Source organism: Mobula birostris, chromosome 1 (assembly GCF_030028105.1).
Source record: "Mobula birostris isolate sMobBir1 chromosome 1, sMobBir1.hap1, whole genome shotgun sequence".
Taxonomy (NCBI): Eukaryota; Metazoa; Chordata; class Chondrichthyes; order Myliobatiformes; family Myliobatidae; genus Mobula; species Mobula birostris.
The window spans coordinates 7,952,913-8,092,974 of NC_092370.1; the positions used below are offsets into that span (position 1 = coordinate 7,952,913).

Consider the following 140,062-nt stretch of genomic DNA (forward strand, 5'->3'; position numbering starts at 1 on the left):
CCGTCTGCAGACCGCTGAACCTGCTGCAGACTTTGATGGTTTTAACAATCCCGAGCAGATTCCGAACCCGCATTCCACTGCCATCACGATCCTGGACACCTCTGAAGTGCCTATTGTACAACCTCCAACTCTGACTCCAGCCTGGGCCTTGACCGACAGCACCTCCAGGCCAAGACTTTACGTGCTGCCGCTGGAACCCCAGTCTCCTCTTCTCCCATCACCCCCTGCAATCCCATGTCTCTCAGGTCCCACTGTCAGCCCTTGAGTTTCAGAGGCTCCATCTTCCTCCCAACCCACCTCCCCTGAACACCCCAACCCTCCCGTCTCCTCTCCTCAGATTCTTCCCTCCCCCCCACCGCTCTGATCCCAGCTCTCATCTGTGCTGTCTTCACAATTCCTTGTGACATTCCCCTCGCTGAGACAGAATATTCTGTCCTCAGTAAAAGCCTCATCTTTGCCCCCTGTGCCCATACCTCAGTGATTGCCTCGCCTACCATGACACCGAGCTCTTCTTCTGCCACCTCTGTGCCTACTTTATTGGCAAGGACTTCCCAACCTGCACCAATGACCCCTAATCAACCTTCCTCCTCTTCTCGCTCACCCCACTCTGAATCTTCTTGTTGCTAACTGCCGACAAGACATCAACTATCTCGACTGTACCACTCCTCTCTTCAATTCCAGCCTCACTCCTTCTGAACGCTCTCCGCTCCCTCCGCACTAACCCTAGCCTCACCATCAAACCCGCAGATGAAGTGGGTGCTGTAGTAGTCTGGCAGACTGAGCTCTAGCTTATCGAGGCCAGGCAACAACTCTCAGACACCACCTACCACCTGCCCCTCGAACAGGCAAACAAATCCCCTCTAAGGAGCACTGGGCCATTGTCTCTTGCACCTCGCCAACCTTTTTGCTCCAGGGATATCCCATCCACCAACAACCTCAAATTCCTTTACCTCGCACCTCCCGTTTTTACCTCCTACAGGATATCCCAGTAGTCACCATTTTATCTCGCTTCCCATCCCATTTCATAATCTCAGTCCAAGGCCTCTTCTACTGTGCTGATGAGGTCACACTCAGGTTGGAGGAGCAACACCTTATATTCCATCTGGGTAGTCTCAAACCTGATGGATTGAACATTGACTTCTCAAACTTCTGGTAATTGTCCACCCCCCCCCCCCCCCCCCCCACCGACCTGCCCATCACCTCCCTCTGGAGCTCCTCCTCCTCCTCTTTCTTCCAGGATCTTCTACTCTCTCCTCCAGCCCTTTATCTCTTTCACCAATCAACTTCCCAGCTCTTTACTTCACCCCCTCCCCTGGTTTCACCTGTCACTTACCACCTTGCACTTCTTTCACCCCTCCTGCCACCTTCTTACTCTGACCTTGGCTCAAAATGTCAACTGTTTATTAATTTCCATAGATGCTGCCTGACCTGCTGAGTTCTTCCAGCATTTTGTAGGGTTCATAAAGAAAGCTCTTGGCACAATGGCCTTCATAAATCAATGTTTTGAGTATAGGAGCTGGGATGTCAAGTTGAAAAGATGTTGGTGAGACTAATTTGGAGTATTGTGTGTAGTTTTGGTCACCAACCTGCACAAAAGATGTAAGGTTAAAATAATGCAGAAACAATTTACAAGGATGTTGCCAGAGTTATAGGGAAAAATTGAATATGTTAGCAGAAGGTTGAGGGAAGATTTTATTGAGGTATACAGATAGGGTAAATGCAAACAAGCTTTTTCCACTGAGGTTGGGTGGGACTGCAACCAGAGATCATGGGTTAAGGGTGAAATGTTTAAGGGGAACTTCTTCACTCAGAGGGTGGTGAGAGTGTGTAATGAGTTGCCAGTGCAAGTGGTGAATATGGGTTGATTTAGAAATTTAAACTACATGGATGGGAGGGATTTGGAGGGCTATGGTCCAGGTGCAGGTCAAGGGAACGAGGTAGATTAATGGTTTGGCACAGAGTAAATGTTTCTGTGCTGTAGTGGTCTATGACTAACCATACATTACAATAGTGGTACATAGAAGAGCATCTCTGAACGCACAACATGCCAAACCTTGACATGGATGGGTACAGCAGCAGAAGACCGCACCAGGTTCCACTCCTGGACCTAATAAAGCGGCCATGGAGTGTAGTTAAGAAAATGTCTCAGGCAGATCAACAATACAAATACTTCATTTGCTTTATTCAAAATGCAGAATGCCCTACTTCATTTAGAATGTGTATATCGGTATATTTATTTGGACGTTCTAGTTTTTACAATGATAAACCAACCAAGCCATTGATAAAGCATTGCTCCACAGTTCTCTCAAAAGGCTGCTACACGGATAAGGTTCATCCGTACTTGCACACGGAGGAAGATGGCCCACATAACTAGATTCATTGAGAAACTTCATCATCAATAGCAAAATTATTCAGAGATAAAATTTTACAAGCTCTGGAACACAGGTCGATTATGTTGCAACATAACTATTCTTTTTTATTGAGCGCACAATGAAGCCGCCACCAAGATACAATTAGAAAATGAGAATAGTTCAGATAGGATCATATTTTGCTCAAACAATTTACATACAATTTCATTAAATACATAAACAAGGTAGCTCATTTTATTACGCTAATGCAGTCTGCAATGGAGACACCAATGGAGTTGTGCTAATAAGAACGTATTGCTGGTGGAACTGAGGCACATTCTTCTGCATCCAATGTTGTATCGATTACAGGTCTGTAATCCAGAGATACCTAGAATTTCAAAGTGGCACAAGACTGCTTAGAACAGATGTAGGTAAAGTGTCCAATACTCTTCCCAATGCCCACAGGTCTGAGTCAGTCAAACAATAAACCAAACCAGACACTCCAATATCGACTTGACAAGTATGACATAAGCTCTATAACACTTATGTAGCTACAAAACTAAAAGAGAATAGGAATTCAAAAGTGCTGCTAGGCCAGATTTTTTATCGACCTGAGTTGGAAGAAGAGATCAGAATCTGAAGAGAAAAAGGAGAAATTAGGCAGATTGGGAGAATGGGCAAAGAGGCAGTTGGAGTACAGTGTAGAGATGTGTATGGTCAAACATTTTGGTAGAAGGAACAATGGTGTAGACTACTTTCTAAAGGAAGAGAATATTTAAAACTCAAAGGTGCAAGGAGACTTGGGAGTCCTCATGTCAGTTAGTCAGACTTCAGGACTTGGTAACATGTTAGAGTCCATTATTAAGGCATCACACACAAAATGCTGGGAAACTCAACAGACCAGGCAGCATCACTGGAAAAGAGTAAACAGTAGACATTTCAAGCCAAGACTCTTTTTCAGGAGGTTTCAGGGTCATTAGAGGCATGTGATTAAACAGGCCAAAGTCCTTAAGGGGAAAACTTGCCTGTTAGAGATCACTGAGGAACTAACAGGCAGGTTAGACAAAGGAGAGTCAGTGGATGTTGTTTTACTTGTTTTTTCAGAAGGCCTATAACAAGTTGCCACATATGAGGCTGTTTAACAAGTTAAGCACCCATGGTGTTATAGGGAAGATACTAACATGGATAGAAAATTTGCTGGCTAGGAGGCAAAGAGTGGGATTAAAAGGGGCCTACCTCGTTAGCTGCCAGTGACGAGTGGTGTTCCACAGGGGTTGATGTTGGGGCCAATTCTTTTCACGTTATGCGTAAGTGATTTGGACGACAGAGTCAGTCCGCCAGACTACTGCAGCAACCACCCCCCACCCCCGCAACATTTTCTGCAGGTTTGATGGTGAGGTTAGGATTAGTGCAGAGAGGGAGTTCGGCTTTGTATTAGACTTTGCAGACGATACAATAATAGTTGGAGGTGCAGGTAGCATTGAGGAAGCAGGGATCTGCAGGAGGACTTAAAACAGGTTGGGAGAATGGACAAAGAAGTGGCAGATGGAATATAGTGTGGGGAAGTGTATTGTCATACACCTTGGTAGAAGGAATAAAGACAAATTATTTTCTAAATGGGGAGAATATTCAAAAATCTGAAGTGCAAAGGGACTTGGGAGTCCTTGTGCAGGATTCCCCAAAAGGTAGTTTGCAGGTTAAGTCAGTGGTAAGGACGGAAAGTGCAATACTAGATTGAAAGGACTTGAATATAAAAGCAAGGATGTAATGCTGAGGCTTTATAAGGCATTGGTCAAACCACACTTGGAGTATTGTGAGCAGTGTTGGGCCCGTTTTCCAAGAAAAGATGTGCTGGGATTGGAGAGGGTTGAGAGGAGGTTCATGAGAACGATTCCAGGAATGACAGGGCTAATGTAGAGGGGTGTTTGATGACTCTAGGCTAGTGCTTGCTGGAGTTTAGAAAAAAATGGGGCAGTGAAATCATTGAAACTTATCAAATATTGAAAGGCCTATACAGAGTGGATATGGAGCAAATTTTTCCTATAGTAGGGGAGTCTAGGACAAGAGGGCAGAACCTCAGAATTGAAGGATGTCTATTTAGAAGACCATAAGACAAAGGAGAAGTTGGCCATTCGGCCCATCGAGTCTACTCCGCCATTTTATCATGAGCTGATCCATTCTCCCATTTAGTCCCATTCCTCCACCTTCTCACCCTAACCTTTGATGCCCTGGCTACTCAGATACCTATCAATCTCTGCCTTAAATACACCCAATGACTTGGCCTCCACTGCTGCCCGTGGCAACAAATTCCATAGATTCACCACCCTCTGACTAAAAAAATTTCTTCGCATTTCTGTTCTGAATGGGCGCCCTTCAATCCTTAAGTCATGCCCTCTTGTACTAGACTCCCCCATCATGGGAAACAACTTTGCCACATCCACTCTGTCCATGCATAGAACATTGAGGAGGAGGAATTTCTTTAGCTGGAGAGTGGTGAATCTGTGGAATTCACTGTCACAGATGGCTGTGGAGGCCAAGTCATTGGGAAAATCTAAAGCAGAGGTTGATGGGTTCTTGATTAGCCACAGCATCACAGGTTACAGGGAGAAGGGAAGAGAACAGGGGCAAGAGGGGCAATAAATCAGCCATGATCAAATGGTGGAGCAGTCTAATTCTGTTCCTTCTGCTCCTATGTCTTATGGTCTTATTGTCTAAAGTAAAACTAAAGGAAAATAGGAATTCAGAAAATGGTGCTAAGTCAATAACAAAGGGATATTTATTTATCTGACTTTGAATTTGATGAGATCTAAATTTGAAAACAGGAATACAAGGAACATTCTATTTAGAGGATATTTATCCACAGACCAATTTAAAAACCCATGGTCCATATATAATGGGGTAACTATGTGAAAGCTGACTCATTGGAATGCCTGTAGTTTAGTGTTCTGTCTTTTCACCTCTGATCCTAAGCACATGCTCCTAATTAATGTATTAAAGTCGTCCCATGTGGAGTCCAATTTAAAACACCATTTCAGATAGTCGATTTAATCAGAACCTCTACCTGCACAAGCCCGTGCTGAGCAAGTTATTCTGTTGGGTCAGCAGGCAGGTTATAGTGAGAGAAATTCATAACCCTCTCTGAACGCAGAGTGGTGAGTGCTTGGAACGGGCTGCCGGCGACGGTGGCGGAGACGCATACGATAGGGTCTTTTAAGAGGCTCCTGGACAGGTACATGGAGCTCAGAAAAATAAGAGGGCTATGGGTAACCCCAGGTAATTTCTAAAGTAAGTAAATGTTTGGCACAGCATTGTGGGTCGAAGGGCCTGTATTGTGCTGTAGGTTTTCTATGCTTTATTGTCAGAGTCCTCCAGACCAAGTTTAGGAATAACTATGAATTATTCATAGAACACCACAGTATAGTGTAGGTCCTTTGGCCTATGACATTGTGTTATCTTTGAACCTACTCTAAGAACCCAGCCATCGCACATAACCCTCCATTTCACTATTATCAATGTGACTACGAGTCCCTTAAATAATAAATGTAGCTGCCTCTGCCACCATCTCTGGCAGCATATTCCACACACTCGCCACTCTGACATCCCCCTTATACTTTCTTTCAATCACCTTAAAATGATGCCCCTTGGTACTAGCCATTGTCATCCTGGGAAAAAGCTTCTGGCTGTCCACTCAATCTGAGTCTCCTATCATATTGCATATTGATACTCTGCAAGGATTTTTTTAAGTTCTGGCTATGTGTGGCAGCCCTCAACCATAGAAAGGGTGTCAAGGGCCTCCTTCACATATAGAATCAACATCCTCTCATCTGATAAAATAGTGGCTACAGAAACAGCAAGAGGACCCATGCTGAGACTGTATAAAGCACTGGTGACAGACTTCACTGCGTATTATGAGCAGTTTTGGGCCCCTTATCTAAGAAGGGATATGCTGATATTGGACAGAGTTCGAAGGATGCTCACGAAAGTGATTCCATGATTGTAAGGCTTGTCATATGAGGAGCAACTGATGGACCTGGGCCTGTGCTCATTGGAATTCAGAAGAATGAGCTCATTGAAATCTATTGAATATCGAAAGGCTTAGGTAGGGTGGATGTGGAGAGGATGTTTCCTAAGGTGGGGAGTCCAGACCAGAGGGCACAAATTCAGAATAGAGGGACGTCCAGTTAGAACAGAAATGTGCAGGAATTTCTTCAGCTAGAGGGTGCTGAATCCATGGAATTCATTGCCACGGGCAGCTGTGGGTGTATCTAAGGCAGAGGTTGATAGGTCAGGGTGCAAACAGTTAGAGGAGAAGGCAGGAGAATGGGGTGGAGAGAGAAATAGATCAGTCATGATCAAATGATGGAGCAAGCATGATGGGCCAAATGGCCTAATTCTGCTCCCATGTCTTACGGTCTAAAACTCTTAAATAGCTTTTTAAAATTTTATAAATTTGCCTGTTACTTTGTATTTTCCATAAGAACATTAGAAATAGGAGCAGGAGTCGGCCATCTGGCCCATTGAACCTGCTCCGCCATTCAATAAGATCATGGCTGATCTGGTCGTGGACTCATCTCCACCTACCTGCCTTTTCCCCATAACCCTTAATTCCCCCACTATGCAAAAATCTATCCAAGCTTGTCTTAAACATATCTACTCAGGTTACCTCCACTGCTTCATTGGGCAGAAAATTCCACAGATTCACCACTCTCTGGGAAAAGCAGTTCCACTTCATCTCCGTCCTAAATGTACTCCCCAAATCTTGAGGCTATGTACCCTAGTTCTAGTCTCATCTGCCAGTGGAAACAACTTCCCTGCCTCTATCTTATCTAACCCTTTCATAATTTTATATGCTTATATAAGATCTCTTCTCATTCTTCTGAATTCCTGGGACGAGTACAGTCCCAGGTGACTCAATCTCTCTTCATAGTTTAACCCCCTCATCTCCAGAATCAACCTGGTTAATCTCCTCTGCATTGCCTCCAAAGCCAGTATATCCTTCCTCAAGTAAGGAGACCAGAACTGCACGCAGTACTCCAGGTGCAGCCTCACCAGTACCCTGTACAGTTGCAGCATAACCTCCTGCTCTTAAATTCAATCCCTCTGGCAATGAAGGCCAACATTTCATTTGCCTTCTTGATAACCTGCTGCACCTGCAAACCAATCTTTCGTGAGTCATGCACAAGCACTCCCAATTCCTCCCTTATCCCATTGTTTAATACACTGGCTTTAGATCAAACTATTGCACCCTCCATTTTAACGAGAAACTCAATCATACTGTGATCACTCTTTCCAAGAGTATTCCTAACTACAAAATCACTAATTTTATCTGTCTCATTGCAGAGGACCAGATCTAAGATGGCACGTTCCCTTGTAGGTTCAGTAACATGGTGTTGAAGAAAGCCATCATGGATGCATTCTATGAAGTGCTCCTCAAGACTGCCTTGACCAACTTGATTCACTCAATCTATGTGCAAGTTAAAGTCCCCCATGATAACTGCTGTTCCATTCTTACATGCCTCAGATATTTCTTTTTTTTGCCTGTGCCACTGTAATGTTATTATTCGGTGGCTGATAGACAACTCCCACCACTGGGTTTTTCCCTTTACTATTCCTAACCTCTACCCAGATGGATTCAACATTCTGCTCCTTAGATCGTCTCTGTCGCCCTGATCTCATTCTTAATTCAGAGTGCTACCCCACCTCCCTTACCTTCCTGCTATCGTTCTGTATAACCTGATATCCTTGGCTATTTAACGCCCAATGCTCTCCACCCTGCAACCACATTTCTGTAACGGGCACTAAATTATACCTCTTTGTACTGATTTGTGCCACAAGTTCACTGACCTTGTTTCAAATACTACGGGGATTCAAATAAAGTGCCCTTACACTCATTGTGCTTTTACTATCTTGTAATCTTTTTCTCTTTTGCACTTGACTTTTCTTCACTCCACTCTTACTTTCCTCTTTTTTATCTTTTGCTTTTACTTTATCTTTATCCACACTTTTCTCTTTTACTTTATCCATACTTCTCCAATCGGTTGAACTCACCCCCTGCTATTTGGTTTAAAGCCCTACCCACAGCTCTAGTTATGTGATTCGCTAAGATCCAGGTCCCATCATAGTTCAGGTGGAGCCTATCCCACTGGAACAGCTCCCTCCTTCCCCAATACTGGTGCCAATTTCCTATGAATTCAAACCCACTTCTCCCACACCAATCCTTGAGACAAATATTTAACTCTCTCACCTTTTGACCCTATGCCAGTTTGCTCGTGGCTCAGGTAGTAATCCAGAAATTACCACCCTTTTTTGGTTCTGCTTTTTAATTTAGTCCCTAACTGCTCAAATTCGCTCAGCAGAACCTTTTTCCTCATTCTACATGTCGTTGGTACCCACATGGACCACGGCAACTGCATCTTTCCCCTCCCACTGCAAATTCCTCTGCAAGTTTTTATGTTATTTTTATTTATTCATTTACAGGATGTGGGCATTGCCAGCTAAGTCATCATTTATTGCCCATCCCTAGTTTCCCTTGAGAAGGTGATGATGAGCTGCCTTTTTGATCCGCTGCAGTCCCTGAGGTGTAGGTACATCCAGTGCTGTCAGGGAGGGAATTCCATGATTTTGACCCAGCGACAATGAAAGGACGGCGATATGTTTCCAAGTCAGGATGGTGAGTGACTTGGAGGGGGATTCCCAAGTGGTGGTGTTCCCAAGTATCTGCGCTCTCGTCCTTCTGAATGGTAGTGGTTGTGGGTCTGGAAGGTGTTGCCTGAGGAACTTAGATATCTTGTTGCAGTGCATTTCGTAGATAGTACACACTGCTGCAACTGCTTGTTGACGGTGGAGGGATTGGATGTTTGCGGAAGGGTTACCAATCAAGTGGGCTGCCTTGGACTGGATGGTGTCAAGCTTATTAGTGTTGATAGAGCTGCACTCATCCAGGCAAGTGGCAAGTACTAGATTACACTCCTGACCTGAGCCTTGTTGATGATGGACAGGCTTTGGGGAGACAGGGGGTGAGTTATGTGCCGCTCTGATAGCCACAGTGTTTATATGGTTAGCTCAATTCAGTTCAGTTTCCTGTCAATGGTAACCCCCAGGATGTTGATGCCACTGAATGTCAAGGGATGATGGTTAGGGGCTCTCTTGTTGGAGATAGTCATTGCCTGGCACTTTTGTGGCCCATGCGTTACTTGCCACTTGTCAGCTCAAGCCTGGATATTGTCCAGGCTCTGCTGCCTTTGGGTATGAACTGCTTCACTATCTGAGGAGTCACGACTATACAGTCATCTACGAACATCCCCACTTCTGACCTGCTGATGGTCAGAAGGAAGGTCATTGATGAAGCAGCTGAAGATGGTGGTTCTAAGACACTTCCCTGAGGAACTCCTGCAGTGACTTTCTGAGGATGAGATGATTGACCTCCAACCACCACAACTATCTTCCTTTGTGCCAGGTATGATTCCAACCAGCGGCGGTTTTTCCCTGTAATTCCCACTGATTCCATTTTAGCTCGGGCACCTTGATGCCATACTCGGTCAAATTCTGCCTTGATGTCGATAAGATGCCCCAATCCTGGGCACCATGCAGACAACACAGCCTCTGTGACGCTCTATCCTCATGACAGAGAAATCTGTCTATTGCTTTGACTATGCTATCCCCAATTACCACTACATTTCTCTTCTCTCCCCCCTCTAGAATGGCTCCCTGAACTACAGTGCCACAGTTTGGTTGCTTATCCTTCCTAGAGCCCCCACTCTCATCCACACAAGAGCAAGAATCTCAAACCTGTTGGACAAGCTCAAGATCTGAGGCTCCTGCAGCACTGTCGCTTAGATCCCACCACCCGCCTTTCCGGTAGTCATACCCTCCTGTCCCTGACCACAGACAAAATTTGAGGACACCAATCTAATGGGTGATTTCTATTTCTCCATTGAATGACAATAGATGTTAAATAGAACATGAGTTTTCCATCAAGATGTTATAATTCAATAAGTTCTATTCGGCTGTCTTTGTGCAAAGTGCCCACAGTTTACTGACAACTAACTTTACCAGTTGGAAGTCACAATTAGAGTATCTGTAATTTCCTACTTTGCGTGACCAGCAATTCAAAATATCTAATGCCTGTAGCATTTGTAAAATTAACCATTTAATTGTTCAAAAGAATGCTTTATTCAGATGGAATGGTACTTATCTCAGTCTGTACCCTAGGAATCTGTCTGTGTAAACCTTCTGTGTTCACTAATCAAAGATCCTCACCTTCCCAGTCTTTGGATCCATAGATGAGAGAGTGTGTTTCCGCCAATGTTCACTGAATGGTTTCTTTTCTTGACCTTGCAATGGCTTTGAAAAGTCATATTCATCAATCCTCACCTGAAAGAGACAAAAGAAATGAGGAAGTCCCAAACTATTTTATTGCACGATTCAGATGGCCACACAGAGAATCATTCCCAGCCTTTCAATTTCATAGAATACAGAAGACTTCAGGACAGTACAGCCCAATCAGCTCACGAAATTGTGCCGACCTTTTAACCTACTCCAAGATCAATCTACCTTCCCAGATGGCCCGTCACGTTTCTATCATCCATATAGCTTTCTAAGAGTTTCTTAAATGTCCCAAATGTATCTGCCTCTTCAACCGCTTCTGGCAATGCGTTCCACACACTCAACACGCTCTGTAAAAAAAAAACTTACCTCCCCTATACCTTCCTCTAATCACCTTAAAATTCTAAGACCATAAGACATATACATAGAATTAGACCATTCGACATCACGTCTGCTTCTCCATTCCATCATGGCTGATACATCATCCCTCTCAACCCCATTCTCCTGCCTGCCTTCTCTCCACAACCTTTGATGCACTGATTAATCAAGAACCTATCAATCTCTGCCTTAAATATACCCAATGACTTGGCCTGCACAGCCATTACTACCCTTTGGCTAAAGAAATTTTCCCTCCTCCCTGTTCTGAATAGACGTCCCTCTACTCTGAGGCTGCTCTCTCTGGTTCTAGACTAGGAAACATCCTTTCCACATCCACTATCTTGGCCTTTCAAGATTCAATAGTTTTCACTGAGATCCCCCCTCATTCTTCTAAACTCCAGTGAGTAAAGGGCCAGAACTATCCTCATACATTAACCACCCCCCACTGCCTACCTACCTGTCCTTTCAATAAAATGTGTATCCTCGGATGTTAAGCTGCCAACTATGATTTTTTTCAGCCATGACTCAGCAATGCCCACAACATCATACTTGCCAATCTCTATCTGCACTATAAGATCATCTACCTTATTCAGTATTCTACTTTACTCTGTGCATTGAAATATAACCTTTAGTCCTGTATTCATCACTCTTTTCGATTTTGACCTTCTGTTACACTTTAACTCTTCCCACTGACTGCAATTTTGCCCTATCATCTGCCTGTCCTTCCTCACAGGCTCATTACATACTGCCTCTGCTTGCACATCAGCTGCCCCATCCTCAGCCCTATCACTCTGGCTTCCACCCCCTCTGAAAAATTAGTTTAAATTCTTGACAGCTCCAGCAAACCTGCCCACAGGGATGTTGATCCCCCTCGGGTCCAGGTAGAACTCATATCTTTTTATACACGTCATTACCTCCCCAGAAAGAGAGCCCAATGATCCAGAAATCTGAAACTCTGCCCCTGCACCAATTCTTCAGCCACGCATACGTCAACCCCCCCCCCCACCAGTACCCAAAATGGTGTACTTATTATTGAGGGCAACAGCCACAGGGGTATTCTGTATTGGCTGCCTTTTTACCTTTCCCCCTCCTGGAACTTAGGGCTCCTATCATCTCCTCATTCTCCCATATGAGCCGAAGGTCATCCTGCTGCAGCTCCAGTTCCCTAACACAGTCTCTAAGGAGCTGCAGCCTGGTGCACTTTGTGGAGATGTAGTTATCAGGGAGATTGGAGATCTCCCATACTTCGCACATCTCACACAAGGAACTTATCACTAATTGTGGACCTATTCTCAGTGACTAGTTATATATCAACAGAAAATGAGCTTGCCCAAAACTGTTCTCGCCTAAGCCTGACCACTCTAACACTGTCCACTCACACGATGGGTGTTCAGCGTCTTTTTAATTTGCCCCTGGCGAGTGTCTAATAGATCACTTTGCAGCTCACTAAAAAGTCCCCAAAGCACCCGCGCTGTTTTTTTAACTCTGTGCTGATCGCAGCCCACCGAAAAGGGCCCCATTGTATTAGCCATTTCCACGCTAGGAAAGGCTCTCAGTCTATGCCTCATATCATTTCGTATACCTCTAGCAAATCATCTTCAACTATGATTTTTTTAAAAGATATTAATTTGTTTGCCTCACGATGGCATCTTGGACTGGAGGAAATTTCTTTACTCTAAGCGCCCCACAGGCATCTCACTAAAGTGAATAACTGAGCTTCCCTGGTTCTGACAAGATATTCTATTCCGAGGCCAGGAAATGAAGCTGAAAAGATGAATTAAAATTCAATGATTAAATTAGGGGAAATTATTTGAAAGGTCAATAAATGTTCTCAACATTCATAACATTATTCACAGAGGGTAGGTTTTAACGGTAAGGAAAACAATTGCACATGTTGAAAATATGCAGGTCCACGGCCAAGTGGCGGTAGGAGGTCTGTCCTGCGGTTGGAGACATGTCTGTGTATATGAGTGAATACGTGAGTGAGTGAGTGAATGGGTGGGAGGGAGGGAGGATAGAGTCTTGTTTATCTGTTGTCGTAGTGATACTTGCATGCTGCCCCCTTGAGTGCGTTGGCTGTTAACACAAATGATGCATTTACTGTATGCTTTGAGGTACAAGTGATAAACGAATGAATCTGAATCTGCTTAGCAGATTGGGCATCTCCTGTGTAGACTGGAGTAAGAGGTCATGGGTTAAGATGAAAGGTGAAATGTTTAAGGAGAACAGGAGGGTGAACTTCATCACTCGGAGGGTGGGGAGAGTGTGGAACGAGCCGCCAGTGGAAGTGGTGCCATTTCAATTTCAACATTCAATGTTAGGAGGCGGAGCTGAGTAGTTATGGCACCCAATGACGACTCCTTTGTTTGCATCTTCGAAAACAGCTCCATTTCCATCTTTAATATCTCTATTTTTCCCTTTCATGGTTCTTTTGAAGACACTGATCTGGAGATACACGCTGACTACGGTTCTTTGCGGGAATGGGACCCGCTCTCGGGGTTCCGCAATCGGCCGTTGTTAGGCTTGCCAAAGGCTTGGCCTAAGATTTCAGCACGGATTTCGAAGCCTGGCATCTTGTGGAACTGGAGACGGGCGGATCAAGGGTTGGTGTCGCCATAGGAGACCCGTGTGTTGTTGGGAGAGTCGGAACATCTGCTGTGTGCCTGGGGACCCGGGATCCTTGAGATCTTCAGGCATAGGGCTCGAAAAACGCAACGTAACGGACTTTTGACATTGTAAACTAGTGAGTTGTTTGTTATGTCTCTCCGCTCGCTGGAAAATAGAGTCACCTCTTTCTCCCTTATTAGGAGAGAAAGAGCCTGCAGCATGTCGAATTATCGGGTGAACAATGTGGTCTTTGGGGTAACTGCAAGTCTGTGTCTTTGCTATTGCTTTGCTCATGCTTGAGCGCTGGTAGCGGGTGCGCTTTATTTTTGCCGGTGGGAGGGGGGGATTGTTGCTCGTGGCCGCTTACGCACGGGAGGGGAGCTGGGGGGGGACTTTGGGGTTCTAACATTTAACTGTCGTTCATCCTTGGGGCACTCCTCTGTTTTCGTGGATTGTTGCGGGTAGAAAAAAGCATTTCAGGATGTACGTATATTGTATACGTTTCTCTGACATTAAATTGTACCTTTGAACATTTGAACATTCAAGAGAAGGTTGTATAAGTACACGGATGGAAGGATATGGTCAAGTGAAAGTTGATGGGACCAGGCAGAATAATAGTTAAAATGGACTAGATGGACCGAAGGGCCTGTTACTGTGATTCCAGACTATTCCAGAGGAACTGGGAGAATGAAATGGGGTGGGATCTTCTTTGATTCTGGTTATGAGCAGTTTAGTGGTGAGGATCTTGTGATTAATAAGCACAGTACTTATTTCAAATGTGCCGAGTGGTCAGTAAACTGTGCTTAATGAGAGCTTATGCTGTTTGTTTCAGGTGATGTAGTACTCTATGAGTTTAATTAACGTTTTTGGCCAATGACCCCTCATCAGAACTGCTATCTGATCTGTTGATTATCCATGGCCTTTTCTGTATTCCATGGTTATCTTTTAGGCACTTTTGATGCAGTAAAGATTCAGCGCCCAGCTCCGATATGTGACATAACAGAGTTATGTTGTTTGATCCCATCACATTGTCAGATGACTCTGACCTTGAAGTCCTCCCGAGCATGTGCTCCCCTGCTTTCCTTGCGAGCCTCTGCACTGTAGATCGTCTGCAAGGCACACAGCATCAAGTTTTGCAGCTCCAAGGTCTCAATCAGATCAGAATTCCAAACGATACCTGAAACAAACAGCATAAGCTCTCATTAAGCACAGTTTACTGACCACTCAGCACATTTGAAATAAGTACTGTGCTTATTAATCACAAGATCCTCACCACTAAACTGCTCATAACCAGAATCAAAGAAGATCCCACCCCATTTCATTCTCCCAGTTCCTCTGGAATAGTCCTAACGGTTCTGATGATCACAGATAACATCAATGCCTTGAAGAAAGATCTTTCTTCATGAACTACTAACTTCCCCCTATCGTAATTGACAACCCCTTAACCACATCTGACCTTTCTTGCACCTCTACTTGAAATCCTTCTCCTCTTAAAACTTAGAGCAAGTATATGCTTGCAAGAACATAGAACTGTTCAGATCCTCTACTTCCACTCTACTGGCCTCCCCATACAATACTGGTCTCTTCAGTTGACGTTTCGAGCTGAAACCTTCAGGACTGAGAAGGAAAGGGAACGATGCCCAAATAAAAAGATGGGGTGGGAGGGGGAGGGAAAGAGGGTAGCTGGAAGGTGATAGATGAAGCCAAGTGTGTGGGAAAGGTCAAGGGCTGGAGAAGGAAGAACCTGACATGAGAGTGGATCATAGCAGAAAGGGAAAGCGGAGGGGACCCGGGGGAAGTAACAGGCAGGTGAGAAGTAAAAGATCAGAGTGGGGAATTGGGGGGAAGGGGAATTTGTTTATCAAAAGGAGACACCGATATTCATGCAATCAGGTTGGAGGATACCCAGATGGATTGTAAGGAGGGTGGCCTCATCTTGGCACAAGAGGAGCCAGGGATCAGCACTTAGGAAAATGAATGGGAATCGGAATTGAAATATTTGGCCACCAGGAAGTCCTGCTTGTGGCAGATGGGAGTAAAATTAGGCCTTTCAGCCCTTTGAATCTGCTCTGCCATTCTATCAAGGCTGATTTATTATTTTTCTCAACCCCATTTCTCTGCCTTCTCCCCACAACCTCTGACGCCCTGACTAATCAAGAACCTATCAACCTCCACTTTAAATACACCCAATGACGTGGCTACCACAGCAGTCTGTGGCAATGAATTCCACATATTCACCACTCTCTGGCTAAAGAAATTCCTCCTCATCTCTGTTCTAAAGGGATCTCCTTGTATTCCGAATCTGTGCCCTCTGGTCCAAGACTCTCCCAGTTTCAGAAACATGCTCTTCACATTCGATAGGTTTCACCGAGATCCCCTGTCATTCTTCTAAACTCCAGCGAGTACGGGCCCAGAGCCTTCAAACACTTGTGTTAACCCTTTCATTCCCAAGCTCATTCTCTTGAGCATCCTCTAGTCCCTCTCAAATGCCATTAGCCCACAAACTGCTGACCAATGCCTTAAAGCCTTAAAATAAATTAATCAAGAAAGTCATGAACCTTTTGTTACAAAGGACAATGACCCCAGCAATTAACTGTATTTCTCTCTCCACAAATGTTACCCAATCCACTGTCTATTTCCAGCATCCTTTGTTTCTATTTTAGGAAATATATTCACCTCTGTCAAATGTCTTGATGTCACTCAAGCAATTGTATAGATCACTCAGCTTGTCACAGCCTTCTTTAAGCACTGACCCCGTGCGGAACACTGCTGCGTGACTTTGCATGCACTGCAGAAGGCAAGAATTAAGTGAACATTAATCTTCCGTACATCCCCAATCAGCATCAAGACATTTTATAGCCCATTCAAACCGATTAATTTCTTAATTAAATTTACACTGAACCACTGACATCATTTTAACACATCCATCATTACTGATTAAAATAATGATCAACTCGCTAACACACTGCTAAAGGAGGCAAGCTGGCAAAGGCTTAATTTGAAAGATGAGATATAAGTTTATTAGCAAAAATGTCTTTTGGTAGCTACACTTTGTTCAGAAGAGAGCACCAGTGTGAGGGAAGCTACATAAAGAAACCTATAGCATTGCGGTTGGTGTAACGCATAACAGCATCAGTGATCAGTGGTTCAATTCCTACCACTGTCTGTAAGGAGTTTGTATGTTCTCCCGTGACTGTGTGGGTTTCCTCCGGGTGCTCCGATTTCCTTCCCCATTTGAAAGACTCAGGGTTAGGGTTACATCATAGGAGCAGAATTAGGCTACTGAAAACCATATTATGTTAAAATATAACTGATTTTAGATCATTGAGGCCAAAGAATACTAACTTGCTACCCTGATGCAGATCTGGCAATTGCAGTTTGGTCCCTTGCAACAAGATCATTTCCATTTTGAACATAGTATGAGCAAGGACTGACGTTTGCCATTCGCGATACAGATTACAAATGTGAACTGTCAATTCTCATGCTTTGATGTCAAAACACTATTGAGACTTATAGGGTTAAATTACAAGGTTAGGTTGTCTAAATTACCCCTCCATTTACTTCATTTTAGAAGATTAAAAGGTATCTAATACACAGTTTTCAAATGGCTTAATAGGGCTAATACAGAGACTCGACAGAAAATGCATTTCTTGCAACAGTTTGTAAAATTCCACCTTCCGTAGTACATACTGGTGCAATTCTACACTGCCATCATAGAGCGCATCTTTGCATCAGCTATTTGTGTCTGGTAATCTGCAGCACCCTCTCACAATACATAAAAGCTATAGTGAACTATCATGTCAGCAGAAAAGGTCATTGGCTGCAGTCTACCATCACTGCAGCTTCTTTCCAGAAAGCCCAATTAAAACAAAAACTTCACACCATCTTAAAAGTTTCTCCCCATCCCCCAAGAAGTCAGCATCCCATCGTCATCTATTACCCCGCCACTACACTGCACACACTTCAAAACACTTTTTATATTGCTGTTTACATTGTCGCCTTCTTGTCAGATTGAACCAGTCTGACCATTCTCCTCTGACCTCTCTCATTAACAAGGCAGTTTCGCTTACAGAACTGCCGCTCCTTGGATGTTTTTTGTTATTTGCACCATTCTCTGTAAACTCTAGAGACTGTTGTGTGTGAAAATCCCAGGAGATCAGCAGTTTCACCGATACTCAAAACCGCCACGTCTGGCACAATCATTCCACAGTCAGAAACGAGAGAAAATCTGAGGAACTCAGCAGGCCAGGCAGCATCGATGGAAAAGAGTAAACCGTCGATGTTTGGGGTTGAGACCCTCCTTCAGGTCTGTCACTTAGATCACATTTCTTCCCCATTCTGATGTTTGGTCTGAACAACAACTGAACCCCTTGACAATGCCTGCACATTTCTGTGCACCGAGTTGCTGCAACATGCTTTGCATTAACGAGGTGAACAGGCGTACCTAATAAAGTGGCCACTGAACTATATCCGCGGCCTACCCTGCACCATAGAAAGTACACCGATGGGGCAAGGAAGCCACTCAGTGTTATGAACAACCTTGAGAAGATTAAGGATTAGCTTTATTTCTCACATGTACATCGAAACATACCGTGAAATGTGCCATTTCTGTCAATGACCAACACAATCTGAGGGTGCGCCGTGGGCAGCCTGCAGGTGCCGCCATGCCTTTGGCACCAACATAGGATCCCCACAGCTTACTAACCCTAACCTGTACGTCTTTGGAACGTGGGAGGGTACTGAAGCACCCGGAGGAAACCCACACCATCACGGGGAGAACAAACAAACTCCTTACAGACAGCAGCAGGAATTGAATCCAAACTGCTGGTGGTGTAAATTGTTAGGCTAAGCGCCACCTTACTATACCACCCTGTAAGGAACATTACTATACCACCCTGTAAGGAACATATTGGTACTGTTGTACAATTCAGCCCAGAAACATTCATTGCACATGGAGTCATACAGCACTACAGCACAAAAACAGGCCCTCTGGCCCATCTAGTCCATGCTGAACATTTCTGACCATGTTTCACATCCTCCCATAGACATTCCATCACCCCAAGTCATAGGCAGGAGGAAACATCAACCTCAAAGCGCTACCTGATCTTTAATGGTTTTAATAGGAATATTCATTAATATTTGCACTAAATAGACACCAGTTGAGCAGAATCATAGAAAGCCTTTTAAACACCAGCACCCCTATTTTCAACAGTGACTTCAATTACCCCATAATATACAAAAGCTGTGAAATATATTGACTGAGTAATTCCTGAAAGCTGCCCCTGTTCCTCACCTTCTGCATGTTCAGACGGAGCTCAGACGTGCGAGTGCTTCCATCGGCAAACCGCATTCTGTCCAGGTTCGCCACTGACTCCTCCCCAGCATTTGGATCAATTGGTGCAAGAGTTTCTCCTGGGTTTGCAGCAAGAAAGAATAGCACTTCAGATACAAAGACATGATTTTAAAAAGAATACAATTCTATTCTGTTGATAGTAATTCTTCCACAAAGAAAAACAGTATTGTTGTAGCTGTAGTCTCCCCAAGATCTTTCACATTCAAGCATGTATAAAGAGCACAAGAAAACAAAAAAAAAGCCAAAACATGATCATGTAACAATAGTTAGTGAGCATTCTCACATCAAGTTTCAGAAGGTTGTGTGATCATACCCTGCCAACGTGGAACTTAGTCTGTAAGCTCAGTGTAGTAAGCTTACCAAAGGACTGTACTGTTCTGTGATGAACTGTTTTCCAGCTCATAACACTATCCTCAAGTAACATCAACACCAGAAAGTCTGCAGATGCTGGAAACCCAAAGCAACTCACACAAAATGCTGGAGGAACTCAGCAGGTCAGGCAGAACACGAGGAATTCTGCAGACGCTGGAAATTCAAGCAACACACATCAAAGTTGCTGGTGAACACAGCAGGCCAGGCAGCATCTCTAGGAAGAGGTACAGATGACATTTCGGGCTGAGACCCTTCGACAGGACTAACTAAAGGAAGAGTTAGTAAGAGATTTGGAAGTGGGAGGGGGAGGGGGAGATCCAAAATGATAGGAGAAGACAGGAGGGGGAGGGATGGAGCCAAGAGCTGGACAGGTGATTGGCAAAAGGGATATGAGAGGATCATGGGACAGGAGGCCCAGGGAGAAGGAAAAGGGGGAGGGGGGAAAAAACCCAGAGGATGGGCAAGGGGTATAGTCAGAGGGACAGAGGGAGAAAAAGGAGAAAGAGAAAAAGAATGTGTATATAAACAAATAAGGGATGAGGTACGAGGGGGAGGTGGGGCATTAGTAGAAGTTTGAGAAGTCAATGATCATGCCATCAGGTTGGAGGCTACCCAGACGGAATATAAGGTGTTGTTCCTTCAACCTGAGTGTGGTTTCATCTTTACAGTAGAGGAGGCCATGGATAGACATGTCAGAATGGGAATGGGACATGGAATGGGTCAGGCAGAAACTATGGAAATGAATAAACAGTTGACGTTTCAGGCCAAGATCTTCTTCAGGACTGGAAAGGGAGGGGGAAGACACCAGAGGGAGGAAGATTAGTGGGGAGGGACGAATGGACCGGGGATCATGGAGACAGTGATCCCTGCAGAAAGCAGGGTGGGGAGAGGTAAAGTTATACTTAACATTTGGATCAGTCAAATAACATTACTTGGCCTGTCTTTATTTTTATTTGCAGTTTGCCTTCTTTTGCCATTGGTTGTTTGTCAGTCTTTATTTGTATTTTTCATTGATTGTCATATTTCTTTGTTCTGCTGTGAATGCCTGTAAGAAAATGACTCTCAGGGTTGTATATGGTGACATATATGTACTTTGATAATAAATTTACTTTGGATTTTGTACTTTAATGTGGTCCCTGGTGAATGAATGTTGGCTGCTGTGTAATAGTGAACATACTTAGGATGTGATACATTAAGAAAAATTCATGGATATGAAAGACAAAAAGTAACAAAGTTTACTTGCTATTTAACAGAAGTTATAAAGCTGTCCTAACACTGGATATTGCAATATACGCTCTGATTGGTACCTTAATAAAGAAATCCTGTTAACTGTTGGTGGGGAAGAATAGGAAACATAGAAACATAGAAAACAGGTGCAGGAGTAGGCCATTCGGCCCTTCGAGCCTGCACCGCCATTCATTATGATCATGGCTGATCATCCAACTCAGAACCCCGCCCCAGCCTTCCCTCCATACCCCCTGACCCCCGTAGCCACAAGGGCCATATCTAACTCCCTCTTAAATATAGTCAATGAACTGACCTCAACTGTTTCCTGTGGCAGAGAATTCCACAGATTCACCACTCTCTGTGTGAAGAAGTTTTTCCTAATCTCGGTCCTAAAAGGCTTCCCCTCTATCCTCAAACTGTGGCCCCTCGTTCTGGACTTCCCCAACATCGGGAACAATCTTCCTGCATCTAGCCTGTCCAATCCCTTTAGGATCTTATACGTTTCAATCAGATCCCCCCTCAATCTTCTAAATTCCAACGAGTACAAGCCCAGTTCATCCAGTCTTTCTTCATATGAAAGTCCTGCCATCCCAGGAATCAATCTGGTGAACCTTCTTTGTACTCCCTCTATGGCAAGGATGTCTTTCCTCAGATTAGGGGACCAAAACTGCACACAATACTCCAGGTGTGGTCTCACCAAGGCCTTGTACAACTGCAGTAGTACCTCCCTGCTCCTGTACTCGAATCCTCTCGCTATAAATGCCAGCATACCATTCGCCTTTATCACCGCCTGCTGTACCTGCATGCCCACTTTCAATGACTGGTGTATAATGACACCCAGGTCTCGTTGCACCTCCCCTTTTCCTAATCGGCCACCATTCAGATAATAATCTGTTTTCCTATTTTTGCCACCAAAGTGGATAACTTCACATTTATCCACATTAAATTTCATCTGCCATGAACTTGCCCACTCATCCAACCTATCCAAGTCACCCTGCATCCTCTTAGCATCCTCCATGCTAAGGAGAGAGGAATTGGCTGGGTGGGAGGCAGACAATGGAATTTGCTTATTTGTTTCATGGTAGTTTAGTGGTCAGCACAACGCTTTACAGCACAGGTGACCCTGGTTCAATTCCCTCCGCTGCCTGTGAGGAGTTTTGCATGGTCTTTCTGTGACCATGTGGGTTTCCTCCAGGAGCTCTGGTTTTCTCGCACAGTCCAAAGACGTACTGGTTAGTAAGTTAGTTGGTTATTGTAAACTGTCCCGTGATTAGGCTAGGATTAAAATTTGGCATTGCTGGGCAGTGTGGTGGCTCGAAGGGCCTATTCCACACTGTTACCTCAACAATGTTGGATTCCAACACTGAAAACTTGGGACCCATGTTCTTAAACGTGTGAGAAATAGCTACCATAAACTCAAGGTTCAAAATTCCAATTTTAATTCTCTATGAACCACAGTATATCGTGCTGTAGGATCCTGTGGCCACCTTAAGATTTTTAACTGATTTTGTGGTCCTCTACAATAAGCAGATGTTGCAAAGTGGCATTTTCTATGAAATGCTTAGGGCTCTAAACAAAGCACTGAACTGTAAATCATAGTACAGGCCCTCCAGCCCACAAAATTGTGCTAAACTTTTAACCTATTCTAACATCAATCTAACCTGTTCTTCTTACGTAATGCTCCATTTTTCTATCATATATCTAACAAAATAGTCTCTTACTGTAAATGCCCCTAATATATCTGCATCTACCACCACCCTTACGGGGAGTTCCACACACCCATTCTCTGTGTAAAAAAAACTTCTCCCCTATACTTTCTCCCAATCACATTAAAATGATGTCCCCTGGCATTAGCCATTTCTACTCTGGGAAAATGTCTCTACCTGTCCACTCAATCTATTTTGCTAGAGATGTACGAGGTGCCAAGAGGCAGAAAATCTGCAGATGCTGGAAATCCAAGCAACACACACACACACACAATGCTGGGGGAACTCAGCAGGCCAGGCAGCATCTATAGAAAAGAGTAGAATCGACGTTTCGGGCTGAGACCCTTCGGCAGGACTGGGGAAAAATGCTGAGGAGTAGATTTAAAAAGTGGGGGGGAGAGAGAAATTCAAGGTGATAGGTGAAACCGGGAGGGAGTTGGATGAAGTAAAGAGCTGGGAAGTTGATTGGTGAGATACAGGGCTGGAGAAGGGGGGCGTCTGATAGGTGGGGATAGAAGGCCATGAAAGAAAGAAAGGGGGTTGGGGGGGAAGAAGAACCAGAGGGAGCTGATGGGCAGGCAAGGAGATAAGGTGAGAGAAGGAAAAGGGAATGGGGAATGGTGAAGGAGAGGGTGGGGGCATTACTGAAAGTGTGAGAAATCGATGTTCATGCCAACAGGTTGGGGGCTACCCAAACGAAATACAAGGTGTTGTTCCTCCAACCTGAGTGTGGTCTCATCACAACAGTCGAGGAGGCCACAGATTGAATATCAGAATGGGAATGGGAAGTGGAATTAAAATGGGTGACCTCCAGAATTTTGTGTGTTGTTTCATACACCTCAATCAAGTTACCTCTCATCCTCCAACATTATTTGGCAAGGAATAAATACTTGCCCTCCAAACACTGACATTTTGTACGAACAAAAAACCTATAATCAAGAAGCTATTTTAACCTCGATTGGTTAGAACACTATGTGATGCAAAGTCACGTGCTCTGGGAATGTTTGCTTAATTTCAAAATGAGTCAGAAAGCTCACCAGGCTTGGACGTTTCTGCAATGGTGAGGGCACAGGCACGACCAAACACAACTAAGTCGAGTAAGGAGTTTGCTCCAAGCCGATTAGCTCCGTGTACAGAAGCACTAGCAGCTTCACCACAAGCATAGAGACCAGGGACGACAACATCTTTACCATTTACATAGTTGATCACCTGCAAGAAGCAAATTATACACTCAAATGTGGTGAATGTGGTTTATAACGTGAGCCATACATATTTCCCTTCAGATAAGCTGTTTTAAAAAAGTGTATACTTCATGAACACTCTAGAGCAGGGATTCCCAACCTTTTTTATGCCATGGACCCCTACCATTACCGAGCAATTTCTGTGGCAAGCTTCATTATATGACAGGTTACTGCAGGGTTAACTTGCAGATTGAGTCAGTGGTGAGGGAGGCAAATGTAACGTTGACATACAATTTGAGAGGATTTGAATATAAAAGCAAGGATACATTTCTGAAGCTTTATAAGGCATTGGTCAGAACGCAATTGGAGTATTGCGAACAGTTTTGGGCCACTTATCTAAGAATCGATGTGCTGGCATTGGAGAGGGCCCGGTGGAGGCTCATGAGAATGATTCTGGGAAGGAAAGGGTTTGTGTATGAGACTCTGTTTAGAAAAATAGGGGCGGGGTTCTCATTGAACCTTTTGAATATTGGTAGGCATAGATAGAATGGATGTGGAGATGTTCTTTATAGTGGAGGAGTCTAGGACCAGAGGGCACAGCCTCAGAATAGATGGGTGTCCATTTAGAACAGAGCTGAGGAGTAATTTCTTTAGCCAAAGGGTCATAAATCTGTGGATTTCATTGCCACAGACAAGTCATCAGGTATATTTAAAGTGGAGGTTAATAGGTTAGTTGGGGGATCAAAGGTTACAGATGAAAGTAGAATGGGGTTGAGAGGGATGATAAATCAGCCATGATGGAATGGTGAAGCAGATTCGATGGGCTGAATGGCCTAATTCAGCTCCTGTGTCTTATGGTTTTGTTATTTTCACATAACACTAGTGTCAATGCTGTAAATGTACCAAGTTCCTAAAGAAAACAGAATATAATTTTGTTTCTACTGGCTTAAGGAGATTGAGATTCATATTATTCATAGTAGACCACATACTAAAATGACCTTGTCAAGGAACAATAGTGGTACCTTCTTTGTTTCATAACTTTATAGTACAACACACAAAATGCTGGAAGAATTCAGCAGGTCAGGAAGCACCTGTGCAAAGGAATATAAAGTTAATGATTCGGGCCGAGGCCCTTTGTCAGGTCTGGTATTCTAACTGGCTGCATCGCTGTCTGGTATGGAGGGGAGGCACTGCATAGGACTGAAGTAAGCTGCAGAAAGCTATGCTTTGCAAATCTTCTTTAAACTTACCCCCTCTCCACCACCGCCCCCCCACCTTCCCTTTGGTATTTGACATTCCCAACATGGAAGAAAACATCCATGCCTCTCAGTTTTGTCTATTTCTGACGGTTTACCCTTCAGCCACAAGTGTGTGGGTAAGCACAGCCAATTCTAGAAACATAGAATACCTACAGCACAATACAGTCCCTTCAGCCCACAAAGTTGTGCCGAACATGTCCCTACCTAAGAAATTACTAGGCTTACCTATAGCCCTCCATTTTACTATGCTCCATGTCCCTATCCAAAAGTCTCTTAAAAGACCCCATCGTATCCACCTCTACCACCATTGCCGGCAGCCTATTCCACGTACTCACCACTCTTTGAGTAAAAAAACCTACCCGACATCTCCTCTGTACCTACTCCCCAGCACCTTAAACCTGTGTCCCCTTGTGCTAGCCATTTCAGCCCTGGGGAAAAGTCTCTGACTATCTACACGATCAATGCCTCTCATTATCTTGTATACCTCTATCAGGTCACCTCTCATCCTCCGTCACTCCAAGGAGAAAAGGCCAAGTTCACTCAACCTATTCTCATAAGGCATGCTCCGCAATCCAGGCAACATCCTTGTAAATCTCCTCTGCACCCTTTCTATGGTTTCCACGTCCTTCCAGTAGTGAGGCAACCAGAAGTGAGCACAGTAGTCCAAGTAGACCAGGGTCCTATATAGCTGCAACATTACCTCTCGGCTCTTAAACTCAATCCCATGATTGATGAAGGCCAATGCACCATATGACTTCTTAACCACAGAGTCAACCTGCATAGCAGCTATGAGTGCCTTATAGACTTAGACCCCAAGATCCCTCCGATCCTCCACACTGCCAAGAGTCTTACCATTAATACTATATTCGGCCATCATAGTTGACCTACCAAAATGAACCATCTCAAGCTTAGCTGGGTTGAACTCCATCTGCCACTTCTCAGCCCAGTTTTGCATCCTATCAATGTCCCGCTGTAACCTCTGACAGCCCTCCACACTACCCACAACACCCCCAACCTTTGTGTCATGAGCAAATTTACTAACCCATCCCTCCACTTCCTCATCCAGGTCATTTATAAAAATCATAAAGAGTAAGGGTCCCAGAACAGATCCCTGAGGCACGCCACTGGTCACCGGCCTCCATGCAGAATATGACCCGTCTACAACCACTCTTTGCCTTCTGTGGGCAAGCCAGTTCTAGATCCACAAAGCAATGTCCCCTTGGATCCCACGCCTCCTTATTTTCTGTTGTTGGCCAAATCACCAGGTGGTGAGAAAACAAAGTAAATGCTATAGGCCGAGATCCTTCAGCAGGTCCTGATAAAGGGTCTCGATCCTAGAAACGTCCACTATTTATTCCTCTCCATTGATGCTGCCTGACCTGCTGAGCTCCCCCAGGCACTTTGTGTTAATCTGGATTTCCAGCATCTGCAGAATCACTTGAGTGTATTACCTGTCCTCTGTAGTTGGTGGGAACACCCCCCATATTGTAATGCACTGTAGGCAAAACTGGAATTGGCTCTTTGGTGACATCCACACCAGCAAAAATCATGGCAGTTTCTGAAATGCCAGGCAGTCGCATTGCCAGCTGCTCCGGGGGCAGGTGGTGCAGCTGCAGGTAAACATGGTCTTTTTCAGGGCCACACCCTCTGTTGAGAGAATTGAAAGAAAATGTCAATAACCATAGAAAACATCAGATAAATTATTACTTTCAATTCTTATATAGTCAAAAATATATGAGTCAAAAAATGAAAATTAAACTATTCCTATCAAAATATTACATCAATCGACATTGCATCTGCCAGGTTCATATAAACAAGTCATGTTCTTTAGCATAAGAGGTGGGATGTCATATATTTGAAGTTGTACAAAATCTGGGTTAGTCCTCATCTGTATCACTGTACAGTATTCAGGAAGGATATGTCAGCAAGAGAGAGATTCACCAGGATGGTCAGGAACAATATGTCAGAAAGAAGGAGATTCACCAGTTTGTTTCCTGCAATGGAGGGTTTTACCAATAAAGAGAGAGTGAGTGGATAAGCTGGTTTACCCTCTCTTAAATGTGTGAGGCTACAGATGATCTTATAGAGATTTACAAATTTATGAGGGGCATAGATGGGACAGTCTCAATCTTTTTCAAGGGCAGGGGAACTGGACTGGTCTAAGAACACTGAGGCTGTCTACAAGAAGGGTCAGACCCGTCTCTATTTCCTGAGGAGACTGAGGTCCTTTAACATCTGCTGGACGATGCTGAGGATGTTCTACGAGTCTGTGGTGGCCAGTGCTATCATGTTTGCTGTTGTGTGCTGGGGCAGCAGGCTGAGGGTAGCAGACACTAACAGAATCAACAAACTCATTCATAAGGCCAGTGATGTTGTGGGGATGGAACTGAACTCTCTGACGGTGGTGTCTGAAAAGATGATGCTGTTTAAGTTGTATGCCATCTTGGACAATGTCTCCCATCCACTACATAATGTACTGGGTGGGCACAGGAGTACATTCAGCCAGAGACTCATTCCACCGAGATGCAACACAGAGCGTCATAGGAAGTCATTCCTGCCTGTGGCCATCAAACTTTACAACTCTTCCCTTGGAGGGTCAGATACCCTGAGCCAACAGGCTGCTCCTGGACTTATTTCATAATTTACTGGCATAATTTACATATTACTATTTAACTATTTATGGTTTTATTACTATTTATTATTTATGGTGCAACTGTAACGAAAACCAATTTCCCTCGGGATCTATGACTACTACCTAGGACCAGAGAACACCGGTTTAGGGTAAGTGGAGAAATTTAAAGGGGATCTGAAAGGTTAGTTTTTTTTCCACAATGTGGAGGGTGGTGAACATCTGAGAAGAGTTGCCAGAGGAGGCTGTACAGGCAGATACTATTCAGTTGCTCAGCAACTCCCCAATTTAATCCTAGCCTAAACATGGGACCAAATTAACCTACTAACCGGTAGGTTTTTGGACAGTGAGAGGAGGCTGCAGCACATGCAGTCATGGGGAGAACATACAAACTCCTTACAGAAAGCAGCAGGAATTGAACCCGGGTACTGTATACTATATTCCTGGTACTGTAAAGCAGGGGTCCCCAACCTGTTTTGCACTGTGGACCAGTTCAATATTGACAATATTATTGCAGACCGGCCGATTGGGAGGGGGGATTTGTTAATCACGACCGGAATATAGGTGATAAGTCAACTATAAGTCGCTCATAAGTGGCTAATACACTCAATTTCGTTTCTAAAAGGGTTTACCTAACAAATTTATTAAACGCACAGTGCATATTTTCCTCGCATGAATATAGTGATAAGTCAATTATGTCACTTATAAGTCAGTAACATCATAACATTTTAAGTAACGTTTGAATATTAAACACACAGCGCATATTTTCCCTCAAAAAACTCAACGGATTTGTCTTTAGGTGCAGGGTGCTTGGACTCGCAGTTTTGAGGGCTTTATTGCCTCATTAGACAGCTTGTCTCCACAGATCACACACAGGGGGCTTGGAGCATGTGAGTCACCGGTCGCAATAAAGCCATATTTTATGTACAACTCATCGTATTTTCTGTTGAAGGAAGATTTCTTTTTTTTTGCAGTCTCGGCCTCAGCTGGCTCTGCATTATCATCATCGTTAGGCCTTTTATGTCCCCTACCATCTCTTCCAAAGAAACTCTCAAGCAACGTTTGTTTTTTACTCAGAGTAGTTGTAGGTTAATGACCGACTGATGATCTCGCATGCATTCAAGTTCAACAGTGGGCGTGACAGGGAATGAGGAAAGGTGCAGCTGACTCATATCGTTTCCTCGCGGCCCGGTAGCACATGCTTTGCGGCCCGATGGTTGGGGACCACTGCTGTAAAGCGCTGTGCTAACCAGTACATTACCGTGTCACCCTATTAAAATGCTTAATAGGGTTGGGGAGACCAAAACTAAACAATAGGATTAAGGTGAGAGGAGAAAGGTTTAATAGAAACCCTAGCAACAGGTTAGTCATAAACTTCCAGTAAGATGGTGGTGCGCTCGACTGTAGCAGCTTCTATGGGAACCAAAGTTGTTACTGAGCCTTTTAAATGTATTTTTTGATCATTGCAAGACCTTGCTGGACATTAAGAACTTTAAGTATTCAAAGTCTACCCCATCAGTGAGTTGCTGATTGTGGAGAAACTGAAGGAGCTGGACCTAGTGCGGATCATGGTGCTGCCTGCGTCAAAGATATCAATGTGTGAGGGAGGTGCGTAGTTCAACAGTGAGTGATCATTCTAGTCACTTTTCTTGAGATCACAAGACTCTGTCGTACGTTGTTAATGTGGAATCCTGCAAGTCCGATTAACTAAGTTATTGGTGGACAGACGGCAGGGGAGTTGCATCGCCTCAGTCATAGCGAGGACTAGGCCTCAAGCTGTAGTGCCAGAACCGTTGTGCTCCACCGGGGGCAGTGTGGTGTGGCGCAATGTCCAAGCTGGAGTCGGTACTGCCCCCCCGGTGTTCATTCTTCAGAAGACAATCTATAGTGTGTTCCACTGCAGTTTCTCTACAACATCCACTGACCTGACTCAAGATCTTGGAGTGAGTGTGTCAGTGCGTGAGTGAGAGCGTGTGCGTGTCTGTGCTATCTTATATGTGCTATATGTTCTCTGTACTGTGTGTGATTGTTGGAACTGAGTTAGCACCTTGGCTCCAGAGTTTGGTTGTATTCTTGAGTATTTATGTATGGATGAATGACAATTAAACTTGAACTTCGAAAGAGGACATGGGTATATGGAATGTACCCAGTTGGACAAGTACTTGTATAGAATATGGACCTAATATGGGCACATCTGACTAACGTAGATGGGTATCACATTCGATGTGTACGAAGTGGGCAGTAAGTCCTGTTTTTTGTGCTCATGTTTCTATATCAAAAATTCATCTCATTGTTCAGTACAACAGTAAGGAATAAATCTGTCACCATTTTAAAAACTTGCCAGCCATGATCTGAGTGATCAGCTCAACAAACGTCCTATTCAAAGTTCACAGTAAATTTATTATCAGAGTACATACATGTCACTATATATGGAACACCGATTCATTTTCTTGCAGGCTTTCACAGTAAAACCAAGAAACACAATAGAATCAATGAAAAAATGCACACAAAGATTGACAAACAACTAATGTACAAAAGACAACAAATTGTGCATATACAAAAAATAAAACAAAATAATAATCAATAAATAAATATTGAGAATATGAATTGTAGAGTCCGCGAAAGTGAGTCTGTAGGTTGGGGAATCAGTTCAGCGTTTTCGTGAGTGAAGTTATCGATGATGGTTCAGGAGCCTGATGGTCGATGGCTGTTCCTGAACTTGGTGGCCTGGGACCCAAAGCTCCAGGACCCGTAACCCATCCCAGTCCATAAATAGCCGACTCAATAGCAACTTTTCTGTCTGAGCTTAGGAATACTGCTCTTTTTCTAAACATTAAATTAATCAAAATCTATAACCATTTCTATAGCTTGTGGCACAGAATTCCAGCTAACCTCTGCCCTCTTGTGGGTGATCAAAAACCAGCAGTTTTAAAACCATTCACTCCACCCCTGCCCTTGTGAAAACAAGGGAAGTAGGATTAAATTAAATGCACTACATACGGGAGATTCCTTTCTCTCCAGCCCTTTTCCTACCCAGCTGGCTCCACCTTCTAGATGTCCTCTGCTCCACCTTCTAGATGTCCTCTTCTCCCCCCCGCCCCACCTTTTTCTTCTGGCACTTTCCCCATTTCTTCTCAGTTCTGAAAAAGGGTCTCGGCCCAAAACATCAACCAATTGTTCATTTCCATAGAAGCCGCCTGACCTGCTGAGTTCCTCCAGCGTTTAGCGTGTGTTACATAGATGTCCCAGAATTCAAACAAATCCGTGAGCCAAGTCAGCTATTTCCCTTAAAGGAATTCTAGAGTTATTGCCTGGCTATTTTTGCAAACTCTAAGAGTCAGAAGCTGATGGAAGAGCAGAGACAAGGTAGGTGGTTGAAAGATAAAATACAATTTTCAATTGCACATAAAGAATTCATAAGGTTAAAGATGAAAATCTTACCGTCCTTCACGAATTTCAATCGTCATGGATCGTGAAACAACATCCCTTGAAGCCAGATCCTTTGCAACGGGAGCATAACGTTCCATAAATCTCTCTCCCTCACCGTTAATGAGAATTCCACCTTCGCCACGACATCCTTCAGTAATCAGACAGCCAGCACCATAGATTCCTGGATTAGGGTGGGAGGAAGTTGGATAAGTGGCCATGCAGGAGGTAAAGAAAGATGGTTTGCAGGTATATCTAAATCTGACATTGCATAGTACAAGTTGAAAATTTAAACATCTGCTTCTAAACCTTCAAGTATCCCTTTAAAACCCTTTAGATATCCCTCTAAATCTTTCCTATCCACGTACCTGTTTGAATGACTTTTAAACATAATTGTACCTGCCTGTACCACCTCCTCTGCCAGCTCATTTCATATATCCACCATTCCCATAAGACCATAAGATTTAGGAGCAGAAGTAGGCCATTCAGCCCATTGAGTCTGCTCCACCATTCAATCATGGGCTGATCCAATTCTTCCAGTCATCCCCACTCCCTTGCCTTCACCCCATTCCCTTTGATGCTCTGGCTAATCAAGAACCAATCTATCTCTGCCTTAAATACACCCAATGACTTGGCCTCCACAGCCACTTGTGGCAACAAATTCCACAGATTTCACTTTGTGAGAAATCTGTCCTTTGGCTCTCTTAAACATTTCTCCTCTCAACTTGAAGCTATAGTTTATTTTTAGTTCTCCATCCCTGGGGAAATGACTGTGAGCATATATGTTATCCTTGCTATTTTATAAAGGTGACCCTCAGCTTCTGTCACTCCAGAGAAAACAGCCCCAACCTATCAAATCTCTCCGCATACACTCCTGCACCCTCTCGAGCTTAATCACGTCTTTCCAAAAGCCCGGTATGAAATTATTTCCTCTCTAATGTCAAGACAACGAGATTGTGGTGTTATTCCAGTCTGTGCAATACAGATATTTACAATGCATGCAGTGCAGCTTAATTAAATAAAAATTCCTATACTTACATGTAACAAGCGACTTTGATAGTCCCTAACACTCAAAGGCCATTGGCAAGCCGGGGTGTAGCATTACTCAGCTGCACAGCAGCCCTTGGGAAGAAGCTGTTTTTCAGTCTTACTGTCTTGACTAAGATGTTTCTGCATTTCCTGCCAGACAGCAGGAGATTGAACAGACAGCGTCTGGGATGGGATGGGTCTTTAATGATGTTACAAGCATGCTGTAGGTACTGAGAGTCGGAACTTGTCTTCAGGTCCAGTAGTTGATTCCCAGTGATGCGCTGAGCCATCCCAATCACCCTTGGAGTGCTTTGTGATCTGTCTTGCTTAGCTAGTGTACCACACTGTCATTCTAAATGTCAGTATGCTCTCTATCACACATCGATAAAAATTGACCAGCAGTTCTTGGGGCAGATTAGGTCTCCTTAAGTGTCTCAGGTAGTATAGTCGCTGGTGTTTTCAGACCAAGAGAGCTCCTCGGTGATGTTCATCCCCAAAAACTTGAAACGGGAGACTCTTTCCACTACCTCACCATTTATGAACAGTGGGATTTGCTTGGGACCTCTTGCCTTCCTGAAGTCATAAATCCTTAAAAACCTAATTCTTTGACCAAGATTTTATTTGCTTATCTAACTACATCCTTTACTTATTTGTTTCTGGAAATTTCTTGAGATATTTTAGTGGATCAAAGGTGATTTGTAAATACAAGCTGTTGTTGCTAATAAAAGATCCATCTTTAAGACATTCAGTAAGTATTAATGAAAGCAAGATCTCTTTTTTTCCTGTAAACAGCCTCTTAAGTTGAGATAAAAATGGAAACAAGAGAAAATCTGCAGATGCTGGAAATCCAAGCAACACACACAAAATGCTGGAGGAAGTCAGCAGGCCAGGTAGCATCTAGGAAAAGAGTACAGTCGGGGTTTCAGCCCAAAATGCCAGCTGCTCTCTTTTCCTAGATGCTGCCTGGCCTGCTGAGTTCCTCCAGTAGTTTGTGTGTATGTTGCCCTTGAAACAGAAGGTTGCTTTTTTGGTATAATAATGCATCTGTCCTATTGATAGTGTTCTGCATTAGATTTGGAAAACAATTTTAATTATGTCCTTTCTGACTGATTAGGTCCTTATATTAACTATTGAAATATGTTGAATTATTGTCTAGTTATGTCCAATCGAATATCGAAAGGTCTAGGTGGAGTAAATGTAGAGAGAATGTATTCCATAATGGAGGAGTCTAAGCCGAGGAGACGCAGCCTCAGAATAGGACATCCATTTACAATAGAAATGAGGAGGAATTTCTAGCTAGGAGGAAATAAAAGCAGAGGTCGATAGGATCTTGATTAGTCATGGCATTAAAAGTCACAGGGAGAAGGCAGGAGAATGGTGTTGAGAGGGATAATAAATCAGCCATGATAGAATGGATGAGCAAATTCGATGGGCCAGATGGCCTAATTCTGATCTTGTTTTATGGTCTTGTGGACAGCTATGAGGAAAAACCTCATCATCAAAAGGAATAAACAGTTGTAATGATATATTCTACTATAACAGGGTTCTGTTCCTGAGAACCATCTGTCAGCCAAACTGTTCATAAGGCAGAAGTGATAAAACCTGATTGAGGGGGAGGATCATATAATCAGGTGATCAGGCATATATGGGAAGAGCAGCTGGTAAGTAGCCTCACTGCCTTGGTAAGCGAGCCAGTACAGCACTCCTAGCTCTGCTTGGCTTGGCTCAGCCTGAACATTATGGCACAGGAAAGAGAGACAGCATTACCACCCATTGTGAGATGCTTGATGCCCTACAGCTAGCAAATCCATAAGATCATATGACCATCAGATATAGGAGAATTAGGGCATTTGGCCCATCAAGTCTGCTCTGCCATTCCAACACGGCTGATCCATTTTCCCTCGCAGCCCCAATCTCTTGCCTTCTCTCTGTATCCTTCATGACTTGACTAATTAAGAATCTATCAACCTCTGCCTTAAGTATACTCAATGGCCTGGCCTCCACAGCCACATATGGCAATGAATTCCACATTCACCACTCTCTGCCCAAAGAAATTCCTCAGCTCCATTCTAAATGGACGTTCCTCTATTCTGAGCTGGTCCTCTGGTCTTAGAACCCCCACAGAGAAAGCATCCTCTTGAAATCCACTCCATTGAGGCCTTACAACATTTGATAGGTTTCTTTGAGATTCCCCTCCATTCTTCTGAATTCCGGTGAGTATGAGCCCAGAGCTATCAAATGCTCCTCATATGATAAACCCTTCAATCCCAGAATCATTTCTTAGATAAGAGGCCCAAAACTGCTCACGATACTCCAAGAGAGGCCTCAGCAGTGTTTTAAAAAGCCTCAAAGTTACATCCTTGCTTTTATATTCTGGTCTTCTCAAAATGAATGCTAACATCGCATTTGCTTTCCTCACCACCGACTCCAACTCAATCTGCAAATTATCCGTTACAGAATCTTGCACAAGGACTCCCAAGTCCTTTTGCACCTCAGATTTTTGAATTTTCTCTCTATTTAGAAATTTGTGCTTTTATTTTTTTTCTACCAAAGTGCATGACCATACACTTCCTGACACTATACTCCATCTGCCACTTCTTTGCCTATTCTCCTAAATTGTCCAAATCCTTCTGTAACCTCTCTGCTTCCCGTCATCCAAGTTTAACGTAAAAAGCTGTCCCAACACAGACATGTGTGGAACACCACTAGTCACCAGCAGCCGATAAGAAAAGGCTCCCTTTATTCACAGGCTTTGTCATCTGCCAGTCAGCCAATGCCATACATTTATCTTTCCTGTAATACCACGGGCTCTTTTAAGCAGTGTCACGTGTGGCATCTTGTCAAAGGCCTTCTGAAAATCCAAGTGTAACATTCACTTCTCCCTTGTCTATTGTGTTTGTAATTTCGTCAAAGAATTCCAACAGATTTGGCAGGCAGGATTTTCCCTTCAGGAAACCATGCTGACTACAGCCTATTTTATCATGTGCCTCCAAGTACCCGAAAACACATCCTTAACAAGCGACTCCAACATCTCCCCAACCACACAGGTCAGACGAACTGGCCTATAATTTCCTTTCTTTTGCCTCTCTTCCTTTTTGAAGAGTGGAGTGAATTTGCAATTTTCCATTCTAGAATCAATTGATTATTGAAAGGTCTTTACTGATGCCTCCACAATCTCTTCAGCCATCTCTTTCAAAACCCTGGTGCGTACACCACCTGGTTCAGGTGACTTATCTACCTTCAGACCTTTCAGTTTCCCAAGAACCTTCTCTCTAGTAATAGCAACTTGAAATAGTTCTGCACCCTGACACTGCTAGTGTCTTCCAAAGTGGACTGATGCAAAATACTTTGGGTATCCTCTTTAATATTATTGGCTGGCTTACCTTTGTATTTCATCTTTTCCTTCTTTATGACTTTTTTTTAGTTGCCTTCTGTTGGTTTTTAACACCTTCCCAATCCTCTAACTTCCCACTAATTTTTGCTCTATTGTATGCTCTCTCTTTGGATTTTATGTTGGCATTGATTTCTCTTGTTAGCTAAGACTGTCACATCTTGCCTTTAGAATACCTCTTCCTCTTTGGGATGTATACATCCTACACCTTCTGAATTGCTTCCAGAAATTCTTGCCATTGCTGCTCTGCTGTCATCCTTGCCAGTGTTCTTTTCCAATCAATTCTGGCCAGCTCCTTTCTCATGCCTCAGTAATTCTCTTTAGTCCACTGTAAAACTGGTACTTCTCAAATTTCAGGGTGAATTCTATCATATTATCACCAGCTCCTACAGGTTCCTTTACCTTAAACTTTCTAATCAATTCTGGTTCATTGCACAGCACCCAATCTAGAATAGCTGATCCCCAGTAGGCTAAAACTATGAGCTGCTCTAAAAAGCCTTGTAGGCATTCTAGAGATTTCTCCTCTTGGGATCCAGCACCAACCTGATTTTCCCAATGGATCTGTATATTGAAATCCTCCCTGACTCTGTGAAATTGCCTTTTTGGCATGCATTTCTATCTTCCCTTGTAATTTGTAGACAACATCTTTATCACTGTTTGGAGGTCTGTATCTAACTCCCATCAGGTTTTTTTTAAAACCCTTGCAGTTTCTTAGCTCTACCCAGGATTCTATGTCACCTCTTTCTATTGATTTAATTTCATTTTCTACCAACAGAGCAGAGCCACCCCCTCAGCCTACCTTCTTGTCCTTTTGGTACAAAGTGTCCCCAATGTCATACAAATTAATCTGTAAATGTGCTACAAGTTCACAGCCTTATCCATATACTGTGTACATTAAATATAACACTTTCAGTCCAGTATTCATCAACCCTTTTTGACTTTGACCCCTCTTACACTGCAACCTCTATTACATTGGGTCATATTCTGCATGGAGGTCGGTCACCAGTGGAGTGCCTCAGGGATCTGTTCTGGGACCCTTACTCTTTGTGATTTTTATAAATGACCTGGATAAGGAAGTGGAGGGATGGGTTAGTAAGTTTGCTGATGACACAAAGGTTGGAGGTGTTGTGTGTAGTGTGGAGGGCTGTCAGAGGTTACAGCGGGACATTGACAGGATGTAAAGCTGGGCTGAGAAGTGGCAGATGGAGTTCAACCCAGATAAGTGTGAAGTGGTTCATTTTGCTAGGTCAAATATGATGGCAGAATATAGTAATAATGGTAAGACTCTTGGCAGTGTGGACGATCAGAGAGATCTTGTGGTCCGAATCCATAGTACGCTCAAAGCGGCTGCGCAGGTTGACTCTGTGGTTAAGAAGGCGTACAGTGTATTGTCCTTCATCAATCCTGGAATTGAATTTAGGAGCCAAAAGGTAATGTTGCAGCTATATAGGACCCTGGTCAGACCACACTTGGAGTACTGTGCTCAGTTCTGGTCGCCTCACTAAAGGAAGGATGTGGAAACCATAGAAAGGGTGCTGAGGAGATTTACAAGGATGTTGCCTGGATTGGGAAGCATGCCTTATGAGAATAGGTTGAGTGAACTCGGCCTTTCCTCTTTGGAGCGACGGAGGATGAGAGGTGACCTGATAGAGGTGTATAAGATGATGAGAGGCATTGATCGTGTGGATAGTCAGAGGCTTTTTCCCAGGGCTGAAATGGCTGCCACAAAAGGACACAGGTTTAAGGTGCTGGGGAGTAGGTACAGAGGAGATGTCAGGGGTAAGTTTTTTACTCAAAGAGTGGTGAGTGCATGGAATGGGCTGCCGGCAACGGTGGTGGAGGCGGATACGATAGGGTCTTTTAAGAGACCTTTGGATAGGTACATGGAGCTTAGTAAAATAGAGGGCTATAGGTAAGCCTAGTAATTTCTAAGGTAGGAACATGTTTGGCACAACTTTGTGGGCCGAAGGGTCTGTATTATGCTGTAGGTTTTCTATGTTCTAATTCATCCCATTGACTGGAACTTTACCCTATCATCAGCCTCTCCTTGCTAGCAGTGTCACTACACACTGCCTCTGTTTGTAAGCCGCCATCTCATCCTCAGCCCCATCACTCCTGTTCCCATTACCATCAACACACTAAGTCTTCCAAACATTTGTTCATGGGAACGGGACATTGAGAAGTCAGTAGTTTATAAGCTGGGACACATGTGGGAGCAATCCACATACCTGTGGGATGAAACTGGACAAACTCTAAGTCCTGGTTTGACAATCCAGCCCGTGTGACCATGGCACATCCATCACCAGTGCTCGTATGTGCTGAAGTGCAGCTGAAGTAAGTCCTTCCATACCCACTGCAAGGTAAAAATATTTTCTTCACTGCTTAACATCTACATAAAAGGAACTCAGCCATGTTATCTACAAATACCTTTTCTAACATTATTCAAATGAAACGCAGATCTTTGACTTATTAGTTTATAAGTCTTTATAAACTAAATACATGAACATCTTCTATGGAATATCAGGGCATTGCTTGCTTCTCCCATTGCCAACTTTGCTGGCTTGAAATGTTTTTTTGACCATTAAAGTGCACAACAGATCTAGAGTTTAGCCAATAACAACAGCGAGTGGATTGCTCAGTGCTATCAAATCAATATACAGCCTAAAATGTCAGGAAGAACACTGCTAGAACCAAGAATAGAGGAATTCTTAACAGCAGCTAGGCAGTTACGAACCATGTTAAAGAGGTACTTCCAAGATTTTCTCAAACATGACCACCTTCCCTCACCCCACTTCACAGTGAATTATCTACATTCATTCAGCATTCATTTTGAAAGATGATTAAAAACCATGTATCCATAATACCATAAAACATTGGGGCACAGTTAGGCCATCATAATTGATTTATTATCCTTTCAACACTATTCTCCTGCCTTCTCCCTGTCACCTATGATGCCCTGACTGATCAAGAACCTTTAATTCGCTTTAAGTATATCCAAAGACTTGGCAAAGAATTCCACAGAGTCACTACCTTCTGGCTAAAGAAATTCCTACTCATCTCTACTCTAAAGGGACATCTTTGTATTCTGTGTCCTCTGGTCCTGAAACTCCCCTACTTTTGGAAACATCCTCTGCATGTCTACTCTCTCTAGGCCTTTCAATATTCGACAGGTTCCAGTGAGATCTCCCCCTCATTCTTCTAACCTTCAGCGAATACAGGCTCAGAGCCATCAAACCCTCCTCATAAGTTAACCCTTTTATTTCCAGGATCATTATCAAGAACCTCAAGACCCTCTCCAATGCCAGCACACCCTTTCTTAGATAAGTGACCCACAACTGCTCATGCTGAGTGCAAATTTTCAGTGGAATATCAGGAAAGAAATTTATCTAGGGCTGTGCATTGCTAGTGAATTGCTCTCTTTATCCAAAACAGCCAAAACTGCTGCTCAAGTCTAAACATATGGCAGAAAATATCTTTGCATAAATCCATAAAACTAAGTGAAAAGGCGCACTTCAGGAGATCTGGGACAACATAATTGTGACCACTTTCAAGAGAAGTGTGTAATTTTTGTTGCATCTGGTGATACTGATGCAGAAGATTTATAGAGCAATAAGCTGTAAAACTTGGAGAATGCAGCCATTTTATTAAGTGTTACACAAAGAATGAAAGTAAAGGAAGTTGTGGTCCTTTCATATTTCATACTAGACCTAAAAGTATATTCAATTGAAAAGATATGACCTGCAAAACAGTCAGATTCAAGGTACGTGATACCTGCTGCAGAAAACCAAGAAGCTTCCGGAAAATACAGAATCAGTAAACTACAATTACTAGAAAATTTACTGAACATTTACACATTTATACTGTATAGACTATAAAACATAGGAGCAGAATTAGGCCATTTGGCACATTGCATCTGTTCTGTCATTCCATCATGGCTGATGTATTATCCCTGTCAAACCCATTCTCCTCCCTTCTCCCCGTAACTATTGACACCCTGATTAATCAAGAAACTAACAAACTCTCCTTAAATATACCCAATGAGTTGGCTTCCACAGCCATTTGTTGCAATAAATTCCAGATTCATAGCCCTCTGGCTAAAAGAAATTCCTCCTCATCTCTGTTCTTAAATGGATGTCCCTCCATTCTGAAGCTGTCTCCTCTGGAGCTAGACTGCCCCAATACAGGAAACACCGTCGCCACATCCACTTTACCTAGGCCTTTCAATATTCGATAGATTTCAATGGGATTCCCCCTCATTCTTCTCAACTCCAGTGAGTACAGGCCCAGAGCTATCAACTGCCCCTCATATGTTAACCCTTTCATTCCTGGGATCATTCCCATCAACCTCCTCTGGACCCTCTCCAATGCCAGCACATTTTTTTCCTAGATACAAGGACCCAAAACTGCTCACAATATTCCATGTGTGGTCTGACCAACCCCTTAAAAAGCCTCAGCATCACATTCACAAAATGCTAGTTGAACACAGCAGGCCAGGCAGCAACTTCAGCCCTGATGAAGGGTCTCAGTCTGAAACGTCGACTGTACTTCTTCCTATAGATGCTGCCTGGCCTGCTGTGTTCAACCAGCATATTGTGTGTGTTGTTTGTATTTCCAGCATCTGCAGATTTCCTCGTCTCAGCATCACATTGTTGCTTTTATATTCTAGTCCTCTCGAAATGAATGCTAACATTGCATTAACCTTACCACCAACTCATCCTGCAGGTGGTCATATGAAACTTATAAGTATGGGAAAGTTAAGCTACAAGAAACAAGGTAAGAAAAATAACCATTTTAGACCCTAATTCAACATTACCAACCATGTAACAACTTAGGAAAGGCACTACACCCGGAGTCGCAATACAGATTCATCCACCCGGAGTTCCAAGAGTAATTCCGTAAGACTATAAGGTACAGGAGTAGAATTATGCCATTCGGCCCCTCTCAAAGTCGTGTGTCCTCAGAAGTGTATTACCATGCCATGCTGACACACAAACGCAAGATCCTAACCAGCAGGCAAGGTTGTGTTACTGCATGAACCATCCTTGCTCCAATACTGCACCTCACCTCCAGCAAGCCCTCTGAAAGAGTGGGATTAAATCTAAATGGCAATTTCCATTAAGGAATCAATATCACCCCAACTTCGATCATCAAATTATAATATGCAGATAACACTTGTGTGTCTAAACAGCTGGAGACCAGCCATGAGATCAATTAATTGTAGATTTCTTTATTGAAGCTCAGAAAGGAGTCTTTCTATCAATCACGAGGAATTCTGCAGATGCTGGAAATTCAAGCAACACACATCAAAGTTGCTGGTGAACGCAGCAGGCCAGGCAGCATCTCTAGGAAGAGGTACAGTCGACGTTTCCGGCCTAGACCTTTCATCAATACTAACTGAAAGAAGAGCTAGTAAGAGATTTGAAAGTGGGAGGGGGAGGGAGAGATCCATTTCCCACATTAGTCAACGAAACAGATATCATTGTCCATTTCTGTGAAACCACCTCTCAGAAAGGGCACAACGTTACCGATAGGATCTTAAATACTTATTTCATTTAATTAATTAACATTTCCCCTGAGTATACCTACATGGGATTCCAACAATCAGAAGTATTTACCAAATATATTACTGTGCACCATATAGATATAGGCTTACAGGTATAGGCTTACGAAAGGTTCAAGAAACTAGGTACTGATAGAGTTCTAGAAAATTACAAGGATGCCAGGAATGAGCAAATGAAATTAGGAGAGCCAGAAGGGACCATGAGAAGGTCTTGGTGAGCAGGATTAAGGAAAACCCCAAGGCATTCTTCAAGTATGTGAAGAACAAGAGGATGAGCCGCCTGAGAATAGGACCAAACAGGTGCCACAGTGGAAACTTGTGCATGGAACCGGAGGAGGTAGCGGAGGTAATAATGAATACTTTACTTCAGTATTCACCAAGGGAAAGGACGTTGGCAATTGTGGAGATGACTTACAGTGGACTGAAACACTTGAGCATGTAGACATTAAGAAAGAGGATGTGCTGGAGCTTTAGAAAACTTCAAGTTAGATAAGTCGCTGGGACCAGACTTCTGTGGAGATTGCTGAGTCTTTGATGATGATCTTTGCATCATCAATAGGGATGGCGGATGGCGGAAGTACCGGAGAAATGGAGAGTTGTAAATGTTCGCACGAGGAAATCTGCAGATGCTGGAATTTCAAGCAACACACACAAAAATTGCTGGTGAACGCAGCAGGCCAGGCAGCATCCATAGGAAGAGGTACAGTTGACGTTTCGGGCCAAGACCCTTCGTCAGGACCAACTGAAAGAAGAGATAGTAAGAGATTTGAAAGTAGGAGGAGGAGGGGGAGATCTGAAATGATAGGAGAAGACAGGAGAGGGAGGAATGGAGCCAAGAGCTGGACAGGTGATTGGCAAAAGGGATATGAGAGGATCATGGGACAGGAGGCCTAGAGAGAAAGAAAGAGGGAGGGGGGAAGCCCAGAGGATGGGCAAGGAGTATAGTGAGAGGGACAGAGGGAGAAAAAGGAGAGAGAGAGAAACTATATAATAAATAAATAATGGATGGGGTACGAAGGGGAGGTCTCTCCTCCCCTCCCCCCACAATCCCTTCCCACTGATCTCCCTCCTGGCACTTATCCTTGTAAGCGGAACAAGTGCTACACATGCCCTTACACTTCCTCCCTTACCACCATTCAGGGCCCCAGACAGTCCTTCCAGGTGAGGTGACACTTCACCTGTGAGTCGGCTGGGGTGATATACTGCATCCAGTGCTCCCGATGTGGCCTTTTATATATTGGCGAGACCCGACGCAGGCTGGGAGACCGTTTTGCTGAACACCTATGCTCTGTCCACCAGAGAAAGCAGGATCTCCCAGTGGCCACACATTTTAGCTCTCCTCTACAATCACTCTGAGCACCGGTGCCCCACAAGGCTGTGTACTCAGCCCCCTGCTGTACTCACTGTACATCCATGATTGTGTAGCCAAGTTTCCATCAAACTCAATATATAAGTTTGCTGATGACACAACAATTGTAGGCCGTATCTCGGGTAATGATGAGTTTGAGTACAGAGAGGAAATTAAGAACTTGGTGGCATGGTGCGAAGACAATAACCTATCTCTCAACATCAGCAAGACGAAGGAATTGGTTGTTGACTTCAGAAGGAGTAGCCGACTGCACGACCCAATTTACATCAGTGGTGCGCAAGTGGAACAGGTCAAAAGCTTTAAGTTCCTCGATATCACAAATGACCTGACTTGGTCCAACCAAGCAGAGTTCACTGCCAAGAAGGCCCACCAGCGCCTTTACTTCCTGAGAAAGCTAAAGAAATTTGGCCTGTCCCCTAAAACCCTCACTAATTTTTATAGATGCACCGTAGAAAGCATTCTTCTAGGGTGCATCACAACCTGGTATGGAAGTTGTCCTGTCCCAGACTGAAAGAAGCTGCAGAAGATCGTGAACACGGCGCAGCACATCACACAAACCAATCTTCCGTCCGTGGACTCACTTTACACCGCACAGTGTAATCAAGGACACGACCCACCCAGCCAACACACTTTTCGTCCCTCTTCCCTCCGGGAGAAGGCTCAGGAGCTTGAAGACTCATATGGCCAGATTTGGGAACAGCTTCTTTCCAACTGTGATAAGACTGCTGAACGGATCCTGACCCGGATCTGGGCCGTACCCTCCAAATATCTGGACCTGCCTCTCGGATTTTTTGCACCACCTTAATTTCCATTTTTCTATTTTCTATTTATGATTTATAATTTAAATTTTTAGTATTTACTAATTTTAACTATTTTTAATATTTAATATTTGTAATCCAGGGAGTGGGAAGCGCAGAATCAAATATCGCTGTGATGATTGTATGTTCTAGTACCAATTGTTTGGCGACAATAAAGTATAAAGTATAATTCCACATCCCATTACCATTTTGATATGTCTATCCACGGCCTCCTCTACTGTCAAGGTGAAGCCACACTCAGGTTGGAGGAACAATACCTTATATTCCGTCTGGGTAGCCTTCAACCTGATGGCATGAACACTGACTTCTCTAACTTCCGTTAATGCCCCAGCTCCCCTTTGTACCCCATCCGTTATTTATTTATTATATATTTTCTCTCTCTCCTTTTTCTCCCTCTGTCCCCCTCACTATACTCCTTGCCCATCCTCTGGGCTTCCTCCCTCCCCCTCTTCTTTCTCCCTAGGCCTCCTGTCCCATGATCCTCTCATATCCCTTTTGCCAATTAGCTTTCCAAAGCTCTATCCCTCCCCCTCCTGTCTTCTCCTATCATTTCAGATCTCCCCCTCCTCCTCCGACTTTCAAATCTCTTACTATCCCTTCTTTCAGTTAGTCCTGATAAAGGGTCTCGGCCCGAAACATTGACTGTACCTCTTCCAATAGATGCTGCCTGGCCTGCTGCGTTCACCAGCAATTTTTGTGTGGGTTGTAAATGTTGTTCCCTTGTTCAAGAAAAGAAGTAGACATAACGCAGGAAATTATAGACCAGTGAATCCTACTTCAGTGGTGGGCAACTTGTTGCAGAAGATCCTGAGAATCAGGACTTATGAGCATTTGGACAGACATAATCTGTTTAGGGATTGTCAGCCTGGCTTTGTCGAGTGCAGGTTGTGCCTTATGAGCCTGACTTTCTTTCAGGCTATAACAAAACACATTGATGGAAGTAGAGCAGTGGATGTAGTATATATGGATTTCAATAAGGCATTTGGTAAGGTTCCCCATGCAAGGCTCCTTCAGAAAGTAAGGAGGCATGGGATTCAAGGAGACCTTGTGTTGTGGATCCAGAATTGGCCTGCCCACAGAAGACAAAGGGTAGTTGTGGATGGTTTGTATTCTGCATGTTGGACAGTGACCAGTGGTGCTCTGCAGGGATCTGTACTGGGACCCCTCCATTTTGTGATTTTTATAAATGATCTAGATGAGGCAGTAGAAGGTTGGTAAGTTTGCTAATGGCAGTGGTTGGGGGTGTTGTGGATAGTCTAGAGGGTTGTCAGAGGTTACAGTGAGAGATCGATAGGATGCAGAACTAGGCTGAGAAACGGCAGATGGAGTTCAACCCAGATAAGTATTAAGTGGTTCATCTTGGTAGGTCAAATTTAAAGACAGAATATAGTATTAATGGTAAGACTCTTGGTAGTGTGGAGGATCAGACAGAACTTGGGGACCGTGTCCATAGGACACTCAAAGCTGATGTGTGGGTTGACAGTGTTGTTAAGAAACTATAAGGTGTGTTGGCATTCATCACCCATGGGATTAAGTTCAAGAGCCATGAAGTAATGTTACAGCTATACAAATCCTTGGTAAGACCCCACTTGGAGTAATGAGTTCAGTTCTGGCCACCTCATTACAGGAAGGATGTAGATACAATAGAAAAAGTGCAGAGGAGATTTACAAGGATGTTGTCTGGACTGGAGAGTGTGCCTTATGAGAATAGGTTGAGTGAACTTAGCCTTTTCTCCTTGGAGTGACGGAGGATGAGAGGTGACCCGATAGAGATGATGAGAGGCATCGATCATGTGGATAGCCAGAGGCATTTTCCCAGGGCTGAAATGGCTAACATGAGGGGGCACAGTTTTAAGGTGTTTGAAAGTAGGTACCGAGGGGACGTCAGGAGCAAGTTTTTCCACACAGAGTGGTGGGTGCATGGAATACAGAGCCAGCAACGGTTGTGGAGGCAGATACAATAGGGTCTTTTAAGAGACTCTACATGGATAGGTACATGGGCTATGCGGTTGGGTAATTCTAGGCAGTGTCTACAGTTGATTACATGGTTAAAACAACATTTTGGGCCCAAGGACCCGTAATGTGCTGTAGATTTCTATGTTCATACCTCATCCCTGGCACTCCTTCTCTGCCACCTGTCCCACATCCTTCCTGCAGCACTCCAGCCACACCATTCCCAACATCCTTTGCTCACGCCAGATTTACAAACTCGCTTTCTACTCCAAGTTGACAAATACAGAATTGTGCAAGAATCTTAGGCACCCTAGCTATATATATTTGCCTAAGACTTTTGCACAGTATTGTAAATTGCATGAAGAATTAACACATATAGAGAAATAAAACTGAGCTCTTACCCGGTAGCAAGCACAGTGTTATTGGCTCTAAATCGGTGAATAGATCCATCTTCCATACACAGTGCAATAACTCCTCGACACTCTCCATTCTCCATCAGAAGATCCAAGGCAAAGTATTCAACAAAGTAACTGGTGTCATAACGTAATGACTGTGGAGGCACATGACAACAACTTCCATTATCTTACAGATAAAACACTGTTAAAGAATGCTTGTGCAGCAGGGGAAATGGTGAGGACCAACTCTTTTGTAAAACTCAGAACCTTACCCAATAATGCAAGTTTAACGTGAACTAAAGGTCTCCAACAGAACAAAATGATTTCATGTGGCAGCATCATTTAATTCCCCATCAGAATCAGGTTTATTGACACTGACATATGTCATGAAATTTCTTGTTTTGTGGGCAGCAAAACATAAATATAATACAGTAGCACACAAAAGATTGGAGGAACTCAGTAGGACAGTTAGCATCTATGGATAGAAAAAAAGAATCTTTTCAGGCCAAGATCGTTTAGGACGGGTAAGGGCCTCAGCCCCAAAATTCAACTCTTTATTCCACGCCATAGATGTTGTCTGACCTGCTGAAGCTCCTCTAACATTTTGTGTGTGTTACTCTGGGTTTCTAACATCTACAGAATCTCGTGTGAATATAGTACAACACAGGACCTGACCTGCTTTCCTCACGATTGCATTAATATGTTGTGTCCAGGACAAATCCTCTGATATGCTGACACCAAGTTGTTCACACCCTCCACTGATGACCACTCAATAAGGACCATTTATCTTTTGTTATACATTTTCAAAACAAATAGTTTCTAATGTGGGTGGCAGGGTGGAAGTACAGTTCCACCAAAAGAGGTGTAAGGTACTCCTTTCCTGCACTAGCAAGCAATTCACGCTTGGGCAAGAGGTAGCACCTGCTTAGCACCACCCCACCCACCTCCGATCAGGGTCACTTGAAGCCATGGGAGCAGGTGATGGATGATCGTACGATCAGCTGGTGTATATCATAAGTCCTGGTTATGCGACCACTGACACCAGGCAATCTCTATATTGATAACGGCTGGGGTCACCCGCCTTGTAAAGCCACTGCCTAGAAGGTGGCAATGTCAAACTTCTTCTGTACAAAAATTTGCCAAGAACTATCATGGATACAACCATGAAACGACACATCAAACAACAAATGAACCCACATCAAGCGACACAGCACATAATGATATTCACCTAATGATTTTTTACAAAATCAAGTTGTCAGACTTCATTTCTAATACTTGATGTTGTTCTGAGTACTGGACTTAAACATCAAGCTCAGCTGCTATGTCCTCACTTACCACAAATCATCAACACAAGTCCATGAGACACAGGAGTAGGATTAGGCCATTTGGCCCATCGAGTCTGCTTGCCATTTCATTACTGCTGATTTCTTATCCCTTTCGACCCCGCTCTTCTATGCACCCAGATTTGACAGTCCCATGCTTCTTTTTCACTATTTCCGTTGGCTCACCCACTTCAAACCTATTTCTCTCAGCTCTAAAGCCCCAGAACCTACTGCTTGCACTCTCTGCATTTCTCGTTCCAATCAGCCCATCGACAAAGTCCCCAGAACTTCTTTCCTGCAACACTATAACTCTTCAATTTTTGCCTTTGAAGATGCCCCTTAAAATCAACACCGTTAGACAGTTTTCAGTCATCATTCGGGGGCGGCACAGTACAGTAGCAGTTTCTATAACGTTTTACAGTGCCAGCAATCCTAAGATTGGGGTTTAACTCCACTGCTGCCTACAAGGAGTTTGTAGGCTAAACACAGGTAGCAAGGTAGTACGGCGGTTAGCACGATGCAATTACAGCGGCAGTAACCTGGGTTCAATTCTGCCACTGCCTGAAAGAAGCTTGTATGTTCTCTCTGCAGGTTTCCTCTGGGTGCTCCAGTTTCCTCCCACATAACAAAGACGTATGGGTTAGGGTTCGTGAATTGTGGGCATGCCACGTTGGTGCTATAAGCATGGCAACACTGCCTCCCAGCACATCCTTCGACTGTGTTGGTCACTGCACAAATGAACATCTCAATGTGTCGATGAACACATGGCAAATTAAACTAATCTTTAATATGTCAAAATTTGTGTAATAAAATCCCTGTGAAAGTGCCTTGAAGCTTTATACCACATTAACAGCATTAGATAAACAGGCTGCAGGGAAGGAAACATTAAAATATGCTTGCATCGGTTAAAATATTAATTTTGGGACATCATGAGAGCAGTGACACTATTACAACTCAGGGTGTTCAATTCTGACGCCACCTGTAATATGTCCTCCAGTGCCCTCGTGAGCTTCCTCTGGTGATCTGGTTTCCTCCCGCAGTCCAAAGACGTGCCGGTTGACAAGTTGTAAATCGTAAATAATAAATTGTAAATAGTCTTTTTTAAAAAATCTAATTATTTACTTAATTAGAGATACAGTGTGGAGTAGGCCCTTCCAGCCCATTGTACCACACTGACCCAGCAATCCCCGACAACTCTGATTTAACCCTCACCTAATCATGACCAATTAACCTACTAATCTCTTTCTTTGGATTGTGGGAGGAAACCAGAGCATCCAAAGCAAGCCCAAGCATCCCATGGGGAGAACTTACAAACTCCTTACAGAGGACGCCAAGACTGAACTCCAAACTTCACCATCCCATGCAGTAATAGTGTTGCACTAATTTCTACCATGGCGCCCCACGCAGTCCTGTGTTTAGCCTCCGGTTGAATAAGTGGGTTGAGGGTACTATGGCTTGTTGGGCCAGAAGGGTCTGCTCCACATTGCGTCTCTAAATAAACCTTAGCTGACGAAGGAGGATGCAAGCACAATATTTTAAACTTAAGATATCTCTCCATAAAGAGCGAAAGGCCCCTTGAATAATCCCAGCACCTTGTTTTAATGTCACCTTACCCTGCCATATAACGTGTGAAGCAAAGAGTGGCCCGTCCGGTCTGCAACACAACAGCAGCGATGTGCCTGCCCCCCTTTTCCATACTGCAGGCTCTGTCCACCAAATGCACGCTGGTAAATCTTGCCTGCCTCCGTTCTACTAAAAGGCATCCCATAGTTCTCAAGCTGGTGTGAAGATAAACGAAAATACAAATTACAATTTATACCAAAGTAATGATTTAGAAAAATCTCTGAGAACTAATGGTTTAGACTTCCCAAAAAAGTGGCTATAGAGATATTGGTTGCTTTTTTTTTTAAATGGTCTTCTGAAACTCATTAGCTTCAAGATAGTCCAGCGTTCTGGAAAACTGCAAAAGCATCTCAAAATGAGAGGGGAAAAGCGAGGAACTACGACCACTTAGCTAGACAAGTTATACAGTTAAAAGAGCACTGCTAACTTGTCTATTCCCATCCACCTGCACCTGCACCAGAGCCCTCCACCTACCTATCCAAACCTCACTTAAATGTTGAAATCAAACCCGCATTCACCACAAGCACGGGCAGCTCCTTCCACACTCTCACCACCCTCTCAGTGAAGTTGTTCCCCCTGATGGTCCCCTTAAAAATTTCACCTTTCACTCTTAACCTATGACCCCCTAGTTCAAGTCTCATCAAACTTCAGTGGAAAAAGCCTGCTTGCATTTACTACTCATAATTTTACAGACCTCTAACAAATCTCCCCTCTTCCTCCAAGGCTCCATGGAATAAAGTCCTAAAGTATTCAACCTATTACTCAGGTTCTCAAGTCCCAGCAACATCCTTGTAAATTTTCTCTGTACTCTTTCAATTTGATTTTTATTTATTGGGAAAATGCTGAAATCCATTGTTGATTTTGCACCATCAAAATGGTTTTATGAAAGGGAAATAGCTTTTGACAAATTTGGTCAAGATATTTGAGAATGTAATTTATCACGTGGACAATAAGGATGCAATACATGTTCATTTCCAAAAGCAAATGTTCCCAGTTCCCAAAGTGATTCTCTAGGACATAAACTGTCACAGGGATTTACAATGCGGTAAAGTTGGAAGTGCAAAGAATTAAATTTTGTTTTGTGTGAATTACAATTGTACTGAAGTAAATGTTCAATATCATTCTATCACCTTGTAACATTCAACAAGCCAGCTCTATTGTATTGGTGTAATTCAAATCTGACATCTAATTAATGATGAGACATGATAAGTTCCATATCATAACGAGGGAGGATACATGCATCCCAGTTGCAAAGACAAGAATGAGGTGCCATTTGTTGCACGTTAAGCTGCTGCATTACTGAATCCACTGACTTTTAAATGCATTTCCAGTTTTTAAGATGGGAGACAAATCAGCTTACCTCAATGACAGCAGCGGGTGCCTGCTCAGTCATGTAGTGGATTGCATCCTGGTCTCCTAACCAATCAGATCCTTTCACTGTGTCATAAAAGTGCCACCTCCAGTCATCAGTCTCCATGTTACCCAGAGCTGCATTTATTCCACCCTGCAACAAGATTCAGAATGTTTCCTCCAAATCCGCAGCAATTCATTTAAGTTTTTTTTTGGCTATCTATCAGTTACTGAGGAAATCAAACTATTTCCCCACATTAAATACAAGAATCAAATTCTGCCAGATGAAGTGTATAATAAACCTGCTCTACATTGTCCCATTGGGGCATATGGGAGGTCCAGACAGGGATAACACTTATGGTGAAGGAGCTTGTCATCTCCATTCCAGGGCAGCTCATTCACCTTTGGTCCCCACCGGACACTCAGCTCAGAATCAGATTTACTAGCACAGGCATACATTGTGAAATTTGTTGCTTTTACAGCAGCAGTACAATGCAATACATAGTTTAAAAAATAACAATGAACTACAGTGTATGTGTATGTATACACAGACACACACACACACACACACACACACACACACGCACACACCCCTGCAGCTTCTTTCGATCCTGTGCAGAGTCTGTCCACTTCTCTACCAGAGGACTTTAGGTTCAGACCCAGGGAATAATTGTCAAACAGATTACTTAGAATTACATACTGTTTATTAGCAAGCTTGTGTCGCTCAATTGAACTACAGAGCCCCACTTATAGAGACTGGGAAAATCTGCAATCAAGTGAGCCCCAAGTACTGTTTGGGGCTGCTTGTTAAACATTCATTATCACATACATACTCTGATAGTGATACTCTGATCTCCCATCCACTTCATAATGTACTGGTTGGGCACAGGAATACATTCAGCCAGAGACTCATTCCACCGAGATGCAACACAGAGTGTCATAGGAAGTCATTCCTGCCTGGGGCCATCAAACTTTACAACTCCTCCCTTGGAGGGTCAGACACCTTGAGCCAATAGGCTGGTCCTGGACATCTCCTGGCATAATTGACATATTACTATTTAATTATGTATGGTTTTATTACTTGATAATTACTTATGGTGCAACTGTAATGAAAACCAATTTCCCTCGAGATCAATAAAGTATGACTATGACTATTTGTTGCTAGGCATCCTTGATGGGTAGTTACACAGAGCAGCATTCTCATGCACAAGCACTCTTTTGTTCATTAGTTATGTTTGCAACATTATTAGCCAAGCTGTAAATAAGTCAGTTAAGGTTTTAGCCCTTTTAATTCTGCATATAATTCCTCCCAGTGGCCCCTCCCCCTTACCAGACTGTGAAGCAGTCAGTTAGAATACTCTCCCCAGTACAGCTATAGAAATTTGCAAGTATGTCTGGTGACACAGTTCTCACTTGTGGCTTCAAGTAGCTGTTTGCACGCAACCATAGCCGCACCTCCATAAACCGCTTTGACAGGCAGCTAAACCAGGTGAGGGTAGCCGGCAAGGCTCAAACCCTGGGGAGGTAAGGGGCATGTCTGTCCTAGCAAACAAAGTCGGACTGGGCGGGTGAGATCTACTGTTTGATCTGTTGGCCAGGAAGGTGGTACTGCAACACTCCACAGAAAGCAAAGGGAATAACAAGGCATAGAAGACATCATGGTCAACCACTGCAACCAAGGAAGACCCCAGGTTGTTATACTTGTTCATTCCACTGGAGTGGGACTTCTGAGGTCGAGAGAGTGAACTGCCCCAGTGCAACAACTTTTCCCACTTTAAAACCTCTCCCGCAGAGCTCTCCTGTCATCATTGGACATGACAGACAACCACCACATTGTTCCACCACCGCCTCTTCAGTTAGATTTCAGAGGAGCACTTCCAACTCTCAATTATGAATATATCGCCCGTAAACTCACCAAGCACCCAGACAGCATCAACGACCGCCTGATGACACTTCAGCTCCCACTTGCAAACAAGAAGAGTGCTACGCTGATTAGTGCCTACGCTCCCACCATGACCAACCCAGATGACATTAAAGACAAGTTCTATGAAGGACTCGACGCCCTCATCTCAGCAATCCCACAGTCAGAGAAGCTCATCGTTCTCGGGGACTTCAATGCCTGAGTAGGGACAGACTACCAAACCTGGGAAGGGATCATTGGAAGACATGGCACTGGCAAGTGTAACAACAACGGCCTTCTGCTCCTCAAGACATGCCACACACGACCTTGTCATCACCAACACCCTGTTCCGCTTACCCACCCGTAAGAAGACGTCATGGATGCACCCACGCTCGAAGCACTGGCATCTGATTGACTACATCATCACCAGGAAGAGGGGCAGGATGGATGTCAGAGTGACGAGAGCCATGTGTGGTGCCGACTGCTGGACCGACCACCGCCTCATTGTGTCCAAGTTCAGGCTTCGCATTCTGCCCATGAGAAGACCCCAAGGGGAGAAGACTGCAAAGAGGCTGAATGTCTCCAAGCTGAAAAGCAGCAGGGTTGCAGAAGAATTCATCGATGACCTTGAAGGCAGACTGCCAGACACACCACAGGAAGACGGGATCAGCGTTGAGGAACAGTGGACGGCCTTCAGAGACGCTGTCTACACTACCGCCCTCGAACATCTCAGACCAGCAACCCGAAGAAACCAAGACTGGTTCGATGAGAATGATGGAGAATTACAGGCACTACTAACGGAGAAACATCAACATTACAGAGCGCATCAGAACGATCCCACGTCGCTAGCCAAGAAAGATGCCTTTACCAATGCAAGAAGAAAGGTGCAGAAGAAACTTCGCGAGATGCAGGACAGCTGGTTCAGCAAGAAGGCCGATGAAATCCAGGGCTATGCAGACAGCCACGACATAAAGCGCTTCTATGATGCGCTTAAGGCTGTATACGGACCCCGGTCCTCTGGCTCCTCACCTCTCCTCAATGCAGATGAGACGCAGCTGCTGACAGAGAAGAAGCAGATTCTGGATCGGTGGGCTGAGCACTTTAACAACGTCCTTAACTGCCCTGCCGACATCAACAACGAGGCCATTGCCCGCCTGCCCCAGGTAGAGATCAACAAGAACCTCGACACCCTCCCCACAGTAGATGAAGTCAGGAAGGCAGTGAAGCAACTCTCCTGTGGCAAAGCGCCAGGACCCGATGCAATTCCTGCTGAGGTGTACAAAGCAGGAGGCCCTGTCATGATGCAAAAGCTGACTGTACTCTTCCAGTCCATGTGGAAAAAGGGACAGATCCCGCAACAGCTGAAAGATGCCAGCATAGTCCACATCTACAAGAGGAAAGGCAACCGCCAGTCTTGTGACAACCACCGAGGCATCTCCCTCTTGTCCATCGCAGGGAAGATTCTGGCCCGCGTCCTGATCAACCGCCTTCTCCAACATCTTGAGCAAGGTCTGCTCCCAGAAAGCCAGTGCGGCTTCCGTGCTGAACGTGGGACAGCTGACATGATTTTTGCTGCGCACCAACTCCAGAAAAAATGCCAGGAGCAACACAGCGACCTCTTCGTGACCTTTGTCAATTTAACCAAGGCTTTCGATACGGTCAGCAGAGAAGACTTGTGGAAGATCATGGAGAAGTTTGGCTGCCCCAGCAAGTTCATCACAATCGTCCGGCAGTTCCACGACGGTGTGATGGTGAAAGTTCTGGATGACGGCGACGAGTTGGAGGCCTTCCCAGTGACAAATGGCGTCAAACAAGGCTGCGTTCTTGCCCCGACTCTGTTCAGTATGGTATTCTCTGCCATGCTGACAGCTGCTTTCCGTAACTACGAAGAAGGAATCCATGTCAGGTACAGGACTGACGGCAGGTTGTTCAACCTTAGGCGCCTGCAGGCAGTTACAAAGGTGCAAGAGACTGTCATCAGAGACTTCTTGTTTGCTGATGACTGTGCACTCAACGCCAGCACAGAGCAGAAGATGCAGCGTGAAATGGACTGCTTCTCACAAGCCTGCGACAACTTCGGTCTCACTATCAGCACCAAAAAGACCGAAGTTATGTACCAGCCTGCCCCAGGAAAGCCATACCAGGAGCCGCGCATCACGGTGAAGGGCCAGAACCTCCAGGCAGTCGACAACTTCACCTACCTGGGCAGCATACTCTCTCGTGCAGTGAACATAGACGCTGAGGTCAACAACAGGATTGCCAAAGCCAGCGCCGCCTTTGGGAGACTCTGTGAGAATGTCTGCGAGCGGAGAGGACTCAGCCTTATCACCAAGCTGAAGGTCTACTGTGCAGTGGTCCTTACCACCCTCCTTTACGCCAGCGAGACCTGGACTGTCTACAGCAGACACGCCAAACAGCTCAACCACTTTCACCTGAGCTGTCTCCGCAGACTCCTCCACATCAGGTGGCAGGACAAAGTCCCCGACACAGAAGTCCTGGAACGAGCTGGGCTCTGCAGCGTCTACACCCTCCTGCTGAAAGCCTAAGCCAGGTGGGCTGGACATGTGGTCAGAATGCCAGACAGCCGATTGCCTAAGCAGCTGCTGTACGGAGAACGGTGTCAGGGCAAGCGCTCAGTCGGGGGGGGCAGAAGAAACGTTACAAAGACTGCCTCAAAGCGTCCCTCAAAGGCCTGGGTGTCGACATCAACACGTGGGAGACGCTTGCCCTCGACCGTCCAGCTTGGCGCAGCAAGATCACCACAGGAGCCCGTGCAGCTGAAGTCAGGCGCATCATCGAGGCACAACGAAAGCGTGCTGGGCGCAAGGCCCGAGCAGCATCCACTGCCACGACAGCACCCACCCACTTGTGTTCCACATGTGGGTGAGCCTTCAGGGCCCGGATTGGCCTCATCAGTCACCTCCGGACCCACAGCCACCAATCTCCCATTTGACTTTGAAGCCATGGTCATCTTCGACTATGAAGGACGAACAACAACAACATGAATATATAGAAATTTTGGAGCACTTTTTTATTTTTTGCTGTCAACTGCATCAAGCAGAGACTGCCCTCTCAGTAGCATTAAATTTACAACTACATTATTAAAAATTAAAGCTATTCAATAGTACTTGAGTTACACAAATTATTGATATCTTTTCTGTAAAGCAATAAATTAGAATTATCCATCCAAGTACAGCATTTGATTTAGAATCACTTTAATTTGACAGCATTGCTTCCCCGTACTGATTCCTCTTTGTTCAATGCACTTAGATTTACTGGGGCCATAACATCAGCAAGAGCTTTAAAAGAAAGGACATTTTCAAGAGCCTCAGCAAGAAATATTGGCACTTTATTACTCTCCACAGATGCTGCCTGACCTGCTGAATTCCTCCAGCATTTTGCATGTGTTACTCTGGATTTCCAGCCGCTGCAGAATCTTGTGTTTAGCATTCTCATTCAGCACTGTTTTAGATTTGTCTCATGTTGACAAGATCAAGAATTAAATTTAAACAAAGAAGATTAGGACTGAAGATACCAAAAGTACAAACCTATGATAAGCAATATCTTTTTTGTTGGGTATGTGACAATAATAAACCAATATCAATAGCAAAACCAAATAGTTATTGATTTATAACAGCAATTCCTTGTAAAACAATTATTCTCTAATCTCTAGCAAAGCAGAAAACATAGTGACTGAGAATAAGTTAATAAAGCAGGAGATACATTGTGGTATGATCGTAATACTGTGGTGTAAGACAGTTCATGTGGTGGCAGTAGGGGGGAGGGAGGACGGGCAGCTGTGTGTAAACAATGACAGAAAATGTGGTTGTGATACCAGGTGGTACAATTTTCTGAAACTGCAACAAGGAAGTGGGAATTAAAGAATGTGATTCACATGAGACTAAAATCAAAATATAAAAAGGATTGTGGGGAATACTCAGAGTTAGGCCACAAAACATGGGAGCAGAATTAGGCCATTCGGTCCATTGAGTCTGTTCTACTATACCATCATGGCTGATTTATTAGCTCTCTCAACTTCATTCTCCTGCCTTCTCCCCATAACCTTTGATGCCCTTAATAAGCAAGAAGCTATTAAGCTCTGCTTTAAATATACCTATGAACTGGCCTCCACAGCCATCTGTGGCAATGAATTCCACAGATTCCCCACCCTTTGGCTGAAGAAATTCCTCATCATCACTGTTCTAAACAAATGTCCTACACTAAGGCTGTGACCACTAGTTCTAGACTCCCCCACTAGAGGAACTATCCTCTCCACACCCACCCTACCTAAGTATAGGATTCAACACGATGCCCCCACATTCTTCTAAACTCCAGCAAGCACAGGCCCAGAGCTATCAAACACTCCTCATACATTAACCCTTTCATTCTCTGGATCAATAGTGTAGGTACTGGCTAAGAAGATCAAGACGTTGAATCAGAAAAGTTGGAAAAAACGGATAGCAAGGGTTAGTAAGTTGGCAATACAACAACAGTGGGAGTCATTAATGGCTTCCTAAGAGCAGTTTTACTGCTTGGAGGAGTGTTAATCAACAAATAGGGGAGCCTAAACAAAAAAAATTTGAAAAATTATAAGAATCACACAATTACATTGAGACTGAAATGAGTATCACCTACAATCATCAATTTTAGATGCCAAATCTATACCCTGACAAAACTGGCCCCCTACCATATCCATAAGATACAGGATCGGTCTCAACTCCATTCTCCTGCCTTCTACCTGTAACCTTTGACATCTTCACTCATCAACAGCCTATCATCCCATCCCAGTACCAGCTCACACCCATAAAGTTCAAAGTTGAAACTAAATTTATTATCAAAATACATAAGTGTCACCATATACTACCGAGATTCAATTTCTTGTGGGCGTTCACAAAGAGACAGAATAGAATCAATGAAAACTACACACAGATGTACTAACAACCAATGTCTATTACTCAGAGTTGTAATTGTTGAGTTTCTGTTCACTTGGGCTATGTAGGCATTTAGCTGGCATGCACACGTGCACGAGGGTGGTACAGGGGAGGGTGTTAGTTAAAAAATAATGGCAGCTTAGTGTACCAAACATGAAGGGAGAAAGTAAAGTTGTTAAAGCTAAAGAAAAACTTGTCTTTATTGTTTGAACTTTATCAGTATGCTCCTAGTTATCACATTACTCAGTCATAATAGTTTTAGGAAGAGCACGGTTAGTACAAAATCAAAAAATATTACTACTTTCAAAGCACGGAAAGGATATCGGAGCAGCCCACCTGTGCGGCAACTGTGTGCGATCTGGTAGGAAACAGTTTTGTAACGCAGGCAGTGTTGAAGCCAGCTTCAGATAGACCAAAGGCTGCTCGTAAGCCAGCTCCCCCTGCTCCGACAACCACTGCATCGAACTCATGATCAACCACTGGATACTGCATGGAGATCTGTGTAAAGAAACAAAACACAGGCATCTTGGTTAGCAAAAACACCAAAGCAGGTTTAAAGTAGAAAGGATCAAAGAGATAAATATTGTGCAAAAACAAAATGTTCAGTGGTATTTTAATTTTTTTATATTATCGAAGTGTACTTTGGGGGTAATAAAGTGACAACTGAAGGATGTGCAAAATCATTAGTTAAAAAAAAACCAAAGTACATATATTACCATATACGTACTACCGTGAGATTATTTTCTTGCAGGCATTTACAGGAAATACATTTTTTTTATTTATCTGTTGTTTATTTACATACAGCATGGAATAGGCTCTTCTGGCCCTCTGAGCTGTGCCAGCCCAGAAATCCCCCAATTTAATTCTAGCCTAAATGGGACAATTTACAATGACCAATTAACCTACTAGCCGGTAGGTCCCTGGACTGTGGGAGGAAACCAATGCGGTCACAGGGAGAACATACAAACTCCTTACGGACAATGACCGGAATTGAACTCGGGTTGCTGGTAAAGTGTTGTGCTAAGCACTATGCAGTGAAGAATGCTATCCAATTCTAGTTCAGGAGCTGATGGTGTGGGGTAATAACTGTTCCTGAACCTGGTGGAGTGGGACCCAACGCTTCTGTACCTCCTGCCTGACGGTTGCAGCGAGAAGAGGGCTTGGCCTACACAGTGGTCATACACTTCAATCCCAAAATTAAAGAAAAATGACTATGAAAGCTTGAAAGTTAAACTGAAGTGGCTCAGTAATATCCTGCCCACCTATGTTAAGAGGCAAAAAGGCCTACTACCTTCCCAGAGCAGCAGCTAGTAGGGCTAACTACGCCTGTCTGTGAGAGGAGGAGGGTTGGGCAAGGGGCTAGCAACCTTATCCCGCAAAAAAAAACAGAGCTACAGAAACGCCTACAGAAGCTCTGAAGACCTCATCTCTGGGAGAGAAAAGATCTTTGAAAATGGGCTACACTTGGGGACAACTTGAAAGACTGGCCCAGGACCGAGGATTTCAGAGAGCTGCTGACAGCAGCCTGTGCTCCAGTATGGGCGATAGGTTTAAGTAGAAGCTAGTAATGCCATATCTTATGTACCCACGCTGACCCATCAAATTCAGGAGAAAGGCAAGTCAGCACTAATAAACACTATTAAAAAGAACATTCCTATTTTACAGTGCAGTGGTCAATTCTAACAAACCAACTGCCGCTGCTGGCAAGCCCAACAGACTTGTATGACATGCTCTCCATTCACTCCAGTAATGATGCTCCAAAGGTCGAAGAACTGTATTTGATCCTTCATAAGCAATTAGCAAACATACAATCTTGAAGTGAAGCAACTAAGTATAATTAAGTATAACTAAGCAGTCAACGAAAGATATAACATCGATTGGTCCCCAGCTCCAAACTAAACTGCCTAGAACAAAGCATGAATACTTAACTTATTCCCTTCACACACGTAATAAGTTACCATAGTACATGTAATTAATATGCAACACAGAATACAGTACAAATAGAAAACAGATGCATGGCCCCTACATTCCAGCCCCCTAATTTTTATACTATGATAATTACAATTATATATTACCAAAATACAGGAGACATAAAGTCATGATCTCTTATGGAAGTGTTTCCCATGGGGACCAAACACTTCCAGAGCATCAGATAATTTCTGAGTTATGATAGATATTATGGATTCTTGCTTTGACAATGAAGCTGATCTCAACTTGGTGCTATGCAGTAAAACATGTCAGCACTCCATTTTCCATGATCCTGACTTCCAGATCCATTGTCTCATCGTAATAGTTAACATCTGAGGAAATGTTCTCGCTCTTTCTCCATCTCCAATCTGGGTTATCAGCATGTACCAACGCCAGATTGAACAGTCCATTTAACACTACTTTCACAAACATGCGGCTTCCGGCACTCCCCAGATCTAGCTGCCCATTCTCATGAGACCTAACGCTTGCCTTTGTGCAGTGATACTCTGAATAGTCACTGTGCCCATTTTTGAATGTCTGACTCGTGGCTTTGAGAAGCAAAGAACAAATCCCCATTTTCATCACATTCAACCACCACTCTTCTCATCGCCAAATTAATACTTGATTCACTGTTTCTTCGAAGTCTCAGTTCTCTACAGAATGTCAAAATATTGACATTCTACATTCAAAACAACTGGAAGAGCCCACAGAAAATGCTTTGTGGATTTTTACTTACTGAATTTGAAACTTTCGCTGCATTTTTATTATGATTGCCATAGACAGCAAAGTGGAACCTACGAGCTGCCGTTCGACTCACGCCGGGGATCTATAAAAATAGAAAACCCAATTAATATAAATGATTAAACCTACAAGATCAAAAATGTAAAATGACATAAAACACTAAATTATAGAAATGATATACTGCACAGTCATCACAAGCACAGGCACCTTTCAAATGACCAGCATAAAGATCTCATGAACCCAGCAGAGTGGAGAAAACAAACCAAGTATTCTAGTATTTTTATCAGTGCAGCTACTAAGTCTTTAATACCATGCCCTACATAGTCAAGTTACTGTCATCGATATATTCAGTGGTCACTTTATTGTGTACCTCCTGTGTCTAATAAAGTTGCCATTGAGTGTATGTTCATGGTCTTCTGTTGCTGAAGCCTATCTATTTCAAGTTTCAATGTGTTGTGCATTCAGTGATGCTCTTCAGCACACCACTGCCGTAACACGTGGTTATGTGAGTTACTGTCGCCGTACTGTCAGCTTGAACCAGTCTGGCCATTCTCCTCTGACCTCTCCCATTGACGAGGATCTTTTGCCCACAGAACTGCCACTCACTGGATGTTTGTTTCTTAGATCATTCTCTGTAAACTCTAGAGACTGCTGTGCAAAAAAAATGCCAGGAGATCAGCAGTTTCTGAGATACTCAGACCAATCTGTCTGGCAGCAACATTCATTCCACAGTAAAAGTCACTTACAGCACATGTCTTCCCTATTCTGAAATTTGGTCTGAACAACAACTGAACTTCTTGACCATATCTGCATGCCTTTATGCATTGAGTTGCTGCTACATGATTGGATGATTAGATCAACACACATCAAAGTTGCTGGTGAACGCAGCAGGCCAGGCAGCATCTCTAGGAAGAGGTACAGTCGACGTTTCAGGCCGAGACCCTTCGTCAGGACTAACTGAAGGAAGAGTGAGTAAGGGATTTGAAAGTTGGAGGGGGAGGGGGAGATCTGAGTCAAAATGTGGTCGAAAAGTTGAAGAGCCGAAGAAATTAGAGATGGGGAGCAGTGAGAGATGGTTTCACTGAGCTCCCGTCGAAGAGAGGATCTAAACTTCTTCGGTGTAGGCATCACCGGAAGAGGCTTCGCAGTAGTGAATTTAAAAACGCAAACAACAGGAATTCTGCAGATGCTGGAAATTCAAGCAACACACATCAAAGTTGCTGGTGAACGCAGCAGGCCGGGCAGCATCTCTAGGAAGAGGTGCAGTCAACTCTGCTTGGCCTGCTGCGTTCACCAGCAACTTTGATGTGTGTTGCTTGAATTTCCAGCATCTGCAGAATTCCTGTTGTTTGGATGATTAGGTGTTTGTATTAACAAGGAGTACCTAATAAAAGCCAGTGGTTCAAACAGTGCTTATTGCAGATGACACTAAACTTAAATATAGTAAGTACTGTGCAACATTCAATTTAGTTTAAATCAATCGTGAGGCAAGTCATTTTGGTGGGAGCAGAACCACTGCATTTTACGAAAAAGGAAGCCATTCACCCAAATATGTCTGATTTCACATAGTCAACTCTGTCCATAGTATTCTACAAAGTAGACCTCTGCTATTAATCTCCTGTTGCTAGCCTCCATGACAATGTTCCCTCTAATTTGTAATGACCATGTGTAAAAATCTTGTGCTGTGCAATTTTTTGTACAGTGACAACATGTGCGCACTGAATTTGTAAGTGGAAGTAAACCTGAAGCTATTCTAAGGATAATAAACTACCAAGTACAGTTTGTTGTTCACTGTTTAAAAGAAACAAAGTAATTGTCAGTAAGAACTTTGATCTCCTTTGGATTTGATCGTCTTCATTCTGGTTCATCTGCACTCTCACAAAACATATGTAGCAGGCAACAAAGGATTTTCTTGCTGGATCTTTTGTGATTTGCTTGCTAAATGATGCTTTAAAAAGCCAAGTTTCCAAGTATCACTCCACTTCTTCTCACTTCCAAATTCTCCAGCAGCCTGTGCATCATGACAATACACGGAGACAACTCCAGTTTCTGTACTGTACATAAATATTTCTCGTAGTTGCACACTCCTGACCTCATGAGCTTTCAGTGTAGCAGTTTCTACTGTTTCATTAAGCCATTCTGCTTAAATGAACTAGCAGTTTGTTTGCATTTCACAACTTTGCTTCTTTGAAATTCAACACAGTGAATCAATAATTTCTTCAATAAAAATATTATAAACAAGCCAGATCTAAAATCTGCAGACAAATCATCGCAAACTCCACGTTGTCAACACCGTCCGCATCAGAAACCAGAAAAGGTTATGTAATTATGTACAATCGTGAAACATACTCAACATGCCAAAAAGTTAGAGGGTGACAACCTTTTGTGCACAATTTAAATTCCTTTATGCACTATTAACAAAAGATGTGTGAGTGCACACACCTTAGAGTGAATATTACTCTATGATATCTGCTTTCATCCCACATTTAGGTAATTTCGCACAAATTGCAACCACCTTGTGCACAAAGACTCTTTTCAATAGTTCAATTTAATATCAGAATGTATACAGAACTGAACATGAAATTCTTACTGTTCGCAGATGTCCAAGAAACAGAAAAAACAAACGAATGAATGGCAGAAAACATTAGAACCCCAAAGCTACCCCTCCCTCCCCCCCACAGAAGCGGCAGCAAAAACCTCATCCCGCCCGCTCTCCCATCTCCCAACCTGCTTCAGCAAAATCATCAACCACTCCCCCCCACCATGCAAGCAACTGCAAATCTTCCCCCCACCCCAGAAACCATGATCTACAGTCCATCAAAAAAAAGCTACTGTCCATCCCAACACCAACATCTCTCTGACGAGGGAGAAAGAGGTATCACTCCTTTCACTGTTACGCTCCCTTTCTTACTAGATCTATTAAATACTATTTTAAGATCCACGTCTGCTAGTTACTTGGCCTTTTGCCCATTCTACCTGCTGTAATAACGCAATTGGTTGGTATGACAACAGAACAATATCCCACCTCCCCTTCGTACCCCATCCGTTATTTATTTTTTATTATTACTATTTTTTCTCTCTCTCCTTTTTCTCCCTCTGTCCCTCTCACTCTACTCCTTGCCTATCCGGTGGGCTTCCCCCTCCCCCTTTCTTTCTCCCTGGGCCTCCTGTCCCATGATCCTCTCATATTCCTTTTGCCAATCACCTGTCCAGCTCTTAACTCCATCCCTTCCCCCTCCTGTCTTCTCCTATCATTTCAGATCTCCCCCTCCCCCTCTCAAATCTCTTACTATCTTTTCTTTCAGTTAGTCCTGACGAAGGGTCTCGGCCCGAAACATCGACTGTACCTCTTCCTAGAGATGCTGCCTGGCCTGCTGCGTTTACCAGCAATTTTTATGTGTGCTGATAGGAATCAAATATAGGCCTCCAAACATTAGCCAAGATGTGGGGTTGAGATTGCAAGGGGAGGTGGAAAAGGCATGTAATAAGAGTAATGTCACAATTGTAATGGGAGACTTCAATACGTAAGGGGATTGAGAAAATTAGGTTGGTGTCGGATGGCAAAAGAGAGGGAATTTGTTGAACGCCTACAAAATGGCTTTTTAGAGTGGGTTGTGCTTGAGCCTACACGGGGAAAGGCTATTTTAAATTGGGTGTTGTGTAATAACCCAGATCTTATTATGGAGCTTAATGTAAAGAAACCCTTAGGGGACAGTGATCATGGTTGAATTCATACTGCAATTTGAGAGGCAGAAGCACACGTCACACATGTGAGTATTGCAATGGAATAACGGGAATTACAAAGGCATGAGAAAGGAGTTTGTCCAGGTGGATTGGAGGAGGATACAAGCGGGGATGATGGCAGAGCAGAGGTGCCTAAAGTTTTTGAGAATAGTTCACAAGGTGCAGGATAGATATGTCCTACAGAAGTAGTTCTCAAACAGCAGGGGTAAGCAACCGCAGCTGACAAGGGAAGTTAAGGACTGCATAAGAGCTAAGGAAAGGGCATATAAGGTAGCAGAAGTGAGTGGAAAGTTGGATGATTGTTAAGTTTTTAAAATCAAACAAAAGGTAACCGAAAAAGCTATAGGAAGGGAAAAGATGAAATACAACGGCAAACTAGCCAATAATATGAAAACCTGCTGGTTTCCATGGCTGCATAAGTCTAGGGAAGATGCACTCCAGTCCCACCAAACTGGTGAGATTGAGACGGCTCTTCCTTCCACCCCAAACCCTGGTTTGTGTGGATGCTGTGTAGTTTGCAGCCCTGTTGTAACTCAGTGCTAAGAAACCACAGACAGCACACTGCATACGATTAAAGGAATTAATATTTATGAATAAGTTAGTAAAGAAAAGAAATAACAAAAGGCCCACTGTAATTAAACAGTGAAATGTGCACCAGTTGGAGCTCAATTCACCGATCCTCAGTCAACCTCGCTGCCCGGCGCCATCCATCAAAGCAGAATATCAAAAGTATTTTTAGTTATATAAAGGGTAAAAGGGAGGTGACAGTGATATTGGGCCACCGGAAAATGATGCTCGTGAGGTAGTAACGGGGAACAAAGAAATGGCAGATAGGTTTCAATGAGATTCCCACGCATTCTTCTAAATTCCAGTGAATACAGGCCCAAAGCTGCCATGTTTGTGTGTTCATGGACATGACCACATATTGCATATTACATAAAGTGGCTATGCAAACCCACCTATTGGCTTTATTTACATGTCTATCTAGTCACACTAACCAAACCTTCGCCCATCACACCTACCTCACTCACTAACACTATTGCTCACCAACCACACACAGGTATCAATTCTGACCCGCCATGGCCCCTTGGTTCCAACAGTCAGCCACCACAACCCACCCGTGTGTGCACTGGCACCAACTCTCACCCACCACAATCCAATCTCCGCCCAGGAGCAACAACTCTTCCCCACGACACCCCCTCGCTACACAGTTACGTAACCAGAATGACCTTGGAACTAGCAAACCCAAGATCGAGACAACTGCAAACGGCACCCCGAATCCCCGGTAACCAGGGCAATTGGAACATGCTCACCAGTCCGCACTGGTTAACCCTGACCGCGGGGAACACTGATAAACTTACTATAGACCCCGCCGCCGCTAGGCAACGCGCCGCCATCTTGGGCACTCCGGGCGATGACGGTATCGCTTCAGCTGGAGACGTCTCTGCGTGATGACGTCACGACGCGCGCACGGTCGGTGCGTGGCTATTGGTTCCCTGTCAGCGCGCCGACTTCAGTCAGTCAGGAGGGAGGGCTGTCGGGTTGAGTGCGGCAGGTTTTTATTGCATCGAAACTGTCAAAGTTTATTTACAACACAGACACAAGCCAATAACATTTACCAAACATAGTTAGACTCAAATTACCATGCGGTTACTGCCGGCTATAAAACAGCCCGGACCGCTCACGGAAATCCCGCAAAGTGCCGGCCGCGGCCTCCCTCTCCAAGGGCAGCCGGGCACGGGCGGATCCTCGGGAAGGGGTCAGGCAGTCGGCCCGTCTTGGCCAGGCCCAGGACCAGGAGATCCTCCTCTCGGCCCACCCCCTTCTGAACTGGGCGCCTGGAGGTGAGGAACGCGGGACGAAAGGGCAGCCAGAGCCGCCGCAGCGGCAGCTCTCCGAGGAACTCTAAAGAGCGGCTGCAGCCTCTCACATTGCGTAAACGCGGAGCACACCGACTCCTCCCGCCCGCACTGTGGACAGGTGCGTGGGGTGTCAGTGAACCTGCACAAAAACCTGTTGTACGGCACTGTCCGATGCAACACCTTCCACCCCAATGTACAGGGGAAGCACCCCTGCGTAAAGAGACTTCTACACAGGGTTCCCCCTCACTGACCGTGTCTGGCTGTCAGAGAGTGACCACCACGGGTTTCCCTCTCACTGACTGTCAGAGAGTGACCACCACAGATTCCCTCTCACTGACTGTCAGAGAGTGACCACCACGGGTTTCCCTCTCACTGACTGTCAGAGAGTGACCACCACAGGGTTCCCCCTCACTGACCGTGTATGTCTGTAAGAGAGTGACCACCACAGGGTTCCCCCTCACTGACAGAGAGTGACCACCACAGTGTTCCCCCTCACTGACCGTGTCTGTCAGAGAGTGACCACCACAGTGTTCCCCCTCACTGACCGTGTCTGTCTGTCAGAGAGTAACCACCACAGTGTTCCCCCTCACTGACAGTGTCTGTCTGTCAGAGAGTGACCACCACAGGGTTCCCCCTCACTGACAGAGAGTGACCACCACAGGGTTCCCCCTCACTGACAGAGAGTGACCACCACAGTGTTCCCCCTCACTGACAGTGTCTGTCTGTCAGAGAGTGACCACCACAGGGTTCCCCCTCACTGACAGAGAGTGACCACCACAGGGTTCCCCCTCACTGACAGAGAGTGACCACCACAGGGTTCCCCCTCACTGACCGTGTCTGTCTGTTAGAGAGCGACCACCGTAGATTTCCCTCTCACTGACCATGTCTGTCTGTCAGAGAGTGACCACCACAGGTTTCCCTCTCACTGACCGTGTCTGTCAGAGAGTGACCACCATGGGGTTCCCTCTCACTGGCCGTGTCTGTCTGTCAGAGAGTGACCACCACAGGGTTCCCCCTCACTGACAGAGAGTGACCACCACAGGGTTCCCCCTCACTGACCGTGTCTGTCTGTTAGAGAGCGACCACCGTAGATTTCCCTCTCACTGACCATGTCTGTCTGTCAGAGAGTGACCACCACAGGTTTCCCTCTCACTGACCATATCTGTCAGTCGAGTGAGCCGAGAGTGGCAGCTGTGAGATAGGAACAGGTGAGGAACAAAAATAATAAGGCGGATGGATGAAAAGAGATGGGTTCACTGTTTGGAGAACCAGGTGAGAGTGTGGAACAAACTGCCAGCACAAGTGGTGCATGCCAGCTCGATTTCATCGTTTCAGAGATGTTTGGATATGTACATGGACGGGAGAACGATGGTCCTGGTGCAGGTCAATGTGATTGGGCAGTTTAAATGGTTTCGGTATGGACTAGAAGGGCTGTTTCTCTGCTGTACTTTTCTATGACTGTCTATGGAGGGAAATGAACAGTCAGCATTTGGAAGCAGGACCCTCCAACAGCGTTCTCAACTGGAAATGTTCACTGTTCCTCCAGCACTTTCTGTACGCTGCTGCTTAGTTCTCTGTTCATTTTAGGTTTCCAGCATCATTGATTCAGGACATTCAGCATACTGTACTGAAATATGCCATTCGACCCATCCAGCCCAAACTGACCATGGTGCCCACCCAGCTGATCACAATTTTGTCTGTTTGTTCCAAATTTGCCTCCAAGACTCAGCTCTCCATGTACCTAACCAAGTGTTTCTTAAATGCAGAGAGACATTGATTGGATACAGAAGTGGGCTGAGAAGTGGCAAATGGACTTCAACCTGGAGAAGTGTGAGGTGGTACACTTTGGAAGGACAAACTCCAAGGCAGAGTACAAAGTAAATGGCAGGATGCTTGGTAGTGGAGGACCAGAGGGATCTGGGGGTACATGTCCACAGATCCCTGAAAGTTGCCTCACAGGTAGATAGGGTAGTTAAAAAAGCTTATGGGGTGTTAGCTTTCATAAGTCGAGGGACAGAGTTTAAGAGTCGCGATGTAATGATGCAGCTCTGTAAAACTCTGATTAGGCCACACTTGGAGTACTGTGTCCAGTTCTGGTTGCCTCACTATAGGAAGGATGTGGAAGCATTGGAAAGGGTACAGAGGAGAATTACCAGGATGCTGCCTGATTTAGAGAGTATGGATTGTGATCAGAGAATAAGGGAGCTAGGGTTTTACTCGTTGGAGAGAAGGAGGATGAGAGGAGACATGATAGAGGTGTACAAGATGATAAGAGTAATAGATAGAGTGGATAGCCAGCGCCTCTTCCCCAGGGCACCACCGCTCAATACAAGAGGACATGGCTGTAAGGTAAGGGGTGGGAAGTTCAAGGGGGATATTAGAGGAAGGTTTTTAACTCAGAGAGTGTTGGTGCGTGGAATGCACTGCCTGAGTCAGTTGTGGAGGCAGATACACTAGTGAAGTTTAAGAGACTACTAGACAGGTATATGGAGGAATTTAAGGTGGGGGGTTATATGGGAGGCAGGGTTTGAGGGTCGGCACAACATTGTGGGCCGAAGGGCCTGTAATGTGCTGTACTATTCTATAAGTTCTATAAGATACCATTGCATCTGTGTCAGCACTTCCTCCAGTAGCTTGTTCCATTTATTCAAACCCCCTCTGCATGGAGATCTAGAAGATTATAAGGCTAACAGGAAGGAGTTTAAGAGGGAAATTAGGAGAGCCAGAAGGGGCCATGAGAAGGCCTTGGCGGGCAGGATTAAGGAAAATCCCAAGGCATTCTACAAGTATGTGAAGAGCAAGAGGATAAGACGTGAAAGAATAGGATCTATCAAGTGTCACAGTGGGAAAGTGTGTATGGAACCAGAGGAAAGAGCAGAGGTACTTAATGAATACTTTACTTCAGTATTCACTATGGAAAAGGATCTTGGTGATTGTGGGGATGACTTGCAGCGGACTGAAAAACTTGAGTATGTAGATATTAAGAAAGAGGATGTGCTAGAGCTTTTGGAAAGCATCAAGTTGAATAAGTCAGCGGGACTGGATGAGATGTACCCCAGGCTACTGTAGGAGGCGAGGGAGGAGATTGCTGAGCTTCTGGCGATGATCTTTGCATCATCAATGGGGACGGGAGAGGTTCCAGAGGATTGGAGGGTTGCGGATGTTGTTTCCTTATTCAAGAAAGGGAGTAGAGATAGCCCAGGAAATTATAGACCAGTGAGTCTTACTTCAGTGGTTGGTAAGTTGATAGAGAAGATTCTGAGAGGCAGGATTTATGAACATTTGGAGAGGTATAATATGATTAGGAATAGTCAGCATGGCTTTGTCAAGGGCAGGTCGTGCCTTACGAGCCTGATTGAATTTTTTGAAGATGTGACTATCCATGTTTGTCCATCGCCATCATTGATGAAGACCTCAATATCATTGATGGTGTCAAGACTAGCGCATGATTTGGATTTAAGTGAGGGAGAGTTGCACAGCGTCAGCCTCACTCTCTCTTCCCAATTCCCATCTGGATCCAGTGGCAAGACTGAGTCGAGACGACTGGAGATGGGACTAGGCGCAGTGGATGACCAGGACGTCTTCTGTGTCTTGTCCTGCTCTACATGTTCCACAACGCTTGCAGAGACCGCCTTTTTGACCGTTGGACCTTCCATTTGTCTCGTCCGCTCAATCCGCCAGAGTCTGCCTTCACATGCTGGGATAGACAACTCCCTATCTCACCAAGGGTTTGAGACCCGTCGGCTACCCTCACCTGGTTTAGCCGGCTTATCGAAGCCATTGCCCGGGGTGTAGCCGCTGTAGCATGCAAACAGCTACGGGGAGCCACAGGTGAGAGCTGAGTGCCAGGTGGGGACCAAAGGTGGACTAACCACCTTGAAAAGGACGTGACATGCTCCCCCACCAGAGGTGCTACCCCTCCCTGACATCCCATACACCAATGACTAAACACATTGATGAAGGAAAGCGGTAGATGTAATGTATATGGATTTCAGCAAGGCATTTGATAAGGTACCCCATGCCAGACTTATTGAGAAAGTAAGGAGCATGGGATCCAAGAGGACATTGCTTTGTGGATCCAGAACTGGCTTGCCCACAGAAGGCAAAGGTATTCTGCATGGAGGTCGGTGACTAGTGGTGTGCCTCAGGGATCTGTTCTGGGACCCTTACTCTTTGTGATTTTTATAAATGACCTGGATGAAGAAGTGGAGGGATGGGTTAGTAAGTTTGCTGATGACACAAAGGTTGGGGGTGTTGTGGATAGTGTGGAGGGCTGTCAGAGGTTACAGCAGGATATTGACGATGCAAAACGGGGCTGAGAGGTGGCAGATGGAGTTCAATCCAGATAAATGTGAGGTGGTTCATTTTGGTCAAATATGATGGCAGAATATAGTATTAACGGTAAGACGCTTGGCAGCGTGGAGGATCAGAAGGATCTTGGGATCCAAGTCCATAGGACGCTCCAAGCAGCTGCGCAGGTTGACTTCTGTGGTTAAGAAGGCATATGGTGTATTGGCCTTTATCAATTGTGGATTTGAATTTAGGACCAGAGAGGTAATGTTGCAGCTATATAGGACCCTGGTCAAACCCCACTTGGAGTACTATGCTCAGTTCTGGTCGCCTCACTACAGGGAGGATGTGGAAACCATAGAATGGGTGCAGAGGAGATTTACAAGGGTGTTTCCTGGTTTGGGGAGCATGCCTTATGAGAATAGGTTGAGTGAACTCGGTCTTTTCTCCTTGGAGCGACGGAGGATGAGAGGTGACTTGATACAGGTGTATAAGATGATGAGAGGCACTGATCGTGTGGATAGTCAGAGGCTTTTTCCCAGGGCTGAAATGGCTACCACAAGAGGGAACAGGTTTAAAGTGCTTGGGCGTAGGTATGGAGGAGATGTTGGGTAAGATTTTTATGCAGAGAGTGAAGAGTGCGTGGAATGGGCTGCCGGCAACAGTGGTGGAGGCGGATATGATAGGGTGTTTTAAGAGACTTTTGGATAGGTACATGGAGCTTAGAAAATAGAGGGCTATGGTTAACCTTGGTAACCTTGGTAATTTCTAAGGTAGGGAATTAACCTTGGTAATTTCTAAGGTAGGGACATGTTCGGCACAACTGTGGGCCGAAGGCCTGTATTGTGCTGTAGGTTTTCTATGTTTCTATGATAATGAGGTCACTGAGAAATGTTGGAAGATTGGTGATATTCATATTATGATGATGTACTACATAATGATTTAATGAATACAATGCTAATCTTCAGTACATTGTAGATGTTACCTGGATTGTGAACCATTGGAAATGTAAGCCAGGATTCACAATCCAGTCTTGCTACAGAGCCTATGATTGTTAAAGTACTAAATAATATGAATTCTGCTGCACAGAATCAGGTTTATTATCACCGGCATGCAATGTGAAATTTGTTAACTTAGCAGCAGCAGTTCAATACAACACTCAGCCTGACTGCTGAGTATTTCTAGTATATAAACACTATAGATCCTGCAGATGCTGAAAATCCAGTACAACACACACAACTTGCTGGAGGAACTCAGCAGGTCAGGCAGCATCTATGGAGAGGAATAAATAGTTCACATTTCAGGCCAAGAGTCTACTTCAGGACTTCTCAGCCCATACGACTGTTTATTCACTCCCATAGGTCCTTTCTATTTGTTGGTCCTAAGGTAAGTAGAGCAAAGAAAGAGAAAAGAATAGTGAAGTTTTGAACATGGGTTCATTGTCCATTTACAAACTTCATGGCGATGGAGAAGAAGCTATTCCTGATGAAGGGTCCTGGCCAAAATGCGGACTGCTTATTCATTTCCATAGGTGCTTCCTGACCTGCTGAGTTCTCCAGCATTTTGGGTTTTGTTGTGATATTCAAAGAAACAGTCTCAGTCAATTTAACTCTTGCTTCCATCTTTTGGATTCATATCTCACTCCATATACATCAGCTCAGAAGTCTATGCTGAGAGCAACAATGAGGGAGTGGTGAACAATGAGAGATTCCTCTCAATCCAAACTTAAACTGGGCCCAGCAAACAAGTTATGTAATGTCATTTCAAAGAATAGGGTGTTAACTCTTTGTGCAAAACTAAGTGGTTACGTTGGGTGGAAACCTTTTACAAGTGTTTCCTGCAATGTTGTGATGACTGCAATTATAAAATATTTCATAAAGTATGTAATTGCAGTTCTCTATATTACATTTTAGAATAAAACAAATAATGTGCATAAATTAGGAATATTAGTATTTCGTGTCGTTCTGGGGAAACAATTGTTATAACAATAATAATGAACAGTTCTGTCCCAGTTAACAAGCATTTAATTGTGGTTCTCTGTTAAAGTAATACAGGGGAGAATTTCCGCGACACGAGAGGGGCAAAGATAGCAACGTCTCCGTAATGGAAGGACGGTATGTGTGGGAGGGAAGTAATTGTCAATGCATCGGGTTGAAACCAGGCATCGGGACTGAGAGTGAGAGGTGTGACGACCGGTATAAAGTGGAGAAGGGGTCCTCCCACAGATGCTGCCTGACCTGATGAGTTCTAACAGATTGATTGATTTATTTATTGAGATACAGCACAGAACTGGTCTGCAGTCATATGAATTAAGTTACTGGAGAGACACAATTGGTAGATATGAAAGGTAATCCTTTTATATGATACACTGACTTACAAATAAACTGACAGCCTTTTGGAGCAAGATGTCTGCCTAGCTCAACATTACATGAGATTTTATATACTAAAGATCAAAGGACAGTTCTATATTTGCAACTCTTTCTTTGAATGACATACCACCCTCACACATCCCTATTTGCACCCACACGACAGTCACCCAAATAATGGATTTAATCAGCATTGTCTGATCTTCCACTTAACTGTGGTTTACGGTCCAAGACACTTCCATCTGCCGTTTCTTGGTGTACTTTCCCAGTTGATCCAGTCCTAAAGAAGGGTCTTAGCCTGAAATGTTGACTGTTTATTCCTCTCCATAGATGCTGCCTGATCTGCTGAGTTCCTCCAGCATTTTGTGTGTGTGGGTCCTGAGGAAAGTAGAACAAAAAGAGAGTAAAGAAAGAGAAAAGAATGGTGAGGTTTTGAACATGGGTTTATTATCCACTCAGAAATCTGATGGCAGTGGGGAAGAAGCTATTGCTGATGAAGTGTCCCGGCTGAACTGTTCATTCATTTCCATAAATGCTACCTTGCCCGCTAAGTTCCTCCAGCATTTTGTAAGAATCATTTTGTATTTATTATATATTTACTGATATTTTGCTATTGTTGAAACTTTAATAAGCACTGGTGAGGTCTCACTTGGAGTATTGTGAGCAGTCTTGGGCAGTCCTATCTTAGAAAGAATGTGCTGAAACTGGGGAGTCTTCAAAGGAGGTTCACTAAAATGATTCCAAGTTTGAACTGCTTGTCATGAAGAGCATTTGATGCTCTGGCTTGTGTTCACTAGAATTCAGAAGAATGAGAGGTAACTTCAATGAAACCTATTGAATGTTGAAAAGCCTTGACAAAGTGGACTTTTCCTGTGGTGGGAGAGTCTAAGACCAGAGGACAAAGCCTCGGAATAGAGGGGCATCCTTTTAGATTGGTGATGAGAAGGAATCTCTTTAGCCGGAGAGTGGTGAATCTGTGGAATTCTTTGCCACAGGCAGCCGTGGACACCAAGTTTTAATGTATATTTAAAGCAGAAGTTGATAGATTCTTGATTGGTCAGGGTATGAAGAGATACGGAGAGAAGGCAGGAGATTGGGGCTGAGTGGAAAAATGGATCAGCAATAATAAAATTGCAAAGCAGACTCTATGGGCCAAATGGCCTAATTCAGCTGCTATATCTTATGGTCTTATATGCAAGTAAACAGTCTCAGTCAATTTAACTATTGCGTCCATCTTTTGGATTCATATCTCACTGCATATACATTGTTGTGGTAGTTAATGGGTTAATCCAATGCCACTCAGCCACTCCCACACGGGAGGAATTCACATATTGTATAAGCAAGGTTTGTAATATAGTTCAGTTGAGTAGCCTGCAAGGCTGGTGTCCGGGTGTCTCTGCCCTCTTCATCAATATTGAATACAACATGGTGTCAGAAGTAGTTGATCGTCGATGAATTTGAGCTACAGACCAAGTGAGAAAACAAACAAGGAATAATTTGCAGTAAGTCTGTTCTTGTTTGCTTATATCTGTGGGAAATGTCCAGGGAATTCAAGTAAAGTCAAGTTTATTGTCATTTGACTATATACATGTATACTGTGAAACAAGACAGCATTTCTCCGGACCAGGATGTAAAGCACAGTAGTACACATAACATACATATATTACACGATAATGTATGAAAGTAAGGATAAAATCTGCAGATGAATTACACATAAATAAACAAAGTAAAGTATAAAAATGAAGTATTGTAAGGTACAGAACAGATTAACCAGCCAGACTTGTCAATCTGGACTGTGCTAGTTGCTATGAGGTTCAGCTGAGACCTGACTTGGGTTGCTAAGCAACACCTTCAGGCTGCACCCAAAAGTGGCTACATTTTAATAATCTGTAGGCAACTAACCTGGGGAAGTGCACAGAGACACAGACACAGCAGAGAAGTCAGTCAAACTCTCAGGAAGAGAAAAGAAGACTTTTGTAATTCAAATAAATGAAATAATAAGTAGACAAACTAACAGGAAAATGGAACAAATACCTGCAATACCTATATCTACTTACCGACGAAAGCCCTCCCAGACATTTGATTTCTCTAACCTAGAGAACTTTGAGAGATGGCTTTGATGCTTTGAGAGATTTAGGGTTGCAAGCAATCTCACTCAGGATTCAGAAGAGCATCAAGTAAGTACACTGATATACTGCATGGGGTACAAAGCAGATGACATCATGGGTGGATTAGGACTGACAGATGCTCTGGAAAAGGAGTACAGAACAGTCCAGGACAAATTCAAAGAATATTTCACAGGAAAGTAAGATATGTTTAATGAGAGGAAACAAGGTGCAGTCAGTAAGACTACAGAAAGAGCAGACAGTAGAGCTCAGCTCAAATGAAACAGAGAAGCGAAACAAAGAACAAGTAAAATGGCCACCAGTAGGAGATTGAGCATGTCTCCATTCTACGTCAGAGAGCTCTGTGCAGCAAAATAAGTGAAATGCCACCAATGCAATAGAGTTGGCCGTTATAAGAGCCAGAGTCACTTGAAAACAGTTCTTTAGGAGGTCAAAGAAGACCATGATTCAGACAAAGGGACAGCTTTCTGCGGGGCTTTAGATTCAAATAGACAAGGTTAGTGTAGTACAGTTCAGTTGCAAAATGAGGCAGTTATATTCAAAATGGACACTGGGGCAGATGTCACAGCCATTTGCAAATGACTGTTCATAAAGCTGGTGAATAAAACAGATATTATGCTAAATTCAACAAAGAAAGTGCTCATGGGGCCAGGGAAACATAAGCTGAGTGTGAAAGGAACGTTAACTTGGAAATTTCTACATATATACTTTGGAGAGCATCCTGACTGGCTGCATCACCGTCTGGTATGGTGCTGGCTACTGCACAGGATCGAAGTAAGCTGCAGACAGCCAGCACCATCACGAGCACCAGCTTCCATAGTATCCATGACATCTGCAAGGAGCGAAGCCTCCAAAGTATGGTGTCCAACATTAAGGACCCCCATCAACCTTGTTCTCTTTGCTGCAGTCGGGGAGGAGATACAGAAGCCTGAAGGCACACACTCAGTGATTCAGGAGCAGTTTCTTCCCCTCCGTCATCCAACTTCTGAATGGACGTTGAACCCATGAACACTATCTCGCAACTCTTAATTTCTAATTTTGCACTACATGTTTAACTACATGGAGGCAGAGCGAAGTAATGATGGCAGTAAACAGCAACTTGTTTGCTTGCATCTTCAGAAACAGCTCTATTTCTATCTTCAATAGCTTTATTTTTCCCTTTCAGGGTTCATTTGAAGACCCCGACATGGAGTTATACACTGACTACAGTTCTTAGCAAGAATGGAACCCACTCTCAGGGTTTCATAATTGGCCACTGTTTAGTACGCCAAGGGCTCGGCCTAAGAGTTCGGCTCAGCTTTGGAGGCCCAGGATCTCGGGGCTCTAGAGACTGTTGCAAATAATGGGGCGAACCCAATCGCAGGACACTGGCACAGAGATTGAGTTAGGATGCAGACAAGGGTGTGAGAGTGGCTGGAGCTGAACGGCAAACAGGAGGCAAACAGGAGGCTGAACAGGAAAGCAGGAGGCAGGCAGAACTTATCTTGACACAGAGCATAGAAAGGCAAGCGGTAGACAATACTTTTCTTGACACGGAGCGATGGAGTTACACAGGTAAACCTCAGTACTGAAGTAAAACTTAGAATCCTTATCTTGACACGGAGGGACAGAGTTACACAGGTAAACCTCAGTACTGAAGTAGAACTTAGAACATACAATCCTAAGTGGCCGGGAACGTTAATTACCACACTGGCTAAAACAACAATCTGGCAACGACTGGTTTTTTTGCAGCAGGTCTTGATGAGAACCAGGTGTGCCGTTATCAAAGGGGATTAGGAGAAAATGGGAAATTAACGGTCATGACTGTGACACAATCAAAGGGAATTAACGGTCGGGACTGTGACAGTACCTGCCCCAATGGGAGCCTCCAGGCAAACCATCAGGCTTGTCCAGATTGTCACGATGGAAATCCCAGATAAGGGAAGGGTCCAAGATGAAGGAGCGGGGAATCCAGGTGTACTCCTCAGGACCATATCCTTCCCAATCAACCAGCCAATGGAGACCACTACCTCGGCGGTGCACATTCAGAATTCGCCGGATGGTGTAAGCTGGGTAGTCATCGATGACCCAGGCAGGTGGAGGAGGTTCAGCAGGAGGGCACAAAGGGCTGACAGACATGGGTTTTAGTTGGGAGATGTGGAACGTGGGATGAATGTGCATTGGTCTGGGCAGTTTGAGTTTGACCACCGGGGGGTTGACGAGGCTCTCGATTTCTAATGGTCTGATGTAGTGAGGGGCGAGTTTCTTGGATTCATTCTTGAGGGGGATGTCTCTTGAAGAGAGCCAAACCTTCTGACCAGGCCGATAGTTGGGCGCTAGAATTCAGTGGCAATCGGCGATCTTCCGGTTGCGGTCAGCGGAGCCGAGCGTGCATCCTTCCAGACCTTGCGGCACTGGTGGAGATGGGCCTGAACTGAAGGCACGGCAATGTCATCGTCATGGGCAGGAAACAGAGGGAGCTGATAGCCGAGAGAGCATTTGAAAGGAGACATTCCGGTGGCGTCGCTGACCAGGGAGTTGTGGGCATACTCCACCCAAGTAAGATGGGTGTTCCAGGATGACGGGTTGCTGGCGGATATGCAGCGCAGTGCTACTTCCAGGTCCTGATTTGCTCGCTCCATTTGACTGTTAGTCTGTGGATGGAAAGCAGGAGACAGACTTACTGAAGCTCCGAGGGCTTGACAGAAGGATTTCCAGACTTGAGAGATGAATTGGGATCCCCGGTCAGAAACAATGTCAGAGGGATTCCCATGAAGACGGAAAATGTGTTGGACAAGTACAAGAGGCCGTGGATAGACATATCAGAATGGGAATGAGACATGGAATTAAAATGTGTGGCCACTGGGAGATCCTGCCTTCTCTGGCAGACAGAGCGTAGGTGTTCAGCAAAACGATCTCCCAGTCTGCGTCGGGTCTCGCCAATATATAGAAGGCCACATCGGGAGCACCGGATGCAGTATATCACCGCAGCCGACTCACAGGTGAAGTGTCGCCTCACCTGGAAGGACTGTCTGGGGCGCTGAATGGTGGTGAGGGAGGAAGTGTAAGGGCATGTGTAGCACTTGTTCCACTTACAAGGATAAGTGCCAGGAAGGAAAATATAAATATTTGGTAAGTGCATTTAACTGTCATGTGATGGAAAAGTATAGTGATTATACTCAGATTTATACAGATGATGCTAAGGAACCTGAAACAGGAGTGACAGTGTTTAGGGTAGCTATACCAGCAAAAGAAATTGGAATCAGCAGAAGAACACCTAATAAGTTAGTGGAGATGCTGGTGGTGTTTGTTGTGTTGCAATGGGTGGAGAAAGCTAGAGAAGTCAAAGTGTTGATATGCTCAGATTCATCCTCAGTTCCAGCAAGTTTAAGGTCTTCTCACTCAAACAGTCGGTAAGATGTACTTTATGAAGTCTTTTAGTCAGTCACAAGAATTGCAAATCAGGGAGGTCAGGTAAAATTTCTATGGGTTCCAGCACATGGGGAATGAGAGAGTGGATGAGTTGGCAAAGAGGGCGTGAAAGAAAGAAAATATAGAAATGCACATTAGTGTCAGTAAAGCAGAGGTTAAGTGTGTAATCTGGGAAAAATATCAACCAAATGTGGCAAGAAAGATGGGACAGGGAGGGGAAAGGGAGGCATTTATTCAAATACAAAAGAGTGTTGCAGGTACTAGGGTAGGTAGTGGATACAGAAGAGAGGAAACTGTGTGGACTAGGTTAAGGCTGGGGCACTGTGCATTAAACAAACATTGAAAATGATAGAGAAACACCAGACAGGATTGTGTGAGGAATGTCAGGAAGAGGAGTCAGTAGAACATGTAGTTCTGAGTTGCAGGAAGTATGGGATACAGAGAGAGATGATGGGAATTAATCTAAGGGATTTGGGGGTGCAGGAATTCACATTAAAAGGATTGCTGGGCATGGGTGAGAGAGCACAGGTCAAGGTATTTTTAGCTTTCTTAAGGGGTACAGGGTTTTTTTTTATAGGATATGACGGATAAGCAGGAATAGGGTACTAGGATGGGAGGATAAAGTGTAGGGTATGTGTTTGTGTGTGATTGGGTGAAGGGATTTAGAATGTAAGTCTATTGCACACTCTGGAGCGGAAGGTGGCGGTAATGCACCATTAAGCTGGGTGCCAACCGCAGTAAAACAAGGCGAAGAAGAAGAAGAAGATGCCTATGCATGATCCCTGATAAAGATGGCAGAGTTTGTCATCGAAATGTACCCGTACCAGGCTAGAAGCTGAGAAAAGCTTTCTTTGTTTTGTGGCTGTCTGTGGAGAAGACGAGTTTCAGGGTTGTATACTGCATACATACTTAGATAATAAATGTACTTTGATCTTTGATTCTGGAAGCTGCTCTTGGTGCTGCATTATTTGAATGAGAGCCATCTCATTGGTTGACTCTTATCTAAAAGTTTGCATGGAATTTTCCTTACCTATGGTATAGAATAGCTGATCACAAAGCACGTCATATTTGCTCTTCGTTTCTTCCTTCACTTATTATACGTCTATCACTGTTTGTTTCAATTTCTCTTTGTTCTATTAATACTTAACATAACAATCAAGAAGCAACAAGTTTTGTGCCCTTTTCCTGACATCGGAAAGAACCTTGCATTAAAACAATAAAATCCAACATTCATCATGAATACGCCATCTTCTGTCGATCTACATTCACTTCAAGTCTGCCTTAGACCTAAAAAAGAATTAGCTTCATAGAGTGAAATGTATTGTTTGTGTCAAGACCTTATTGCTTCTCTTTTGGTCTGTCCATCTGAAAATCTTTTCCTTGCTCTGGTTTGGATAGACTCTGACTGATTTTTGGGGGATAATGTCCACGATGCACTTTCAGATGAAGCTCGAGACCCCTTCTGTGAACTTGGAGCCGTCCTTATCATGAAAGACGTTCCAGTTGATATCATCAAAGCAGTCCTGTATCATGGAGACCAACTGGTCGGACCAACAGTGGACGGCTTTAACTATGGCCGCCTCTTGTTTCAGCTTCTGCCTGTACATTGGTCCGACTTCACAAACGGCGGACGGAGGAGCACTTTGTAAGCATTGCGGAAGGTAGAGTAGCAGTGGCCGAGAATACTATCTCCCCGTGTGCTCACCTGGACAGACTTCAGACTGCGACATTCTATTAAAGTCTTTGGCAACAATGAAGGCAGCCTCTGGGTGTACAGTCTCCAGGGTGCTGATGGTCTCGTACAGTTCCTTGAGAGCCAGGTCAGTATCAGCCTGTGGCGGAATATACACAGCTGTGATATTAACAGTGTGAACTCCCTAGGCAGCCAGGAAGGTCTACAAAGCAGCACAAGCTACTCCAGATCCGGAGAACAAAAGGATTTGAGGGCATGCACATTCTGGGGGTCACACCAAGCATTGTTGACCGTGAAGCACACCCCACCTCTTTTACTCTACCTAGAGAGGTTCTTACACCTGTCCACCTGGAGCAGGAACCCTGAGGGCTTGATGGCATGATCCGGTATCTCCTCTGTCAACCAGCTCTCCATGAAGCACAAAACGTTACATTCCTTTGTTCCCCACTTAGAGGAGATTCTGGCTCTCAGTTTGCACAGCTTGCTGTCCAGGGACTGGACGTTAGCTAGGAATATGCTCGGGAGTCGCAGCCAATTATCACAGTCTCAACCTCACCAGGATGTCGGCCCTTCTCTCTCGCCTCCGGTACCACTTGCGAGGTAGCGGCGGTGTAATAAACGAGCCTCCCATGGATTACGTAAGCAGGGGTTCCCAGTGTAGGAAAGGCAGCACGTTGTGGGTAAATGGCGTCTTACTGATGTTCAGGAGAGTTCGTTGATCACATCTGACGTGACTATCGGCTTCTTGAACAAGAAATGCGAAGGAAATCGCAGAAATTAGCAGTACTCTCTAAAGTTGGTATGGTGCTTGCAATGCGGCTGCCGTATGCAGCACCATCTTAGGAAAAGACGCCTGAGCAATGGCCTTTCTGTATCATCACTCCAGCCATAGACTCATCATTTTATCTCTACACCAGGGGTTCCCATCCTGGGGTCCACTGGTCCTTCAGTTAATGGTAGGGATCTATGGCATAAAAATGGTTGGGAACCCCTGTTCCATTTGTACTCGCACATGGCACCAGAAGAAACCCAGACATCACAACCTTCCAGGTCCTGCTTCCTACCTCTCTTATATTCCTTAAACTCTGTTTGAAGGATCTCACACCTTTCCCTACTAATGTTTTTGATACTGATGGCTGTGGCTCCAGCTTCCAGCACCTGCATTCCTTCGTGTCTTCATTGGACAGTGAATGGTAGGTCTGTGGGAGTGTTAATGATCTAGTGTCTTTATCTGCCTGCATACAATGTTCCTTTGGCAGACATCTTCTGGATAGATCATGAAATCATATATTTCACTTCTTTTATGTTCGTTTTTCATGTTGAATGTGACTATGGAACTGTTGGAACCCGTGATTTGCAGTTTGTTGATCGTTTGGGTGTTCTGGCACTCTTCAGTCTCCAGGAGGATTCCAGAAACCGAGGCAGCATGTGCGAACCTAGTGGCAAGAAGGCTCATGCCGATGTTTGACTCCATTTCACCAATTAAAGCTTCCATTGTTCGCCGATTAAAGCGATAAGTGAGACTGAAACATTGGGGCGAATGCAGAAGGTGAGCGTCAGCTGCATGCTTTTTAAATCGCTGGTAGGATCTCTCTGCTATGAAGAGGAGAGGCTCACTTTTGATTGCTAGTGGGGTCACTCTGCTACGGAGAGGGAAGGGCCTGCCGCTGTGCCCGGAGAATGTTATTCAGGTTTTCTGCATTTTTGATATGAACTTGGACTATAGACTTCCTTTCCCCCTGGTTTTTTATATTCTGTGCTTTCCGCCTGATCTTTCTCATTTTTTTTGTGTGTGGGGGAAGGAGATTTGGGGGTCGACGTGCCTGTTCCACTTCTGTTTTTTTTTTTGCAGCGAAGAGGGATTTGGGAGCTGATGACCATGTTGCTGTTCTTTCTTGGTTTCGTGGCTAGCTGGAGAAAAATAATTTCAGAGTTGTGCACTTTGATAATAAATGGATCGTTGATCTCCCTCCAAGAGGACCACAACCTTGTTGTGTTCTGGAGGCTTGTGTGCCTCAATGATCCAGAGAGTTATGCTGGCTGGTGTCAGGGCCTTGAGCTTTGACTCTCGGTAGGGTCACCTCTGCCAAACAGGTCAAAGGGTAGAGGCCAGACTAAAATTAGTCCATCAGTTCTCTTGGTTCAGGGGTTCAGCTCAGGGTTAACAACCCTGACTGCTCAAAAAAAATTGTTATGGAAACCGCAATGAAAAATCCTATGCGACGATGTGCGACGGTATTCCTGAGTCTCCACCTGCAATTTGTATGACTGACAGTAGTGAAAACCAAGAGGAAGCTACTAGCATGATAAAGGAAGCCCTGAATACTGCCAAGATTAAGACAAGAAGAGAGGCCAACTCGATCATCAAGGCAGCACTGCATTGAAGGGTGGAGGAAACGCGTGATACCAAAGACAAACCAGTGCCATTACATGGAGGAAGAAATGAGGATCCTGAACCAAACATGTGACACAATAGAGAAGATGGCCTCGGACAGGCAGAGATGGAGGAACTTCATTGCTGCCCTAAATGTCAGTGGCGAAACAGGCATTTGATGATGATGATGCCTTTATCTAAGATTCCTTGCATCTAGCCTATCAAGTTCAGTGAGATCTATTCTCCTTAGCTCCACAGAATACATGCCCAGTCCATTTAGTCTCTCTTCATTTCGCAAAACCAATCAGCCCTGGAATCCTTAATACATTCTCTATAAATAACACAGGCGTGGTAGGGTGGAGATACGTCTTTACCAAAGGAGTGCAAGGCACTCCTTCCCTCCCCTAGTCTGCAGATCACCCTTGGATAAGGCGTAGCACCTGCTTAGACCCGCCCGATCAGGGTCACATGAAGCCACTGGACCAGGTGGTGGATGGCCGTATGAGCAGCTGGTGCTTATCACAAGTCCCGGTTATGCGACCACTGACACCAAGTAGACCATCTCTGAAGAGCATTGATAATGGCTGAGACCATCCATCTTGTACGAACACTGCCCAGAGGTGGTAATGGCAAACCACTTCTGTGGAAAAATTTGCCAAGGGCAATTATGGTTCAAAGAGCATGATCACCCACGACATGGCACATAATGATGATGATGATATACAACACCAGATGTGGTCTCACCAAGTTCCATTCCACTGTGGTAAGACTTCCTTATTCTTCAGCATCAGAATTAGGTTTAATATCACTGGTGTATGTTGTGAAGCTGATTTGTGAAATTTCAAGTTCAAGTGTAATTATCATTCAACCATATATGAGTGTAGCAAACAAAACAGTTGGTATCAACAGATCACTTGTCCTGTTTGGTGCTTGCTGCTGCAATATTTTGGCCTTCAATGTTCTGTATATATACAGACTTCAGTCCATATGAGCCACACCACCATCCAATCTCTCATCACTTAACAATGTTCTTCTCTTCTGTTACGTGTACCAAAGTGAAAAATCATCCCCCCATTGGCCACATCCTTGTATACCCATTCAATGTGTTTATAAGCCTGATTTACTACTTCTAACAGATACAAATATCTGTACAGTATCAACTATGATATACAAATGGGACTGCTTCCACACATCACTCCCACCCCACCCACCCACCATCCTCTTAGAGATCACAGAACATAGGAAATCTACAGCACATTACAGGCCCTTCGGCCCACAATGTTGTGCCGACCACGTAACCTGCTCTAGAAACTGCCTAGAATTTCCCTAGTGCATAGCCCTCTATTTTTCTAAGCTCCATTTTCCTAAGAGTCTCTTAAAAGACCCTATTGTCTCCACTTCCACAACTGCCACAAGCAGTGCATTCCATGCACACACCACTCTTTGTGTGAAAAACTTACCTCTGACATCCAAGCACCTTAAAGCTGTGCCCTCTCGTGTTCCATTTCAGCCCTGGGAAAAAGCCTCTGGCTATCCACACAATCAATGCCTTTCATCATCTTATACACCTCTATCAGGTCACCTCTCATCCTCCGTCACTCCAAGGAGAAAAGGCCAAGTTCACTCAATTTATTCTCATAAGACATGCTCCCCAATCCAGGCAACATCCTTGTAAATCTCCTCTGCACCCTTTCTATAGTATCCACATCCTTCTTGTAGTGAGGTGACCAGAACTGAACACAGGACTCCAAGTGGTGTCTAACTAAGTCCTTATACAGCTGTAACGTTACCTCATGGCTCTTGAACTCAGTCCCAGTTGATGAATGCCAACACACCATACATCTTCTTAACAACACTGTCAACCTGTGCAGCAGCTTTGAGTGTCCTATAGAGATGGACCCCAAAATCTCGCTAATCCTCCAAACTGCCAAGAGTCTTAACATTAATATTATATTCTGTCTTGAAACTTGACCTACTGAAATGAACCACTTCACACTTATCTGGGTTGAACTCCATCTACCACTTCTCAGCGCAGTTCGACTTCCTATGAATGTCCCGCTGAAACCTGTAACAACCCAGCAGACTATCCACAACAATCCCAACTTTTGTATCACCAGCAAACTTCCTAACCCACCCTTCTACTTTCTCATCCAGGTCACTTATAAAAATCACAAAGGGGTCCCAAAACAGATCCCTGCATAACACCATTGGTCACCATCCTCCACGCAGAATATGAACCATCCACAACCATCCTTTGCCTTCTGTGGGCAAGCCAATTCTGGATCCACAAAGCAAGGTCTCCTTGGATCCCATGCCTCATTACTTCCTGAATGAGCCTTGCATGGGAAACCTTATCAAGTGCCTTACGTAAATCCATATACACTACTTCCACTGCTCAACCTTCATCGATGTGTTTTGTTCCAGCCTCAAAGAATTCAATCAGGCTCGTAAGGTACGACCTGCCCTTGACAAAGCCATGCTGACTACCCCTAATCAGATTATATCTCTCCAATTGCTCATAAATCTTACCTCTCAGGATCTTCTCCAACAACTTGTCCACCGATGAATTAAGATCCACTGGTCTATAATTTCCTGAGTTATATCTACTCCCTTTATTGAACAACGGAACATTTGCAACTCTCCAATCCTCCAGTACTTCTCTCGTCCCTATTGATGATGCAAAGATAATCGCCAGAGGCACAGCAATCTCTTCCCTCGGTTCCCAGAGCAGCCTGGGGTATATGTTCCTCCTCTTGCCCACCACATGCCCTCCCGAAATAGCTTCGTAACCTGAATAGCCCTGGAACCAGTAAACAGCAACGCAAACACCGGTAACACCACCATCAGAACATCCTCACCAGTCTGCATGGGGATCGCCGGTAAACTTTCAGTAAGAACATAACAACATAACATCTGAAATAGATGCTGCCTGACCTGCTGAGTTCCTCCAGCATTCTATGCATTTGTTTGTTGCTCTGGATTTCAACATCTGCAGAATCTGAAGTTTATAAAACTGCCAGAGATCGCACTGTTGCTAAGCAACGAGTCGCCATTTTGGGGTCCCTGGGCGGGTGACGCGGACGGCGGCTGCGGCTGACGTCACGGCGCGGGTCAGGGGTCAGGCCGGAGAGTGGCGGCTGTTCGGTTACCATCGGCCGGAGAGTGGCGACAGCGGGATCGGAACCAGTAAGGAATGGTGTTTATTTTTAATGGGAAAAGGTGACTGAAGGGCAACGCACACAAAGTGCTGTCGGCCTCGTCTTTGGAGGGAAATAAACGGCCGGGACCCTTCATCAGGACTTCCGCCTGCCATAATTTTTAATAGAATGCCATGGAAGGTGGTAGAAATTTCCAATTACTATTCTGTAAATTATTGTATAATATAATGATGATATAATACTTCTAATAAATTATTATGAGTCCTTTTGAAGGGTCTTGGTCCGAAATGTCGACCTGTCTCAGAGTCAGGTTTAATTCACCGGCATGTGTCTGCGGCAGCAGTACATTGCAATTCGTAATGGCAGAGGGGAGGGGAGGGGAAGGAGCTGTTCTTGAATCACTGTGTGTGCGCTTTCACGCTTGTGTGCCTCCTTCCCGATGGTAGCAATGAGAGGAGGGCATGGGGGTCCTTAGTGATGGATGCCGCCTTTTTGAGGCATCGCTCCTTGACGATGTCCTGGATACTACGGAGGCTGGTGCCCATGATGGAGCTGACTAAGTTTACAACTCCCTGCAGTTTATTTCGATCCTGTGTGGTAACCTCCCCCCCCCCCCCACCCCACCAAGCCAGACGGTGATGCAGCCAGTTAGAATAGTCCCAAACAGACACTTGCGAGTGTTTTGGTGACATACCGAATCTTCTCAAACTCCTAATGAAATATAGCTGCTGTCATACCTTCTTTGAGGCTGTATTGATATGTTGAGTCCAGGTTAGATCCGCAGAGATATTGACACCCAGGAATTTGAAATTGCTCACCCTTTCCACTTCTGATCTCTCTATGAGGTTCTCTTGTCTTATTCTTTCTCGTGCCTTTGCATGGATGCTGCCTAGCCTGCTGAGTTCCTCCAGCATTTTATGTGTGTTACTTTGGATTTACAACATCTGCAGAATCCAATAAATCTCATCTTCTTGTTATCTGTTACTATTTATATTTGTATTTGCATTTGCACAGTTGTCTTCTTCAGTCTGCGCTTGGATCCTCGTAATAATGGAAAGATATTAAACCCTTGTAGATTTTTCAGTGTTCTCAATAAGAGTGATTCAGAGCTTGTCATTTAGTCACACAAATATTACAGGCACAAGGGATTTGAACTAGGCGAGTGGCATCCCACTGCTCAGGATGCACAGAAATAAGGCTTTCGAAAGCTGTATCTAATGTGACCTCTAATCAGCTTTCAAAATAAATGTCAGCCTGAGACAGATAACTCATTTTGTGGATATTCTGGTCATTATGAAACATATCTGGATAACTCCAGATTTTTTAATCATTCAAAAGGTGTGCTGGCCTAGAATGATACTGCAGATGAAAGATTTATATGTATTTATGCTGGTAGGCATACTCAATGTCTTATATATTAAGCTAATAGGCCATTTTCACACACATTTAGTTAGTAATCTTATTATCAAAGTACATGTATGACACCATATGCAAACCTGAGATTCATTTCCTGCAGGCATACTCAATAAATCTATAAGATAGCAAGTATAACAAGATCAGTGAAAGAGTACAGAAGGCAAACTCTGCAAATATAAACAAGCTGCCGGCAAAAGTGGTGGCTGCAAATTTGATTGTGACATTTAAGAGAAGGTCAGATAGCTACATGGATGGAAGGTCTGTGGAGGGTTAGGGTTCTATTGCAGGTCAATGGGACTAGCCAGAATAATGGTTTTGCACAGTCTGGATGTGCTGAGGGGCCTGCTTCTGTGCTCTAGTGTTCTAATAACCACTAGTGAAATACATGCAGTTTACACTTTTAATTCTATTTCCCATTCCGACATGTTTGTCCACGACCTCCTTTACTGCCACAATGAGGCCACTCTCAGATTGGAGGAGCAACACCTCATATTCCATCTGCATAGCCTCCAACCTGATCTATTCGCTTTATACTTATGACTGTGAAGCTAAGTACAGCTCCATATATAAGTTTGCTGGTGACACCACTGTTGTTGGCTGAATCAAAGGTGGTGACGAATCAGCATACAGGAGGAGGATTGAATAGTACCACAAAAACATTGGCAGAACCAGTGATTTGATTATTGAGTACAGGAGGAGGGAGTGACAGGGTGAGTGACTTTAAATTCCTTGGCGTTATCATTTCAGAGGATCTGTCATGGGTTGAGCATCTAAATGCCATTTCAGATAAGGCAGTGCAGTGCTTCTACTTTCTTGGAAGTTTGCAGAGATTCAGCATGACATCTAAAACTTTGACAAACTTCTATAGATGCACGGCAGAGAGTATCCTGACTGGTTGCATCATGACATGGTCTGGTCTTTGAAAATGAATCCATAGGCTGTGGGAACATTACAATGATGAGGCGAGTGAAGTTATCCCCTTTCGTTTAGGAACCTGGTGGTTGAGCAGTAGTAACTGTTCTTGAACCATGCGGTGTGAGTCCTGAGACTCCTGTACCACTTTCCTGATGGCAGCAGTGAGAGGAGAGCATGAGCTACATCATTAATGTGCAATAATAATCAAAAGCAAGATACTATTTGTATCAAATAGACACAGGAGTAATTTAGCAAGTGGCAGCTTAACTTCTTATTCTCTGAATTTGAATATTAACACGATAATTATTCCAGTGGTCCTTCAGTGCTAAAACAGTTGCATATTTTTCTAGTTTGTGCCTTTTTGGTTACACAGTGCAGTGGCATGCTCCAATTTTATATTATCCAAATAAACCTCTCCATTTTGGTTATCGAATGTGAGCACAGAGAACATCGATTTCTCTTAACTTCTGGTAATTTCTGCCCTCCCCACTCCTTTTATCTTCTATTCCCCATTCTGGTTCCCCCTTCACCTCTTCTCCTCACCTACCTGTCACCTCACACCTCGCTCTGGTGCCCCTCCTCCTTCCCTTTCTCCCATGTTCCACACTCCTCCATCAGGTTCCTTTTTCAGCCTTTTAACTTTCCACCTCTCACCTCCCAGCTTCTTTCTTCATCACCCATCCCCACCCTTCTGATTTCACCTATCACCTACACAAGAGGTTCTGCAGATACTGGAAATCCAAAGCAACATATACAAAATGCTGGAAAAACTCAGCAGGTCAGGCAGCATCTATGGAAATTAATAAATAGTCGATGTTTCAGGCTGAGACCCTTCTTCAGGACTGAAAGGAAGGGGAAGAATGCCAAGAAAGGTAAAGGATGGGAGAAGAAGGAATCTGATTGGAGAGAGAAGTGGACCATAAGAGGTAGAGAAGGAGGAGGTGGAGGTGATAGGCAGGTGAGATGATGTAAAAGGTCAGAGAAATAGAGAAAGAGAGAAGGGGAGGGAAGAAATTACCAGAAGGAGAAATTATAGTTCTTATCCTCAAACTGGGGGCTACCCAGACAAAATATCAGGTGGTGCTCCTCCCTGACAGTGGTCTGATTGTGACACAAGAGGAGGCCATGTACTGACATGTTGGAATTGGAACTAAAATGATTGGCCAGCAGGAAATTCTGTTTCTGGCAGGTGGAGCGGAGGTGCTTGACAGAGCGGTCCCCCAGTTTACGACTGGTCTCATCCATGCAGAGGAGGCTGTATGAGGAACACTGGGTACAAAGGATGACCCCAACAGATTCAGAGGTGAAGTTGTCTCACCTGTTTGGGGCACTGAATATAGGTAAGGGAGAGGTGAATGGGCAGGTGTAGCACTTTGGCCTCTTGCATGGGTAAGTGGCAGGAGGGAGATTAGTGGGGAGGGATGAATGGACAAGGGAATCACAAGGGAGCAGTCCCTGCGAAAGTGGAGAGTGGGGGGAGGTAAAGATGTGTTTGGTGGTCGGATCCCTTTGGAGATGGCGGAAGTTGTGGAGAATGATGTATTAGATGTGAAGGCTCATGGGGTGGTTGGTAAGGACAAGAAGAACTCTATCCCTGTTAAGGCGGTGGAAAGATGCGATGAGTGTGGATATCTGAGAAATGGAGGAGATGCAGATATGTGTAGTATCAATGATGGAGGAAGAGAAACCCAGTTCTTTGAATAAGGAGGACATCTCTGAAGTTCTGTGAAATCCCCTGGTTTCCTTGGCTGTGTAAGTCTGGGAAAAACAACCTCCGGCCCCGCCAAATTCATGAGATTGAGGCTCTCTCCCACCCCAAACCCCTGTTTGTGTCGATGCTGTGTAATTTGCTACCCTGTTACAAATCGATGCAACGAAATAACAAATAGTACACTGCGTACAATTAGAAGATGATATTTATGAATCTTAATCTGACTAAAGGGTTAGTAAAGGAAAGAGCAAAAAAAAAGAAAAAGGCCCATTTTAATGAAACACTCAAATGTGCACAAGTTGGAGGTCAAAGTTTCTCCATAGTCACCAATCCTCAATTGATTTCACCCCTGGCTTCGTCGAACCATGGTCCTACTCCAGGTCGAATTGTACAACCTCTTCTCTCCTGTGTCTTCCCTCTTCATTTCCTGTTGAATCCGAAGCCCCAATTCCAACCTTAGTGTCCCTCACCAGAAAAGCCTCCCCTTAATTCGGCCATCCTAATTGGATGGCACACATTTCTCCTCATCTCTTATCTTCAACAATAAACAAGCTGAAAATAGAGCAGACTGCTCTTACAGAACTGCTAAATGAAATACATACAGCCTAACAGTAAAAATATGAACCAGGGCATTACACCTGAAAAGGAAAGCCTCATCCTGTCACCATAGCCCTGTGCTGAATGACCTATAGTCAGCTCACAGGTAAGCAAAACTTCAATGCTAAAATATACAGTCTTGGGAAAGAATCCAGTGCTTATGACAAATAAACTCTTCTCAGGCTTCCAGTCAGGTCCAGGTAAAGATGAACAAGGCAGAGTTTGTCTTTGAAACATCAGTTAAAATCAATACCTGTGCTTTGCTGGAAGCCCAAGAAGAGTTTGTTCGATATACAGTCTAGTTTTCATATTCTTCAATTTCCTTGTTCCTTTCAAACTCTGTAATCTCGTCCCTTTAACCATCATGCAGCTGCAATGTTGTAATCGTGGTTCTTGTCTCCAAATTAATTTCTCCACCACGTCAATTGTATCTTTAGCTAGCAAAGTCTTTAGTTCTGGTATTTATTTCCTAAATCTCTCTGCCTTTTTCTCCTTTATTGAAATGAAAACCAAGTTTTCCATGAACTCTCTTTGTATCTCCTGTTACAAATCATTATCATATTCTGCTTGATAACCATATAACATATAACCATATAACAATTACAGCAGGGAAACAGACCATCTCGGTCCTTCTAGTCCGTGCTGAACTCTTACTCTCACCTAGTCCCACCGACCTGCACTCAGCCCATAACCCTCCATTCCGTTCCTGTCCACATAGCTGTCCAATTTAACTTTAAATGACAATGTCGAATCTGCCTCAACCACTTCTGCTGGAAGCTCGTTCCACACAGCTACCACTCTCTGAGTAAAGAAGTTCCCCCTCACGTTGTCTCTAAACTTTTGCCCTTTAACTCTCAACTCATGTCCTCTTGTTTGAATTTCCCCCATTCTCAATGGAAAAAGCCTATCCACATCAACTCTGTCAATCCCCCTCATAATCTTAAACACCTCCATCAGGTCCCCCCTCAGCCTTCTACGCTCCAAAGAATAGACCTAACTTGTTCAACCTTTCTCTGTAACTTAGGAGATGAAACCCAGGCAATATTTTAGTAAACCTCCTCTGTACTCTCTCAATTTTACTGACATCTTTCCTATAATTCGGTGACTAGAACTGTACACAATAAGTCATTGATAAGTCATCATTGGGTATTTTAATGTGTTAAATTCCTCTATATAATAGAGCTTTGACCAGTGACCAATCCGGACATTGGAAGCTTGAGAGGAGGGTATTTCACTCAGGTCCATTGTCTGACCTAGTCTGAGTAGACGGAGTCAGAGTGGTGTTCTTGAGGCTTTAGCTCTCCGAGGCTTCAGCTCAGAGATGGGTCAGTCAGAGAAAGCAAAGAAAAGAAAAGCCCTAGGTTGAGTTTTTTTTCTCCTTCCTGTCTTTATATCTGCTCAGCTAGGACAGTAGAGGTGTCATACAGAGGAGCTGAATGCTCTTCTTGAGGGATGTGAGAAGGCAGGGAGATCTCCAGTGTCCCTGACGACTACAACTGCGAGAAGTGCATCCAGTTGCAGCTTCTAACAATTTGTATTAAGGAATTGGAGCTGGAACTGGATGAACTCCAGATCATTCAGGAGGCTTGGAGGGGTGATGGATAAGGCATATAGAGAGATAATTACACCCATGGTGCAGGATACAGGAAACTGGGGGACAGTCAGGAAGGGGAAAGGGGTAAAGGAGCCAGTGGCCACCCCCCTCAACAACAGATATATCACTTTGGATAATGTTGGTGGGTGGGGGGATTGAAAGCCACAGTGGTTGGGTCTTTGGCACTGAGCCTGCCTCTGTGATTCAGAAGGGAAGGGGGAAGAAGAAGCACGCTGTGGTGATAGGAGATTCATTAGGGGAATGGACAGGAGGGTCTGTGAACAAGAACAAGATTCCTGCATGGTATTTTGCCAAGACTCAGGACGTCTCAGATCAAGTCCTCAGCATCCTTAGAGTTGCAGTGGGATGGGAACCAGAGTGCCAGAACAGTTGGTGGAGGGGTTGTGCAGGCAGACGTTGGTAAACCCTCAGACAAGTTCAGGAATCAAAAGGCTGAGTGTTGTGCCCGGAACGGTAGCTGAGCTCAGGGCATGGATCAGCTCCTGGAGTTATGACATTGTAGTCATTAATGAGACTTAGCTGCAGGAGGAGCAGGGTTCTGTTGTTTTAGATGTGATGAGGTGGGAGGGATTAAAGGAGGAGGGGTCAGGGAACCGTCACGGCAGTTCTCCGTCAGGACAGACTGGACAACTTGACTAGTGAGGTGTTATAGGTGGAACTGAGAAATAAGAAAGGTATGACCACGTTAGTGGGGCTATGTTACAGACCACCCAACAGTCATAGAAAACCTACAGCACAATACAGGCCCTTCGGCCCACAAAGTTGTGCCGAACATGCCCTTACCTTAGAAATTACTACGCTTCCCCATAGCCCTCTATTTTCTAAGCTTCATGTACCTATCCAAAGGACTCTTAAAAGACCCTATCATATCCGCCTCCACCACCGTTGCCAGCAGCCCATTCCACGCACTCACCACTCGCTGTGTAAAAAACTTAAATCTGACATCTCTGTACCTACTCCCCAGCACCTTAAACCTGTGTCTTCTTGTGGCAGCCATTTCAGCCCTGGGAAAAAGCCTCTGACTATCCACATGATCAATGCCTCTCATCATCTTATACACCTCTATCAGGTCACCTCTCATCCTCCGTCGCTCCAAGGAGAAAAGGCTGAGTTCACTCAACCTGTTTTCATAAAAGAAGAAAAAAGGAGGTGCATAGCAGGTCTGGGCAAGCAGGAACAATTAAGGTACTTACGGAGTACAAGAAATGCGAGTAAAGACAAGAAAGAAGTCAGGAAGGGTAAAAGAAGGCATGAAGTTGCTCTAGTAAACAAGGTGAAGGGGCATCCTAAGGGATTTTACAGGTATGTTAAGAGCAAAAGGATTGCAAGGGACAAAGTTGGTCCTCTGGAAGACCAGAATGGTAATCCATGTGCGGAGCCAAAGCAGATGGAGGAGACCTTAAATGCAATAGAAACCATAGAAAAACTACAGCACAGAAACAGGCCTTTTGGCCCTTCTTGGCTGTGCCGAACCATTTTCTGCCTAGTCCCACTGACCTGCACACAGACCATATCCCTCCATACTCCTCCCATCCATGTATCTGTCCAATTTATTCTTAAATGTTAAAAAAGAACCCGCATTTACCACCTTGTTTGGCAGCTCATTCCACACTCCCACCACTCTCTGTGTGAAGAAGCCTCCCCTAATGTTCCCTTTAAACTTTTCCCCTTCACCCTTAACCTATGTCCTCTGTTTTTTTTTCTCCTCTTGCCTCAGTGGAAAAAGCCTGCTTGCATTCACTCTATCTATACCCATCATAATTTTATATACCTCTATCAAATCTCCCCTCATTCTCCTACGCTCCAGGGAATAAAGTCCCAACCGATTCAACCTTTCTCTGTAACTGAGTTTCTCAAGTCCCGGCAACATCCTTGTAAACCTTCTCTGCACTCTTTCAACATTATTTATATCCTTCCTGTAATTTGGTGACCAAAACTGAACACAATACTCCAGATTCAGCCTCACCAATACCTTATACAACCTCATCATAACATTCCAGCTCTTATACTCAATACTTCGATTAATAAAGGCCAATGTACCAAAAGCTCTCTTTACGACCCTATCTACCTGTGACGCCACTTTTAGGGAATTTTGTATCTGTATTCCCAGATCCCTCTGTTCTACTGCACTTCTCAGTGCCTTACCATTTACCCTGTATGTTCTACCTTGGTTTGTCCTTCCAAAGTGCAATACCTCACACTTGTCTGTATTTAATCTGCCATTTTTCAGCCCATTTTTCCAGCTGGTCCAAATCCCTCTGCAAGCTTTGAAAACCTTCCTCACTGTCCACTACATCTCCAATCTTTGTATCATCAGCAAATTTGCTGATCCAGTTTACTACATTATCATCCAGATCATTGATATAGATGACAAATAACAATGGACCCAGCACTGATCCCTGTGGCACACCACTAGTCACAGGCCTCCACTCTGAGAAGTAATCCTCTACTACCACTCTTTGGCTTCATCCATTGAGCCAATGTCTAATCCAATTTACCACCTCTCCATGTGTACCTAGCGGCTGAATTTTCCTAACTAACCTCCCATGCGGGACCTTGTCAAAGTCCTTACTGAAGTCCATATAGACAATATCTACTGCCTTCCCTTCATCCACTTTCCTGGTAACCTCCTCGAAAGACTCCAATAGATTGGTCAAACATGACCTACCATGCACATTCTTGTATCTGTATTTATTCGGGAGATGAATACAGTCTATAGAAGTGAGGCAAAACAGCAACAACTCCATGGACCCTGTATAGATTACAGTGGAGGTGTTTGCTATCCTGGGATAAATCAGGGTAGATAAATCCCTGGAACTTGACAAGGTGTTCCCTCGGACCCTGCGGGAGGCAAGTGCAGAAATTGCTGGGGCCCTGGCAGAGATATTTAAAGGACCCTCAGCAACAAGAGAGGTTCCAGAAGACTGGAGGACAGCCAGTGTTGTTGTGCTGTTTAAAAAAGGCTCTAAACAGAAACCAAGATATTATAGGCCAGTGAGTGCCATCAGTTGTGGGAAATTTACTGGAAATGTGTTCTAAGGGACTGGATATATAAGTATTTGGATAGACATGGACTGATTAAGGATAGTCAGCAGGGCTTTGTGTGTGGTAGGTCATGTGTAACCAATCTTGGAGAGTTTCGAGGAAGTTTAAGGTTCAAAGGTTCATTTCATTGTCAAAGTATACATGTACAATACAACTCTGATATCTGTCTTCTCCAGGTAGCCGTGAAATACACTTGAAAAATTAAAAGAAACAAGACTCACAGACACCAGAATCCCCCACCCTCTCCCCACAGAAAAAGAGCAACAATAACAATCCCTAACACCCTCTACAGGAAAAAAAAGCAACAAGACAATCGCTGACCCCCTCACTCGCAGAAAAAAAGACAGTGATAATAACAATCACCCACTCCCTCATTTGCAGAGGATAAGTCAGTGACAATAGCAACACATCCTCAACGCCTCCCCCACAGAGAAAAAAGCAGCGACCAACCCCCTCACTCACAAAAAGGAAAAATGACAGTTGCACCAAAATCCCCTATGCCCCCCCACCCACCCACAAAGAGCTTACAGATCACCCATCCACCAATCGGCCAAAAGAAACAAAACACCAGAAGCTGAAGGAGACCAATGTAAAGTACAGTCTGATCACATAAATTTCAGAACATCGAACAGTCGTGACTCAGAACTCATGCCTGGTCCGAATGGTGGCCTCTGTTGGGAGCGATCACCGACCCTCTGGCCCCGTTGGGAGTGAACACTGACCCTCTGGCCCCATTGGGAGTGATCGCTGACCCTCTGGCCCCGTTGGGAGCAATTGCTGACCGGGTCCGAACGCCTTCATCTCGATGCTTCAATCTTCCTCACTGCTTTGAGATGGAGTTATTCATGATCTCAGGTCCCGTCGTTGGTCTTTAGTAGAATGAATTACCCCAGAGGTTTACATAGTTTTTTTGAACCTAGACTGTGGTTATTTAAATGGTGTACCCAATATTGACGAAAAGAAGTACAATTGTTTGTGTGTTTTTAGTTTAGGCAGAGTGCGGTTGTCTATTATTGTGACTTGGATGAAGATCAGACCACATTCTATGAGTAGTTAGTGCAGAAAACCAAGTAACTTCAAAGGGGTCACAAACGTTTTGTGCAACTGTGTGTGTATGTATATACAGTCAGCCCTCCTTATCCGCGAGGGATAGCTTCCGGGACCCCTCGCGGATACCAAAACACGCGGATGCTCAAGTCCCTTATTCAACCTGTCTCAGTGCGGTGGGCATTAGGACCCGGCGGCGGAGCTCTGAATCCGCAGTGTTTCTGTTCACGAAAATAATCACGATCACGATTGAAAATAAAGTGATCAGAAAGAGGTGAAACGCCATCGGTCATTGGAAACGTGTTAGGCTACAGTCGGTCAATGATCGGAACAATTTCAAAGGATAAAATGAGAAAGGCCCTGCCCAATTAAAGCTACAATTATTACTAAGCAATGCAATGGTTTAATTATTGGGTTTTGGGTTTTTGATCCTCCATATCAATCCGGCACAATGGAGAGCGGTCTGTCACTGGATCGAAATCAGGAACTTCCGTTCCCAAGCCCGGCGCTGAAACATACATTTCTTAAGTATTTTATATGCATAGAAAGGTAAAATATATACTATATACTAAGACAAATGTTTGACTAACTGACGCTAAATAATACCGGATGTACCTGTTCCGACTTACTTAGTAAGAGAACTAACGGTTTTTTTTCGATCCCGATCCACGATAACCTACGCACATCCTCCTGTATACTTTAAATCATCTCTAGGTTACTTATAATACCTAATACAATGTAAATGCTATGTAAAATAGTTATACTGCAATGTTTAGGGAATAATGACGAGAAAAAAAAGTTTGTACATGCTCGAACAGCAAGTGCTGGAAGAGCACTTCCGGGTTTTCTCGATTCGCGATTGGTTGAATTTGCGCATGCGGAACTCGTGGATAAGGAGGGCCGACTGTATACCGTAATTTACATTTTTTTCCCCTCTATTATCATCTATTGTGTTATACTGCTGCCACAAAGTTAATAGATTTCACGACATATGCCAGTGATATTAAACCTGATTCTGAAAAGCAGGTTTCTAAAAGTTTTATGAAGAAGGGCAGAGTATGGCATGTGACCTGTGGCATGTCAAAAAAAATATTCATTCCAGCTCAGTTTATGGCACGAGCTTCATATAGTACAAGTTAATTTTTAAAGTGCGTTTGTTTGAAACAAGAGGGGCAATGTTAAAAGCAATTAGGTCATCAGCTTCTTCAAAGTGGAACTTGTTGATCATGTTAATCTTTTGGTTCCATTATCTTCCACTTCAGTCACCATTGCCAGGATTTGAAATGTCAGTGGTATTGTGCTTGAAGCATATCATTGACTGGGGAGTTGCAAGGACTGTTTTTAATGATACAAGCCACTGCAGTTCTATCTGTTTATCATTTTTGGAGAAACATTTGCTTTATTTTTCCTGCCCAAATCCAGGTATCGTTGTTATCAGCAGCAAACTGAGACCCCATGAATAATCTGAATGCACCAGGAGAGAATTGGAATATCTTACCCAATCGCAGAGATGGAGAAGGCGGTGGAAGCAAATGGAATTACGCTCTACTAGTTCCTATGTTGGCTCTTGCTGCCTTCCGTAAGTGTGTTGATTTGTATTAGAATTGTTTCCTGGTTGTACCACAATATTTAGAGTAGATTTGGTCTTCTTCAGTAGTATAAAAACAATTATGCAGAAATGCAAAATAAACTTTTGGATTCTTCAGCCAGCGGCAGTTTTTAAAAAGATATTTTAACTCCCTTCATTTTATAATCCCTGATGCTGAAAATCTTGAGCAACTCACACAAAATGCTGGAGGAACTCAGCAGATCAGGCAGCATCAATGAAAGCAGATCTATGAAAACTCAGCAGATCAGGCAGCACCATCGTTTATGCAGGACGATGGAGACTACAATGGGATGAGGGAGAATTTGGCTGCTATATTTGGGAACTATATGGTGGGACGGTTGAGGAACAGTGGACGGCTTTCAAAGAGATTTTTCACAGTGTATTCCAATTAAAAGTAAGGATGAAGAATAGGGAGAGCCAGCCTTGGATAATGAAAGAGGGCATCAAACTAAAAGCTTGTGCATACAAAGTCGCCAAGAGTATTGAAGAACCACTAAGCGAGCAAAAAAGAAAAGGAAGCTAGATTTGGCTGAGGGTTTGGAGCAGGGGGCAGGGATTCAGATTTCTGGATCATTGGGACCTCTGGGGCAGGTGGGACCTGTAGAAAAAGGACAGGTTGCACTTGAATCCCAGGGGGACCACTGTCCTGGCGGGGAGGTTTGCAAAGACCATTAGAATTGCTTGGGGGTGGGAACCGAACTGAGTGACGGAGGAAGGAGCGGTTGGTTCACAAATAGAGAAAGCTTGGAGACAGTGCCAGAGGAAAGATAGGCAGGTGATAGAGAAGGGACGTGTTCAGACCAGTGGGTTGAGATATGTATTTTAATGCAAGGAGTATTCTGAACAAAGCAGATGAGCTTAGAGTGCAGATCAGTACTTGGAGCTATGATATTGTGGCCATTACAGAGACTTAGATCATGCAGGGGCAGGATTGGCTACTTCAAGTGCCAGGCTTTAGATATTTCAGAAAGGACAGGGAGGGAGGCAAAAGAGGTGGGGGGCGTGGCACTGTTGATCAGAGATAGTGTCACGGCTGCAGAACAGGGTATTGGTGGGGCTGCACTTGGAGTCTGTGTGCAGTTCTGGTTTGCTTACTTGAGGAAGGATATACTGGCTTTGGAGTTGGTGCAGAGGAGGTTCACCAAGTTGATTCCAGAGATGGGGGGATTAGACTATGAGGAAAGATTGAGTCGTCTGGGACTGTACTCATTGGAATTCAGGAGGGATAGATAGATAGAGGCAGGAAAGTTATTTCCTCTGGTAGGTGAGACTAGAACTAGGGGACATAGCCTCAAGATTCAGGAGAGTAGGTTTAGGATGGAGATGAGGAGGAACTGCTTTTCCAAAAGAGTGGTGAATCTGTGGAATTCTCTGCTTAATGAAGCAGTGGAGGTTACCTCAGTAGATATATTTAAAACAAGGTTGGATAGATTTTTGCATAGTAGGGGAATTAAAGGTTATGGGGAAAAGGCAGGTAGGTAGAGATGAGTCCATGGCCAGATCAGCCATGTTCTTATTGAATGGCGGAGCAGGCTCGATGGGTCAGATGGCCGACTCCTGCTCCTATTTCTTGTGTTCTTAATGAAGAAGAGTAAACAGTCGACTGAGGACTGAGAGGAATAGGGCAAGATGCCTGAATTAGAAGCTGGAGGGAGGGGAAAGAGGCTAGGTGAAGCCAGGTGGGAAAGATTAAGGGCTGGAGAAGAGGGGTGTGGACAAAAGGGGAAGGGGAAGGGGACCCCCACCTAGTTTCCTTCCAGCCAGCCTCTCTCCCCTGCCCCACCTTCTAATTCAGGCATCTCGTCCCTGCCCTCTCAGTCCTCAGTCAACTGTTTATATATTTCCATAGATGCTGCCTGGCCTGCTGAGTTCCTCCAGCATTTTGTGTGTGTTGCTTTGGATTTCCAGCATCTGCAGATCTTCTCGCATTCAGCCCATTGAGTCTGCTCCGCCATTCAATTATGGCTGATCCCGGATCCACTCAATCCCATACACCTGCCTTTTTGCCATATTCTTTGATGCCCTGCCCAATCAGGAACCTATCAAGTTCCACCTTAAATATACCCATGGACTTGCCCTCCACCGCAATCTGTGGCAGAACTACCCTCTGATTAATAAAAATGTCCTTCTTACCTCTGTTCTAAAGGGTTGCCCCTCAGTTTTGACGCTGTGCTCGCTAGTTCTGGATACCCCTACCACAGGAAACATCCTCTCCATATCCACCCTGTCTAGTCCTTTCAACATTCAGTAGGATTCAATGAGATTCCCCCCACCCCACCCCCCGCATTCTTCTAAATTCTAGTGAATACAGGCCCAAAGCTGCCAAACGATCATGTGTTAACCCCTTCATTCTCGGAATCATCCTCATGAACCTCCTCTGGACTCTGTCCAATGACAACACATCCGTTCTGAGATATGGGGCCTAAAACTGTTGACAGTACTCCAAGTGCAACCTGACTAGTGTTTTATAAAGCTTCAGCATTATCTCCTTGTTTTTATATTCTATTCCATTTGAAATAAATGCCAACATTGCATTTGCCTTCTTTACCACAGACTCAACCTGTAAATTAACCTTCTGGGAGTCTTGCATGAGGACTCCGAGGTCCCTCTGCACCTCTGATGTTTGAACCTTCTCCCATTTAGGTAATAGTCCACACTATTGTTCCTTTTACCAAAATACATTGTCATACATTTCCCAACACTGGATTCCATCTGCCACTTTTTTGCCCATTCTTCCAATTTGTCTAAGTCCTGCTGCAATGGCATTGCTTCCTCAGCACTACCTATCCCTCCACCTATCTTTGTATCATCCATAAATTTTGCCACAAAGCCATCAGTTTCATTATCCAAATCTTTCACCATCAATATGAAAAGTAGCAGTTCCACTACTGACCCCTGAGGAACACCAGTAATCACTGGCAGCCAACCAGAAAACTTTATTCCTACTCACTGCTTCTTACCTGTCAGCCATTCCTTTACCCATGCCAGTATCTTTCCTGTAACACCATAAAATTTTATCTTGGAAAGTTATATTTGCTCCCTAGAAATGAATCTAGTTGCAATTGAAAGCCGCTTTAATTTTTTTTAAGGATGGATCTGGTCAAGAGAATCCCAGAAAGAAATAGAAGAAGTGAAAACAGCATGTAAGAACACGATAGAAACTACAGAGAAAAATCTGAAATTGATGTATGAAGACATCATTGTTCAGAATCGACGTTCACTTGCACGCTGTGAGCTGGAGCAGGAGAAACTCAGAAGCAAAGTCCAAAGTTATCGTGAAGCACTTTCTGCACAGAGCCATCGGCTAGTTGAAGAACGCCGGCAGTTGGAACAAGAGCGTAAAAATATAGAGGGGGAAAAGCGCTCCCTGCTACGGTCAGGAGTAGCCGGGGTTCTGTATCGGGATCTGGTGCGGAAAGAAGGAGAGTGGGAAGCTCGAGCTAGGGCACTCATAATAGAATATGAAAATTCCCTGGTCAACAGGCAAAATCTTTTCTGCAGTCTCTTTAGTCCGAAACAAGAAAGACTTGAATTAGAGAGGAAGATGCTAAGTAAAGCTGCTGCCAATCCAATTGCTAGAGAGTTGGGCATCGAAAATGATTTGAAATATATCTTTAACTATGAAACACACTGTGCAAATGTACAAAACACAGACAAAAGAAAGAATGGCAGGTTGTTGTGGGTTTATCTGAAATATTGGGAACTTCAAGCCGAGCTGCAAAAATTGAAAAAAGTAGAAAAAGCCTTTTTGGATAATCAGGTTAATTAGAATACTGGTCATTTAAAACAAATACGAGGAAGACATCTGCAGAGAAAGCAATGAAAAATGGGGACAATTTAGTGGCTCCTGTTATCATCAGTCTACAAAACACAGCGTAATTTGTATTACACACGAAATACTGGAGGAACCCCACAGGTCAGGCAGCCATCAATATTTCAGGCCCAGGCCCTTCATCAGAAGGTGTAATCTGATTAAGTAACATACTATTTGTGTTCTGGTTCTACATAACTGTTAGATAGCTTACTGTTTTCCACAGAGAAAAAAAGTAAAACGCCTGCAGTCTTGCTATGAGAATTTCCACTGGACTGAATTATGACTCTGGAATGGCTAAGCTTATACTGTAAATGCAAATTAATCTCAGCACATTTTGGAGCTGATAATTCCCATTTTCAGGACTCTGATCAATGACATCTCTTGAGGTGAAACTCTATTTTAGATTCCCTGATTATGAACAAATGAATTTGTGGCCCCTGCTTTATTAGCATAGAACAGTACAGCGTAGGAACAGGCCCCTCAGCCCACTATATTATACCAACCCAGCTAAAAGTAAATCAACCCCCACCCCCCCCAAGACGAATCCCTCCTACCTACACAACATTCAGATCCCTCCATCTTCCTCATATTCATGTGCCTATCTAACTGTCTCTTAAAAATGTAATATATTTGCTTCAACTACCATACTAGGCAGCACATTCACAACTCTGAGTAAAAAAAAAAAAATCTTGCACCTCACATCCCCTTTGAACGTAGCCCCTCACCTTTAATGCTTGCCCTCTGGTATTAGACATTTCTACCTTGGGAAACAGACACTCCCTGTCCACTCTATCTCTGTCTCTCCTAATCTTATAAACCTCTGTCAGATCTCCCCTCAGCCTCTGCTGCCCTAGTGAAAGCAACCCAAGTTTATCCAGCTTCTTGTGATAGTATATGCCCTCTAAACCAGACAGCATCCTGGAAAACCTCTTTTGCACCCTTTCCGAAGTCTCAACATCTTTCCTATAGTGGGGCGACTAGAACTGTATGCATTTCTCCAGATGTGGCTGAGCCAGAGTTCTATAAAGTTGCAACATAACTTTTTGACTTTTGAACTCAGTGCCTTGACTAATAAAAACAAGCATTCCATCCTTCAAAGTTGAATTTTTTTCCAGTGAAATTCAATCATTTAATGGATTTTGTTTGTCACTCTCATGTTGTTATTGTTAGACTCCTGAGTCAAGTATTTTATTAGTTAGATAGATAGACATACTTTATTGATCCTGAGGGAAATTGGGTTTTGTTACAGTTACACCAACCAAGAATAGAATATAGATAAAACCATAAGTAAATAATAATATGTAAATTATGCCAGATGGAAATAAGTTCAGGACCAGCCTATTGGCTCAGAGTGTCTGACCCTGCAAGGGAGGAGTTGTAAAGTTTGATGGCCACAGGCAGGAATGACTTCCTATGACGCTCTGTGTTGCATCTTGGTGGAATGAGTCTCTGGCTGAATGTACTCCTGTACCCACCCAGTACATTATGTAGTGGATGGGAGACATTGTCCAAGATGGCATGCAACTTGGACAGCATCCTCTTTTCAGACACCACCGTCGAGTTGAGCATTGAGGTCAAAAATCAAGAGGTTATGTCGCAACTTTATAAAACTCGGATTAGGCCACACTTGGAGTGTAGTATACACTTCTGGTTGCTCCACTATAGGAAGGATGTTGAGGCTTTGGAGAGGGTGCAGAAGAGGTTTAGCAGGATGCTGCCCACATTAGAGGGCGTGTGTTATCACAAGAGGCTGGATAAACCTGGGTTGTTTTCTCTGGAGCGGTGGAGACCAAGGGGAGATCTGACGGAGGTTTATAAGATTATGAGATAAGATAGAAAGAGTGGACAAAGAATATCCGTTTCCCAGGGTTGAAATGTCAGATACCAAAGGGCATGCATTCAAGGTGAGGGGATAGGTTCGAGGGGTATGTGTGGGGTAAGCTTTTTTACTCAGAGTGGTGGATGCCTGGAATGTGCTGCTCGGTATGGTAGTAGAGGCAAAGGAAGTTTTTAAGAGACATTTGGATAGGCACCTGGATCTAAGGAAGATGGAAGATATGGATATGGTGTAGGTAGGAGGAATTAGTGTTTGGGTGTTTTGATTTGCTTTTTAGCTGGTTCGGCATAACATTGTGGGCCAAATGTCTATTCCTGTGCTGTACTCTTCTATGTCCTATTGTTCATTCAAAAATATCAGCCTAGTAATTAATCTAACACTGTACCTTAAACATAACTGGGCTTTCTGTTTATGGGTCTTGCAGACTTGAAATATTGCATTTACTTGAAGGAAGCCCATCATACACAATGATGCCAAATGGTTTAGCCTACACCATTTTAACCATCAAATTCATTTGAATATTCGAGGTCTGGAAGCATCATAAGGCACTCACGATTTAAGCAGGTTTTAACTAGAGAATCATGGCTTGCTTCAGCAGGTAGTGAATTGTTCCAGGAACCTTTGATTGAAACCTTTCTCAAAAGCTGTTCACCACTATGGGTTTAAACTTGTGTAAATTTATGAGATTGGCAGGCGAACCTATAGAAACATTATTACGAGATGGCAATTCAATGCAAGTAAAAGGTAAGCAATGTTATCTTGCCTTGTTGTCATCTAGCAGCTCTTCTCTTTTTATGGAAATATCCTGACTTTCACTGATCACGTTGAATGGAAATACTGGTTAATACTACATGTATACGTTTCAGTTCAATGCGTGTACTTTTCATTTCAATCAGCCACAAACAGACTCAATGTGCCAAGTGGGCTAATTCTACCCCTTTGTTTTATAGTCTTGTCAGTTAGCTCGTGCTGTTCACTCCTCTTAATTTCCAATACTTTGTTTTCTTAAACAGCACTATAAATAACACACACAAAACTCAGCAGGTCAGGCAGCATCTATAGGAAAGAATCAGTCGAGATTTTGGGCTGAGACCCTTTATCAAGACTGAGAAGGGGGGAAAAGCTAGAATGAAAAAGTGGGAAGAGGGGAAGGCAACTAGCTGGAAGGTAATTGGTGAATCCAGGTGGGTGGGAAAGGTCAAGGACTGGAGAAGAAAGAATTTGATAGGAGAGGAGAGTGGACAATAGGAGAAAGGGAAGGGTGGTGCATCCCGGGGGAAGTAATAGGCAGGTGAGAAGGTCAGAGTGTGGAATAGAGGAAAGAGGGGGAAATTTTGTTCACCGGAAGGCGAAATCAAAATTCATGCCATCAGATTGGAGGGTACCCGGACAGAATATGAGGTGCTGTTCCTCCACCTTGAGGGTGGCCTCTTCTTGGCGCAAAAGGAGGCCATAAATTGACATGGGAATGGGAATGGGAAGTAAACTGTTTGGCCACTGGGAAGTTCCACTTGTCATGAATGATGAGGAGGTGCTTGAAGAAGCATCCTCCCAATTTACCTCGGGTCTGACCAATGTAGAGGAGGCCTCATCAGGAGCACAACAGATGATCCCAGCAGACTCACAGGTGAAGTGTTGCCTCACCTGGAAGGACTGTTTGGGCCCTGAATAGAGGAGAGAGAGGAGGTGTATGGGCAGGTGTACCACTTAAAAATATGATAAATGCATAAATGAAGTAATTCCCATTCCCATTCTGACAGTCCTGGGAGTCCATGGCCTGTCCTACTGCCATGATGAGGCTGCAGTCAGGATGGAGGAGTAACACCTTGTCTTCCATCTGGATAGTCTCCAATCCGATGACATGAACATTGATTTCTCGAACTTCCAGTCATTGCCCTCTCCTTCCCCATTCCCCATTTCCCTCTCTCACCTTATCTCCTTACCTGCCCATCGCCTCTTGCTGATGCTCCTCCCTCTTCCCTTTCTTCCACGGCCTTCTATCCCTTCCTATCAGATTCCTCCTTTATCTCTTCCACCAATCGACCTCCAGCTCTTGATTTCACCCCTCCTCCGCCCAGTTTCACCTATCACCTTGTGCTTCTTGCTCCTCTCTCCCAATCTTCTAACTCGCACTTCTCATCTCTTTTGCCAGTCCTGATGAAGAATCTCAGCACAAAATGTTTACACTTTTCCATAGATGCTGCCTGGCCTGCTGAGTTCTTCCAGCATTTTGTGTGTTTTACTTTGATTTCCAACATCTGCCGATTTTCTCTTGGTTTTTGTTCTTCCTTTGGTTAAGGTGATGGGCCTTTGTGTTTTCTGGTATAAAAATAATGGGAGGCGCAGATGGATTTCAATTTCAGCAATAACCAAATCAAAGTGCAACCAAGAAGTATTTATAATCAGATGAAATTGTGCCAATATATATCAAACTCCCAAATACTTCCACGTTAGGAACAGAAGTCAAAATGTGCTCGTGAGAACACGTTAGACTTGGTTACTAAACCTTGCTCAATTCAGTGGTCCAAAATGTGGATGATTTGATCTTTGGACTTGTGTAGGAGCCATGTCTGTTCTCTGTCTGCTTCGTATTTTCTGCTGCAGGGTTTATTATGGTAATGAGTCACATTAGTGGGGGCGTGGTAAAAGCGAAGGGAGTAAATTATGTATTGCTTTATTTTGTGGCAGTTTGTGGCTTGCGACTAGCAGAGGTCAAATCTTGGCTGATCACTTCAAGATTGTGTGTTTGCTAATTGCTAATAGGGGTTCTGACTCTTTGGAACAATCATTTCATTGGAGCTGAGGGTGCATCATGCAATTATAACAACCCTGTAGTGGGCGCAGGCTAATGGTATTTATTTTGTTTTGATTTTGGATTAGTTTTATTTGCAACACTGGCCTATATAAGGATGTGGAAAATCATGGGTAAGGGAATTTGAGTTATATATGTGGTTTTAAATCACTTTTGTTCAGGAGTGATTACTTTTGGATTTTGCTATTTTTTAAAAATTCCCTTGTTTTTACAGAGTCAGATTGTGTATAAGTATTTTCAGCAAGTGACTGGATTGAATTTGAGATTTCTGGATGAAGTGTGATTTGTATTGGAATCTCTAATTATTGAATATGTATAAATAACTTTGAATTATTGTTTTAATCCCGCACCATTTAGAGATTTGGGGTGAAAATATGATTTTGTTTGAATATTTCATTTGATGTATTTTTTTAAGCAATATCTTATTTTTCCCCATAAAACTGACGAGTTCAAACTGATAAACTATTCAATAAAATGATGAATCCCAGTATTGTCTATAATTATTTTTAATAAACAAAAGGTTGCATTGCCCTTGTGTTTTCTATCTTTTTTTTACTTCAGAATCAGGTTTATTATCACCGGCATGTGGTGTGAAATTTGTTAACTTAGCAGCAGCAGTTTAATACAATACATAATGTAGAAGAGAAAAAAATAATAAAATAAAAATAATAATAAACAAGTACTGTAAATCAATTACAGTATACGTATATTGAATAGATTCAAAAAAATGCAAAAGACATTTTAAATAGGGCTTTACTCTTTGGAGAGAAGGAGGATGAGAGGAGACATGATGGAGGTGTACAAGATATTAAGAGGAATAGATAGAGTGGATAGCCAGCGCCTCTTCCCCAGGGCATAGGGTAAGGGGTGGGAAGTTCAAGGGGATATTAGAGGAAGGTTTTTTACTCGAGAGTGGTTGGTGCGTGGAATGCACTGCCTCAGTCAGTGGTGGAGGCAGATACACTAGTGAAGTTTAAAAGACTTCTAGACAGGTATATGGAGGAATTTAAGGTGGAGGGGTTATATGGGAGGCAGGGTTTGAGGGTCGGCACAACATTGTGGGCCGAAGGGCCTGTACTGTGCTGTACTATTTTATGTTCTATGATTCAGCTTCTTCCCACATTCCCAGATGTATGGGCGTTGGAGCAGAAAGCATGACACTCACTTCTCCCCCTCGCTGGCAAAATACTTATTCAGTTTGTTCACCATTCCTTTTTTCCCATTACTACCTCCCCAGTGTCATTTCCAGCACTCTAATGTCCACTCTGCCTTAATTTTACTCTTTCTACCTCTGGAAGAAAAGCTTTCGGCACCCTCTTTAATATTATTGTCTGGCTTACCTTCAGATTTCATCTTTTCTCTCCTCATTGTTTTTCACTGGCTTTTGTTGGTTTGTAAAACTTCCCAATCATTCAGCTTCCTTCTCGTTTCTGCTACTACTCTATGCCCTCCTTTTTGATTCTATGCTGTCTCTGACTTCCCTTCTCAGCCACGCTTGCCTCATCCTCGCTTTAGAATACTTCATCTTTGGGACGCATCTGCCCTCCACCTAATTGCCCCAAAAACTCCAGTCATTGCTGCTCTGCTGTCATTCTGGCTCATATCCCATTCCCATCAACTTTGGCCAGCTCCTCTTGGATGAATCTGTCATTGCCGTTGACCCACCGTAACAGTGATACATTGGAGAGGGTGCAGAAGAGGTTCACCAGGATGCAGTCTGGATTAAAGGCATAAGTTACTGTTTAAGGAGAGGGCAAACAAACTTCGGTATTTTCCAAGGAGTGGTGGAGTTGAGGGGAGTATGATAATGTGTGATACGATTACGAGGGGCAAAGATTGATAGTTGGTATCTTTCCCGCAACACACCCCTCCCCACCCAGGGACAAACTGTCTAACAACAGAGGGCATTCATTTATAGAGATGAGGTGGAATTTCTTTACCCAGAGGGTGAAGAATCTGAGCAATTCATCAGCACAGATGGCTATATTTAAAATGGAGATTGGCATGTGCTTGATTAGACAGGGCGGAGAGGGAACTTCAGAGAGACATGGGTCGAGCCAGGCAGATGGGACAGACTCAGGTGGGGGTTCTTGACTGGCAAGGGGCAGTGGGACTGAACACCACTGTTTCCCAATCACAGACATTCATTGAGACCATTTCTCATCAGTACATGTTTTACAAACAACAGATTTCAAAGTTGAATTTCAAAGTAAATTTATTTTCCAAGTACATGAACCATAATCCATCAGACGATCCATTTGCTTGCAGGTTCAGCAGCTCAATGTTCACCCCCAGCCCCGGGCAGGGAATGGGGCCGATTCCAGAGGGGGATGGTCTGGGCTGGGGTGGGGTATGTGATGTGGGGTGTGGTATGGGAGGTGTCTGGGACCTCATGGGGGAACCCTCCCTCCATCTTCCTCCCACCTACACCTCCTCAGTCCCCCTCCCTGCCCACCCATCCCCCAACTCCCCCTCTCCTCCCCCACCCCAACCCCCTCACGCTCCCCTCCTCCATCCGTCCCTATTCCTTCCCCTGCCCCTCACCACCACATTCCCCTGCCCCTCCCTTACCCTCAACCCTCACCTTCCCATTCTCCTCCATCCCCTCCACCCTTCCTCCTTCCCCTCTGCCTCCCTCCCCATCTCCCTCCATTCCCACTCCCAACCTTCCACCTTCCTTGCCCCTCTATCTCCCCTCAACCCTCCACTTCCCCTCTCCCTTTACTTCTTCTCCCTCACACGACCTCCACAGCAACACTCCTGCTCCTGCCCTTTACCTCACCCTCTCCTCAACAATCTTCTTCCCCGTCCCATTCCTACCATCCTCGTACTCAGTCCCACTTGCCATCCCCTCCTGTTTCCTCACCCACCCTCCCCTCAACCTACCCCTTCCCCTCCTGTTTCCTCACCCGCCCTCACCCTCAACCTACCCCTTCCCCTCCTGTTTCCTCACCCACCCTCCCCCTCAACCTACCCCCTCCTCTCCTGTTCCTTCACCCACCCTCTCCTCAACCTACCCCTTCCCCTCCTGTTTCCTCACCCACCGTCCCCCTCAACCTACTACTTCCTCTCACCTCCTTCCCTCTCCTCCTCCTCACTCCCCCTCTTCCACCCACTCTGCCCCCCACCCCCTCCATCCATCACCCCAACTGTATGTGTGTTTGCAGGTGTGAGAGAGAGGGAAGGGTGCAGATAAGGCTGGAGGGGATGGGGAGGAATCAGAGGGGTGGGGAATGCGGTGGAGATGGAGGGAGGAGGGGGAAGCGGGGAGGGTAGGTCTCTCTCTCACACACACAAAACACAAAAACACATACAGTTGAGGGGATGGAGGGTAGGGAATGGAAGGAAGGTGAGGGGTTGGGAAGAGGAAATTGAGGTGAGGGACGAGCAGAGGCAGGAGGGATGGAGAGAGAGGGAGAAGAAGGAGGAGGATGGGAGGGGAAGGGGAGAGTGAGGGAGGGGAGGGGAAGGGTGGGAGATGGGGAGGGGGAGGAATAGGGAGGGAGTGGTGGAGTGGAGGAGAAGGGGAGGAGGAGGGAGGAAAGGGTTAGAGGAGATGGGGGAGGGAGGGGGAGGGAGGTTCGGGGAGGGGAGAGGGAAGGGGAGTGGGGAGGAATGGGCAGGAGGAGGATGAAGGGAGGGCTCCCTGACAAGGTCCTAGGGGGGAAGGTGAGGAGGTAGATGGGGAAGTGTGTGGGAGGGGGAGGGAGGAAATGGGAGGGAGGGGTATGTGTATAGGAGAGGGAAGGGAAGAGGTGGGGCATGGAGCTGGAAGGAAAAGTTGAGGGGAGAGAGGGAGGGGAGACATGTGTGGGGGAGGGATGGAAGGGAGGGTGGGGAATGGGTCGGGGAGGAGGAGGGAGGTGCTCCCTCACTGGAGGAACCAGGCAGTCGCAGTGACGACAGCCAGGACATGGGGCAGAGTGAATCTGAGGGAGAGAATGGAGAGGTGAGGAGGAAGGGTAGGGTGAGGCTGGGGGCCAAAATATGGTGTCACTGGTGGAGCTACTGAGAGGTGCTCTGGGATTGATCAGCCACTCATCGGACAATAACAAAATCAGCTCGGGTAGATCTGAGCTGTTCTTCAGCTGATTGGTTGAGACAGAGCTGAAATTAGTCATCAAGCCAATCAGACTTGACCTTCTGTTGTCTATCAATGACCACTGGATCTGTGAAGATCCCAAACTTGATGGCATATAATGAAGTTGTTGTGCTGTAGTTCAATGATGTGCCCAGTGAAGTCACCCACTGGAGTTCCTCATGGGGACCAATCAGTGAAGACACTGGGTGATGATGTGGAGGTGAGCCAATGGACGATGGCAGTCCACTGCAGCCAGTAGACGATGCTCTTGCTGGGGAAACACCGATAGGTGAGAGCAGAAGAGGAGTCGATCACCACGGAGAAAGGCCAGGAGACAGTATGGACATTGGTGCAACCCATCACAGCCAAGGGCTTGGTCGTCAGTGTTGTCATTGTCCTGGAGCCGATCAGGAGACCAATCTGGAAGGGTCAGTTGATGATCTGAATCTCCCCAGGCCAATCACAGGACTTAATCTGGATGGACCTGTTGATGACAACACTATCTTTGAGCAAATTGCGTCAGCTGGTTTGAATAACCTGGAGGGGGCAGGGTAATGGACGGGGAGGGAGCAGAGGGAATGGGGAAGTGGTGTTGGTGGCATCCTATTCTGAGCCAGTCCCATCTGCCTGCATTTGTCCCGTATCCCTCGAAACCATTCTTATTCATGTACCTGTCTGAGTGTCTGCTGTGTGAATAATTTTCTCCTTTATCCTGATTAAATTTCTTGTTTTTCCTTAAACTTGTGCACTCCCAACCTGCCCAAACTCTGTCCATAACTCAGTCCTTCAAGTGATGACAACAGTCTCGTAAATCTCCTCAGCACTCTTTGCAGCTGGACGGCATCTTTCCTGTAGCAGAGCAAGCAAATCTGAATACAATATTCCAGGTGAGGCCTCACTACTGTCTTCATCAATTAGACCATAAGACCAAAAGACATAGGAACAGAATTAGGCAACTCAGCACCTTGAGTCTGTTCTGTCATTCCATCATGGCTGATTGAGTATCCCTGGCAACCACACTGTACTCTCTTCTCCCTGGAACCCTTCATGCCTTGACTAAGCAAGAACCAATCAACTTCCATTTGAAATATCCTCAATTACTTGGTGTCCACAGCCATCTGTGGCAATGGATTCCACAGATTCACCATCCTGTTACTAAAGAAATTCCTCCTTACCTCCAATCTAAATGGATGTCCTCTGGCCCTAGATCAGAAAGTATACAAAATATCCTTTTCATGTTCATAATATCTAGACCTTTCGATAGTCAATAGGTTTCTATGAGATCCACCATCATCTGGCGAGCACGAGTCCAGAGCCATGAAACGCTCCTCATATGTTAACCCTTTCATTGCTGGATCAATCTCGTCAACCTTCTCTGGAAACTCTCTAATGCCAGCACATCATTTCTCAGAAAAGCGGCCCAAACATGCACACAATACTCCAAGTTTGGTCTGACCAATGCCATATAAAGCCTCAGTATACATCTTTCCTTTTATATTCTAGTCCAGTTGAAATGAATGCCAATATTGCAGTTGCCTTCGCAATAATCAACTCAAACTTCAAGTTAACCTTTACGGAATCCTGCAGAAGTGCTTCCAAGGACATTTACCCTTCTAATTTTTAAAATTTTCAAATACACGACTCCTTAATTCCTTCTACTGAAGTGCATGACCAGTATATTCCATCTACTACTTCTTTGCCTTTTCTCTCAATCTGTCCAAGTACTTCTGCAGGCACCCTGCTTGCTGTCAAATACTTGCCCTTCCATCTACCTTTGTATTATCTGCAAAGCCAGATTCCTTTGTTTTTCCACAATCCTCATTACCCTCCCATTCACTGAACACCAGCTCGCTACATCATAGACTTTCCTTTTCTATCTCCCATTGCAATTTATATCCCACATTCTGGCTGCTGTTTGGGAGCCTGTATAAACTCCCATCAGAGACCTGGCAGTTTCTTAGTTCTACCAACACGCCCCACCCCAAAGTTTCTGCAACTTCTATTCCTATGTCATCTCTCTATAAGGATTTGATTTTATTTTTAACAGCAATGCCTCCCCACTCCCTCTGCCTGTCCTTTCAACACAATCTGTATCCTTGGATGTGAAGCACCCAACGATGATCTTTCAGCAACGAACTCAGTGAAGCCGATAATGCCATCCCTGCTGATCACTAAATAGGCCATTACCCCTGATCATTACCCAGTCCCGCATATTCATGCTTTTCGGTAAATTTAGCCAGAAAGATAATTTTTTGTAAAGTGTATTCGGTCAGGGTTTATGATCAGGTACCTGGGTGCTCTCACCATATTCCCAAACATGCTGTTATCACCCCATTTGGCCTGTTTGAGTTTCTGTGCATGCCCTTTGGGCTGGAAAATGCAGCATCGACTTCCCAGCAACTCATGGACTGTGAGCTAAAACACTGACAGTTTGTCTTTTTGTTTACCTGAACAACACACAGCACTGTGCAAAAGGCACATGTATGTCACAAGGGTGCCTGAAACTTCTGCACAATACTGTAAATTCATTAAAATCATTAAAATAGAAGGTGGCTGGGAAACAGAAAGAAGAGTGCTTAGCTTTGTACCAGCTCAGGAGTATGAAGTGGTATTAAGTTGTGACTGGAAAGAGATAATATACAGTACTGAGCAAGAGTCTGAGCAGCATTGCTACAGATACATGTGTCTAAGACTTTTACACAGGACTGTACCTCTCACCAGCGCATCCAAAACCGAACACTTATCACATCTCCATATACTTTTCTATTGCTTCAGCCATTGTGGGCTGATTATTAACCCCATTAAATACCAGTTCAGGTTGTCTATCCTTGACTTTCTCAGCCAATGTATCTGTGCAGATGGTCTGCCACCCCACCATCAAAAGTCGCTGTTATGATGGACTTTCCACAGCTCCCCGACTCCCCAAAAAATACTGCAAGTGTTTTTTGTTTTGATGAATTTCTATCACCTTTTCATTCCACGATCTGTTGAACTTATGCTTGTTCCCTTAATTTAATGCCCATAATCGCAAGTTTTAATGGTCAGCAGACGTGACCAGAGCATTTGACAACACCAAACAAGCCTTTTGTAAACAACCCTACTGGTATATTTATTCCCCATGCATCAGGGGCAGGGTGGAAGTAAAGGGCTGCAGCTTTTGCTAATCACATAAAATGACTCGGTGTCAGGGTGGAGCCCCGGCTGCCTTTGGCCAGAATTGACCACATGGACTGGGCCCTCTCCAGTGCCAGTACGGTAACTCCGAGCAATGCTGACCTGAGCCTGGAGCCGGAGCAGGGTCCGTTCCTGTTCCCGACGCGGGGTCATGATGACTGGGCGTGAAGGTGTAACTCCGTCAGTTTGTGGGGTGGAATGGGAGTGGTAATTGAGTGAACACAGTGAGGTGGAAGGATTGCAGAGGAAAACATAGAAACATAGAAAGTAGGTGCAGGAGCAGGCCATTCGGCCCTTCTAGCCTGCACCGCCATTCAGTATGTTCTTGGCTGATCATCCAACTCAGAACCCTGCACCAGCCTTCCCTCCATACCCCCTGATCCCCTTAGCCACAAGGGCCATATCTAACTCCCTCTTAAATATAGCCAATGAACTGGCCTTAACTGTTTCCTGTGGCAGAGAATTCCACAGATTCACCACTCTCTGTGTGAAGAAGTTTTTCCTCATCTCGGTCCTAAAAGGCTTCCCCTTTATCCTCAAACTGTGACCCCTCGTTCTGGACTTCCCCAACATCTGGAACAATCTTCCTGCATCTAGCCTGTCCAACCCCTTTAGGATCTTATACGTTTCAATCAGATCCCCCTCAATCTTCTAAATTCCAACGAGTACAAGCCCAGTTCATCCAGTCTTTCTTCATATGAAAGTCCTGCCATCCCAGGAATCAATCTGGTGAACCTTCTTTGTACTCCCTCTATGGCAAGAATGTCTTTCCTCAGATTAGCAGACCAAAACTGCACACAATACTCCAGGTGTGGTCTCACCAAGGCCTTGTACAACTGCAGTAGTACCTCCCTGCTCCTGTACTCAAATCCTCTCGCTATAAATGCCAGCATACCATTCGACTTTTTCACCGCCTGCTGTACCTGCATGCCCACTTTCAATGACTGGTGTATAATGACACCCAGGTCTCGTTGCACCTCCCCTTTTCCTAATCGGCCACCATTCAGATAATAATCTGTTTTCCTGTTTTTGCTACCAAAGTGGATAACTTCACATTTATCCACATTAAATTTCATCTGCCATGAATTTGCCCACTCACCTCACCTATCCAAGTCACCCTGCATCCTCTTAGCATCCTCCTCACAGCTAACACTGCCACTCAGCTTCATGTCATTCGCAAACTTGGAGATGCTGCATTTAATTCCCTCATCCAAGTCATTAATATATATTGTAAACAACTGGGGTCCCAGCACTGAGCCTTGCAGTACCCCACTAGTCACTGCCTGCCATTCTGAAAAGGCCCCTTTTATTCCCACTCTTTGCTTCCTGTCTGCCAACCAATTCTCCATCCACATCAATACCTTACCCCCAATACCATGTGCTTTAAGTTTGCACACTAATCTCCTGTGTGGGACTTTGTCAAAAGCCTTTTGAAAATCCAAATATACCACATCCACTGGTTCTCCCCTATCCACTCTACTAGTTACATCCTCAAAAAATTCTATGAGATTCGTCAGACATGATTTTCCTTTCACAAATCCATGCTGACTTTGTCCGATCATTTCACCGCTTTCCAAATGTGCTGTTATCACATCTTTGATAACTGACTCCAGCAGTTTCCCCACCACCGACGTTAGGCTAACTGGTCCATAATTCCCTGGTTTCTCTCTCCCTCCTTTTTTAAAAAGTGGGGTTACATTAACCACCCTCCAATCCTCAGGAACTAGTCCAGAATCTGAAGAGTTTTGAAAAATTATCACTAATGCATCCACTATTTCTTGGGCTACTTCCTTAAGCACTCTGGGATGCAGACCATCTGGCCCTGGGGATTTATCTGCCTTTAATCCCTTCAATTTACCTAACACCACTTCCCTACTAACATGTATTTCCCTCAGTTCCTCCATCTCACTGGACCCTCTGTCCCCTACTATTTCCGGAAGATTATTTATGTCCTCCTTAGTGAAGACAGAACCAAAGTAATTATTCAATTGGTCTGCCATGTCCTTGCTCCCCATAATCAATTCACCTGTTTCTGTCTGTAGAGGACCTACATTTGTCTTTACCAGTCTTTTCCTTTTTACATATCTATAAAAGCTTTTACAGTCAGTTTTTATGTTCCCTGCCAGCTTTCTCTCATAATCTTTTTTCCCCTTCCTAATTAAGCTCTTTGTCCTCCTCTGCTGAACTCTGAATTTCTCCCAGTCCTCAGGTGAGCCACTTTTTCTGGCTAATTTGTATGCTTCTTCTTTGGAATTGATACTATCCTTAATTTCCCTTGTCAGCCATGGGTGCACTACCTTCCTTGATTTATTCTTTTGCCAAACTGGGATGAACAATTCAATTGTTGTAGTTCATCCATGCGATCTTTAAATGCTTGCCATTGCATATCCACCATCAACCCTTTAAGTGTCATTTGCCAGTCTATCTTAGCTAATTCACGTCTCATACCTTCAAAGTTACCCTTCTTTAAGTTCCGAACCTTTGTTTCTGAATTAACTACGTCACTCTCCATCTTAATGAAGAATTCCACCATATTATGGTCACTCTTACACAAGGGGCCTCTCACGACAAGATTGCTAATTAACCCTTCCTCATTGCTCAAAACCCAGTCCAGAATAGCCTGCTCTCTAGTTGGTTCCTCGACATGTTGGTTCAAAAAACCATCCCACATATATTCCAAGAAATCCTCTTCCTCAGCACCCTTACCAATTTGGTTCACCCAATCTACATGTAGATTGAAGTCACCCATTATAACTGCTGTTCCTTTATTGCACACATTTCTAATTTCCTGTTTAATACCATCCCCAACCTCACTACTACTGTTAGGTGGCCTGTACAGAACTCCCACCAGGTACTAACCTGAGGAGCACTGAATGCAGTTGGTACTTGCTGTGTTGGGCTTGAATTGTGTAGTGGTCACTCTCAGCTTCATCTCTGGTTCATACGGTTCAAATCTGTGTTGTCTTGTGCACAATCATGTGTCATGGTTTCTGGCACTCTTGTCCCTCAAGGAGAAGAAAGAAAGAGTAAATTCAAGCAACACACAGAAAACGCTGGAGAAACTCAGCAGGCCAGGCAGCGTCTGAGACAAAGAGCAGAGCCGACGTTTCAGGCTGAGACCCTTCATCATGAAAGGAAACAAAAGAGAGGAAAAATATTCACTGGCTTACAACTAGACAACGACAGGAACATTTACATTTTGAGTCACAGCATGAGAAATCTTTTCTTTCATTATTAATCTTTTCATTGATTTAGAGGAAACTTATATGCAGACAAGGGGAGAATTATCTCAAATATGTACATCAGCAACATTATAAACAAAACATTAAATAGATATGATCATAATCATACATAGTAATAAGCAAATATGCAATATATAATATAAAAGGACAACGAATTGTCCTCCTTTCAATTCATAAAGAGAGGAAAAAAAGCTTTAAATTTAAAATGAAGGGGAAAAAACCCACTGCACAGTCCATTTGGAGGTTACAACCAAATAAATAGGAAAGGATTTGTGATCAAATCTAAAACTTCAAAAAAAAAATAATTGGAACAGTAAAAAATCAAATCAAATGAAAATATAGAATAAAAGGTCGCCATATTTGCTCAAATTTAAAAGTTGTATCAAATGTCTGATTTCTTGTTTTCTCTAAACTTAAACAGGACATAATGGAGGAGAGCCAAAAACAGACGGTAGGTGGATGAGAATCCTTCCATTTCAGTAAAATGGCTCTCCTAGCCAATGAGGTGGAAAAGGCTATTACACTTTGAGCAGAAACGGGAATATACCCAGAAAAACTACTGATTTCAGAAAATATGGATAACATAGAAGGAATATATTTCCTTTGATCTGAACTATAAACAAACAGATTATCTGCATATAACAAAACCTTGTGTATTTTGTCCCCTCTCTTAATACTGTACCCTGAACAGTATTAGAATCTCTAAGAGCAATGGAAAGGTGTTCTCAGGACAAGGTAAATAACGAATGTCTAATTTACACAGCATGACAACTCATCCACACATTTTTCACCATCCTGTCCAAATGTGTCACCATTTTTAGAGGACACTGTACTTCTACCCCTCGGTGTGTCTGTTCTACAACCCCCTTTGGGCCCTGTCATTTACTCTCTATGTTCTACTCTGGTTTAACTTCCGAAATTCACACTTGTCCAGTTATGTGCAACCTGCCCTTTCTTGTCCCACTTTGCCAGATGGTCTCCATCCCATTGCAAACTCAGACGACCCTCACGTTCACCACACACTCATTTTGGCATCATCCACAACCTCACTCATTGTCCGACATGAAATTAATGAACATAAAGAGAAACACCTGAATGACCTGTCGCTGGATATTTGAACCATCTGTGTAGATATGGGAGAATCCATGGTATCTGCCAGTCTACATCTGTCTCGAGTCTCCAGCTGAGCAGAATTTAAATCCTATGGGAATGATGCATCTCATTTTGATGTGTCTGCTGATGTCAGAATGTCACTGTCCCTGCCCCTTGCCCTGGTTAAGGGAGATTCAGTGCTAAAATTGTGTTTGGAAGGTTTGAGACATTCGCCAACCTTGTCCATTCAGTGGCACAGATTGTAAGTAGTGTAGCATTTGTGAGTGTCACACTCCTGGGGACTCTGGGCAATGCTGTCAATCATGGGTTAAAATGCGATATCAATCTGACTCCACTATTAAGAGACGTTTGCATCCAGACCTTAAATATTTGAAGTGTAAAAATATATTACCTTCCATCACTCCTAGTTATTTACAAAACATCTTCATTCTACAAGAACTCAGACAAAATGCTGGAGGCATTCAGCAGGTCAGGCAGTATCTGTGGAGAGGAACAAACTGTTGATGTTTCATGCCAAGACCCTTCATTCTACACTCTCCTGTTCTTGACCCCACTGCTAATGTGAAGAGCTTCCCTGACAGCAGGTTGTCAGTGGAATAAGTGAAAGAGAATGTGAACGACAATAGTTTGGAGGGAAATAGGTGTGGGAATGTGATTACCTCAGAGCCTGCATGGACTGAGACCAGAACACCATGGGACACAGGAGCAGAATCAGACCAATCAGCCCATTAAGTCTCCTAGAACGAGCTTCAAGTGGGGGAAGCTATGAGCCAGTACTCATCGGTGATCAGAGTTGGAGAGGGTCAGAAAATTTCAATTCCTGGACATTTCAGACGATCTGTCCTGGGTCTCACAATTAAGTGCCATTACAAAGGAAGCATGGCAATAGTTCTACTTTCTCAACGTTTGCTAAGATTTGCCATGTCATCTGAAACTTTGACAGGCTTATTGATATGTGATACAGATTATATTGACTGGCTGCAGCACGGCCTGGTGTGGAAACACAATGAAAAGAAACGTCAACAAAATCAATGGGTACAGCCCAGTCCATCATAGTTAAACCCTCCCCAGCACTGAGCACATCTACATGGAGTACTGTTGTAAGAAATAAGCATCCATCATCAAGAACCCCCACCATCCAGGCCATGCTCTCAGATTCCCCTAAAATATTTCATGTTTTGCCTTAAATCTATCACCTCTTGTTCTATTCTCACACAACCTGAGCGGAAAAAGCTTCTTCTGCATTATTAGGGGACTTAATATTGTCAGGGGACTTGACAGAAGCTTATAAGATCAGGAGCAATATGGATAAGGTGGTCAGTCATAGTCTTGTCTGTGTGTTGATCTACGCCCTGACAGGAACAGAACGGTCAATTTGCAGAGCTTGTCACTGAGGGGATTGGCCTATGCATATAATTTTATTTTGCGTAATGGTCTGTTTGTTTGCAGTCCTGAATGAGGTGGTATGTTTTGTAATTTCGCCCCAGAGGATGTTTCATTTGACAGTAATTAAGCTAAGCTTGAACTTCAATTCTTTTTCCCAGGCTGGGGAGTCCAAAGCTAGATGGCACAGATACAAGATAAGAGGGCAGAGTCTAAAAGAGAGCTGCATGGTAATTTCTTACACAGAGGATACTGAGTACTTGGAATGAGCTGCCAGGGAATGTTGTTGAGATGATACAATTGCAATATTTAAGAAGCATTTGGATAGATACAGGAAGGGAGGTTCTTGGTGGGCTATTGTTCAACATGAGTAACTGGGACTAGCAGAGACAATACTGTGGTCCACATGGACGAGTTGATCTAAAGAGTCTGTTTCAATGCTGTATTGCTTTGTGACTCTTTTCAACCTTCCCCTATAACTCAGGTACTCAAGTCCCGGCAACATCCATGTCAATTTTCTTTCCCGTAGCTAGATGACCAGAACTACTCACAATACTCCAGGTTCAGCCTCACCAACATCCCAGTTCCTGTGATGCAACTTTTGATATCCTTCCTCGCTGTTCACTCTGTTCCCAATCTTGGTGTCATCCACGAATTTGCTGATCAATTATCACCCAGATTGTTGTTATAGATGTCAAACAACAACAGACACAGCACTGATCCCTGTGGCACCAGTCACAAGCATCTAGACACAAATTTCTTGTTTAATCTTCAAAAAGCTTTAAGATTGGTTAGACATGAACTACCATGCACGAAGCCACTTTGATTTCCATAAATAAGCCCTGTTTTTCCAAATGCAGCAGATTCTGGTTTATTTAGGCACATTGGGACCGGTGCACATTGGTCCAATTAAGAGGTTGCCTAATTAAACAAATTTTCATGGAGATAGTTTAAAAAAGACAAACTCCCGTTTAACTGAGTAACAAACTGTATACTTAACTGAAGTACAGAACAAATTAGAACACTACCACTACGACTACAGTATTATAAAACTGTGTTTCATTCCCTGATCGTTATTGACAGCGGAATTCATTTCGAGTACGCTGCTGTGTTCTTTTGATTGACTGTAAATTAACAAAATCACCGCGGACACCAGGTGCAGATATGGACTGCCTTCATTGCCTTCTTGCGTGAAAAAATATTGTAATCCAACAATAAATTTCTCAGCATCCAGTGTCATCACGGGCTCGTGTTCAGATGTGTCACCTTCATCACGAGCTACAGTGTCTGATGGCCACACAAGTGTCCATGACTGACGCTGGTTAGACCGACGCTCTGCAGTAGTCTTCTGTCCCAATTCACAGGCAGTGTCCTCAATAAACAAAGCAACCCTGATTATTTTCTTGATTTGCTTTTGTTCTTTCAGAGTTCTCCTTAATTATTGGCTGTCCCAATTAACCAGAATACACTGTATTTATTCATCCTGCATTTAGAATGCCTTCCAATAATTTATCCATAAATAAATTAGCTTATCATTTCCTGGCTATTTCTTAGAATGTTTCTTGAACAACGTAACAACTTTAGATATCCTCCACTCTCCTGGCTCCTCAGCCATGACTAAAGGTGGTTTAACTCTTCCTTCCAAGGCCCCAGCAGTTTCAACATTAGCCTTCCACAAGGTCCAAGGGAACACCTTGTCAAGCCCTACTGATTTATCCACCCTAGTTTGCCTCTAGACAGCCAGCCCTCCTCTTTTGTGACCAGATACAGTCTATGACTTCGCGAATTTTTGCCTCAGTTCGACTATTGTGTCTGTCTCCCAAGTAAATACCGATGGAAAAAATCTCTCTCTCTCTCACTCTCAGTTCCATGGATAGATGACCAGCTGATCAGCCAGTGGACCAACTTTGTCTCTTGTTATTCTTTTGCTCTTAAGATGGCTATAGAAACCCTTGGGACTTTCTTTCATCTTGCATTGCACTGCGACCTCAAGTCCTCTTTTATTCCTCCTAATTCCTCTGCTGAGAAGTCTTTTGCATTTCTGAAAGCACTTTTCTTTGTGGGAGATGTTTTCGCCGAAGTCTCAAGAATCGGTGAACTGCCAAAGAAGAGGCTGGAGAGCAAAGTGTTGGCCCGTGGAGGTCGGGTGTCGTGGCTTTGCAGGCTATTCGCTCTGCAAAGTATACACTACCCTTGGAATCACGGGAGAGAGAGGAAGGAGAGCCATTTTTACCACCACAGAACAGCAGAGGAAGCGTCAAGATGGCTCTGGATAAAGAGGGTAGATCTGTGGGTTGCTGCTGGGACACAGGCCGGGGTCTGATCAACCCAGGTCGGGTCGCCTGGGCGAGGGTGTATGATGTTGAAAGACCCGAAACACCTGACGACCCCGTATAACATCACTGATGATATGTCCTAGCTTAGCATCACGCAGATGTTTCTGTAAGAACTAAGAAGATTGGATGTTGTATCGTTACATCATTCTAATTATTTATTGCTATTTATTTATATCTGAATTTGAACAGTTTGTTTACAGTTCCTGGTGTTTACAGTTTACAGTTAGTGTTCTATAGATTTGCTAATTATGCCCGCAGATAAATAATGTCAGGGTTGTATGTGGTGACATGTATGTAATCTGAAAATAAATTTTTCTTTGAACTTTTTTGAACATTGTTTCATTCGGTATATCTACTTCTGTTTTGAATGTTAAGTAATTTGATTTGATGTGATTTTGGTGGAAACGTACAGTATTCACAACTGTTGACATTGGGTTGGGGTTCACTTAAAGAGGTTGGTCTGAGGTGGTGAGTGAATTACATCAAGGAGTGTTATTGCACTTTGTGTTCAATAAATAAGTTGCTATTTTTTCTCGTAAAAATAAAATGCCTCTGCCATATAATCTGTGAAATCCTACATTAGATCAAACTGCCGTTACATTGGTACTGCAAGGCAAAGTCCAACTTACATTGCGAGCAATCTCCAGTGTGAAGAGTCGCCTTGAAAACCTGCCTGGATACGATCAATACCGATCGTTGAAAATTCACCATTTACAGAGTTTTGGACTGTTGGAGTCTGAGTGCACCAACAGTTGTTCTCCTCGCCCGGCCACGGTGACGCTAAGCCATCAGAGCGAATGGATCACATGTTATCCCTCCTGAGCAATCACCATCCTTGTTTTAAATTCAAACAACTCTTCATGCAGAAAAAGCCGAAACAAGTTTGCTGATCCCAAGCAAATACACCTGTGAAGGATGAAAGGGAGCTTGCTAATATGGCTGATAGTCTACACTCAGCTTTCTCTACCTCAATAAGCCCGGTCAGCAAGCCCCCAACTTAAGGACACCCGTGGCTGTGTAACAGACAATGCCAGCCCTGTGTTTTTACCTCGTTGTTTTGGTATGGACACTGGAAAGTGCCAACCACCTGGCAGCTTTGACAGTGCCAGCACATCTGGACCTCAGCGGTCTGTGAACACAGTGGGTTCCAGCTGGTAGGGATATTCACTGTACATTACAGACACAATTTCGGGGCGATGTTTCCTGTGTGACACAGGAGCTCAAGTCAATGTGCTGCCAGTATCACTTATTGATCAGATGGCAAAGAGCGACGAAATGCGTTGGAGTTTGCCAACGGCAGCAGAATCCAAACCTATGGGACATCAGGGTCAATGTTGAGACCGCTGTTTTTTATGATGTGTGTCAGTGATTTGGACTGTGGGATTAATGAATTTGTGGCTAAATTTCCTGATGATACAAAGAAGGCGGAGGAGTGGGTAGTGCTGAGGAAACAGAGAGCCTGCAGAGAGACGTCGATAGTTTAGGGGAATGGGCACAGAAGTAGAAAATGGAATACAATATTGGAAAGTGTACGCTCACGCACTTTGGTGGAAGAAATCAACGGGCTAACAATTATTTAGATGGGGAGAGAATTCAAAATGCAGAGATAGAAAGGGACTTGGGACATCTTGTGCAAGGCACCCTAAAGGTTAACCTCTAGGATGAGGCAGTGGTGAAGAAGGTGAATGCAATGTTGGCATTCATTTCTAGAGGTATAGAATATAAAAGCAGGGATGTGATGTTGAGGCTCGATAAGGCACTCGTGAGACCACACTTGGAGTACTGTGTGCAGTTTTGGGCTCCTTATTTTAGAAAGGATATACTGACATTGGAGAGAGTTCAGAGAAGATTCACGAGAATGATTCCAGGAATGAAAGGGTTACCGTATGAGGAACGTCTGGCAGCTCTTGGGCTGTATTCCCTGGAGTTCAGGAGCATGACGGGGGAACTCATAGAAACACTTCGAATGTTAAAAGGCCTGAAAGACCTGTACAGATTAGATATGGCTGTGATAATCCCATTTGGCCTTTCTGAGTTTCTACGCATGCCATTTGGGCTGATAAATGCAGTACAGTCTTCCAGTAGCTGATGGACTCTGCATTAAAAACTTAGATTTTCCTTTTGTTCACCTGAATGACATACTTGTCACCAATGCATCCAAATCCAAACATGAACCTCATCTCCGCACACTTTACGAGCACTTAAGGCAACACGAATTGATTACTAACCATGCAAAATAGCAGGCTGGGTTATCAGCCATTGACCTTCCCGGCCATCAGATCTCCGCAGAAGGTGCAAACCCCTCCCATCAAAAGCAGCTGCTATCTTCATTTTGGTTTGTTCTGTTTTAAGTCTATCATACAGCTGGACCTTACAGAGTGAGGGGTTTTTATTCTTATGAATTCAATGTTCTGCATTGACAAATTAGGTGAGTTGGTGAGATCACAAATGGCACCTGAGGAAAGTGAGTGTGGTCATTACAAAGGAAGGGATGAATACTTTCTCAGACTCACAATTTTGTTTTTAATTTTTAGTAAATTATTGAGAAACTTTGGAATTTTTCTTTTGATCTGATATGATGCACAATGTTTTGTAGATTAGCGCAATACATTCTACTTCAAAATATTTAGAAAATGACAGAGTAAAACACGAAAATACTGTATTTGTGCAGACTGAATACTATTTCAATACACTGTACTTCTTAAGATTAATTTTCTTGCAGGCACTTACAGAAATGCAACATCAATTATGAAAAACTTCCCAGAAAGACTGACAAACAACCAAAGTGCAAAAGACAAACTGTGCAGGAAATAATAAGACCATAAGACAAAGGAGCAGAAGTAGGCCATTCGGCCCATGCTGAGAACATGAATTGTAAAATGTTCTGGAAAGTGAGACATTCCTGGGATCATTCTTGTGACCCTCCTCTGGACCTTTTCCAGTATCAACAGATCATTTATTTTCTTAGATAAGGGCCCAAAACAGCTGACAATACACAAGTGTCTCCAACTACTGTGAAATATCATCTTCAGTTATGGATTACAGCATTTTACCAACAACTGATGTCAGATTTACTGGCTTATAATTTCTTGGCTTTTGCCTCCCCCCTTTCATCAAAGTGGAGTGACCTTTGCATTTTCCCGTCCCCCAAAGTTATTCCAGAATCTCATGATTCTTGAAGGATCATGACTGATGCCTGCACAAGCTCCTCATCTACATCTATCAGATCCGAGGATTGTAGTCCATCTGTTCCAGGTGACTTATCTACCATCAGACTTCAGCTTTCCAAGCACTTTCTCCTCAGTAATAGATCATTACTAATGCTTCCTTATAAATCTTTGTTCCCCTGTTGGGACCCTGCGCTCCCTCCTTCCTGCTGCCAACACCCTGCAGATTCACATCTCCTTCCCTGGATGGTGAGGACCCTCACTCACACCCACTCTCTCAGCTGAACTTCAACCGGCTACACAACATCAACAACGGTGACAGCACCTCCTTGTCTCAATCAATGCTATGGACACCTTCATCCCCTCATTGTTCTGCTGCACCATCTCCAACCCTGTCAGTAAGCAGAGCACAGTGGCAACCTGAAGCGGAGCAGTAGTGCAGTTCTGCCCTGTTCATGTCTGGGATGGGGACAGAGGGAAGGGAGGGAAAAAGGGTCTCCCTGGGTCAATCCCATGCTACCTGGGAATGGTTTGGGTGGGGTGTCAGTAATGTCTACCTAAGCCTTTCCCACTCTCACAGGCGATGGTTAGTTTGTGTGTGGGAAATGTCTGCCTGGGTCTGTCCCACTATCATGGATATGGGTCAGCGTTGGGAATGACTGAATGGGTTTGTTTCGCTCTAAAAGGGGATGTGTCAGGGTGGGAAATGTCTGCCTGGGTCTGTCCCACTATCATGGATATGGGTCAGGGTTGGGAATGACTGAATGGGTTTGTCTCACTCTAAAAGGGGATGTGTCAGGGTGGGAAATGTCTGCCCGGGTTTGTCCTTCTCTCACTGGGGATGGGTCAGAGTGGGGGTGGGTAATGTCTGTCAGGGTCTGTCCCAGTCTCAGAACACAGGAGCATGCTGACAGTCAGGAAGGGGGCAGGGGTTAAACAGCCAGTACAGACTAAACCTTTGGTCACTCCCCCTTTGGTCACTCCAGTTTAGATGAACTGCTCTGTTCATCTAAACTGGACTCTTTCCAACCCATCACGCTACCATCCCTTACAAAGATTGTTTCCACCATGAAACCTACAACCTGCCCCCCTGACATTGTCCCCACTGCCCTCCTGAGGGATGTCTTTGACATAGCCGGTCCCAGCTTCCTCTCGTAAACACAAACTAATCTGCAGATGCTGGGATCAAAGCAACACTCACAACACGCTGGAGGAACTCCGCAGGTCGGGCAGCATCCGTGGAAACGATGAGTCGACTTTTCGGGCCCGAACCCTTCGTCAGGACTGCAGAGGGAAGGGGCCGAGGCCCTATAAAGGAGATGGGGGAGGGTGGGAAGGAGAAGGCTGGTAGGTTCCAGGTGAAAAACCAGTAAGGGGAAAGACAAAGGGGTGGGGTTGGGGGAGGGGAAGCAGGGAGAGGATAGGCAGGAAAGGTGAAGAAGGAATAGGGAAAAACACAATGGGTGGTAGAAGGAGACGGAACCATGAGGGAGGTGATAGGCAGCTGGGGGAGGGTGCAGAGTGAAATAGGGATAGAAGAAGGGAGGGGGAGGGAATTATCGGAAGTTGGAGAATTCTATCTTCATACCAATGGGCTGGAGACTACCAAAACGGTATATGAGGTGCTGTTCCTCCAACCTGAGTTTAGCCTCATCACGGCGGTAGAGGAGGCCATGTATGGACATATCTGAATTGGAATGGGAAGCAGAGTTGAAGTGGATGGCTACTGGGAGATCCTGTCTGTTTTGGCGGACGGAGCGGAGGTGCTCGACGAAGCGGTCCCCCAATCTGCGTCGGGTTTCACCAATGTAGAGGAGGCCGCACCGGGAGCACCGAATGCAATAGATGACCCCAACAGACTCACAAGTGAAGTGTTGCCTCACCTGGAAGGACTGTTTGGGGCCATGAATGCTGGCGAGAGAGGATGTGTAGGGACAGGTGTAGCACTTACACTTACAGGGATAAGTGCCGGGTGGGAGATCCGTCGGGAGGGACCGATCCCTGGGGAAAGCGGGGAGGGGTGGAGAGGGAAAGATTTGATTGGTGGTGGGGTCCTGTTGAAGGTGGCGGAAGTTGCAGAGGATAATGTGCTAGATCCGGAGGCTGGTGAGGTGGTAGGTGAGGACAAGGGGAACTCTGTCTCTGTTGTGGTGGTGGGATGATGGGGTGAGGGCTGAAGTGCGGGAAATGGAGGAGATACGGGTGAGGGCATCATTGATGACAGCAGAAGGGAAACCACGATCCTAAAGAAAGAGGACATTTGAGATGTCCTGGAACGGAAAGCCTCATTCTGGGAGCAGATGTGGCGGAGACGGAGGAGCTGGGAATATGGAATGGCATTTTGGCATGTGGCAGGGTGGGAAGAGGTATAGTCGAGATAGTTATGAGAGTCAGTGGGCTTGTAGAAGATGTCAGTGGTCCATCTGCCTCCAGAGATGGAGACCGAGAGATCGAGAAAGGGGAGAGAAGTGTCTGAGATAGACCAAGTGAATTTGAGGGCTGGGTGGAAGTTTGAAGTAAAGTCGATGAAATTGACAAGCTCAGCATGGGTGCAGGAAGCAGCACCAATGTAGTCGTCAATGTACCGAAGGAAAAGTTGGGGAGCAGTACCAGAATAGGTTTGGAGCACAGACTGTTCCACATAACCAACGAAGAGGCAGGCATAGCTGGGGCCCATGCAAGTTCCCATAGCTACACCCTTAGTCTGAAGAAAGTGGGAAGAGCCAAAAGAGAAGTTATTAAGTGTGAGAACCAGTTCCGCCATCCGGAGGTGGGTAGTGGTGGTGGGGATCTGGTGAGGTCTATTATCCAGAAAGTAGCGGAGGGCTTTGAGGCCTTCTTGATGGGGATGGAGGTGTATAAGGATTGGACATCCATAGTGAAAATGAAGCGGTTGGGACCGGGGAATTGGAAGTTATTGAAGAGGTGCAGGGCATGGGATGTATCCCGGATGTAGGTGGGGAGGGACTGAACTATGGGTGACAAAATGGAGTCCAGGTAGTCAGACACAAGTTTGGTGGGACAGGAGCAGGCAGAAACTATGGGTCTACCGGTACAGTCAGGCTTGTGTATCTTGGGGAGGAGGTAAAACCGAGCGGTGCGGGGTGCGGGAATAATGAGTTTAGCGGCTGAGGATGGAAGGTCTCCGGAGTTGATAAGGGCGGTGATGGTGCGGGAGACAGTGGTTTGATATTTTTTGGTGGGGTCCTGTTCCAGGGGTAAGTAAGAGGAGTTGTCAGAGAGCTGCCTTTTGGCCTCAGTGAGGAAGTGGTCCGTCCGCCAGTCTACTACGGCACCACCTTTGTCAGCGGGTTTGATGGCGAGGTTGGGATTAGTGCGGAGAGAGTGGAGGGCAGTGTGTTCTCTGGCAGTGAGGTTGGAACAGGAGATAGTAGTGGTGAAGTTGAGACAGTTGATGTCTTGGCGACAGTTAAAGATGAAGAGATCGAGTGCAGGTAGAAGGCCTGGGCGGGGTGTCCAGGAGGAGGAGGAGGGTCGAAGACAGGAGAAGGGGTCATCAGTAGGGGGACAGGATTTCTGCCAAAGAAGTAGGCTCGAAGACGTAGGTGATGAAGAAGAGTTCAGCGTCATGGCGGGCATGGAACTGACTGAGGTGTGGATGGAGGGGGACAAATGTGAGGCCCTTGCTAAGGACAGAATGTTCTGCCTCAGAGAGGGGAAGGTCAGAGGGGATGGTGAAGACACGGCAAGGGTTGTGGCTGGGGTCGGAGGAGGGTGAAGAGTGGGAGTTCTCAGGAGGGAGAGGGGGGTTAGGGGAGGATGAGGGATCAGAGGAATGGAGGGGCGATGTGGGGTAGAGGGAAGGTTGGGAGTCTCGGGGAGGAAAGGGGGTGGTTGTAGAATAGGCCGGGCGGTAGGATCCAGCGGCAGTACGAGGGGTCCCGGTCTGGAGAGGGTCGGGACCATGGTCCGAGCTGGATCTGGAGCTGGGGCTGGCGGAGCCTGTAACCTGCAGGGCCCCAGGACTGAGGTCGGAGTCGGAGGCGAGGGAGTCCATGGTCCGCCGGGGCCTGGTGCCCATGTCCGGGAGGCGGTGGTTCCAGTCAGGGTCACTCTGACTGGAATTAGTCAATTAATCAATTGCTGCCCTACCAACACCAAAACAACATCTTGGGAAGATTTCAGTCAGGTTTTAAGGCTTATCATAGCACAGAGTCTGCCCTGCTGAAAGTGTACAATGATCTCCTCCTCTCTACTGTCTCAGGTGACTCTGCCATACTAATTCTTCTTGACTTCTGTGCAGCATTTGATACGGCGGATCATGCCATGTTAATAGACAGTCTCCAGTGTGGGGTTGGTGTTGATGGCACTGCCTTGAACTGGTTCACATCCTGCCTCATAAGTAGAAGCTTCCCCGTCAACATAGGGAAATCTTCTTCTTTTCCAGCTAGTTTCTCCTGCGGGTTCTCACAAGTTTCTATCCCAGGTCCCATTCTTTTCTCCATATACATGCTTCCCCTCGGCCAAATCATCCAAAATTACGACATTTGCTTCCAGTGTTATGCTGATGACACACAGCTTTATCTCCCCTTGAAACAAAGGTCCAGTCAGATCCAGTCAGCCTCATGAATGGCCTTGAGGACATAAGGTGTTGGATGACACAAAACTTCCTGCAGCTGAATGAAGGCAAGTCTGAAGTTGTCCTATTTGGCCCCCCTGACTCCATCAAAGTGATTGCCAACAGCCTTGGTAACCTGTCCACCCTTTTCAAACCCCATGTCAAAAACCTTGGTGTGATATTTGATCAACACACATCAAAGTTGCTGGTGAACGCAGCAGGCCAGGCAGCGATATTGCCTTTAAGTCTGACAAGCAATTTAATGCAGTAGTAAAAGCCAGCTGTAAAACCCCTTATTCTACTTCCAGCTCCCTCAGGTCGGCTGACTTGGGGCTCCTGGATGTCCCGCGATGTAAACTTGAGCTCAGAGGTGACCGTGCCTTTGCAGTTGAAGCCCCTAGACTGTGGAACAGCATTTCCCTCCCTATCAGATCTGCCCCCTCCATTGACTCTTTTAAGTGCAGGTTCAAAACTTACCTTTATCCACGAGCATTTGAATCTTCCAGATGTGGCTGATTTTTGGCTTGTGCCAAGGCTCATGTGTAGTTTATTTTCTGCCTATAAGCTTTGTGCCTTGTTGTTTCTATCTGTGTTTCTTGATTTGTGATTTTAGCTACCTGTTATGCTTTGTACAGCACTTTGGTCAACATGGGTTGTTTCTAAATCTGCTTTATAAATAAATTTGACTTGACTTGACTGGGGTGTAGACCAACTGGTCTAGATGACTTATCTACCTACGACATTTCAGCTTCTCATTGGCAACAGTGATTACACTCACTTCTCCCCCTCGCTGGCAAAATTCTTACTCAGTTTGTTCACCATTCCTTTTTTCCCATTACTACCTCTCCAGTGTCATTTCCAGCACTCTAATGTCCACTCTGCCTTAATTTTACTCTTTCTACCTCTGGAAGAAAAGCTTTCAGCACCCTCTTTAATATTATTGTCTGGCTTACCTTCAGATTTCATCTTTTCTCTCCTCATTGTTTTTCACTGGCTTTTGTTGGTTTGTAAAGCTTCCCAATCATTCAGCTTCCCTCTCGTTTCTGCTACTACTCTATGCCCTCCTTTTAGATTCTATGCTGTCTCTGACTTCCCTTCTCAGCCACGCTTGCCTCATCCTCCCTTTAGAATACTTCACCTTTGGGATGCATCTGCCCTCCACCTAATTGCCCCAAAAACTCCAATCATTGCTGCTCTGTTGTCATTCTGGCTAGTGTCCCATTCCCATCAACTTTGGCCAGCTCCTCTTAGATGAATCTGTCATTGCCGTTGACCCACTGTAACAGTGATACATTTGAGAGGGTGCAGAAGAGGTTCACCAGGATGCAGTCTGGATTAAAGTCATAAGTTACTGTTTAAGCAGAGGCCAAACAAACTTGGGTATTTTCTAAGGAGTGGTGGAGCTGAGGGGAGTGTGATAACGTGTGATAAGATTACGAGGGGCATACATTGATAGCTGGTACCTTTCCCGCAACACACCCCTCCCCACCCCAGGGACAAACTGTCTAACAACAGAGGGCATTCATTTATAGAGATGAGGTGGAATTTCTTTACCCAGAGGGTGATGAATCTGAGCAATTTATTGGCACAGTTGGCTACATTTAAAACAGAGAGTGACATGTGCTTGATTAGACAGGGCGGAGAGGAAACTTCAGAGAGACATGGGTCAAGACAGGCAGATGGGACAGACTCAGGTGGGGGTTCTTGACTGGCAAGGGGCAGTGGGACTGAACACCACTGTTTTCCACTCGCAGACATTCATTGACACCATTTCTCATCAGTACATGTTTTACAAACAACAGATTTCAAAGTTGAATTTCAAAGTAAATTTATTTTCCAAGTACATGAACCATAATCTATCAGACGATCCATTTTCTTGCAGGTTCAGCAGCTCAACGTTCACCCCCAGCCCCGGGCAGGGAATGGGGCCGATTCCAGAGGGGGATGGTCTGGGCTGGGGTGGGGTATGGGGGTGTGTGGGGGTGGGGTATGGGGGTATAGGGGTATGGAGGGTGGGGTGGGGTATGGGGGGTGTCTGGGACCTCATGGGGGAACCCTCCCTCCATCTTCCTCCCACCCACTCCTCCTCAGTCCCCCTCCCTCTACCCTCCCCTCCCCCCTCACCACCCACCCATCCCCCACCTCCCCCTCCCCTCCCCTCCCCACCCCAACCCCCTCACCCTCCTCTCCTCCATCCGTCCCTATTCCTTCCCCTGCCCCCTCACCACCACATTCCCCTGCCCCTCCCTTACCCTCAACCCTCCCCTTCCCATTCTCCTCCATCCCCTCCACCCTTCCTCCTTCCCCTCTGCCTCCCTCATCTTCCTCCGATCCCACTCCCAACCTTCCACCTTCCTTGCCCCTCCATCTCCCCTCAACCCTCCACTTCCCCTCTCCCTTTACTTCTTCTCCCTCACTCCACCTCCACAGCAACACTCCTGCTCCTGCCCTTTACCTCAGCCTCTCCTCAATCCTCTTCTTCCCCCTCCCATTCCTACCATCCTCCTACTCAGTCCCAGCCTTCCCCTCCTGTTTCCTCACCCGCCCTCCCCCTCAACCTACCCCTTCGCCTCCTGTTTCCTCACCCACCCTCACCCTCAATCACCTACTGTTTCCTCACCCGCCCTCACCCTCAACCTACCCCTTCCCCTCCTGTTTCCTCACCCACACTCCCCCTCAACCTACTACTTCCCCTCACATTCTCTCTCCTCCTCCTCACTCCCCCTCTTCCACCCACCCTGCCCCCCACCCCCTCCAACCATCACCCCAACTGTATGTGCGTTTGCAGGTGTGTGAGAGAGAGGGGAGGGTGCAGATAAGGCTGGAGGGGATGGGGAGGAATCAGAGGGGTGGGGAATGCGGTGGAGATGGAGGGATGAGGGGGAAGCTGGGAGGGTAGGTCTCTCTCTCACACACACAAAACACAAAGACACATACAGTTGAGGGGATGGAGGGTAGGGGATGGAAGGAAGGTGAGAGGTTGGGAAGAGGGAATTGAGGTGAGGGACGAGCAGAGGCAGGAGGGATGGAGAGAGGGGGAGAGGAAGGAGGAGGATGGGAGGGGAAGGGGAGAGTGAGGGAGGGGAGGGGAAGGGGTGGGAGATGGGGAGGGGGAGGAATAGGGAGGGAGTGGTTGAGTGGAGGGGAAGGGGAGGAGCAGGGAGGAAAGGGTTAGAGGAGATGGGAGAGGGAGGGGGAGAGAGGTTCGGGGAGGGGAGAGGGAAGGGGAGTGGGGAGGAATGGGCAGGAGGAGGATGAAGGGAGGGCTCCCTGACAAGGTCCTAGTGGGGAAGGTGGGGAGGTAGATGGGGAAGTGTGTGGGAGGGGGAGGGAGGAAATGGGAGGGAGGGGTATGTGTACAGGAGAGGGAAGGGAAGAGGTGGGGCATGGAGCTGGAAGGAAAAGTTGAGGGGAGAGAGGGAGGGGAGACATGTGTGGGGGAGGGATGGAAGGGAGGGTGGGGAATGGGTCGGGGAGCAGGAGGGAGGTGCTCCCTCACTGGAGGAACCAGGCAGTCACAGTGAGGACAGCCAGGACATGGGGCAGGGTGAATCTGAGGGAGAGAATGGAGAGGTGAGGAGGAAGGGTAGGGTGAGGCTGGGGGCCAAAAATATGGTGTCACTGGTGGAGCTACTGAGAGGTGCTCTGGGATTGATCAGCCACTCATCGGACAATAACAAAATCAGCTCGGGTAGATCTGAGCTGTTCTTCAGCTGATTGGTTGAGACAGAGCTGAAATTAGTCATCAAGCCAATCAGACTTGACCTTCTGTTGTCTATCAATGACCACTGGATCTGTGAAGATCCCAAACTTGATGGCATATAATGAAGTTGTTGTGCTGTAGTTCAATGATGTGCCCAGTGAAGTCACCCACTGGAGTTCCTCATGGGGACCAATCAGTGAAGACACTGGGTGATGATGTGGAGGTGAGCCAATGGACGATGGCAGTCCACTGCAGCCAGTAGACGATGCTCTTGCTGGGGAAACACCGATAGGTGAGAGCAGAAGAGGAGTCGATCACCACGGAGAAAGGCCAGGAGACAGTATGGACATTGGTGCAACCCATCACAGCCAAGGGCTTGGTCGTCAGTGTTGTCATTGTCCTGGAGCCGATCAGGAGACCAATCTGGAAGGGTCAGTTGATGATCTGAATCTCCCCAGGCCAATTACAGGACTTAATCTGGATGGACCTGTTGATGACAACACTATCTTTGAGCAAATTGCGTCAGCTGCTTTGACTAACCTGGAGGGAGCAGGGTAATGCACGGGGAGGGAGCAGAGGGAATGGGGAAGTGGTGTTGGTGGCATCCTATTCTGAGCCAGTCCCATCTGCCTGCATTTGTCCCGTATCCCTCGAAACCATTCTTATTCATGTACCTGTCTGACTGTCTGCTGTGTGAATAATTTTCTCCTGTGTCCTGATTAAATTTCTTCTTTTTCCTTAAACTTGTGCACTCCCAACCTGCCCAAACTCTGTCCATAACTCAGTCCTTCAAGTGATGACAACAGTCTCGTAAATCTCCTCAGCACTCTTTGCAGCTGGACAGCATCTTTCCTGTAGCAGAGCAAGCAAATCTGAATACAATATTCCAGGTGAGGCCTCACTAATGTCTTCATCAATAAGACCATAAGACCAAAAGACATAGGAACAGAATTAGGCAACTCAGCACCTTGAGTCTGTTCTGTCATTCCATCATGGCTGATTGAGTATCCCTGGCAACCACACTGTACTCTCTTCTCCCTGGAACCCTTCATGCCTTGACTAAGCAAGAACCAATCAACTTCCATTTGAAATATCCTCAATTACTTGGTGTCCACAGCCATCTGTGGCAATGGATTCCACAGATTCACCATCCTGTTACTAAAGAAATTCCTCCTTATCTCCAGTCTAAATGGATGCCCTCTGGCCCTAGATCAGAAGGTATACAAAATATCCTTTTCATGTCCATTCTATGTAGACCTTTCGATACTCAATAGGTTTCTATGAGATCCACCATCATCTGGCGAGCATGAGTCCAGAGCCATGAAACGCTCCTTATATGTTAACCCTTTCATTGCTGGATCAATCTCGTGAACCTTCTCTGGAAACTCTCCAATGCCAGCACATCATTTCTCAGAAAAGCGGCCCAAACATGCACACAATACTCCAAATTTGGTCTGACCAATGCCATATAAAGCCTCACTATACATCTTTCCTTTTATATTCTAGTCCATTGGAAATGAATGCCAACATTGCAGTTGCCTTCGTAACAATCGACTCAAACTTCAAGTTAACCTTTACGGAATCCTGCAGAAATGCTTCCAAGGACCTTTACCCCTCTAATTTTTAAAATTTTAAAATAGACGACACCTTAATTCCTTCTACTAAAGTGCATGGCCATTCACTTCCCTACAGTATATTCCATCTACTACTTCTTTGCCTTTTCTCTCAATCTGTCCAAGTACTTCTGCAGGCACCCTGCTTGCTGTAAAATACTTGCCCTTCCATCTACCTTTGTATTATCTGCAAAGCCAGATTCCTTTGTTCTTCCACAATCCTCATTACCCTCCCATTCACTGAACACCAGCTCGCTACTTCATAGACTTTCCTTTTCTATCTCCCATTGCAATTTATATCCCACATTCTGGCTGCTGTTTGGGAGCCTGTATAAACTCCCATCAGAGACCTGGCAGTTTCTTAGTTCTACCAACACGCCCCACCCCAAAGTTTCTGCAACTTCTATTCCTATGTCATCTCTCTATAAGGATTTGATTTTATTTTTAACAGCAATGCCTCCCCACTCCCTCTGCCTGTCCTTTCAACACAATCTGTATCCTTGGATGTGAAGCACCCAACGATGATCTTTCAGCAACGAACTCAGTGAAGCCGATAATGCCATCCCTGCCGATCACTAAATAGGCCATTACCCCTTATCATGACCCAGTCCCACATATTCAAGACTTTTCAGTAAATTTGGACAGAAAGATGATTTTTTGTAAAGTGTATTTGGTCAGGGTTTATCATCAGGTACCTGGGTGCTCCCATCATATTCCCAAAGATGCTGTTATCACCCCATTTGGCCTGTTTGAGTTTCTGTGCATGCCCTTTGGGCTGAAAAATGCAGCATCGACTTCCCAGCAACTCATGGACTGTGAGCTAAAACACTGACAGTTTGTCTTTTTGTTTACCTGAACAACACACAGCACTGTGCAAAAGGCACATACATGTCACAAGGGTGCCTGAAACTTCTGCACAATTCTGTAAATTCATTAAAATCATTAAAATAGAAGGTGGCTGGGAAACAGAAAGAAGAGTGCTTAGCTTTGTACCAGCTCGGGAGTATGAGGTGGTATTAAGTTGTGACTGGAAAGAGATAATATACAGTACTGAGCAAGAGTCTGAGCAGCATTGCTGCAGATACATGTGTCTAAAACTTTTACACAGTACTGTATCTGTCACCAGCGCATCCAAAACCGAACACTTATCACATCTCCATATACTTTTCTATTGCTTCAGCCATTGTGGGCTGATTATTAACCCCATTAAATACCAGTTCAGGTTGTCTATCCTTGACTTTCTCAGCCAATGTATCTGTGCAGATGGTCTGCCACCCCACCATCAAAAGTCGCTGTTATGATGGACTTTCCACAGCTCCCCGACTCCCCAAAAAATACTGCAAGTGTTTTTTGTTTTGATGAATTTCTATCACCTTTTCATTCCACGATCTGTTGAACTTATGCTTGTTCCCTTAATTTAATGCCCATAATCGCATGTTTGAATGGTCAGCAGACGTGACCAGAGCATTTGACAACACCAAACAAGTCTTTTGTAAACAGCCCTACTGGTATATTTATTCCCCATGCATCAGGGGCAGGGTGGAAGTAAAGGGCTGCAGCTTTTGCTAATCACATAAAATGACTTGGTGTCAGGGAGGAGCCCCAGCTGCCTTTGGCCAGAATTGACCACATGGACTGGGCCCTCTCCAGTGCCAGTATGGTAACTCCGAGCAATGCTGACTAGAGCCTGGAGCCGGAGCAGGGTCGGTTCCTGTTCCCGACGTGGGGTCACGATGACTAGGCGTGAAGGTCTAACCGGGGAACCCATTGTCAAATTTCACCAAGAAACAATCAGACCAAAGTATTTTGGGCAGAACTGGTCAGGATGACAAACACCCATCAGCACACAGAAATGGCATCTTTTAAAATGAGAAATAAATCAATGTAAAAACAAATTTAGCAGTGGATGAGTGAACCCTCTGACCCCAGGATGCACGGGATGGAAATGGTCCTGTGATAAGAGAGGTGGTTTCACACAGTCTCCATGACTCTGTCAGTTTGTGGGGTGGAATGGAAGTGATAATTGAGTGAACACAGTGAGGTGGAAGGGATGCAGAGGTACTAACCTGAGGAGTACTGAATGCAGTCGGGACTTGCTGTCTTGGGCTTGAATTGTGTAGTGGTCACTCTCAGTTTCACCTCTGGTTCATACAGTACAAATCTGTGTTGTCTTGTGCACAATCATGTGTCATGGTTTCTGGCACTCTTGTCCCTCAAGGAGAAGAAAGAAAAAGTAAATTCAAGCAACACACAGAAAACGCTGGAGAAACTCAGCAGGCCAGGCAGCATCTGAGACAAAGAGCAGAGCCGACGTTTCAGGCTGAGACCCTTCATCATGAAAGGAAGCAAAAGAGAGGAAAAATGTTCACTGGCTTACAACTAGACAACGACAGGAACATTTACATTTTGAGTCACAGCATGAGAAATCTTTTTATTAATCTTTTTATTGATTTAGAGGAAACTTATATGCAGACAAGGGAGAATTATCTCAAATATGTATATCAGCAACAATATAAACAAAAGGTGAAATAGATATTATCATAATCATACATAGTAATAAGCAAATATGCAATATATAATAAAGGACAACTAATTCTCCTCTTATCAATTCATAAAGAGAGGAAACCTCACTTATTGTCCGACATGAAATTAATGAACATGAAGAGAGGTACCTGAATGACCTGTCGCTGGATGTTGAAACATCTGTGTAGATATTTTTTTTTCCCAAAAATACTTTATTTCAGAAGTGTTACAAAATAAAGTAATTTACATACAAGAAAAAACATTCGTTGACTCTGAGTCCTTATTCAATAAAGTTATTAACAATAAAACTATGTGTTGACTCTCTGTTCATTTACAAATAAAAGATGTTTACAATAAATCATTCATTTACTCTCAACCCTTGGTCAAGAGTTAAGACTTATTAACAATAAAATTATCAACCATAAAGGCAGGCAAAGGCTCTTATGCTTTCCCAAATTAACAATTCCACCCACTCCTTGGGCACCCTGTTGATTATCTGCCCACACCACTGATGAGGGTAGGTCTCGTCCCCACCCAACCCCTCCCACTCCCACGGGTGATGAACGTTAAACTGTGGTCCTTCCCCACCGGGCCTTCGCGGTGGCCACACCAAGCTTGAGTGCATCCCTCAGCACGTACTCCTGCAGACGAGAGTGAGCCAGTCGGCAGCATTCAGTCACGGACATCTCCATGTGCTGGCAGACCACCAAGTTTCGGGCAGACCAAAGCGCGTCTTTCACCGAGTTGATGATCTGCCAGCAGCACCGGATGTTTGTCTCCGTGTGCGTTCCCGGGAACCGCCCGTAGATCACGGAGTCCTCGGTAACGCAACTGCTGGGCATGAATCTTAGTACTGTCCCTTCCATTCTCTTCCACATCTTCTTCGCGAACCCACAATGTGCAAAGAGGTGAGCCACCGACTCCACCCCATTACAGTCCTCCCGTGGGCAGTGGGGTGTGGAGGAACCGTTCCGGGCGTACAAGAGGGATCTGACTGGGAGGGCCCCTCTCACCGCCAGCCAGGCGAGGTCTTTGTGCCTGTTGGTGAGGTCTGGCGATGAGGCATTTTGCCAGATGAACTGGACGGTCTGCTCAGGGAATCACCCCACTGTGTCCATCTCGCCCTTCTCCTGCAGTGCCTGCAGGACATTACGTGCCGACCACTGTCTAATGGCCTTGTGGTCAAGTGCGATGGCCTTGAAGAATTTTTCCACGAAGGACAGGTAAGGAGGTAATGACCAGCTGGCAGGGGTGTTGCGCGGGAAAGGGGCCAGACCCATCCTTCGTAGCCAGGGCGACAGGTAAAACCTGGGCACATAGTAGAACTTTGTGCCCACGTATCTGGGATCCACGCACAACCTGATGCAGCCACACACGAAGCTGGCCATCAGGCTGAGAGTGACATTAGGGACGTTCTTGCCCCCGTTGTCCAGGAACTTGTGCATGTTGGTCTGTCTCACCCGCTCCATCCTTGATCCCCAAACGAATCTGAAGACACTGAGCTGCTGGAGCGGGAGACGGGCCACACCTGCGCCAAGTACAACAGCCCTGAGAGCACCTCACACCTGATGACCAGTTTCTTGCCCGTTATCGACAGGGAGCGCCCTCCTCACAGTCCCAGTTTCTGTTTCACCTTGGCAGTCCGCTCCCGCCAGTTCTTGTTGCACGCCTCAGCCCCTCCGAGCCAGATCCCCAACACCTTCATGTGGTCAGACCTGATAGTGAAGGGGACGCTGGATCGGTCTGGCCAGTTGCCGAAGAGCATGGCTTCGCTCTTCGTGCGGTTGACCCTGGCCCCCGACGCCAGCTCGAACTGTTCGCAGATGCCAATCAACCTGCGAACTGACCTCAGATCAGAGCAGAAGATGGTCTGCCACCCCACCATCAAAAGTACCTGCTATGATGGACTTTCCACTGCACCCCACCCCCCAAAAAATACTGCAAGTGATTTTTGTTTTGGTGAATTTCGTTCACCTTTTCATTCCACGATCTGTTGAACTTATGCTTGCTCCCTTAATTTAATGCCCATAATCGCCTGTTTTAATGGTCAGCAGGCGTGACCAGAGCACTTGACAACACCAAACAAGTCTTTTGTAAACAACCCTACTGGTATATTTATTCCCCATGCATCAGGGGCAGGGTGGAAGTAAAGGACTGCAGTTTTTGCTAATCACATAAAATGACTCGGTGTCAGGGTGGAGCCCCGGCTGCCTTTGGCCAGAATTGACCACATGGACTGGGCCCTCTCCAGTGCCAGTACGGTAACTCCGAGCAATGCTGACCTGAGCCTGGAGCCGGAGCAGGGTCGGTTCCTGTTCCCGACGCGGGGTCATGATGACTGGGCATGAATGTCTAACCGGGGAACCCATTGTCAAATTTCACCAAGAAACAATCAGACCAAAGGATTTCAGGCAGAACTGGTCAGGATGACAAACACCCATCAGCACACAGAAATGGCAAACTTTTAAAATGAGAAATAAGTCAATGTAAAAACAAATTTAGCAGTGGATGAGTGAACCCTGAGATCCTGGACGCACGGGATGGAAATGGTCCTGTGATAAGAGAGGTGGTTTCACACAGTCTCCATGACTCAGTCAGTTTGTGGGGTGGAATGGGAGTGGTAATTGAGTGAACACAGTGAGGTGGAAGGGATGCAGAGGTACTAACCTGTTGAATGCAGTCGGGACTTGCTGTCTTGGGCTTGAATTGTGTAGTGGTCACTCTCAGCTTCATCTCTGGTTCAAATCTGTGTTGTCTTGTGCACAATCATGTGTCATGGTTTCTGGCACTCTTGTCCCTCAAGGAGAAGAAAGAAAAAGTAAATTCAAGCAACACACAGAAAACGCTGGAGAAACACAGCAGGCCAGGCAGCATCTGAGACAAAGAGCAGAGCCGACGTTTCAGGCTGAGACCCTTCATCATGGAAGGAAACAAAAGAGAGGAAAAATATTCACTGGCTTACAACTACACAACGACAGGAACATTTACATTTCGAGTCACAGCATGAGAAATCTTTTCTTTCGTTATTAATCTTTTCATTGATTTAGAGGAAACATATATGCAGACAAGGGGAGAATTATCTCAAATATGTACATCAGCAACAATATACACAAAAGATGAAAGAGATATTATCATAATCATACATAGTAATAAGCAAATATGCAATATATAATATAAAAGTACAACTAATTCTCCTCATCAATTCGTAAAGAGAGGAAACCTCACTCATTGTCGGACATGAAATTAATGAACATAAAGAGAGGTACCTGAATGACCTGTCGCTGGATGTTGAACCATCTGTGCAGATATGGGAGAATCCATGATAGCCGTCTTGTATACATCTGTCTCGGCTCTCCAACTAAGCAGAATTTAAATCCTATGGTGATGATGCATGTCATTATGATGTGTCTGCTGGAGTCATAATGTCACCTCTCCCGGAGGGGTCACACCTCAACATCTCCATATTTAGTAAAAGCCTTTGTCATTGGCTGGGTTACAATAACGTGATGAGGGTGAAAGAAATAACTGGTTTTCAAAATCAGAATCAGGTTTATTATCACCAGCATGTGACATGAAATTTGTTAACTTAGCAGCAGCAGTTCAATGCAATACATAATCCAGCAGAGAGAAAAAAAGAAGTAAAAATAGTAGTAAATAAACAAATAAATCAATCACGTAATCGTTACTCTTACCCTTCCTGAAGTCCACAATCAGATCTTTCGTCTTACTAATGTCAGTGCCAGGGTGTGGCTGTGGCACCATTCCACTAGTTGGCATATCTCACTCCTGTACGCCCTCTCGTCACCACCTGAGATTCTACCAGCAATGGTTGTATCACTAGTAAATTTGTAGACAGTTTTGAGTTATGCCTGGCCGTACAGTCATGTGTATACAGAGAGCAGAGCAGTGGGCTAAGCACACACCCCTGAGGTGCGCCAGTGCTGATCGTCAGCAATCGGCAAATTGCAATGGGTCCAGCTGCTTTCTGAGGCAGGAGTTCATTCTAGTCATAACCAACCTCTCAAAGCATTTCCTCACTGTAGGTGTGAGTGCTACTGGGCGATAGTCATTATGCAGCCCACATTATTCTTCGCAGGCACTGCTATAACTGTTGCCTTTTTGAAGCAACTGGGAACTTGTGTCTGCAGCAGCGAAAGGTTGGAAATGTACTTGAGTACTCCCGCTGGTTGGTTGGCACAGGTTTTCAGAGCCTTACCAGGTACTCCATCAGGACTTTCTGCCTTGCGAGGGTTCACTCTCTTTAAAGACAGACTAACGTCGGCCTCTGAGACAGAGATCACAGGGTTATCAGGTGCAGCAGGGATCTTCACAGCTGTAGTTGTGTTGTCTCTTTCAAAGCGTGCGTAGAAGGCGATGAGTTCATCTGGTAGTGAAGCATCGCTGCCATTCATACTATTGTGTCTTGCAAACCCTGCCAGAGTTGCCGTGCACCTGATATCGTCTCCAACCTCATTCGAAATTGTCTCTTCACCCTTGAAATAGCCCTTCGCAAATCATACCTGCTTTTCTGGTACAGGCCTGGGT

At 44.7% G+C, this 140,062-nt stretch overlaps 2 protein-coding genes across 4 annotated transcripts; one reads left to right on the forward strand and one right to left on the reverse strand.

The window, feature by feature from the left end:
* Positions 1–2,156: 2,156 nt before the first annotated feature.
* Positions 2,157–84,080, reverse strand: sdha (succinate dehydrogenase complex, subunit A, flavoprotein (Fp)). The gene is made up of 17 exons (XM_072252078.1): positions 83,962–84,080; positions 71,638–71,801; positions 64,267–64,439; positions 59,157–59,246; positions 56,789–56,950; positions 49,632–49,775; positions 48,262–48,426; positions 45,333–45,481; positions 37,460–37,584; positions 30,827–30,995; positions 26,208–26,403; positions 23,354–23,525; positions 18,952–19,070; positions 16,335–16,446; positions 14,705–14,835; positions 10,608–10,721; positions 2,157–2,736 (listed from the first exon to the last, which is right to left on the reverse strand). The coding sequence occupies exons 3-17, from the start codon at positions 64,300–64,302 to the stop codon at positions 2,650–2,652; spliced, it is 1,971 nt and encodes a 656-aa protein (XP_072108179.1). The 5' UTR covers positions 64,303–64,439; positions 71,638–71,801; positions 83,962–84,080; the 3' UTR covers positions 2,157–2,649.
* Positions 84,081–84,124: 44 nt separating this feature from the next.
* On the forward strand, positions 84,125–105,119 carry LOC140194802 (coiled-coil domain-containing protein 127-like). Of its 3 annotated transcripts, none has more exons than XM_072252087.1 (3): positions 84,125–84,213; positions 95,954–96,110; positions 99,230–105,119. In XM_072252087.1, the coding sequence occupies exons 2-3, from the start codon at positions 95,987–95,989 to the stop codon at positions 99,907–99,909; spliced, it is 804 nt and encodes a 267-aa protein (XP_072108188.1). In that variant the 5' UTR covers positions 84,125–84,213; positions 95,954–95,986; the 3' UTR covers positions 99,910–105,119. The 3 variants fall into 3 exon arrangements, with proteins under 3 accessions (XP_072108188.1, XP_072108201.1, XP_072108194.1); XM_072252100.1 differs by lacking the exon at positions 84,125–84,213 and adding an exon at positions 84,216–84,246; XM_072252093.1 differs by lacking the exon at positions 84,125–84,213 and adding an exon at positions 91,542–91,624.
* The last annotated feature ends 34,943 nt before the right edge of the window (positions 105,120–140,062 follow it).

Bases quoted from the DNA above. Each gene is read 5' to 3' on its own strand.
- sdha (XM_072252078.1), bottom strand. From the start codon at position 64,302: ATGGCGGCGCGTTGCCTAGCGGCGGCGGGGTCTATA. The intron at 59,247-64,266 runs GTAAGTTTATCA...CTATTTTTATAG, and splicing joins TAGCGGCGGCGGGGTCTATA to ATCCCCGGCGTGAGTCGAAC. The intron at 16,447-18,951 runs GTGAGGAACAGG...TGCCTTCTGCAG, and splicing joins TCCGTCTGAACATGCAGAAG to TGCATGCAAAGTCACGCAGC.
- LOC140194802 (XM_072252087.1), top strand. From the start codon at position 95,987: ATGAATAATCTGAATGCACCAGGAGAGAATTGGAATATCTTACCCAAT. The intron at 96,111-99,229 runs GTAAGTGTGTTG...ATTTTTTTTAAG, and splicing joins GTTGGCTCTTGCTGCCTTCC to GATGGATCTGGTCAAGAGAA.